This window comes from Podarcis filfolensis (assembly GCF_964270895.1).
Source record: "Podarcis filfolensis genome assembly, chromosome: 3".
NCBI lineage: Eukaryota > Metazoa > Chordata > Lepidosauria > Squamata > Lacertidae > Podarcis > Podarcis filfolensis.
The window spans coordinates 119,161,753-119,287,304 of record NC_139606.1 but is presented as its reverse complement, the minus strand read 5'-3'; the positions used below and the strand labels follow the sequence as shown (position 1 = coordinate 119,287,304).

Below are 125,552 nucleotides of genomic sequence, written 5' to 3'. Positions count from 1 at the left end.
CTGTTTCCCTGCAGAGATAGAAGGGGCTTCCTTTGCAACAGAGTATTTAGCAAATGGTCGTTCGGCTATGATATCAATAACTGCGTCTAAACGACAACAGCCAGCGAGGTCTGAGGAGGCTCCAAGTTCAGACAAACAGCAGATTACTCTTGACCAACAGGTCATTCGTAAGCTAATCTTCCACTATGTGAAAGCCCCTGCTATTGAAATTTCCCGTATTGAAAGACACACACACACACACACACACACACACACACACACACACACTTTAGCAGCAGACATAATAGGCTGTTTGCAAAGATGCAAGACTTGCTTTCAGTTTGCTTTCTGAAGATGGTTTATTTGAGCACTTTTGCTACTCTGAAAACACAGGTGCAATGGAACAAGCTCTAGAAAGTTGGCAGGGGGTTCTACGCCTTTTCAGCCTGTTGAAGAAAAGCTGGGTGTGGTTGGTACCTACTGGATAGTGCCTGTGTCACCACCCACCTCTCCTCTTCACTCCCACCTCTCATTTCCATTAGAAGAAGCAGCTACAGTACTTTTTTTCTTTAAAAAAAACAACGTTTAGGGGTACTCTCATTTTCCTACTCATTTTGAAATACTGCCCCTGAATAAGGCCAAACTTAGATTCACAAAATGTTTAGGGGTATGCGTACCCCTGCATCCCACCAGAAAAAAAACACTGAGTACCTACATGTTAGCAACAACAACAAAGTGTAGAATTGAGTCAGCCCATTGCATCCTGACTCAGAAGCAGAGGCCTCAGCGTTCAATGTAAATAGCATGGCTGGAACTTCTACAGGTGGAGGCAGGGATGCTCAGGAGGGGCTAGATTGTGTCCCAGAATTCACAGCTAGGGATTATTCATCATCATCATCATCATCATGCAAGGGGGGTGGAGTAGATGACCTGAAATATACTCAGAGTCGCAAAGTGATTTCATGCTCTTTATTCAGCTCATAGTGGTGAGGAGGAATGAATGAAAGTCCCCTCAAGGTATCTGCTTTATATACATTATTTACACAATGGGCTGCACATGATTGGCTAATTCCGGAATTCTACTGTAAGCCAATCAGGTTGTGGATTCACTTCTATCTGGAGCATGATTGGGTGGTTCCTGCCAACCAATCATACTGCTGCATTGTTCTAGGACCAATCAGACTGCTGCATTCTGAATCCTATTGTTCTAGGACCAATCAGACTGCTGCCTTTTGGATCCTATTGTTCTAGGACCAATCAGACTGCTGCATTCTGAATCCTATTGTTCTAGGACCAATCAGACTGCTGCCTTTTGGATCCTATTGTTCTAGGACCAGTCAGACTGCTGCAGTTTGGATCCTATTCAACTCAGTACATAACATGACCCCTTCAGGTCCCTTCCAGTTCTACAGTTCTATGATTCTATCATCTTATGCTCAGATCACAGTGCCTGCACTGGTGTGACTGACTGAACCTGCTGCTAACGTGTTTTATTGGTTGCAGGTCCTTATTAGCTGATAATGTTGTGGCCCATTACTCCTATACAGTGGTCCCTTGGTTCTCAAACGCCTTGGTACTCAAACAACTTGAAACCCAAACACTGCAAACCTGGAAGTAAGTGTTCTGGTTTGTGAACTTTTTTTGGAAGCCAAACGTTCTCCATTTTGAGTGCTACACTTCCGTTTTGAGTGTTAAGCTGAGGTTGGTCTGTTTCTGCTATTTATTTTGCTCTTTTGTTTTGTTTTTGTGACTGTGTGGAACCCAGCTCAGCTACTGATTGATTGATTGATTGTGTGACTGCAGTACATGGTTTATTGCTTTCATTTTATGGATCAGTGGTCTCGTTAGATAGTAAAATTCATGTTAAGTTGCTGTTTTGGGGTTGTTTTTAAATGTCTGGAATGGATTAATCCATTTTACATTACTTTCTATGGGAAAGTGCGCCTTGGTTTTGGAACGGATTAAGTTTGAGAACCAAGGTACCACTGTACCCATCTGTTGTTCCTATATTTATCCCATATTCACGGCCAGTGGGCTGCTTTTGTCCCTCTTAGGAAAACTCCCCTGGTGAAGAAAGCAAAGACCATCCCATTTGCTGATGGATGAACACCTACAAAGTAGCGTGAGTCATTCTCGTGATGTTAGTCATCAGCTGTTATGTACTGAGTTGAATAGGATCCAAACTGCAGCAGTCTGATTGGTCCTAGAACAATAGGATCCAAAAGGCAGCAGTCTGATTGGTCCTAGAACAATGCAGCAGTCTGATTGGTTGGCAGGAACCACCCAATCATGCTCCAGATAGAAGTGAATCCACAACCTGATTGGCTTACAGTAGAATTCCGGAATTAGCCAATCATGTGCAGCCCATTGTGTAAATAATGTATATAAAGCAGATACTTTGAGGGGACTTTCATTCATTCCTCCTCACCACTATGAGCTGAATAAAGAGCATGAAATCACTTTGCGACTCTGAGTATATTTCATCAGCCTTAGGTAATATTTCTCTTGTATTACCATGAAATCACCCTTACTTAATGCTGTGGCATCTCTGGGTCCCCTTGTCCCCGAGTTAATGCACAATGTTACATGTCTCTGTGTGCATCCATGTATCAAATTGTGCATATTGTAGTTTTTAATCTGAACAAACAAGGCATTGTGTCGTTTGCATCTTCTTGTGGGGACGGAGATAAGCCTGCTTGGTGTGCAATTAACAGATAATTTGTTGCAAATAACAAGAGCGATAACCCGAAGGTGCTCTGCAATTAGCGGGTTTAATTTCATCCTCTCCAACGAAAGCAGCCCTTCTGGCATCTGTGTGTTTATGCGTGTGTGATTGAGACAATTTGAGCCTTAGATGATCCAGAAGGGGAAAACGTACAGACAACATGGGAAATGTTATTATGTGATGTGCAAAGTCTCAATCACACGATGCGATGAAGCTACCTTGGCATCGCCAAATCCCTTGTTGAGTAAAGGAAGCTTGTTTCAAGTTGTAATCACAGTGCTGAGCCAAAATGGGGTGTATGTGTGCAGTTTGCAGAGATCGATGTATGGAAGTGAGAGCTGGACCATAAAGAAGGCTGATTGCCGAAGAATGGATGCTTTTGAATTATGGCGCTGGAGGAGACTCTTGAGAGTCCCAAGGACTGCAAGAAGATCAAACCTATCCATTCTGAAGGAAATCAGCCCTGAGTGCTCACTGGAAGGACAGATCCTGAAGCTGAGGCTCCAATACTTTGGCCACCTCCGGAGAAGAGAAGACTCCCTGGAAAAGACCCTGATGGGAAAGATGGAGGGCACAAGGAGAAGGAGACGACAGAGGACGAGGTGGTTGGACATTGTTCTCGAAGCTACCAACATGAGTTTGACCAAACTGCGGGAGGCAGTGGAAGACAGGAGTGCCTGGCGTGCTCTGGTCCAGGGGGTCACAAAGAGTCGGACACAACTAAACGACTAAACAACAACAATTATCACAGATGAAAGAAGAAACAAGAGAATAGAAGAATTGGAAGGGACCCCAGAGGTCATTTGGTCCAGCTCCCTGAAATGGAGGAATCTCAGTTAAGCATCCCTAACAGATGGCCACCCAACCTTGGCTTGAAAACCCCAAACAAAGGAGAGTCCGCCATCTTGCAAAGGGAGTCTGTTCCACTGGCAAACAGCTCTTACTCTCAGAAAGTTCTTCCTAAGGTTTTGTCAGAATCTGCCTTCTTGACACGCAAATCCATTGGTTCAGATCTTACTCTCCAGAGCAGGAGAAAACAAGCTTGCTCCATCCTCCGTGAGATAGCCCTTGAGATATTTGGAACTCCCTCAGCCATTCCTCATAAGGCTTGGTTTCCAGACCTTTGACCATCTTTGATCGCTGTTCCCAGCTTGTCAATATCCTTCCTAAACGGTGGTGCCCAGAACTGGACGCAGGACTCCAGTTACCCCACTACCAGTGGTACCTTGGTTTAAGAACATCTTAGTTTATGAACAACTTGGATTAAGAACACTGCAAACCCGGAAGTAGGTGTTTTCGCTTGTGAACTTTGCCTTGGAAGCAGAACATGTTCCACTTCTTGTTGAGTGTAAATTGAGTCCCCAGCTCCTGTGGGAAAGCACGCCTTGGTTTACGAACACTTTGGTTTAAGAATGGACTTCTGGAACGGATTAAGTTCATAAACCAAGGTACCAGTGTACTAATTAGATGCCATGGAACACGGGTGGCGCTGTGTTAAAAACCACTGCCGATCAGAAGGTGGGTGGTTCGAATCCCTGTGACAGAGTGAGCTCCTGTTGCTCTGTCCCTGCTCCTGCCCACCTAGCAGTTTGAAAGCACACCAGTGCGAGTAGATAAATAGGTACCGCTGTGGCAGGAAGGTCAACAGCGTTTCCATGTGCTCTGGTTTCCATCACAATGTCCCGTTGCACCAGAGGCGGGTTAGTCCTGCTGGCCACATGACCCAGAAAGCTGTCTGTGGACAAACGCCAGCTCCCTCGGCCTGAAAGCCTTTGACTGGACTTAACTGTCCAGGGGTCCTTTGCCTTTACCTTTTACTAATTAGATGACCACTGCAAGTCCTGTCCCATCCATACATTCAAAACTACCTGCAACGGCCAAGGGAGAGTCTTCCAGCATCAAACTATCCTCTCTCTAGACACACACCTGTCTCTAGAGTGGAAGGTCTTCAAAATTAATTGAAAAAGTTGTTTAAAACAGTCTTACCCCCCCACACAAATATTGAAGCATTTCTTTGGGAAATAGGGGCAGAATTTAACCACGAAAGTTGGTTAATTTTTTTATGGATACTTCCACTCCAGCCAGAATATTGCATGTAGAGAAATCAAAAGCAGTTCCAACGAAAGAGGAGTAGATTTCAAAGCTATTGGAATATGTGGAGATGGTTAAATTGATGGCGAAAAGAAGAGACCCAAAGAGTGGAGACCCTTTTCAGGTTATCTGAGAAAATATTATAGGCAAATGAAATCGCAGGCAGGGCTGGAAATATAAACAAAGGAATGTGAATGATAAAGGAATGTAATGTAGTATATATGTTATAGAAATAAGTATTAAAAGGTTTTTAAAAAACGCTGGATGGTTAAGTCCAGTCAAATTCGCCTATGGGGTGCGGCGCTCATCTCCGCTTTCATGCTGAGGGTGTCAGAAATAAGTATTCTATTTAAGGCAGTCGATAAAAGGTTTTGTACTGAAACATCATGCACATAGGGACGGGAAGTCGAAATGCTAAGGGAGTTTTGTATGGAAACTGAATTGGATTTGTTAAATTGTATGAAAATCAATTACAAAATTATGAGGCTGATTCATTTTTCAGGTATCCGGTGGAAATCCCATTCATTTTTTATTTTTAAAGCGAAATTAATAGCTCATCAAAGAGGGGGGGGCGTGTGCCTTTCTTTGCACAAACGGTTCAGACGTGTGGACCTGGCACATATATATATATATATATATATATATATATATATATATATCCCTTTTGGAAATTGGGAGCGGAAAGGGGACCAAGCCTCCAAAGAGATGTGCCATTTCAGAAAAACACACAGAGGTTCTGCCACTTCGTCCTTGTACTGCGCACAGCGGGGGCATCGTGACATTTCTTTATCTTCAAGGCCGCTCTATCCCAGAGCAAATCATGTTTGCTTTATTTATGTATTTTCCCTGAGAGTGAGATGCTGAGAACGCCAAGCGAGATAAAAGGAGGAGGATGTTGCAAGGGGGAGAGAGGAGGGGGAGCAAGAACAGAGCAATGAGAAGATTTGGGAGGGGGGGGAGTTGGCGGCTTTCAATGCAATAAAAGTCTTCCAGTGGAAACGCTTCGTGATAGGGCCGGGTTCCGCCGCTTCGGGTTAGCTAATAAATCCAGGGTGCCGTCCGTGGAGCACGATGCCCTTTCGTTCTGCCTCTTATCTGACGGATGGCGACACTCCTTAATTAGCTGGGGGGGGTGGTCCACCAAAGCCCTTTCTATTAGCCCGACAGCTCTGCTGCTGCAGGGGACAAAAATAAAATAAAATTCTACCCACTGACATTTGTCTCCCAAGTCTTTTGCAATATGATCGGTGGCCCGGTTTCGTAAGACACCTCCTTTGTTAGCAAAACCAGGACCATAAAAGAGAGATGGCATGGGCCAGTTTTCCAGGTGGCATCGCCTTCAACAAAGAAGCAGCATAAACCGATTCTCAGAGTTCAAAATCTCTCTCTCCCTTTCTGCCAGTTAATTTCATTGATTTTGTTTTGTTCGTTTATTAAATTTGTATGCAACTTTATACCACCAAGTACTATCAAGAGATGGTAAGGTAAAGGGACCCCTGACCATTAGGCCCAGTTGCGGATGACTCTGGGGTTGCGGCGCTCATCTCGCTTTATTGGCTGAGGGAGCCAGTGTACAGCTTCCGGGTCATGTGGCCAGCATGACTAAGCCGCTTCTGGCGAACCAGAGCAGCGCACGGAAACACCGTTTACCTTCCCGCCGGAGTGGTACCTATTTATCTACTTGCACTTTGATGTGCTTTCGAACTGCTAGGTTAGCAGGAGCAGGGACCAAGCAACGGGAGCTCACCCCGTTGCGGGGATTCGAACCACCAACCTTCTGATCAGCAAGTCCTAGGCTGTGGTTTAACCCACAGCACCCTTGATTCAAGAGATGGTACCTCAGTCCAAACCACTGAGCCTCTTGGGCTTGCTGATCGGAAGGTTGGTGGTTCAAATCCTCACAACGGAGTGAGCTCCCGTTGCTCGGTCCCAGCTCCTGCCAACCTAGCAGTTTGAAAGCACACCAGTGCAAGTAGATAAATAGGTACCGCTCTGGCGGGAAGGTAAACGGCATTTCCGTGCGCTGCTCTGGTTTCGCCAGAAGCGGCTTAGTCATGCTGGCCACATGACCCAGAAAAACTGTCTGCAGACAAACGTCGGCTCCCTCGGCCAGTAAAGCGAGATGAGCGCCGCAACCCCAGAGTCATTCGCGACTGGACTTAACTCTCAGGGGTCCCTTTACCTTAAATATATACTCTTATGAAACTGCAGGTTATTACAATAATCTTGCTAATGTTTTCATCTGTTTGCAATTTATCTGTAAATATTCAATAAAACATTTCCATTCTTAGATTAAAATTTCTGTTATCTTCATTTCTTATTCTTCCGGTAAATTTGCTGTTTCTGAATATTCCACAAGTTTTTGTATCCATTCTTCCTTTGCTGGGACTTCTGCTTCTTTCTGCTTTGGGGCAAAAAGTGCCCAAGAGATTCTGTTCTCCTTGATGCCTGTGGGCTGCCCTCGCTTCAAGCCGATAGAAGACACGTCTGACATCTGAGGACTGTATGAATATTCAGCAACAGTCGCGGCCCTCCCCAAATCTATGCAAGTTGCCCACTTTGGATTGATTCAATCAGTGTCTCGTGCTTCTAATTGTCAAACGCATGCAAAACTCGCAGCCATCAGATCACTGACATCACTCTGCAGTCGCAATCAATTGGTTGCGATCGCAACTGCCTTCTCAAAATTCCCGTGTATTCTCATGCAAATTTGCATTTGCAGCCTGCGCCATGCATTATTCAGCTGCATAAATGCACCGCATTTGCATGCTCCTGACCTAAACCGATCATGGCAGGCCTGTCTGCTGTACCTGTTTAGCAGACACAATGGCCTTACAGATGCTAAGCGCCATTCTTAGTTTCGCAGATTGCTTCCTATTAGTCCAAGGTGATTGGTGGTGTCTCATCAATGAGGGCTAATGATAGAAGACAGGCTCCTGGTAGCTGGGATTCTATCCAGAAACTTTGGAATGAGACACCCAGCATAGTTTGGAGAAGTTCATACTGCTTCAGTGGGGTGAGATGGGGAGAGAGGGAGCAAAACGTGATTAAAGTGGATTACAAGAGCTAAGAGTTTTCTAGTGAGAGTTGACTGGAAAGTAGATGGAGCCTTGGAAGATGCTTTATAATATAATATAATATAATATAATATAATATAATATAATATAATATAATATAATATAGGTATAATCAAAGGAGGATTCCCTGGATGGCAAGATCCAGGTTTGGGGCAAGAACTCTTTGCTGAGAGCACCCCAGCAGAAATTTAAAATCCCAAAATAGGCATCAAAGTAAAGCATGGAAATATAGACTGTAAAACCTTTAAAATGCAGTCATACTTCATGTTACATCCGCTTCATGTTACGTTCTTTCAGGTTACTTCCGAGTTTCGCCACTTGCGCATGCGCAGAAGCGGCGAACCACAACCCGTGCATGCGCAGACAAGCCGCTGCGGGTTGCGCTCTTTTCATGTTGCGAACGGGCCTCTGGAATGGACCCCGTTCGCAACCAGAGGTACCACTGTATCCCCTTCTAAGTTGCTTCCAAAGTTCCCCACTCTCCTTACAAACTCTTCAAACGTCAGGTTCATGTGCTTTTCCATGCAGCAGTCAAAAAACACAGGCCGTAAAACTTAGGTTCCAAAGTGGTGAGTGTTTCTAAATCGTTTGTATAGGAGGACAGCTTACTCTATGACCTTAGCCCCTTTCACGCATTAATGAGACTTAAGCATGTTGGTTATATGAGGCTACTTATCCCACGGCTTCTGAACCCCAGTTGCTGGAAACCCCAGGAGTGGAAGAGGATGCTTGAGCTCAAATGCTGCTTGAGAGCTTCCCATTGAGGCACCTGGTTGGCCACTGTGAGAACAGGATGCTGGACTAGATGGGCTGTTGCCCTGGTCCAGCAGGCTCGTCTTATGTTCCTATGCTTGTTAAGCCACTTGTAGCCCTTTTGCATTTCCCAGTAAGCCTCTTGTAAGCACTGATGTACGGAAATGAGAGCTGGACCATAAAGAAGGCTGATTGCCGAAGAATTGATGCTTTTGAATTCTGGTGCTGGAGGAGACTCTTGAGAGTCCCATGGACTGCAAGAAGATCAAACCTATCCATTCTGAAGGAAATCAGCCCTGAGTGCTCACTGGAAGGACAGATCCTGAAGCTGAGGCTCCAATACTTTGGCCACCTCATGAGAAGAGAAGACTCCCTGGAAAAGACCCTGATGTTGGGAAAGATGGAGGGTACAAGGAGAAGGGGACAACAGAGGGCAAGATGGTTGGATAGTGTTCTGGAAGCTACCAGCATGAGTTTGACCAAACTGTGGGAGGCAGTGGAAGACAGGAGTGCCTGGCGTGCTCTGGTCCAGGGGGTCACAAAGAGTCGGACACGACTAAACGACTAAACAACAACAAAAGTCCTTGGGGCACAGAGCCTTGTTCTGCCTAAGGAGAACTGCCAGTGAGCTGTGTGCATAACACAGAGGGCCACACACACACATAACGGAGCTACAAACTTAATCATCACAAAGTCTGCTCCATAGCTAGATTAGCCTTCTCTTCTCCAATGTCTCCTGAGCACTGTATTTTGATGACTAGCAGTAAATTCTTTTAAAAGGAAAATACTCAAATGTGCCCAGAAGCGTTTTGGGGGAATTTATGGGGACTCTGAACCAGTCCAGGCAATGGTTAACTTATTGGCTGCTACATGTTAACCATTCTGTGATTAACAGGACAATTATCTTAGCTGAACTTTGGCCTGCAGCTGGAGAAAGGGGACAAAATGCATTTTCCCGACTGCTTCTTAAGAGTCTGGGATTTAAGATTTGGGGAGGGGATGCCTGCCCCACTGATGCAGACACTACTACAGTGGTACCTCGGGTTACATACACTTCAGGTTACAAACTCCGCTAACCCAGAAATATTACCTCGGGTTAAGAACTTTGCTTCAGGATGAGAACAGAAATCATGCCCCAGCGGTGCGGTGGCAGCAGGAGGCCCCAGTAGCTAAAGTGGTGCTTCAGGTTAAGAACAGTTTCAGGTTAAGAACAGACCTCCAGAACGAATTAAGTACTTAACCCGAGGTACCACTGTATTTACTTATTTGAAGTACCATTGTGGTGCTATTCATTCGCCCAAGTCCCATGGTGATTTGCACCAGTTAGTACAGGTAAAGGGACCCCTGACCATTAGGTCCAGTCGTGGCCGACTCTGGGGTTGCGGCGCTCATCTCACTTTACTGGCCGAGGGAGCCAGCGTACAGCTTCCGGGTCATGTGGCCAGCATGACTGAGACACTTCTGGCGAACCAGAGCAGCACAAGGAAACATTGTTTACCTTCCCGCCGGAGTGGTACCTATTTATCTACTTGCACTTTGACGTGCTTTCGAGCTGCTAGGTTGGCAGGAGCAGGGACCGAGCAATGGGAGCTCACCCCGTTGTGGGGATTCAAACCGCCAACCTTCTGATCGGCAAGTCCTAGGCTCTGTGGTTTAACCCACAGCGCCACCCGTGTCCCGATGCACCAATTAGAACAGCAATAAAAGCAACAGTAAAGGGGGGGGACCCAAATATACAAAGAGCAAGGCTGCAAACAACATGAGAAAGAGCAGCAGTTGGTTCCAAGAACCCATCCGAAACTTCTCTTCTGCAGAACGTGGGCAGGAGGTGATTGAATATTAGGTGTTACGGTAAAAATCTGGGTGCGAGGCTGCTCAGCCACCCAGCTCGTCGGACTAAGTCCGCGGGTCCCTGCGGAGGAAAATGAGCTCAGCCGGAGACAGGAGCAAGCTGCAGAAGATCCACGTTTATTGCGCAACAGGTTCAAGGCGAGATTGAACAGCGAGAAAGGGGTGACATAAACTTTTGAGACTTCCCTCCATGTCCCAGAATACAGTGCAAAATACATCCCAGTTACATCATGAATACATTAAAGAGAGGTTGGGTTACACAGGATTAACATATGGAGGAGGGAGGGGGGAATATGCAGAGCTGGAGATATGTGCAGATAAGCACATCCTGATGAGAAGACAATGGTCCATGTACCGGCATTTCCTGGAGGAAAGGCTTGGCAGAGTGATTTCGCAGGATTAGGGTCTTGACACCTTGCTTGAGGGATTATGGAGGACAGGGGAGGTGTGATGGAGTCCTAGAGAAATTGAGCAAATTGGCACGTTGATTTTCTATGAATTTTATAGATTTTAGTCCCTTTTGACATTGACAATTGGAAATAAATTGATATATTGTAGCGAAGAAGAAGGTGAAGAAGACATGCCCCCCCCTTCCGTATCATAGGAATGAAGCACCTATAGGAAAATGTCTACTCCGGCAGGCTAATGGGGAAAGGGTGAGGCTCAGGGGAGAACATTTGCCTTGCACTCAGAAGGTCTTAGGTCCAAACCTCAACATCACCATTTAGGACCTGAAAAAGTCTCCCTGCTTGAAACTTTTTCCTCTGGTCCTGCCCACCGCTAGCAAGCTGTCCCTGGAAAGTTATTTTCTTTTAAAAAACAGCTGGTAATAATAATAATAATAATAATAATAATAATAATAATAATAATAATAATTTATTTATACCCCACCCACTCTGGGTGGCTTCCAACAAAATATTAAAATACCATAATGCATCAAACGTTAAAAGCTTCCCTAAACAGGGCTGCCTTGAGATGTCTTCTAAAAGTCTGATAGTTGTTTTTCTCTTTCACATCTGGTGGGAGGGCGTTCCACAGGGCGGGCGCCACCACCGAGAAGGCCCTCTGCCTGGTTCCCTGTAAGCTCACTTCTCGCAGGAAGGGAACCACCAGAAGGCCCTTGGCGCTAGACCTCAGTGTCCGGGCAGAACGATGGGGGTGGAGGCGCTCCTTCAGGTATACTGGACCGAGGCCGTTTAGGGCTTTAAAGGTCAGCACCAACACTTTGAATTGTGCTCGGAAACATACTGGGAGCCAGTGTAGGTCTTTCAAGACTGGTGTTATGTAGTCTCGGCAGCCGCTCCCAGTCACCAGTCTGGCTGCCGCGTTCTGGATTAGTTGTAGTTTCCAGGTCACCTTCAAAGGTAGCCCCACGTAGAGTGCATTGCAGTAGTCCAAGCGGGAGATAACCAGAGCATGCACCACTCTGGCGAGACAGTCTGCAGGCAGATAGGGTCTCAGCCTGCATACCAGATGAAGCTTAAATTATGGAGATTATAACACCCACCCACATTCTACATACCTATAGGCTTTTTTTTTTTTTTTTTTGCATCTGCCGGATACAATACAGTGAAGGCGCCTGCCTGATTTCCATAGGCAGGGAGTTCCGCAGTGCAGGTGCTGCCGCAGAATGTGGAATTATGTGGTACTTTTTAACAGTGCCCCTTCCATAGATTGATATGGCCAAATGGGCATGTAACGGGTAAGGCAATCTCCCGGTTAACCAGAATGCTGCTCTCTGGATTTAGAAAGCTCTCTGTCCTTCCTAGAACGCTATCCAGGCTCGTTTGTTCTGCTCGCCCGACTTTCAGCCAAGGAGGTGTGCCAGCAGGAAAGAGATGAAGAGGGGAAAGGGATGGAGTCGCAGTTTGAGGAGGTTCGAAAAGCAGATTCTCGTGGAGAATCCAAGCTGTGGCGCTCACCCCAAGGACATCGGAAGGAAGATCTCCAGCTCAGCAGATGGGAGAGAGAGATACGGGGACAGTGTTTACTGTGCCGACCCTTTCATTCCCGAGACAACATATCTGTTCTTGGCGTTAACCCCAGAGTGGGTGCCCAGAAACTATCTGGGCATCATTCTGGAAGCTGCCTCCTTCCCTGGAGATGCTGGTTCTGGAACCAGTGGGCTCTGCCAACTTTTGATTTCACAAATACCAAAAATCTGGTATTTTTAAGTTGAACCTGGCAAGGACTTTGCTATAGAATCATAGAACTGTAAAGTTGGAAATGACCTCAAAGGTCATCTAGTCCAACCCCCTACAATGCAGAAATCTCAACTAAAGCATCCATGACAGGTGGCAATCCATCTTCTGCTTAAAAACCCCCAAGGAAGGAGAGTCCAGCACCTTCTTGGCAGAAATGACTGGCAGAATCCGGGACCAGGGAGAAGAGGCGGTGGAAGAAGATTGGAAGAAATTTAAAGACTATTTACAGAAATACTGCAAAATTAATGAATGTTAGAATGATGTTGGATAGAAATTAAGTGGTTTCCAGCTGTAATGCTTTAAGAATATGGAAGAAGGGTATAATTAGGTAAAAAAAAAACTAAAATGGTGTTGGATTGGAAATAAGTGGTATTGGCAACAAAGTTAATAAGAATATGCAAAAATGAATTGATAATGTATGAAAATACTGAGTCATAAAATGTTAAGTTATAGAGATAAGATAAATGAAGGAGGGTAAGGATTTGCTGATTTGATTATTTAAATGGGAATACAAGAAGGGGAGGTGTGAGGAAGTCAAAGAAACAAGCAAACGAGTTTTATGTTATGAAAAATAATTGTTTTTAATTTTTCTTGTTGTTTCTCTATGCTTTATTTATCTTTTTATTTTTTATTTTTTTCTCTTTTATTATTATGTGTTTTTGTATATTTGTCTTTGTAAAATCTTAATAAATATTTCTTAAAAAAAAAAGAGAGTCTCCAGCACCTTCCGAGGGAGTCTGTTTCAGCATCAAAGGGCTCTTTCTCATGTTTAGTTGGAGTCTCCTTTATTATTACTTGAAGCCATGGGTTCGAGTCCTACCCTCCGGAGCAGGAGAAAACAAGCATGCTCCACATTCCATGGGGCAGCCCTTGAGATATTTGAAGATGGCTCTCCTATCTCCTCTCAGTCTCTTCTTTTCCAGGCTAAACATACCCAGCTCCTTCAGCCATTCCTCATCAGGCTTGGTTTCTAGACCCCTCGTCGTCTACGGTTCCCCTCCTCTGTGCATTCTCCAGCTTGTCAATATCCTTCCTAAATTGTGGCGCCCGGAACTGGACACTGGATTCCAGGTGTGGTCTGACCAAGGCAGAATAGGGCGGGACTATTACTTCCCTTAGGGACGCGGGTGGCGCTGTGGGTTAAACCACAGAGCCTAGGGCTTGCCGATCAGAAGGTCGGCGGTTCGAATCCCTGCGACGGGGTGAGCTCCCATTGCTCGGTCCCAGCTCCTGCCAACCTAGCAGTTCGAAAGCACCTCAAAGTGCAAGTAGATAAATAGGTACCGCTCCAGCGGGAAGGTAAAAGGCGTTTCACCAGAAGTGTTCACCAGAAGTGGCTTAGTCATGCTGGCCACATGATCCAGAAGCTGTACACCGGCTAAATCGGCCAATAAAGCGATATGAGTGTCGCAACCCCAGAGTCGGTCACGACTGGACCGAACGATCAGGGGTCCCTTTACCTTTGTGACTTCCCTTGATCAATGGCAGAACCTACCCCAGACCCAGTTTAGAAACCCCCTTGTTTTGGGGCCCTTCCCCAATAAAATGTCAAGTTTCCTCTGCTTTCAACGCCTCCTCCTTCCTTCAGCACCAATTGCCACGATCATCATTAAAGTTTGCCTTAAAGAATCTCTACCTGCTGTCTGTCAACTATCTCAAACTGTCTCAAATTAACCACAAGTCGGCCTTGCAGAGGTTACTCATTAACCCTTTTTTCCCCTGGAAAGTGGCCCTCCTTGCCTTCTCCCAATTCCAGCAGCTGTTCTCCTGAGATCTGCTGTAGAACACACCCGCCTTGTCTCGGAGGAAGACCCTCAGTCTCCTGCTAAGCTTTCCTTTGGATATTCAAAGAAGCCACAAACACAATGGTAAGAAAACTCTCTTTTTAAATACTGGAATGGATCTTGTTCTTCATTTTGAAGCTGGTGGGTGTGGGGAGCAGAGGGAGAACCAGACACAGTGGCTTAAAAGGCCATCCATGCACTTAGAATTAGTTTTTGTTACTATTGACTATTGATTTGTGATTAGGGACCACTCTCACTATTGAAACTTACATTGGTCTGAGTTCTTGGTGTGCTTTTTTCTTGGTATATTTAATAACAAGTACTCCAACTTATCTTACATATCCAACATGCAACATAAAAACAGATTCCAGAGAATCTCCTGGACTTCCCCCCTCGCTTTGTGGGTCCTATTGTTAGTCCTTTTCTCCTGCGTCTTTTATGATAATCCAAATCTTTTACCTCTCCATTATGTCCAAAATTCACATTAAACTACAAGTGATATTCCAATCCAACTAACGATTTCAGCTGTTTACAATGGTTTTTAAGATAAGTTGTAAAATTTTGGTCTTCCTGGCTTCTGATTATTCCGGTCTCCTATCAGTAGGAGAAAATAACAGAGGCCAACCAGATAATATTGAGAAGCAAAGCAGCTTGTAAGCCTGATCTTTATTAAACTGTTGCAACAGGGTCCTCAATCACCAAATGCAAGAGGAAAGAGGAACCCAGAACCACGGTGTGCAAGCCCTTATATATACTTTTAAAACTGCCCACCTTGTAGCCCAAGACCACCCCCCAAAACATCAATCATACAACACAGGAGGTGGCGGTCTACAGCAGAAATCCTGCCTGCCAGGGTACCTGATAATGGTCACTGATTGCATCACCTGGGCAGCCTGGCCATTCTTTTGTGATGGTTAATACTTTAGTTCCTGAGTCCAGGTCACAGGCTCACCCTATTCATACACAAAGATGCCCTAAAGACAGGTAAGCAAAAGACAATGGAGAGGTTTCCCATTTCCTTCCTCCTTGCAGAGAAACATTTGAGGTCAATTTGGGAGAGTCAAAATGGTTTCGCGATTGTTCTCCTGTACTATTTCAGGTACCCTGTACTATTTCTGGTACTTATGTATGTGTTTGCCTTGTAAATTTATGAACATTTAGTTTAAATCTTTGAGACCTTAAATTCTTATAACAATGGTATTTGTTTTGTGTCTCTGGGCGTTAGGTCCATGGCCAAGGTGGTGTCAGATTCCAGAACTGGGCTAAGACTTATGGCTCCTCCCCGGAGATGTATTTTCAGCCAACTACGGTGGATGAGATCAAGGAGGTAAGTGGAGGAGGTTCCAGTCAGTGTGACTTTTCCAACTTTCCCTAGATAGCAGGTGTAGGGCAGCAAACAGACAGACAAGCAAAGCCCACCCTTCTAGTCCTCCATCTTTATGGTCTAGGAAGACCGGGAGAAAGATGCCGTGGCCACAAGCTCAGTGGGGAGCCAGGGTCAGCAAGGGTTAAAATCACATGGGAAAAGTCAACAACACATCTCTGAGATATGACTCCAAAAGGGTAGCAAGTGAAAAAAAGAACGATGGTTTCGGCCAAGGCCTTTGTCAGCGGCCTTTGTTTTTTCCTACAATTTACCCAACGTGAGCTCCAGAAAACCATGCACAATTGAAATCTCATCTGAATAATCTCCATTGGTTCAATCGGCGTGACATCAAGGATTTTGAAGTGGGGTCCTGTGACTAGAATATGCAAACACTTGTTTTTATTTTATTTTTTATAATAAATTTTTATTGATTATACAACATATATTAAAACACAACACAACCAACAATTGACGACACATAAACAGACAAACATGTAAACACGTATAATTTCTTAACCTCTCCTTCTTGAATCTTGTTTCCACGACTTCCCCATACCTCCCTTTTCTGCATCCCTGTTTTAAACTTTTCCAGCAACCCCTAATTTCAGTACTTGCAATTCAGTTTCTAATCTTTTTCCTCTTACCCAATTATTTATCACTGCAATTCTGTTTTACGTTACCCATGACATTTTAGCACTCATTAATTTTACAACAATTCTTAAGATAAACTTTAAATTTCTTCCAATCTTCTTCCACCGTCTCTTTCCCTTGGTCACGGATTCTGCTAGTCATCTCAGCCAGTCCCATATAATCAATCACTTTCGTCTGCCACTCTTCCAGCGTGGGTAGTTCTTGTGTCTTCCAATGCTTTGCTAGAAGAACTCTTGCTGCTGTTGTCGCATACATAAAAAACGTCCTGTCTTTCCTTGACACCAATTGGCCTACCATGCCCAGGAGAAAGGCCTCTGGTTTCTTATGAAAGGTACACTTAAGTACCTTCTTAATTTCATTATAGATCATTTCCCAGAAGACCTTGATCCTTGGGCACGTCCACCAAAGGTGGTAGAAAGTACCTTCAGTTTCCTTACATTTCCAGCATTTATTATTGGGCGTATGATAAATTTTTGCAAGCTTGACTGGGGTCATGTACCACCTATAAATCATTTTCATAATGTTCTCTCTTAAGGCATTACATGCCGTGAACTTTATACTGGTAGTCCATAACTGTTCCCAGTCAGTAAACATGATGTCATGACCAATGTCTTGTGCCCATTTAATCATAGCTGATTTAACTGTCTCATCCTGTGTATTCCATTTCAACAGCAAGTTATACATTCTTGACAAATTCTTAGTATTGGGTTCCAACAGTTCTGTTTCTAGTTTTGATCTCTCCACCTGGAAACCAATTTTCCTGTCCTGGCAAACACTTGTTTTTAACTTGGGTTCATCAGAGGGGGCATTGCTGCGTGGCGAGTTCCCCCCTCGCCCCAGTGGAAAAATCACACAATTTTTTAGGTTAATGGGCTAAAAATGGCCACAACTTTTTTGGTTACAGGTGATGAGCGGTATTGGCTTAGGCATTGGTCCTAACCGACTATATCCGACTCCGGCCCGTCCGCTTGAAGTCTGGGAAGGGTTAACCACCAGTAGGGGGAGTTCCTGCTGATGCACATCAACTAGGAACTCCCACGGGGTCACCAATAGGGGGCGTGCCTTGGGCCCTCACCTCCATAGGCTTCGGACAGGGCCACGCCCCCCGGAATCCTTGACCGGACTACCCTTCAATATGCGGGGCAGGTGATGGCTGGCGCTTCCTCCCCCCTCTCATCTACATAACAATACCCTTACCAATGCCTAACCACCAATGCCGAGGAAGTTGCGGCGATTTGCTACGAGGTAGGCGAAAAACCAAGTGGCTGGAGCCAATTTGCCAAGTGGAGAAAATTCCTACCAGGCCCCTCAACGGCGACCAGCCAAGGTCCATCGCAATGTCGGAAAGAAAAACCTAACAGGCGTGAGGGTGGGGAACCGGAGCAGCTGAAGCGGTCAAAAGAGGGAGATCCCCGGCTAAATAGCGCAGGCCACGCCCCCCAGGCCAGCCGATTGGCTGGCCAGGGGATGATGCGGCCGCGGATTCTTTCAATCACGCGGAGGCTGAGGCCAGCCCCCACGCACGTGGAGGGGGCGTGAAGCCCGCAACCCCACCTCCTCTCCAGCTCGGAAGTGGCTTTGCCAGTGGGGGCTGGTACAGCAGAAAGGGGGAGGCCCATGGTGGGTGGGGCCAACTCATGCTAGGCTGGTCCCCGCCCTCCTGCCCCCTGTTCAATTCTACATCTATATATGCTGGCTGGACCTGTGGGAGTTTGAAATATACTCAAGAGTCGCAAAGTGATTTCATGCTCTTTATTCAGCTCATAGTGGTGAGGAGGAATGAATGAAAGAAAGTCCCCTCAGAGTATCTGCTTTATATACATTATTTACACAATGGGCTGCACATGATTGGCTAATTCCGGAATTCTACTGTAAGCCAATCAAGTTGTGGATTCACTTCTATCTGGAGCATGATTGGGTGGTTCCTGCCAACCAATCATACTGCTGCATTGTTCTAGGACCAATCAGACTGCTGCGTTCTGAATCCTATTGTTCTAGGACCAATCAGACTGCTGCATTCTGAATCCTATTGTTCTAGGACCAATCAGACTGCTGCAGTTTGGATCCTATTCAACTCAGTACATAACAGAGTTGTAGTTTGAAACATCTGGAGGGCGCCAAGTGAAGGATGAGCCTTCAGAGATCATAGAGGGGATGGGAAGTGGAAAGGTGGGGTGAAATATCAGTGCACCTCAAGGCCTCAGGGTATGGATGTGGAACCTGTGACCCTCAAGACTCCAACTCCCATCATCCCTGACCATTGGCTATTCTGGCTGGGTCTGTTGAGAGTTGGAATCCAGCAACATTCAGAGGACTACGGCTTCCACTTCCTTGAGCTCGGGGGTCACCTCTGTACCAATGTCTGGTCGCCCTCTCTGCAGATCTTGGATCTGGCCAGGCAGAAGAGTAAGAAGGTGAAAGTGGTCGGAGGTGGACATTCCCCCTCGGACATTGCCTGCACAGATGACTACATGATTGAGATGGGAAGGATGAACAAGGTGCTCAAGGTAAGAGAGCAGGATTCTCCCTTTCTGGGTCCTTCTCATGGCCCGCCTAGCTCAGATTCCACCTCACACTACCTGGCCAGAGAGATGACCTGGAGCAGAGCTCACCCACAGGGTGACCTCCAGAACGTATTAGGAGACATACTGGGAGAGGATGAAATTAAATAAGTCAAACCTTAAACCCCAATTGTGTGCAATTTGGGTTATAAACAGCAACATTGGGTGAGCAGGAAGCCACTATGTCAGGAGTGCGTGCAGGAGCCAGACCCTGTGACCAGTAGGGCTTCGCAGGACTGGGGCCTTCCTAAGTTTGTCCTGAAGAGGCAAGGTGCAAGGTGAGGCCGATTGGTAACTCACTGCACCTGGTGGCAAGAGCTGGGAAGGGATATAAGGTCAACATTTCCCTTCGGCTCTTTGCCACTGCAACACGTTCCCTGCCTTGCTGCATTTGGCTCCTTGACTCCTTGCTTCTTGATCCTTGGACCCCTGACTTTGTAACTCCTTGATTCTCGGACCCTTGGCTTCCTGACTCCTGGCTTCTGGACTCCCGTTCCTGCTCTCACCCCACCATCTTGTCCCCGGTCCCGATGTCCCCAGCCGGGACTTCGATCGCCCGTGAACCCAACCGTGACACACTAGTTTTGTTGAATAGGGATATAATTGTCAAGTAACAAATGTAACTTCCTATATGGTAAAAAGAATAAAATATTATTATATATAGGTAAAGGTAAAGGGACCCCTGACCATTAGGTCCAGTTGTGGACGACTCTGGGGTTGCGGCACTCATCTCGCTTTATTGGCCGAGGGAGCCGGCGTACAGCTTCCGGGTCATGTGGCCAGCATGACTAAGCCGCTTCTGGCGAACCAGAGCAGTGCACAGAAATGCTGTTTACCTTCCCGCCGGAGCGGTACCTATTTATCTACTTCCACTTTGATATGCTTTCGAACTGTTAGGTTGGCAGGAGCAGGGACCGAGCAACGGGAGCTCACCCCGTCACGGAGATTCGAACCGCCAACCTTCTGATCGGCAAGTCCTAGGCTCTGTGGTTTAACCCACAGCGCCACCCGCGTCCCATTATTATATATAGATGCAGATAAAAGAGCCAGTCTTGTCGCTTGCAGGTGGACAAAGAGAAGAAGCAAGTGACAGCAGAGGCTGGCATCCTTCTCTCTGATCTGAACACCGAGTTGAGCAAATACGGCTTGGCTTTGCCCATGTAAGTAAGACAACTTTGCATGTGCTGAAATGCCACCAATATCAGCGCTTAGGGGGGCACTGGGTTGGCAAAGGCCTCTGTGAGTCAAAGGCCCCAGCTGGGATCTTTCACCCCCGATGCCCTCTCTTTAGCCGAGACGGCACTCAGAAGCCTTTGTGGCAAATGAGTTCTTTTGAGGAGTGACCTGCGGGCTCGCAGCATCGCATGCAAATTTGCTCAGATGCCCTGACATCGGGGCCAAAGGAGCCTTTTAATCACAGAAGGGCTTAATAAGATTGACTCCTCTTCTTTTGTCCTTCCATCTGCAGAATAATTGCAGGCTCTCTGCAATTCAGGACTGTTGTTCTGCTGGAGTTTGGGTGAAACTATTAGTTGGAAGGAAAGGTTCACGTTGGAGGGGAAATGTCGAAAAGGCAGGTTTGCCCACTAATTTGGGGCAGGCTGGAGTGCTATTTCAGTCGCACCAAGCTGCACACATCTCAAAGGAATATCTGTATTTTCAGAAATGCAGATCAACAGCCAAGGCTCCTTCCTATTTCAATGCGCTTGTTCTGCGGCTTGATGTGCCGTGACATGCGTGTCTCATTTCATTTTGGCGTGTTCGGGATCCGGAGCAGGTGGCAATTAATTACCTTTTGTGCCAAACGTCACGTTCGCTAATATCATTGTCTCAGCAGCCGCCTTGGGGAATAAACAATAGAGAAAGCCTCTGCCTTCTTGCCTACAGCTCACATTCCCCCCTTTTCCCCACCTTCAGTCTAGGGGCCGTTTCGGATGTGACAGCCGCCGGCGTCGTTGGCACCGGAACCCACAACACGGGGCTCAGGCACGGCATTTTGGCGACGCAGGTAAGAACCACATGGGCTGTAGCAAGAAGAGTCCAGGTGACTGGCAAGCGAGCAGGTCACACGGCAACTTGTCAGGTAGCACAAAACTGATGGTGCAGCTGAGCAGGACTTGAAGAGTAAAAGCTTTGTCCTAATATTCACCAGGGGACGTGGGTGGTGCTGTGGGTTAAACCACAGAGCCTAGGACTTGCTGATCAGAAGGTTCGCAGTTCGAATCCCCACGACGGGGAGAGCTCCCGTTGCTCGGTCCCTGCTCCTGCCCACCTAGCAGTTCGAAAGCACGTCAAAGTGCAAGTAGATCAATAGGTACCACTTTGGCGGGAAGGTAAATGGTGTTTCCATGCGCTGCTCTGGTTTGCCAGAAGTGGCTTAGTCCTGCTGGCCACATCACCCGGAAGCTGTACGCCAGCTCCCTCGGCCAGTAAAGCGAGATGAGCGCCGCAACCCCAGAGTCGTCTGCGACTGGACCTAACGCGCAGGGGTCCCTTTACCCTTTACCTTTAAAATTCTCCAAAAAAGAGAGCTTATAAGGAGAGCCTGCTGGATCAGCCCCAAAAGTCCACATATCCTAAGACATATCTCAGTAAAAGGTAAAGGAGCCCTGGACGGTTAAGTCCAGTCAAACTATGGGGTTGCGCTGCTCATCTCGCTTTCAGGCCGAGGGAGCCAGCATTTGTCCACAGACAGCTTTCCGGGTCATGTGTCCAGCATGACTAAAATGCTTCTGGTGCAACGGGACACAGTGACGGAAACCAGAGCGCATGGAAACACCGTTTACTTTCCCGCTGCAGCGGTACCTATTTATCTACTTGCACTTTGACGTGCTTTCAAACTGCTAGGTTGGCAGTAGCTGGGACAGAGCAATGGGAGCTCACCTCCGTTCTGGAGGCCCATTCACAACCTGAAAAGTACGCAACCCGTGCCTGCGCGTCTGTGCATGCGCAGGTCGCGATTCGCCACTTCTGCGCATGCGCATGATGTCATTTTGCGCGCCTGCGCATGCGTGAGTGACGAAACCTGGAAGTAACCCTTTCCAGTACTTCCGGGTCGCTGCGGGACACAACCTGAAAACCCGCAACGTGAAGCAAACATAACATGAGGTATGACTGTACATATATACCTAGGTATTACTGAAATGTATACAGTGGTACCTCGGGTTACAGACGCTTCAGGTTACATATGCTTCAGGTTACAGACTCCGCTAACCCAGAAATAGTGCTTCAGGATAAGAACAGAAATCATGCTCCAGCGGCATGGCGGCAGCGGGAGGCCCCATTAGCTAAAGTGGTGCTTCAGGTTAAGAACAGTTTCAGGTTAAGAAGGGACCTCCAGAACGAATTAAGTTCTTAACCCGAGGTACCACAGTACCTACTGTTTCACTAAAGGACTTTCAAATTTGTGCACTCATTTACCAAAGATGCGCCACACTAGCTGCGGCGCTTGTCATTCACAATGGCAGCGCTTGTCAGACTTGGGGGCTCTGGGCAGATCTTTGCACCCTGGCGGCGCCTATGCTAAAGACTCCCCTGGTTAGAAGGGACCCCAAGGGTCATCTAGTCCAACCCCCTGCAATGCAGGAATCTTTTTGCCCAACGTAGGACTTGAACCCGCGACCCAGAGATCGAGTCTCATGCTCTACCGAGTGGGCCATCCTAGTGACTAGATGGGCCATTGGTCTCGTCCACCAGGCTATTCTTTCGTTCTTACTTCCATTTCTCTTATCTGAATCTTCCGACTTTCAGTTGTCCACGAGAACTTGTACTATGAGAGAGAGAGAAACTTTCCTCTATCTACTTCCTCTCAAGTAGCCTTTAACTTCCCTTTTCTTTAAACTGAAAAGTCCCAAACCTCACAATATTTCTTCGTATGGGAGTCACTTCTAGTTTAGGAAAACATTTTCCTAAACAGATTTTGTCCTGTGGGCTGATGTATCCTTCTAGCTTTAATAATAAAACATAGGAGGGGGATTGCTATAAGATCAATGATGTGAGAACAGGAATGAAACCAAACCAGATGGCAATTTGACAGGCAGTGAGATCATTAGAAGTTTCCCCCTAGATTTAAGGTGGGAGGAAACGCCGAGGAAAATTGGGCATTTTAAAAATTGTTTGTCTTGCGCCAAGCACCCACAGCAAATCGCTTCCTCAAGATATGCAGAGGGAGCCCCCATATTTCACACAGCAGCAGTCAGGGCTCCCCAGAAATGAAGGAAGGAGAGAGGAAAAGGTACAGGGTGTTGCAAATTCAGCTGGGGGCACCTGGACACCCAACTGCGTACGTTCAGAAATGATGGGAGTTTGTAAGGTCCCCTGAGCACCGAGACAGAAAGGAAGCCTGCAAAAGAGATTATTATTAATTCAAAGAATGCGATTATTTATAGCCCACTGTTTAGCCAAGACCAGCCCCCAAAGCAGATTACAATTAAGCTGCAATAACAAAGGTGCAATAACTTTGGGGATATATTATGGGGAAAGAACTGTCTTTCCTGGCCCCTGGCTGTTACCACTGAGTTATTTACTTGCTTGGAGCAAAAAATCACTGATAAAACTCCCACAAACATTGTGCATCACTGTTAGACTCAGCTCAGTATGCTGTCTTCCAGCCTCCGATAGCCAAGTGCTCTCTGAACATTTTTGGACTACAACTCCCATCAGCCACAACCAGCACGGCTGATGGGAGTTGTAGTCCACGACAACTGCAGGGTGCCAGGTTGACGAAGGCTGCTGTAGTCATTTATTTTGCAACCATCTGTCGTCTATTGATTTAGAAGCCAGGAGGGTCTTTGCCCATCAGATTATCTATTTTATTTGTTTATCTGTAACATTTATATGCCACCTTTCTTTCCAAGGAGTCCAAAGTGGTGTGCATGGTTCTCCTTCTCCCTCATTCATCCTCACAACATCCCTGTGAGGTAGGTTAAGAGATAGGGACTGGCCCAAGGTCCCCCCAGTGAGCTTCAGGTCTGAGTGGGGATTCGAACCCTGGTCTCTCAGGTCCAACACTCTAACCGTTAATGCCACACTGGTTTATATACACATGAGAAAGATGTAAGAAGTGACATGATAGCTGTCTTCAAGTATCTGAAGGGCTATTGTCACGTGGAAGATGGAGCAAGTTTGCTCAAGGGTCTGGAAACTAAGCCTGATGAGGAACGGTTGAAGGAGCTCGGTATGCTTAGCCTGGAAAAGAGGAGACAGAGAGGAGATAGGATTTGTTGTTGTTGTTTAGTCGTGTCCGACTCTTTGTGACCCCGTGGACCAGAGCACGCCAGGCACTCCTGTCTTCCACTGCCTCCCACAGTTTGGTCAAACTCATGCTGGTAGCTTTGAGAACACTGTCCAACCATCTCGTCCTCTGTCGTCCCCTTCTCCTTGTGCCCTCCATCTTTCCCAACATCAGGGTCTTTCCCAGGGAGTCTTCTCTTCTCATGAGTTGGCCAAAGGACTGGAGCCTCAGCTTCAGGATCTGTCCTTCCAGTGAGCACTCAGGGCTGATTTCCTTCAGAATGGATCAGTTTGATCTTCTTGCAGTCCATGGGACTCTCAAGAGTCTCCTCCAGCACCAGAATTCAAAAGCATCAATTCTTCGGCGATCAGCCTTCTTTATGGTCCAGCTCTCACTTCCATACATCACTACTGGGAAAACAAGAGCTTTAACTATATGGACCTTTGTCGGCAAGGTGATGTCTATCTTCAAATATCTCAAGGGCTGTCACATGGAGGAGGGAACAAGCTTGTTTGCTCTGGAGAGAAGGACCCAAACCAATGGCTTCAAGTTATGAGAAAGGAGATTCTGACTCAATATCAGGAAGAACTTTCTGACAGCAAGAGCTGCTCGACAGTGGAAGTCTCTTTCTGGAGGTGGTCGACTCTCCAAATTACAAGGAAGAAGTTCCTAGCTAAAACCTTAGGCAGAACTTTCTAATGGTGAGAGCTGTTCAGTGGTGGAACGGACTCCCTAAGAAGGCAATGGACTCTCCAAGGTGATCTTCATTGTCTAGTGAGGACTTGAACCCTGATCTCTCAGGTCCTAGTCTGACACTCACTAACCACTTTACCACACAAGCTCTCATTGGCACGTGCCAGCAAAATCAAGGAAGAACCTTGCTGCACCTTGGAGACAAACACATTATTATTATTTAAAAAATGGCATCATAAGCTTTTGTGCACTTGAATCCGCGTCATCAGGTGCAGGAGAAAAACGATGCCAGCAACTCACCCTAACGAAATTAATTGGCATTTATTTCCAAGAGGCAATAACAGGGACACTGATTTATCAGGGACTGGCAGGTAATGTGAAACTCTCAATGATTTACGAATCCTACCCAGCCCCCTTCTCTCTCACACACACAGAAAAGCAAATTCACCTGATCTGTGAATGAAGTATTTACCAATTTACCAATCTCATACTTCTCATAGCTTGTTTGTGGGGGTGTTGTGTGGGAGCTGTGGGCTTTGTGTTTTTGGGGAACACAGAGCTCCGCCACTTCCTCATTATTTGTGATATCATTACCATCATCCCAAGGCTCTTTGCGAGATGAATGGATGTTCCCGGCTTGGATTTTGCAGCGGCGGGATGGATTATCCGGCTTCCAACGCAATTGATAGATTCCATGCACCTTGCAAAAAAAACAGTGACTTATAAGAAGTGACGGATAGGCGGGGGGTGGGGGAAGGAGAAGGGAGGGAAGGAGAAAGGAAGCTAATAAAAGGGGGCAGGTGATCGATAGGAAGACAAAAGAGGCAGGGCAGCCTCTGCCGTTCGGGAATCGACATTAGTTAAAATTCATGAGCAGCCGTCAAAAACAAGTCCATAAAATAACTAAAGGAGAAAATTCTAAGACATGAGAGAAGGGTTGGTGGTTTGGCAGTGGGAAGAGGAGGCTGTCAATCTGCAGTTGCCAGCAGAGACCCCAGAAATCTTGCAAAGGTCCTCACTTCCCGCACAGCCTGAAATTTCTCCTTTGCAATTGGCCCTTGAGTGCATGAAGACTAGCTGCTGCAGCGCTCCCTCCAAAATGTCCTACTTTCAGCCACGGTAACTATAGTAAAGGTAAAGGGATCCCTGACCGTTAGGTCCAGTCGTGGCCAACTCTGGGGTTGCGGCACTCATCTCGCTTTATTGGCCGAGGGAGCCGGCGTACAGCTTCCAGGTCATGTGGCCAGCATGACTAAGCCACTTCTGGCGAACCAGAGCAGCACATGGAAACGCCGTTTACCTTCCTGCTGGAGCAGTACCTATTTATCTACTTGCACTTTGATGTGCTTTTGAACTGCTAGGTTGGCAGGAGCAGGGACCGAGCAACGGGAGCTCACCCCGTCGCAGGGATTCAAACCACCAACCTTCTGATCGGCAAGTCCTAGGCTCTGTGGTTTAACCCACAGCGCCACCTGTGTCCCTGGTGCATTCCGCCGGTAACTATAGAGGCCCTATAACTCTTGTAGCCCATATAAGCATGCAAGAAGCACCTGCTGAATCAGGGCAAAGGCCCATCTAGTCCAGCATCCTGTTCTTGCAGTGGCCAACCAGATGCCTGAATGGAAACCCCCCAGCAGGATTTGAGCAGAAGAGCAACTCTCCCCTCCTGTGGTTTCCAGCAACGGATTCAGAAACATTATTCACTCTGAATATGGAGGAAAACTAAGATTGAATTTACTCACCTTAATGGCAACACACCAAACAACCACACTTAAAAATCAGCCTTCGGGGCGGAATGCACCTGAATTGCAGTATCCCTGTCTGCTGTCAACATCTCCGAATGCAGGAAAGTTGGGCTCTGGTGAAATCTGGAGGAGGAAAAAGAAGGCTTTGAAGGCTCTGTCTCACAGGCTGTCCTTCTACACCTTCCACAACTTCTTCCACCATGGCCCTGCTGGCTTGGACACCTGGAGGGCACCAGGTTGGGGGAATCTGGTGCAGGAAGAATGCAGGGCTGGAGCAGAGAGTCAGTCCCTTCTGCAGCCTCCCTGCACCTCCAGGACAGGGTCTGAGCCAAGGTGGTAGGGAAGGCTGCGTCAGAGTCACTGGCTTCCCTGGGCAGCCACTGGCAAACTGGGAGAGAGAAGCCCCCTTGCCCAGGAAACTGGCCCACTCTCTTCCCCACTGCAAAGCTGAGTTTGCTGAAGCGCATTATTACAGATTTGAAAGCAAGAGCTTCCGTGGATCACATAAATGAGGTAATAAGAAGAGAGTGGCTGGTGGATCTTGCCAAAGGGGGCCCATCGAGTCCAGCATCCTGTTCTCACAGAGGCCGATGCCCCAATGGGAAACTTGCAAGCAGGACCCAGGCCCAAGAGACCCTCTGATTCTGAGTCCCTTGGTCGCTTTGGGGCAACAGCATCCCGGCGAAGCAACTCTGATTCTTTGGCGCCCTCGGCCACTCTCCCAGGAAGTAGTCAAGCTCAGAAGCGTCACTGCCTCCCCTCTCGGTCTCTTGCTTTCTCAGCGCTCCAGGATTCAAATAGATTTGCAGTAATTGGTGTCTCGCATCCGCCTCTAATGAGTCCCATTTTTCGGGGCTTTAGGCTGCATTTGCTAGGATTAAGACGGCACAGGCAAGAGCCTGCGCTCCCTGGATGATTCAGGATAACCGAGACGTCCTCTTTTGGGCAGCTACCAAGATGTGTGCCGTTATAGGAATCTGTAATGTGGCCACAAGTGTGTATAGTTCAGATTGCACCTTATCTTTCAAAGCAAAGAAAATCAATGGGGAGAGGGGTATAGGGGAATTTGAAATATTATTTATAATATAAAAGCTTTAATATACAATTTCTAGCTGTGTTGTATTTGTATACAGCAAAGAGAAGTTTAGAGCAGTTAGGTATATTTTAATTTAGTTAATTATGTAGTAGGTTTATGTTAGAAAATGAATATGGATGTTGAATTTGATGTTTGTGATTTTTCTTTTTTCGGTTTTGGAAATAAAAAAAAGAAAATCAAGGAATGGCAGGGGTAACTATGACTCTCTTATGACCTGCTATCTGTGGGAATTATAATTAATAAGGATGTAACATTTTCTCTCCGCCCCCCCCCCTTACAAGACTAGAACTCAGGGGCACCCAATGAAGCTGAATGCTAAACGTATTAAACTGCGGAACTCCCTCCCACAAGGGGCAGTGATGGTCACCAACTTGGATGGCTTTAAAAGAGGATAGGACAAATTCCTGGAGGAAGAGGAGGATGGCTGTGTTCTGCCCCCACAGTCAGAGGCAGTGATGCTTTTGAATACCAAGTGTTGGAAACCAGAGGAGGTTGAGAGTGTTGCTGTTGTGCCCGGGTCCTGCTTGCGGTTTTTATAGAGGCAGCTGGTTGGCCACTGTGAGAACAGGAGGCTGGACTAGATGGGCCACGGGCCTGATCCAGTAGGCTTTCCTTGCATCCTAGTGTTGAGAGTACTGAACACGATGGACCAATGGTCTAACTCTAGCTCAGCATAAGGCAGCTTCCTATGGGAGCAGCAGGCTTGGCAAAGTCATATTGCTCTATTAATAAAAATAGGCAAGCCTCTGAGTTATACAGGACTCTGTAGTGAGCAGATACCGTGATCCGAAACACTGCCACAGAAGGGTTAACGGAATTTGCCACCTGGTTTGACTCTGAGTGCAAACAGGCAAAGGGACACCTGCAGAGACCTTACTGTAAATATCAGACCTCCAGGTCGCCTCGCTTATTTACTGCATACGTCTCACTTAGACGGAAGTAAAGGTAAAGGTCAAGGGACCCCTGACCATTAGGTCCAGTCATGGCCAACTCTGGGGTTGCGACGCTCATCTCACTTTACTGGCCAAGGGAGCCAGCATACAGCTTCCAGGTCATGTGGCTAGCATGACTAAGCCGCTTCTGGCGAACCAGAACAGCGCATGGAAACACTGTTTACCTTCCCGCTGGAGTGGTACCTGTTTATCTACTTGCACTTGGATGTGCTTTCGAACTGCTAGGTGGGCAGAAGCAGGGACCGAGCAACGGGAGCTCACCCCGTCGCGGGGATTCGAACCGCCGACCTTCTGATCAGCAAGTCCTAGGCTCTGTGGTTTAACCCACAGTGCCACCCGCGTCCCTAGATGGAAGTACAAACAGCTAATTAAATGGAAAGGACAGAGAGCCGAAAGAAACGCCTGCTACAGCCTAATAAATGCCTCGCACAACAAGGACACATCCTGTTTCTGGAGTGCCATATCAGGCCTACTGGAGCATGAGCGTAGTTCAGCAACTTCTGGGAACCCAAAGCTCATCCCTTTAACTCTCCTCCGAGAGTTGTACTGTCGAACCCCAAGAATGGACGCGGTACTACCGCTCCCTTTTCCAGGACCAGGATGCCAGCTTAATCACCCAACAGTATCTCCAGAAAACTTACCAGCTTGGCCCTCAGTGTCCACGACTGGAATGAGGATATTGGCTTACCAGTTCTGCTGCTCTCTTTCTTTTTAACAAAAAAGCAAAACATCGTAGCAAACAGCATGATGTGGAAATGACAAAACCTCAGCTGCAAAACTTTGCAGAGTGATAGGCAGACCGCTTTCAATTGCTTTTCCGTGTGATTTCCCTGGAGCATGTTTTCTCCTCCGGACCTCTTTGACCTCGCAAAATTACCTATATGGAGAAAAGGCTGAGGAGCAGAGTCGTGCTTTGCTCAAGGTCCCTCTGGGGCTCTTAATTCTACACTCCTTTCATTCTGCGGCTTCCCTGTGCGAGGTTAAGCACAGTCGGAGTTGTCACTGTTAAGGAGGAATTCAGTCAAACTGACAGTGCTGCGGTTTCACCTTGAGCAGGCAAACTCTGTAATCAGGACAGCAGAAAACAATTGCTAGCCAAGCCGGTCCATGAAGGAAGAGCGAACAGGAGGAAATTTGCTGTGCAGAGAGGTTGGGACGAAGGCTGGCGCTTAAAGGCAGCTCACTTGCACCGCCTGCTGGAGCAAAGGCTCAAGAGCTCGGAGGAGAGTTAAACGGATGAGCTCTGGGTTCCCAGAAGTTGCTGAACTACACAGCGTATCATCCCCAGCCACCTTAGCCAATGCAGAAAGGTTGCAGCGTTTGGGGCTTTTCCGTTTTAAAGAAAAGGCGAGCGAGCGGCAAGATGGTAAAGGTAAAGGGACCCCTGACCATTAGGTCCAGACGTGACCAACTCTGGAGTTGCGGCGCTCATCTTGCTTTATTGGCCGAGGGAGCCAGCATACAGCTTCCGGGTCATGTGGCCAGCATGACTAAGCCACTTCTGGCGAACCAAAGCAGCACACGGAAACGAAGCTTACCTTCCTGCCAGAGTGGTACCTATTTATCTACTTGCACTTTGACGTGCTTTCGAACTGTTAGGTTGGCAGGAGCAGGGACCGAGCAACGGGAGCTCACCCCATCGCGGGGATTCGAACCGCCGACCTTCTGACCGGCAAGCTCTAGGCTCTGTAGTTTAACCCACAGTGCCACCCATGTCCCTTAGGCATTAGGCAGGGATAAAAGCCTTGCACCACAATCCAGCTCTGGGCAACTGAGGGAATGGCTAAGACAGCACTACCCGCATCCCTTTGGCAAGATGGTAGTAGTTTATAAATTACACACGGCATGGAGATAGTTTACTGTGTCCAGTTCTGGGTGCCACAATTTAAGAAGGATGTTGACAAGCTGGAAGGTGTGCAGAAGAGGGCAACTGAGATGATCAAAGGTCTGGAAACCAAGCCTGATGAGGAATGGTTGAAGGAGCTGGGTATGTTTAGCCTGGAAAAGAGGAGACCGAGAAACAGGACTAGGATGCGGAGATATGCTCCAGAGATCCAGACCATGAGGAGCCCCAAGAAATTAATAAATACAATTTGGACTATAATTTGATCTTTTTATTTTTGTTTTTTGTTTTTTAATTGAAGTATTATGGTTGGATATTTAATTGGATTTTTTTTATTGGAAAATCCATAAAAATGATTTTTTTAAAAAAGGAAAAGAGGAGACTGAGAGGTGATAGGATAGCTATTTTCAAATATCTCAAGGGCTGTCACATGGAAGAGGGAGCAAGCTTGTTTTTTGCTGCTCTGGAGGGTAAGAATTGAACCAGTGGCTTCAAGTTACAAGAAAGGAGATTCCATCTAAAGACCAGGAAGAACCTTATGACAGTAAGAGTTGTTCAACAGTTGAATGGTCTCCCATTGTGGACTCTCCTTCCTTGGGGGTTTTTAAGCAGAGGTTGAAAGACCATCTGTCATGGATGCTTTTGTTGAGATTCCTGCATTGTAGAGGGTTGGACTAGAGCAGCCTTTCCCAACCTGTGGGTCCCCAGATGTTGTTGAACTACAACTCCCATCACACCTAGCTAGCAAGGCCAGAGCTCAGGGGGGATGGGAGTTGTAGTCCAACAACATCTGGGGACCCACAGGTTGAGAACCGCTGGACTAGAGGATACCAAGAGCTCCCTTCCAATTCTATGATTCTGTGAACTGGAACACTTCTTCCAAGCAAAATCTCAGCTGTGGGGGATGGATGGAGAGGGGGCCCTTCAAGCACGAGGAAAGATCTCTGTAGGGAGATGTGCACCCATGCACCCCACCTGCCAGACCTGACTACAGGCAATTGAATGTGAGAACCAACTCCAGCAGAGAGTGCCCTGTTTGTGTCACTATGAAGACTCCCCTCAGTGTTGCGCCTGGGACACGCCATTCACCAACACTGCAGACGATCCCGCAGCTGAAACCAAATGTCACCTGAGATAGAAGATGTCATGGCTTGATAAAGGTAAAGGGACCCGTGACCATTAGGTCCAGTCGCGGCCGACTCTGGGGTTGCGGCGCTCATCTTGCTTTACTGGCCGAGGGAGCCGGCGTACAGCTTCCAGGTCGTGTTGCCAGCATGACTAAGCCGCTTCTGGAGAACCAGAGCAGTGCACAAAAAGGGTGTTTACCTTCCCGCCGGAGCGGTACCTATTTATCTACTTGCACTGGTGTGCTTTCGAACTACTAGGTTGGCAGGAGCAGGGACCGAACAACGGGAGCTCACCCCGTCATGGAGATTCGAACCGTCGACCTTCTGATTGGCAAGTCCTAGGCTCTGTGGTTTAACCCACAGCGCCACCCGCATCCCTCCATGGCTTGATAGACCCCAAACTAAAGCATGTCTCCCTTTCCTCTTCCTTCCCCTTGCAGGTGGTCGCTTTGACGCTGTTGACGGCTTCTGGGGAAACACTGGAGTGCTCCGAATCTGTGAATACTGAGCTGTACAGGGCAGCCTGCGTCCACCTGGGCTGCTTGGGCATCATCCTGACCATCACCTTCCAGTGTGTGCCAGAGTTCTACCTGCAAGAGACGACCTTCCCATCAACGCTGAAAGAGGTAAAATAACGGTGTCAGGGAAACATTTTGTTGTTGTTGTTTAGTCGTGTCCGCCTCTTCGTGACCCCCTGGACCAGAGCACGCCAGGCACTCCTGTCTTCCACTGCCTCCCGCAGTTTGGTCAAACTCATGCTGGTAGCTTAGAGAACACTGTCCAACCATCTCGTCCTCTGTCGTCCCCTTCTCCTTGTGCCCTCCATCTTCTCCAACATCAGGGTCTTTTCCAGGGAGTCTTCTCTTCTCATGAGGTGGCCAAAGGATTGGAGCCTTAGCTTCAGGATCTGTCCTTCCAGTGAGCACTCAGGGCTGATTTCCTTCAGAATGGAGAGGTTTGATCTTCTTGCAGTCCATGGGACTCTCAAGAGTCTCCTCCAGTACCAGAATTCAAAAGCATCGATTCTTTGGCGATCAGCCTTCTTTATGGTCCAGCTCTCACTTCCATACATCGCTACTGGGAAAACCAGAGCTTGAACTATATGGACCTTTGTTGGCAAGGTGATGTCTCTGCTTTTTAAGATGCTGTCTAGGTAAACATTAGGAAACATTAGGAAGAACTTTCTCTGGTAGGAGCCTTTGGACAATGGAAAGGACTCCATTGAAAGGTGATGGGCTCTCCTTCATTGGATGCTTTTAAGCAGAGGTTGAATGACCATATGTCACAGATGCTTTAGCTGAGATTCCTGCACTGCAGGGGGTTGGACTAGATGACCCCTGGGGATCCCTTCGCCCTCTAAAATTTTACGGGTCTATGAATCAAACTAACACTTTTTTGAGGTGTGTGTTTTATATAAATGCAGTCTCCAAGAACATCTCTTGGCAGGACAAATGATCCTAGAACACTTCAGCCAGCCTGCAATTGCAATTAGTTAATGAATATTCTTCCCACACGCCTACCGTCTTCGAGTGTCTCATTTGTTAGAAAATCTTTTAAGCTGAGGACTTTAACTAGGAAGATTAAGTGACTTGCAAGGAGTATCTGTTCTTTGGAAATAGATTTTTCATTGTCTGCTGTGTTTGTGTGCCTTTTCCCATGCAACCTGAATTCTTAACCATTTGTTTGCTACACGTAAGCCTGGGAAAATATTTCTGCTTTAAAAGTAAAGGTAAAGGGACCCCTGACCATTAGGTCCAGTCCTGACCGACTCTGGGGTTGTGGCGCTCATCTCACTTTATTGGCCGAGGGAGCCGGCGTACAGCTTCCAGGTCATGTGGCCAGCATGACTAAGCTGCTTCTGGCAAACCAGAGCAGCGCACGGAAACGCCATTTATCCTTCCGCCAGAGTGGTACCTATTTATCTACTTGCACTTTGACGTGCTTTCGAACTGCTAGGTTGGCAGGAGCAGGGACTGGGCAACGGGAGCTCACCCCGTTGCAGGGATTCAAACTGCCAACCTTCTGATTGACAAGTCCTAGGCTCTGTGGTTTAACCCACAGCGCCACCTGTGTCCCGCTATTTCTGCATTAGCCTGCACCAATTCCCCCCTTTTTTTGTCTTTTAAAATTCTCCTAAACAATTTTGTGTACCATTTTGGCTCATATACACACTTTTGCAAGCCGTTTTGCAAAGCATTTTGAAATCCCGTTCTCACTAAAATACAGTGGTACCTCTGGTCACATATGTTTCATGTTACAGATGCTTCAGGTTACAGACTCCGCTAACCCAGAAATAGTACCTCGGCTTAAGAACTTTGCTTCAGGATGAGAACATAAATCATGCTCTGGTGGTGCAGCGGCAGCTGGAGGCCCCATTAGGTTAAGAACAGTTTCAGGTTAAGAATGGACCTCCGGAACGAATTAAGTACTTAACCCGAGGTACCACTGTGTCCATTTTTGTGCATATTTTCTCCTAATGCAGTCATTTTTGTGAACATTGCTTTTGGCTGAGGAGCCCTACCACAAAAATCAGGGAAGGGGCGATTTCTTGAGGGATAGCTGTGTGCATGATTTGTGCATGATTTCCGGAAGCAAGGATTAGAATCGTAGAGTCACAGAACTGTAGAGTTGGGTTAGGTGGGGCTTGCATTAAAATGCGACGCGGACCAGATTTTGCTCCATAGCCTCTCTCCAAGGTCTGAGGCTGAAATAAGCCTTTTCTTTTCCTCACTTTCCTAGCTGAGGTCTCTTTGAGCTGCACTGAGGTCAGGACATTTTGCATGCACTCTGCTGCTTTGCTGGGGACACCGCCGGGCACTCACTACAGCGGCACAGAAGGGACACCTTCGGGTTGACAGTGATGAATTGGGTTTGCTTTGCAGTTAACCTCTGAGGGTTCATGACCAGGCAGTGCAGGATGGGAACATCCGGGAGCCTGCAGGCGGTGGCTGCGAGGGAAATGGAGCGAAGGGATCTAAAGGGGCATCAGTCATGGTCAGGAGGACCGAGGTTAGCACAGTGAGTGTATGCCGGGGCGAGGGAATTCCTCCCCAGCCAGCCCGTCTCAAAAAAGGATATTGCAGAGCTCAGAAAGGTGTCAGAAAGGAACACCCAAACCAGCCAAGGAGCTGGAGCACAAGGAAGCAGAGGCAGCTGTCTTTATACCAAGTCCATCTAGGCTAGTATTGCCAGCACTGACTGGCATCAGCTCTCCAGGGATTCCAGAAAAGGACTGAAAAATACTCGGAGTCGAGAGTGGATTTCATGCGCTTTATTCAGCTCATAGTAGTGAGGAATGGAAGTTTTCCCGAACTGTCTGCTTTATATACATTATTTCCACAATGAGCCCCACGTGATTGGCTAACTCCGGGATTCTCCTGTAGGCCAATCAGGTTGCGGATTCACTTCCACCTGTAAAGTGTAAGTTGTTAAAATGACCACACAGGAAGTGTCCCTCTGCCAGGAAGTGGTGAAGTTGTGGAGAGATTGTCTCTTCCAGGCCTATATCTAGATAGGCAGAGACCAAAATAAATATAAAATAGAGCTGCGTTTAATTATGTAATCAGATAATCAAATTAATTTGCTGAATTTCTTGAGAGGTCGTGTCTTGAGAGCAAAAGCACAGAGCATCAAGGTTTCTAAATATATCTAGTGTTTGGAACAAGGGTGGTTTCTGAAGATGGCAAAAGTGAGGGGAAAATCTGTATATTAGGGAGAAAGATTAAGATAACCAAAAGTCTGCTTTTAAAGTCGCTGTCTAACGCGCTCAGAGGTTTGGCGATTTCTATCGGTGGTTCCTAGCCACAATGCCTCCACTTTTGGAGGGGAGATTTGGTCTTGTGTTCAAATCCTGGTTGTTGGTTTCCCATAATGGACATCTGGTTGGCCATTGTGAGAGCAGAGAGAAGGCTCTTTTGACATTCACACTCCCTGCGCCTGTGTCTCGCCTGGCTCTTTGGGTCAACCTCAGTTCAAAGGTAAAAAACAGCCGACTCTCTTCCCTGGGCGTTGCGCTGCAAGGCGGATCGCCTCCATTGGCCAGAGAAACAAGCCAACCTTGGCCGTGATCGATGTTCAAGCAGGCGTTTGACGAAGGCAGCATCTGCCCAGGAAGGGTCTATTTTGGGGGCCAGCCTGTCCTCTGAAATCAAGCTCTCTCATAAACAGGCAGCAGGACTGACAAAACGCAACTCAAACCCCCCAAGGAAATGCAGATCGTGCATGATATGTGGCCCCCGCAAATCTTATTAAGAAGAGCTGCACTCTTGTGGCGTTTTGACATCTCTGGGCTCCCAGTAGGAAGTTTGGAAGGGACGCGGGTGGCGCTGTGGGTTAAACCACAGAGCCTAGGGCTTGCTGATCAGAAGGTCGGCAGTTCAAATCCCCGCGATGGGTGAGCTCCCATTGCTCGGTCCCTGCTCCTGTCAACCTAACAGTTCGAAAGCACGGCAAAGTGCAAGTAGATAAATAGGTACCGCTCTGGCGGGAAGGTAAATGGTGTTTCCGTGCGCTGCTCTGGTTTGCCAGAAGCGGCTTAGTCATGCTGGCCACATGACCCGGAAGCTGTATGCTGGCTCCCTCAGTCAATAAAGCGAGATGAGTGCTGCAACCCCAGAGTCAGGCACGACTGGACCTAATGGTCAGGGGTCCCTTTACCTTTACCTAGGAAGTTTGGATGGATGTATGCACCATCCACCTTACACCGAGTCAGGCAATTGGTCCATCCAGCCCAGTATTGTCTGCACTGACTGGCAGCATTTCCCCAAGATTTTGGCAGTCCTAGTTGGAGATGCCAAGGTTTGAACTTGGGGCCTTCTGCATGAGGAAAAAGGTGGTCTACCACCAAGCTATGCTGGTTCCTATTGCCTATTAAGAGTTCTGCTTTAACACCATATTTCTTCATGTATTCCCCTATGCATTCCCATTCTGTATAGAATTTTTGATTGCTGCAGTCATTTTTGCCATCTCGGCAAACTCACAAATCTGAACTCACCATTCTGTCATTTGTGGTACTTTTCCTGTTTTCCAAAGAGTGCCTTTCTCGAGGCAGAGTGGTCTTTCCGTGGAGAAGCAGGGATTGCAATCCAGGTCGGGCACTGAGCTTGTGGGCCACACAATGTGCTGTTCCCACACAGCCATGCCCCAGCTGTCCTTTTAACGCTCTCCACCAGATTGCCAGTAGTGATGTATGGAAGTGAGAGCTGGACCATAAAGAAGGCTGATCGCCAAAGAATTGATGCTTTTGAATTCTGGTGCTGGAGGAGACTCTTGAGAGTCCACGGACTGCAAGAAGATCAAACCTCTCCATTCTGAAGGAAATCAGCCCTGAGTGCTCACTGGAAGGACAGATCCTGAAGCTGAGGCTCCAAGACTTTGGCCACCTCATGAGAAGAGAAGACTCCCTGGAAAAGACCCTGATGTTGGGAAAGATGGAGGGCGCAAGGAGAAGGGGACGACAGAGGACAAGATGGTTGGACAGTGTTCTGGAAGCTACCAACATGAGTTTGACCAAACTGCGGGAGGCAGCGGAAGACAGAAGGGCCTGGTCCAGGGGGCCACAAAGAGTCAGACACGACTAAACGACTAAACAACAACAACAACAACCAGCTTTCCCCCCAGGTTTGCTTTGCCTGCTTCCCACCAGTTGCATAAATGCTCTTAAACATTAAATCGCTCTTCTCTGAATTGCGCAGAGTTAGGAGAAGGGTGGCGGAGGCTGTTTGTTTCATCGTGCCTCCCGCTGCTGCCATGAACAATTCCCTTTGGCCCTCGCGCATTATGCGTCGCATTGCTCCTGGCTTTGCCCCTGAGCCGCAGCAATGGGCTGTGCAAGCAGATGCAGCTTTTATGTCCAGCAGAACTGCCTGGCTCTGCCATTGAGCCACTGAAGTCCCGTGTCGTCGTCTCCTCATTTGCTATGTCCAATTTGTGCTCATTAGCTCTCCTATTCTCTTTGCCTCGAGCACATCATCATGAGGGTAGTAATGAGGTTTCATGGAACTCCCTCTGGCTTATCGCATCCTGCAGCTGATACACTCCTTCCCTTTATTTTTAAATAAAAAGCTACTGTGAGAGCGAGTTACAAAAGCCAACCCAAAGAGTTTTTGGAGGTTACATTTTTATTTTTATTTCCTTTTTATTAAAGTTTCCACTTTAACAATCCAATCAAATCACATTAAATAGTCCAAATTATACATTGTTGTTGTTTAGTCGTGGACCCCCTGGACCCCCTGGACCAGAGCACGCCAGGCATTCCTGTCTTCCACTGCCTCCCACAGTTTGGTCAAACTCATGCTGGTAGCTTCGAGAACACTGCCCACCATCTCGTCCTCTGTCGTCCCCTTCTCCTTGTGCCTTCCATCTTTCCCAACATCAGGGTCTTTCCCAGGGAGTCTTCTCTTCTCATGAGGTGGTCAAAGTCTTGGAGCCTCAGCTTCAGGATCTGTCCTTCCAGTGAGCACTCAGGGCTGATTTCCTTCAGAATGGAGAGGTTAGGGTGACGAGTGCCAGAGTGCATGGAAATGCCGTTTAGCTTCCCGCCACAGCAGTATCTATTTATCTACTTGCACTGGCGTGCTTTCAAACTGCTAGGTTGGCAGGAGCAGGGACCGAGCAACAGGAGCTCACCCCGTCACAGTGATTCGAACCGCTGACCTTCCGATCGGCAAGCCGAAGAGGCTCAGTGGTTTAGACCACAGCGCCACCTGTGTCCCTCCAGTTACTGTAAACCGCAGGAGGGGAGAGTTGCTCTTGAACTCAGGTCGTGCTACGGGGTTTGTCCGACGAGACATCTGGTTGGCCACTCTGAAAGCTAGACTAGATGGGTCCCTATTGCCTGATCTGTCTTCTTATGTTCATAAGCTTTGGAGAGATTTAAGCTAGAGAGTTGGAGCTGAGCCGAACGATTAAGCACCCTCTCCTCCTTACCCAAAACGCATCGCCCAAATTACTTGGGCTGTTTCAGTCATGCAACTTGGTTATAACATGTAGTTCAGCTCTTAGGCAGATAGTCTGGTTTCTTACTAATGAAATTAATTTGACCCTGACAGTTCAGGGAGATCCCTGCTGCATCACCATTAGAAGAGCCAGCTAGATCAAGCCAGTAGCCCATCCTGTTCTCTCATTAGCCAGACAGATGTCCCAATGGGAAACCAGCAAGCAGGATTCGAACACAGGAACTGGTGTTCAGAGGCACAGTGCCTCCGACCACAGAGTGAAAACATTGCCATCAGAGCCAATCGCCATGGGTAGCCTTTTCCTCCGTTACTTTGACTAAGCACTTTGTGATGGTATCCAAGTTGGTGGCCGTAATACAATCAACAATGCCTAGTTTTATGGGATTACCAGCAGCGATGGAATAACTATGCACAGTCATTACAAAACATCCAGCATACCTGAAATAGTTGCGTGGCAGACAATAAATAGCCAGATAAGCGAGAAGCAGTTTCTCAACGCTACATCATCCTGGCCTCTGACCTCTTCAGTGTTGCCCTAAGACCAACATTGCCTTTGCTTTCAAAACATTGTTATGGGCTAAGAATGGATAACTTTGCGGAATGCGCCATGTCTGCAGATGGTGCCCAGACCTTTGTTTTCCGAGTCATCAGAATTTATTCTCGCCCTCCTCGTGGTCAAAGTCCTCTTCGCCTCACCACCAAGACTCAGCAACCCAGCTTGCATTCCTGGCAGGAGCGCCTTTCTTTAATCTCTTCAAGAAATGATCCCGGAACAGTTTCCAATGTTTGTTGTTGGCATCTGTCTGTCTCAATGGAGTGAGCCTCCGGGGGTGAAGTCCAGCCACTGTGTTTACAGCAGCGAAGTGACCTCCCTGAAGCACAAGCCTGGGCCGTGTGTCTGGAGGTCCTGGGCTGCTCAGACAAGAAGACTCCCCTCTCAGCCTCGCTGTTGTGGTCCAAAGGGAAGGAGAGCAAGATGTATGGGGGGGCACATTATCTACCTGGCCTGGGCTTCTGCCTGGCTCTGCAAGGCCCTGTCCCCAGGTTCACTTCTAACCGTACACTTCTATGATTCTATTCTATGTGCGCCGGCAAATAACCATCAAGGCTTGTTATTTTTTTAAAACCTGGGGAGGTGAAAACCATTAGTCCCATGTCCTCGGCACTCCACCCACTTGCCATAACCCTGGACGAATCTGTTTGGACTTCTGTGCTGGACCCAGAGGAGAAAACGGAAGCCAGGCTGGTCATGTGACTCATGCCCATCTTAGGAGGCTGCTATGAGGCAAGTCAACCACGGGCACCGCTGCTTCTCCACGTTCACTGCTGCTTTCCTTTTCAACCTTCAACCAGAGAAGGAACATCCATTACCAGAGATAGCGTCCGCATGATGAATGGGCAAAGTAATTGTCCAATTTGTCTTCTTTAGGAGCGGTTTAGCTCTCAAGTGTTCTGTGTCGTCAGGGACATCCCTGACTCAAACCTTCCTTTCTTCTTAAAGCTCATTATCTTTGCAACGCCGGTAGCTCTAGGACTCTCTGTTTGCAACCAGCAGCCTTCAGTTGCTTCGTACTTCCTCTTAGATTAAAGGCGTCTTCCCAAACCCCAGCGTCAAAGCGGCTGCAGAGAATGCAGGCCTCTCTGGCTCAGGAGAGGGATGTGTAAACACCAAGGAGCAGATCCAGATTTGTTCGGAGACGGGAAGCGCCGTGTAAATGCTAATCTCCCCATTAATCCTGCCTGTCAGGGCCCATTTCCCAGTCTCTGTGTCGGTGGGCCCAGCGAAGTGGAAGGGAAGCAAGCAAGCGCAGAGAGGCCTGAAATATTCATGCCAAGGGAGGAGATGTGCTCAGCTCTGGCAGCGGATATACGTTGTGGAAAGAAGCCTCGGTCTAGTCTCTGCCACAGATTAGTGCTTATGTAAGGCTACCCTCCTTCTCGCTCTCTCTCCCGTGGCTGCTTTTTTCTTGTTGTTGATTGTTGTTTAGTCGTTCAGTCGTGTCCGACTCTTCGTGACCCCCTGGACCAGAGCACGCCAGGCACTCCTGTCTCCCACTGCCTCCCGCAGTTTGGTCAAACTCATGCTGGTAGCTTCGAGAACACTGTCCAGCCATCTCGTCCTCTGTCGTCCCCTTCTCCTTGTGCCCTCCATCTTTCCCAACATCAGGGTCTTTCCCAGGGAGTCTTCTCTTCTCCTGAGGTGGCTTCAGGATCTGTCCTTCCATTGAGCACTCAGGGCTGATTTCCTTCAGAATGGATCGGGTTGATCTTCTTGCAGTCCATGGGACTCTCAAGAGTCTCCTCCAGCACCAGAATTCAAAAGCATCAATTCTTCGGCAATCAGCCTTCTCTATGGTCCAGCTCTCACTTCCATACATCACTACTGGGAAAACCAGAGCTTTAACTATACGGACCTTTGTCGGCAAGGTGATGTCTCTGATTTTTAAGATGCTGTCTCCTTCATGGATCACTGCCTTGCTGTGGCAAAGGGGCTTGAATAACTCAGAGAACCTATGAGCTCTGCTGTGCAGGGCCACCCAAGACGGACAGGAGAGTTTTGACCAAACGTGATCCACCTGGAGCAGGAACCAGCAAGCCACTCTAGTTTCCTTGCCAAGAAACTCCATGGACAAAGAGAACAGGCTTTTTTCTTAGAGGTTACCAAAGCAATATTGGGCGGTGAAGGATCCTGCTGGCTGCAACGGCGAAAACCTTTTTCCTGGAAGGATTTCTGCATCCGGTCAGAGGCAGGTGGTTTCCCTGTAGAAGATAAGAGGCTGCTGGGTCAGGACAATGGCCCAACTTGTCCAGCAATCCTGTTCTCACAGTGGCCAACCCGGTGCCTGTGGGCAGGATTCGCACACAAAGCCAATCTCCCCTCCTGTGGTTTCCAGCAATTGAAATTCAGACGCATTGCTGCCTCCAGCCGTGGATTTGCTTGCAAAGGGCATACCTGGAGCAGAACGACTCCTGGAACCTCAAGAGAACCTCCATCTTTTACTCGACAGCCTTCGCTCGTACGTTCCAGCCTGGGAATCATGGCAACGATTCCTTTTGGCGCTCGGCCCCTGTGCCAGCACCTGTGGTTTTTCAAAATCGTTATTTCTGCTTGCCTTCCAAAGCGCTTTTCTTGAAAAGGTGCAAATCAATGGTGCCACGGGGTTTAGATGGTACATTTCATTGCGCCAACTGCATTTCATAATCCCGCTATTCACTGCCGGAGGAGCTGTGTAGGCGAGCAAGGACAGCCATCGGTGCCCTTTCCCCCGCATAAAAACTCGTTCAGAACCACCCCACAAGGTACGTTAGGCTCAGAAGGAATGTTTGTGATTTTTCAAAACATACATTTAAAGCAACAGAGGGTTGGGAGTGCAGCAATTACTGTTGGTTTGATGCACCTGGTGGGAATGTAAACCACAGCTGCTAGAACAGCTGCGGAGCCTGCGATCCAATTTTAATCCACTTAACTGTGGGACAATCTGTGCCTCTCCTCTTCCTTCCCGTTCTGATGGCCAAGTTCCATCTCAGCAGGTCTCAATTCCTTACCAACTTCTCCATGCAATTTGGTGACCAAAGGTTTCCTCGCTTTCCGTCCCCTTTAAATAAGAAACACAGATTTACATAAGAACACAAGAATAATAGCCCTGCTGTGGCCGCCTCTCCTGGGATGCCCCATGGAGGACCTTACGGTCTGCAAATAATAACATCTTGGAGGTCCTGGGCCTCAAGGAGATTAGACTGGCCTCGACCAGGGCCAGGGCCTTTTCGGCTGTGGCCCCATCCTAGTGGAACACTCTGTCACAAGAGACTAGGGCCCTGTGGGATCTGACATCTTTCTGCAGAGGCTGCAAGACGGAGCTGTTCTGCCAGGCCTTTGGCCGTGGTCCAGTCTGACTCCCCCAGTATGACTCCCCCTTTCTCCTTATAAGAACTTGCATGAAAATAGCCCCCCAACTTTTCTCACAGGCTCATATAAGATCAGTATAAACAGTTAGGCCTGGTGAGCATTTACGGTCCCCATCCCTAATTTGCGGGTTGCCATCTGATTGCATTTCACTTTGATTCTGATTTGATTTTAGGATGTATTTTAATTGATTGCTTGGTTTTATGGTAATATGTTATATATTTGATGTTAGCCGCTCTGAGCCCGGTTTTGGCTGGGGAGGGCGGGATATAAATAAAAAAAATATATATTATTATTATTATGTTGATGACATTTTACCATTGTACTTTTGAGAGTGTATTAACTTATGGTCTGTGTGTGTAGTTTGGGAGCTGCATGGTCAGGGGGAAACCATGCTGTCCAGGGTTGTCAAGACTGCGGAGAGAATAATTGGGTGTACTCTTCCCACCTTGGATCAAATCTATGCTTCCAGGTGCCATAAGAAAGCTGCAGAGATAGCGCAGGATAGTGCGCACCCCGGAAATGATCTCTTTCAGCTTCTGCCTTCTGGAAGACGGTACAGGGTTATAAAGACTAGGACCAGCCGCCTGAGAAACAGTTTCTATCCAAATGCGATTTTGGTTTTAAACGCAGTGTAAGGTAGTCTCTGTGGCAGTATATTGTATTTAAAAATGGGGTATCAGAGTTTTTAGGGGGCTAACCAGGCTGGGATAGCTGGCATAGCAGGCTTTTTTGTTTCTGAATTTTTTTCAATTTCGTTGTTCTGTATGGGACAATGACAATAAAGATTATTGTATCGTATCGTATTATTATTATGTCCTTCATCCTGTCCTCACGGGGGCCAAACAGATTCTCCAAAGGTAAACCCACAAGCAGGATTCAAGCAGAAGAGCTGTTTGTCCTCTTGTGGTTCCCAGCAACTGGGATTCAGAAGCACAGCTGCCTCCAACCGTGGAGCCAGAACATAGTCATTGTGGCTAGTAACCATCAATAGCCGGCCCCCCTCCATGGCTTTGTCTAATCCTCTTTCAAAGCTATATAGGTTGGTGAGCATCCCTGCCTCCTGTGGCAGTGAGTTCCACAGTCCAACTGTGCACCGCATGAAGAAGTCGGACATCCAGCTTCGTTGCATGCCCACAAGTCTTAGTGATATGAGGAGAGGGACAAACGCTCCACCTAAATCTCATCCAAAATGGGTTTGTTTTTTTTTGAGACATGTACTCTGCACCACCAGCAAAAGCGAAGGCATAATTGGCACGTGTCGATCCATTAGTTCTTCAGAGGACAGAGCGTGGCCGCGAAGGAGCCTGGATAATGAAGTAACTGGGAGCAGGAGCCCGTGCTGGGGCGACGTTGGCCTTCTTAAATTAGGTGGATCTGCTGCTAATTTGCCGCGTTTAACTGCATTAAATTCATTAGCATGGACCATTGCACCGACGTGCACTGATGTTTTGCTTTCTTTCCCGAACATAACTTTTTAAGATGGAGCCAGTGTATACAGCTGCTCAGTGATGAGAGAGAGAAATGGCTTCACAATCGGCAAAGTGAGAGCAATTCTGGACTCAGGGCTCCGGGCACCAGCCAGCTGTTGCTCTTCCGCAAAGCTTAGGGCCGGATCGGGCGATGCCTTCATTGCTTACGACATGCACCTTCTGTGAACTGTCCTGGCAATGCCCAAATATACAGATGAATGTCATGCGAGAAATGAGTGATGATGGAGGATGAATCGCAGCAGCTGGCGTGGCTCCTGGGTGCTTTTCATTCAATTCCGTGTCCAGTCAATTCTGTTTCAGTCAATTCTGTGTCCAGGGCGGCTGCCTTCCAGCTCCATCTGGTACGCAGAATTAGACCCTCCCTGACCGCGGACTGTCTCGCCAGAGTGGTGCTTGCTCTAGTTATCTCCCGCTTGGACTACTGCAGTGCGCTCTACTGGGGCTACCTTTGAAGGTGACCCGGAAACTACAACTAATCCAGAATGCGGCAGCTAGACTGGTGACTGGGAGCGGCTGCCGAGACCACATAACACCGGTCTTGAAAGACCTACATTGGCTCCCAGTACGTTTCCAAGCACAATTCAAAGTGTTGGTGCTGACCTTTAAAGCCCTAAACAGCCCTGGTCCAGTATACCTGAAGGAGTCCACCTCCATCGTCCAGCCTGGACACTGAGGTCCAGCTCCGAGGGCCTTCTGGCGGTTCCCTCGCTGCGAGAAGCCAAGTTACAGGGAACCAGGCAGAGGGCCTTCTTGGTAGTGGCGCCCACCCTGTGGAACGCCCTCCCACCAGATGTCAAAGAGAAAAAGAACTACCAGACTTTTAGAAGACATCTGAAGGCAGCCCTGTTTAGGGAAGCTTTTAATGTTTAATAGGTTATTGTATTTTAGTGTTTTGTTGGAAGCCGCCCAGAGTGGCTGGGGAAACCCAGCCAGATGGGTGGGGTATAAATAATAAAATTGTTGTTGTTGTTGTTGTTGTTGTTGTTATTTATAAGAGCCGCAGATCTTGCTGTTCCCCACCCCCCCCACCCCAGTAAAAGCAGGACTGGACTTCTGCCTTCTCAGAGCGCTCAGGGCACCAGGTTGGGCAAGGCTGAGTGAGGGAGCTGAGCAGTAAAGCCTTTGGATCACAACAAAAGCAGCTGATCCACCAGGAGCCTGCAGGCTGCATCTCAAGGTGTGTCTTGGAAGATGGAGAGAGCAAGCTTTAAGCAGTTCCATCTTCTTAATGATGCTGCTAAGTCGAGAATAACCATCACCATCCCGCAAGGGATAATTCCTCAGAATGAAAAAGCTCCATTGCCTCTACCAAACCTGTCCTCCCCCCAACCAATAAATGGAGGCTAGAAATCAGAACATTTCAGCTACTGACACTGGACTTTGGGATTCCGCAAGGCGAGAACCTGGAAGGAAACGTTCCATAATAAGATGCCTTCATGTCACCGAATTTGAGAGCTAGGAGGGTTGTGTTGTACCTCCTGTCACTGCTACTCTGAATTCTCAATCGGTGTGTCTTCAAATACATTTGAGCTTTGTGCAGAATTGCCACAGACTGAAGATTTTGCATTTCGTGACTGTTTGGCCCCATTTTCTATGGTTGCCACGCCTGTCAGCTGAGGATAATGCCTCACGCATCTGTTGGAATGGATGTTATTTCGCAAAGGTTTGTGCCACCATAAATCAGAAAGGTGTTTTCGCTGCATCGGGCTTCTTCTTCAAACTTCCCCCCTCCTTCATCTTCCTTCTCCTTGTTATGTTACCACCTTTCACATGAATTTCAAGGTCATACCCTAAAAACAACTAAAAATAGGTATAACCAGAATTCCCCCCCCCCCAAAAAAAACCCTGAAGATAGATTTAAACAGGGGCAGACTTTGTCCTTTCACATTTAAGCGGCGCTCCTTGCAAGGTGAAAATTTAGCTGCTCTCAACTTCTCGCCTTCTGTTCTGCTCAATTTACTATGTCATCATTGCCCAGGGTGGGGGAACCAGTCGTGCTGCCCTAAATCCACCTCTGGTTTAGAAACAATACAAATAAAAAGGCCCAAAGCCTCAGAGATCTAACTTTCTCTTTTCATCCTGCTGGAAAAGCTTGCCAAACAAAGGCGTCTTCCATTGTTTCTGTTATGTTACTAAGCTTGGATCCTAGAACAATAGGCAAGTAGGATCCTAGAATGCAGCAACTGATTGGCTTGCAGGAAAAGACCAATCAGGCTCCAGGAGGAAGTTGATCAGCCTATTAGGCTGGTAGGATCGTAGAATGCAACAACGGATTGGCCTGCAGGAAAAGACCAATCAGACCACAGGTATGAAATTCACGGCATGTAATGCCTTAAGAGAGAATATTATGAAAATGATTTATAGGTGGTACATGACCCCGGTCAAGCTTGCGAAAATTTATCATTTGCCTGATAATAAATGTTGGAAATGTAAAGAAAATGAAGGCACATTCTTTCACCTTTGGTGGACGTGCCCACGAATTAAGGCTTTCTGGGAGACGATATATAATGAACTGAAAAAGGTATTTAAATATACCTTCTTGAAGAAACCAGAGGCCTTTCTTCTGGGCATAGTTGACCAATCGGTGTTAAAGAAGGATAGAACTTTCTTTATGTATGCCACAACAGCAGCAAGAATACTTATTGCAAAATATTGGAAGACACAAGATCTACCCACTTTGGAAGAATGGCAGATGAAGGTGATGGACTATATGGAATTGGAGGAAATGACCGGCAGGATCCGAGATCAGGGGGAAGAGTCAGTGGAAGAAGATTGGAAGAAATTTAAAGATTATTTACAGAGATATTGTAAAATTAATGAACTTTAGAATAATGTTGGATTAAAATTAAGAGGTTTCTATCTGCAATGGGTTAAAAGAATATGAAAAAATGGGTTTATAAAAGTAAAATTTCAAGATCACAATAATTTAAGAATAAAGATTTGTGTAGAATAAAGAGGGAAACAAATTGCTGAGCTAATAAATTGAACTGGAATACAAAAAAGAGAGGTATGAGGAGGTCCAAGAAACAAGTAAATGAAAAATAATGTGATGGAAAGACTTTTTTTTCCTGTTTGTTTCTAATTTTTGTAATGTAAAAATCTTAATAAAAATCATAAAAAAAGGAAAAGACCAATCAGGCTCCAGGAGGGAAGCAGAATCAGCCAATCAGACGGGACTCATTGTGTAAATAGTGTACAGTGGTACCTCTGGTTGTGAACGGGATCCATTCCGGAGGCCTGCTCACAACATGAAAGGAGTGCAACCCGCAGTGGCGCGTCTGTGCACATGCGGGTTGTGATTCGCCGCTTCTGCACATGCGCGTGACATCGTTTTGCGCTTCTGCATATGCGTGAGAGGCAAAACCCGGAAAGTAACCCTTTCCGGTACTTCCGGGTCGCCGCGGGACGTAACCTGAAAGAACGTAACATGAAGCAAAAGTAACATGAAGTATGACTGTATATAAAATCCTGAGGTTTGGGGGGCAATTCAGTCACTGTTTTACAAGCTGCAGTGTTGTTGTTGTCTAGTCGTTTAGTCATGTCCGCCTCTTCGTGACCCCCTGGAGCAGAGCACGCCAGGCACTCCTGTCTTCCACTGCCTCCCACAGTTTGGTCAGACACAGTTGGTCTCTTCGGGAACACTGTCCCACCATCTCGTCCTCTGTTGTCCCCTTCTCCTTGTGCCCTCCATCTTTCCCAACATCAGGGTCTTTTCTAGCGAGTCTTCTCTTCTCATGAGGTGGCCAAAGTCTTGGAGCCTCAGCTTCAGGATCTGTCCTTCCAGTGAGCACTCAGGGCTGATTTCCTTCAGAATGGAGAGGTTTGATCTTCTTGCAGTCCATGGGACTCTCAAGAGTCTCCTCCAGCACCAGAATTCAAAAGCATCAATTCTTCGGCGATCAGCCTTCTTTATGGACCAGCTCTCACTTCCATACATCACTACAGGGAAAACCAGAGCTTTAACTATATGGACCTTTGTTGGCAAGGTGATGTCTCTGCTTTTTAGGATGCTGTCTAGGTTTGTCATTGCTTTTCTCCCAAGAAGCAGGCATATTTTAATTTCATGGCTGCTGTCACCATCTGCAGTGATCATGGAGCCCAAGAAAGTAAAATCTCTCACTGCCTCCATTTCTTCCCCTTCTATTTGCCAGGAGGTGATGGGACCAGTGGCCATGATCTTCATTTTTTTGATGTTGAGCTTCAGACCATATTTTGCGCTCTCCTCTTTCACCCTCATTAAAAGGTTCTTCAACAAGATGCAATAAAGAGCATGAAATCACTACAGGACTCTGAGTATATTTAAGTTTCCAAAAACTGCACCAAGTGGGGCACCTCGCGTATTTTTGTATGGATGCTGTTCTGCAGAACGGGGTCAGACAGACTGAAAGCCCCCAATGTGGCCATTACACTGGGAACCATTTTCTCTCGAGGTGCTGCAAGTTTTTCACCCGGGACTGAGTTTTTCAACACACCTGACTTTCCCTAGGGATGCTCCCTTATGCTGAGTCAGATCTTTGGTTCATCTAGGTCAGGCATGGCCAAACTCGGCCCTCCAGATGTTTTGGGACTACAACTCCCATCATCCCTAGCTAACAGGACCAGCGGTCAGGGATGATGGGAATTGTAGTCCCAAAACATCTGGAGGGAAGCAGATGCTGTTCTGTTGAACAACATGCCTGGACAGGAAACCTGAGCAGTGCTTTCCTCCATTCGGCTTCCAGCCCATCCACTCTCGTCTTATTTTCCCTCTGCCAGGTCCTGGACAACCTAGACAGCCACCTGAAGAAATCTGAGTATTTTCGTTTCCTTTGGTTCCCTCACACTGAGAACGTGAGCGTCATCTACCAAGACCACACCAACAAGGTAAGTTTATGCTCGGGTGGCCAGTGGAATAGCCGTAAAGTCTTTTTTTTTTTTTGGAGGGTAGAAGGAATTGGAAGAAGGGATTGTGATTCCACAATGCTCTATCAGATGTCAAGGAGATAAAGGACTACACAACTTTTAGAAGACATCTGAAGGCAGCCCTGTATCTGGAAGTTGTTTTTTTTAATGTTTGACATTTCATTATGCACTATATTCTGCTGGAAGCTGCCCAGAGTGGCTGGGGTATTATAATAATAATAATAATAATAATAATAATAATAATAATAATGGCATAAACTGAGCAACCTCCAGCCCACAGGCCAAAATTGCCTCACCAGGCCTCTCCATTATTTAAAATAATATTTTTTATTAATTTTCCATCTCATAATATTTAAATACATCTTTGTTATTCACATTTATTTTCACTCATATGAGCTGATCGGTTTCCCTCCCTCCCGCCTCATGGTTTCCGTAATTCAATTCCATATCATAGCATTTTTACCTCTCCCAATTTACAATTATTTCATTCCCATTTTCATAATTTTTTAAATAAATTTAAAAAGGTATTGATCGTTGACATTGCAAGTCTGTTTAAATCAATCCTGTTAGTGTTGTTTTCAGTTTTCCTTCAAATATTATACAAATTTACTCCAATCTTTTTGGAAAGCTTGATCACGCTGGTTTCGGATTTTCCTGGTCAGCTTCAGCAGTTCTGCATATTCCATCATCTTCGTCTGCCACTCTTCTTAATGTTTGGAATTTCTGCTGCTTCCATTTTGGGGCTAAAAGAATCCTTGCTGCCATTGTTGCATACATAAACAATTTTTTATCTTTTTTTGAATTTCTTCACCTACTATACCCAATAAAAATGCTTCTGGTTTTTTGAACATATTGTACATTTTCTTCAACTCATTATATATCATTTCCCAGTAAGCTTTTACTTTACTGCAAGTCCACCACGAGTGATAGAATTTCCCCTTCTTCCAGGCCTCTCCATTTGGCCTGCAAGGCTGTTTTGCCCAGACTATGCCCATCTGCCCTGCACCTTACATTATATTTCACGCCAGGTGTTTGGTGGGCAGAGAAGTGGCTGCTTTCTCTTCAGAAATCAGGGTCGAAACATGCACATCCGTCTAACATTTGTTAAAAAACCTGAAGCATTTTTGTTAGGGATTGTAGGGAAAGACCTGCCAAAAAAGCTGAAAAACATCTTCATGTATGCGACAACGTCTGCGAGAGTCCTAATAGCACAAGGATGGAAGACTGAAGAAATTCCAACTAAAGAATCATGGCAAGAAAAACTGATGGACTATGCAGAACTGGCAAAACTGACACATAAATTACGGGACAAGGATAACTGTGACTTTAAAGATGAATGGGAAGCTTTTACAAAGTATTTGAAGAGGCAACAAAGTGAATTGGACTCCTTGGCAGGTTTTGAATAAACAAAGGAGGAAAAGGGGGGATTAAGGATGAATATGTTTTTGGATAATATGTTTTGTTTAAATAAAAATTATTTAAAAAAGAAACATGCACAGCCATCCATCAGGCGACGTGTAGGAGTTGAACCCTGCTCCGTGAGTGTCTTCCTGCCGACCCTGAGACACAGCTTTAACAGCTGGACGGGATGGTATCAGGTGATCAACAGGTGGATAGGACCACCCACCTGTCAATCCGCTGATGTCATAGTGATGCCAGGTGACAGACGGGTCGTTGGTCCAAGGGATGGAGGGATGTAAATATCTACCCCCCAACCCCCAGGGCTTAGGGGGTCTTCCTGAAGCTGCCTGACAGTGGTGGGTGATTGCCCCCACACTCTCCCACATGAATACACACAAGCACAGTATCCTGCACAGCTGATCCATGCAGATCATCCCTGCTCATCAAAGGATCGATCTGATGACCAGAGAAGGGAAGATTTTGTTCCTCATCAGGACCCTGGGCTGATCAGAGAGCAGTTTTAAGCTCTCCACCTTGCCCTCTGTGGGAATGTTCAGGGTGGCAGGAGAGGATATATTGTTTATTAATATCCTTCCTAACTTGCGCTAGCAAGTTCCTTTCCTTAGCAGAGTTTACATTCCCCGCTTTTTATATGCACAGCAGATAGCTGGTTGCAGGCTCGTGTGAGCCTCTCAACTATTACAGTGGTACCTCAGGTTACGTACTTAATTTGTTCCGGAGGTCCGTACTTAACCTGAAACTGTTCTTAACCTGAAGCACCACTTTAGGTAATGGGGCCTCCTGCCGCTGCGGTGCCACCGGAGCACGATTTCTATTCTCATCCTGAAGCAAAGTTCTTAACCCGAGATAATATTTCTGCGTTGGCAGAGTTTGTAACCTGAAGTGTATGTAACCCGAGGTACCACTCTGTACAATTCAGTCTGTCTCAGATTGAATTGTATGTTCCTGGTAAGTTCCCTTGAATCCCTCTTTAAAAATAAAAATGCCACAATCTTATTCAAAGTCAATAAAAGGAGTTTACTCACATCAGTTCACAGTTGGATTCCGGAAGGCAGACTTAGTTAAAAATATGTACATGTGGATCTACCCCATATGGGGGAATAATCCCAGTGCTGCTGCTAGCTGAGAGCTAGCAGAGCAGTCCTAGATAAAAGGTGGTCCAATGAAGAAGGGAGTCAAAAAGAGGGAAGGGTGCTGTGCGACTCGTCCTTTTGTTACCTGGACAGGTAAGGTCACGCCCACCTTCTATCACAGGCAACAGGAAGGATGCTCCAGCCCAGGAGGAACAGGAAGTTTCGACTGACTGGACCAAACATTCCCTCGCATGTCTTCTCTAGCATTACAAGGAATGTTGTACTTGACTGCCTCTCATGGATCACACCCCACCCCCTCCCCATTGCTAGGTCTGTGTTGTGTGTGTGTGTTTCACCGTCGCCACCCAAATCGGTGGAGTCTCAGGGCAGGAGGTGATGTAAACTTATGTGGCTGGGGGCTGATCTGGGCCAAGGTTTTGAAGGCCACATCTTCCCTGCTGGGCAATGTCTGTAGCTTGTCTCTTTCCCGTCTTGCATGTCTTTGCAGCCTCCCGCTTCCTCTGCCAGCTGGTTTTGGGACTACGTGATCGGATACTACCTGCTGGAGTTCCTCCTTTGGGTCAGGTGAGATTCAGCGTGCGTTGGCAAGGCATTCGTGTGGGAAGGACCACAGATTTCAAAGAAGCTGCTTGGTGGGAGGTTGAAGGCCAAAGGCTGGCAAATGAAGCTTGCTGACTTACAAGCACACCCTACGTTCAGAATCTCATCTTTGGCCTGAAACTCTGTCTGGTCCTTCCATTATTCCAGAGCAAGTTGGGGGTGGGGGGCGATGTGTGCAGTTGTTCTGCCATCTTGTGGGCAGCAGCTGAAAGGACACTCTCTCTGGCGTTGGTTTGGCAGAGAAAGCCACAAATCCAGGAGTCATTGACCCCAGTGGCCTTATAACCGTTGGCTGGTGGTGGTTTCTGCAAGATGCACCCACAGATTGGCTTAGTAGGAAGGGGCACCAGGAACCAGCAAGTCAAACGCTTGTGGCGTTTTATTTTATGCAATAAATGTGGGCTGTTTAAACACGGGTGCTTCAAGCACTGTACTGAGGCAAGAAGGAGAAGTGTCATTGTTCTGAAGACTTGATTGAAGACGGGAGGAAGTTCCATAGGTTAACTATGCTAGATGGTCCAAGATTATTGCAGCAGAGTGTGTGTGTGCAAAATCTACTAGATAAGCAATTGAAACATCCTTCTCTGAGCTGCAGCAGCAGCATGGGATTCATTCTGCTGGAGAAGCTGTGTGCGAGCAAAGGCCTTGCTTTAGTATCAACGGCATCCTAGCTGCGCCATCTGTGTCCATGCAGAGAGGCTACTGCTTGTAGCTGATTCACCTCCCTAGTTGCTTAGGAAAAAGCTGCCCTTGGTCTCGTCCTTGCCCGGGGGCTTCTGCAAGGGGAGGTGGGATGCCCTTGAAGCCCCTCCTCATCCTAAAGGGCACTGCTCCCATCAAAGCACATAGTTAAACTATGGAACTCCCTGCCACAGGAGTCAGTGATGGCCACCAACTTAGATGGCTTTAAAAGAGGATAGGACAAATTCGTGGAGGAGGAGAGGGCTATTGGTGGCCACTAGCCATTCTGGCTATGCTATGCCTCCACGGTCAGAGGCAGAAATGCTTTTGAATACCAATTGCTGGAAACTACAGGAGGGGAGAGGGTCCTTGTGCATGAATGCTGTGTTGTAAACAAAAATCTGCCCTTTTTCCCCTAATGGGGTATCCAAGAGCCCATATAGAGTCCTTATGTAGGTTCCCTATTGGTAGGAGAAAATAACAGAGGCCAACCAGAGAATATTGAGAAGCAAAGCAGCTAGTAAGCCTGATCTTTATTGATCTGTTGCAACAGGGTCCTCGCTCACCACACGCAGGAGGGAGGAGGAACCCAGAACCAAGGTGTGCCTGCCCTTATATAGACATTTTAAATTCCCTGCCCTGGAGCTCAAGACCACCCCTCCATACATCATACATACATCACAGAAGGGGTGTAACCTAAGACCACCCCCCAGGTACATCATACCTACATCACAGAAAAGGCGGTCTACAGCAGAAATCTGAGTGCATTATCTCATTTGACAGGTTACCTGTGTAATGGTCACTTGATTGGATTGCCTGGGGAGCCTGGCCAGTCTTTTGTAATGATAAATAGCCTGAGCCAGGTCACAGGCTCACACCCTATTCATATCTTAAATGTGCCCTTAAGACAGGATTTGTGAAGGAAAAGACCATGGGGAAGCTTTTCCATTTTCCTTTGACCTTGCAGAGAAAACATTTGGTCAGTTTGGGAATCAAAAATGGTTTCAGGTCAGTCTTCCTGTGCTGATCTATGTACGTGCTTGGTTGGTACACTTATGAACATTTAACATATATATCTAAGACCTCAAAATTCCTATCACACCTGCTTGTGGGTTTCCCACGAGCATCTGGCTGACTGATGGCCTGATTCAGGAAGCTGATCTTAGTTTCTTATATTCAGGCACAATCCCAGCTACTCTCAAAGGGGGAGAAGGAAGGGTCAGCCCATGTTCCCTGTATCCGAATTCCCGACCTTGGATTTCTGCCCATCTGACTTCCACCTTGTCCTCTCCTCCTCCTCCTCTTCCTCCATCAGCACATTCCTGCCCTGCCTGGTTCCCTGGATCAACCGCTTCTTCTTCTGGCTCCTCTTCACCGGCAAAGTGGAGAACGTCAACTTGAGCTACAAGATATTCAACTACGAGTGCCGCTTCAAGCAGCATGTGCAGGATTGGGCCATCCCCATGTAAGCTGATTTGACCCCTTCCAACGGAGGGTTGGAAGAATAGGGCTGATTCCAGGATGATCAGGGCTGGGGTGGGTTTCCACATGTGAAATTCAGGTTGTAGTCGTCTCTGCAATTTGAATGATGTTGTGGGTTTGGGGCACCAGTCTGCATGATGCCCTGAGTGTCTTCAAATCCCTGGGGTCCTGTACCCAGGTAGTGCTAGAATCTAAGAAAGGAGCTTGCTGGGCAAGTTTCTTTGTTAGGCAACGACCTTAGCTGGCCACTCAAATATCCTCATCGGCATCCCAAAAGGATGGGCTAGGTTGCTATAACTAAGTGATGGGGCCCTTTTGGATAATGGGGGGGTGGCTTTCCTCCACCCCTCACCTTGCTGCTAGGTAGGAGAATATGAGCCAGAGTTTGGGGGTGTGAGATGAACTGGAAGCTGGAAACACAGAGACTTGCTTGCTTAATGTTGGAGTCATAGCTGTGTCCAATGGAGAAGCAAGATCTGTTGGGGTGTCAATGCTGTGAGCCCCTCCATCTTTGGCTCAGGTGAGTAAAGGTAAAGGGACCCCTGACCATTAGGTCCAGTCATCGCCGACTCTGGGGTTGCGGCGCTCATCTTGCTTTATTGGCCGAGGGAGCCGGCGTACAGCTTCCGGGTCATGTGGCCAGCATGACTAAGCCGCTTCTGGCAAACCAGAGCAGCGCACGGAAACGCCGTTTACCTTCCCGCCGGAGCGGTACCTATTTATCTATTTGCACTTTGACATGCTTTTGAACTGCTAGGTGGGCAGGAGCAGGGACCAAGCAATGGGATCTTACCCCGTCGCGGGGATTCGAACCGCCGACCTTCTAATCGGCAAGTCCTAGGCTCTGTGGTTTAACCCACAGCACCACCCGTGTCCCTATGTATGGGTAGATAAAACCAAATATCCTAAAGACACCACAGTCTGTGCTGACCAAGGAAACAGAAGCTGGGTAAGCGCCAGGAACCCCTGGAGTCTCTCACCACTTGGAGATCGGGGTTGGCATGCAAGAATATATTTAACTAACTTGGTAGTCAGGGTCTTGCTCTTAATATGTGGCGGCAAGACGGTGAGCAATGCTGGAAGGGGGCTGATCTGGAGCAAGGATAGGGGCTCATCTCTGGTTCTGATAGGAGAACCAAGGCCTGGCTCCTTCAGGACCTTGGAGAGTTCCCAAGGGAAGAAAGTGATGTTCCAAAAAATGATCAAAGCCCATTTGAGTATCTTAAGTCAGGGATGGAGAACCTTCATCCTGGGCGCCACAAATCTCCAGGCCGGCAGTTTACCGCAGTTCTTTGTGAAAGGGAGGGAGGTATTGACCGTTACACCCATTTGAGTGTAATCCCTTTGCACAAGATCTGAACGGCGTTGGATCTTTTCGTACAATCTCCCCACAGTGAGAAAACGAAGGAGGCTCTCCTGGAGCTGAAGGGGGTTCTGGAAAGCAACCCCAAAGTGGTGGCCCACTACCCAGTGGAAGTGCGCTTCACTCGGGGAGACGACATCTTGCTGAGCCCCTGCTTCAGGAGGGACAGTTGCTACATGAACATCATCATGTACAGGTAAGAGGAGTTGGGTCCAGGCGGGTCCATTTGGGTTGCCTGATGGGTATTGGAGGATAAGCCTACTGGTGGCCTCTAGCGGTGATGGCTCTGCCTTCACAGTCAGAGGCAATAGCGGTTCTGAATACCAGCAGCAAGAGGAGAGTGGTGTCTTGTGCCCGGTTTCTGCTTGTGGGCACCCCACGGGCATCTGATTGGTGGCTGTGAGGACCAGCTGCTGGACTAGAGGAGCCTAACAGTGGATCAATGAGGCAGAAGCTAAATATTAGTGATCGGGCAGCCGGTGTCCTCAGGCTTAACATCTAAAAGGCACGACCCCAAAAGGAAAAGGGCTTGGCAAGGAGGAGGAAAAACTCTTCCTTGGTTGGCATTCCTGTAAGGGCCAGCTGGAATGGAAGCACTTGGAGATAAACTATGGAACTCCCATCCAGCGCCCATCAGAACTGAAGCTCAGCTATGTTGTTCCACAACAGAGAGTGAGGTTCAGCTTATTTTTTTATCCCGTTCAGGCCCTATGGGAAAGACGTCCCACGCCTTGACTACTGGCTTGCCTACGAGAGCATCATGAAGAAGGTTGGAGGGAGACCTCACTGGGCAAAGGTACGAAGGTGGGGGCAGTGTTCATAGAACTGTAGAGTTGGAAGGGATCCCCAAAGGCCATTCAGTCCAACCTGCTGCAGTGCAGGAATCACAGCTAAAGAATCCCTGGCAGATGGCCATTCGATTTCTGTTTAGAAAGCTCCCAGTAATTTAATAATAATAATAATTTTGTTTTTTTTAAAAATTAAATATTTCTACCCCGCCCATTGGGCTGGGTTTCCCCAGCCACTCTGGGCGGCTTTCAATAGAACATTAAAAACAGAATAAAACATCAAACATTAAAAACTTCCCTAAACAGGGCTGCCTTCAGATGTCTTCTAAAAGTCAGATAGTTTATTTCCTTGACATCTGATAGGAGGGCATTCTACAGGGCAGGCGCCACTACCGAGAAGGCCCTCTGCCTGGTTCCCTGTAACTTCGCTTCTCGCAGGGAGGGAACCGCCAGAAGGCCCTCGGCACTGGACCTGTGTCCAGGCAGAATGATGGGGGTGGAGACGCTCCTTCAGGTATACTGGGCTGAGGCCATTTAGGGCTTTCAAGGTCAGCACCAACACTTTGAATTGTGCTCGGAAACGTACTGGGAGCCAATGCAGATCTCTCAGGACCTGCATGTGGTCTCGGCGGCCGCTCCCAGTCACCAGTCTAGCTGCTGCACTCTGGATTAGTTGTAGTTTCCAGGTCACCTTCAAAGGTAGCCCCACGTAGAGCGCATTGCAGTAATCCAAGAAGTGACGGAGAGTCCACCACCTTCTGAGGGAGTCTGTTCCACCATTGAACAGAAGCTACCATCAGAAAGTTCTTCCTAATGTTTAGCCAGAATCTCCTTTCTTGCATTTTGAATCTATTGCAAGAAAGGAGGTTCTGACTAAATATTAGGAATAAGTCCCGTTAGTGCAGGGATTTCCACCTGCAATGGGGTTTTCTCCCACTCACCCTGAGCACATCCTACACCCTCCCCAAATCTGCTCTGGTGGGTTGGGGGAACCACTTGGACCTGCCCCACTAGTCCTGATCTGGGGAAAAGGAGGGATATGATGATGATAATTACTCCTTGGTGTGTGGAGTGCCTCAGGGTGCGATTCTCTCCCCGATGCTTTTTAACATCTTTATGCGCCCCCTCGCCCAGCTTGTCCGGAGTTTTGGGCTGGGTTGCCATCAGTATGCTGATGACACCCAACTCTATCTGTTGATGGATGGCCATCCTGACTCGGCCCCAGACACACTGATCAGATGCTTGGAAGCTGTGGCTGGATGGTTACGTGGGAGCCGGTTGAAGCTAAATCCTTCAAAGACAGAGGTCCTCTGGCTGGGCCGGGACAATATGGGATTGAGGGGGCAACTCCCATCTCTTGCGGGGGTGCAGTTAGTGCCAGCACCGTCCGTTAAGAGTTTGGGTGTAATCTTCGATACCTCCCTCTCTATGGAGGCGCAGATTACAGCTATAACAAAGGCGGCATTTTTTCATCTCCACCAAGCTAAGCAGTTGGCCCCTTATCTCTCTCGCCCTGACCTAGCCACTGTGATCCATGCGACGGTCACCTCCAGACTGGATTATTGTAACTCGCTCTACGTGGGGCTGCCCTTGAGACTGACCCAGAAACTCCAGCGGGTGCAGAATGCCGCGGCGAGACTCCTTATGGGGTCTTCGCTGCGAGACCACATTCATCCGGTACTATATCAGCTGCACTGGCTCCCGGTGGAGTACAGGATCAGGTTTAAGGTGCTGGTTTTAACCTTTAAAGCCCTATACGGCCTAGGACCCTCATACCTACGGGACCGCCTCTCCTGGTATGCCCCACAAAGAAACCTACGGTCTGCAAATAAAAACATCCTGAAGGTCCCAGGCCTCAGAGAGGTTAGGCTGGCCTCAACTAGAGCCAGGGCCTTCTCGGCTGCGGCTCCAGTCTGGTGGAACGCTCTGTCACAAGAGACTAGGGCCCTGCGGGACCTGACATCTTTCCGCAGGGCCTGCAAGACAGAGTTGTTCCACCAGGCCTTTGGTCAGGGCGCAGCCTGACTCCCTCCTCTGGCAACCTGCACAGAGTTTTGCTTAATGGTTGCCATCAACTTGATTTTAATTAATTTTTATAATGAAATATTTTTAGAATGTTGGTTTATTTGATTGTTGATTATTTGATTGTTGTTAGCCGCCCTGAGCCCGGCTTCGGCTGGGGAGGGCGGGATATAAATAAAATTTATTATTATTATTATTATTATTATTATTATTATTATTACACAGAAGAGTGGGAGCAGGGGAAGATTGTTTGCCTTTTTATTTTTGCAAATTTCTTCAGCGAGGTGTCTTAATTTTGGAATGTGAGGAATTCAAATCAGCTATTTTTGTGCTTGGGCAACATTTAGTTTGGTACATTTACGTTTGATGAAGAAGCACATAAACTGCTTTCAGAACTCCTAAACATTTCAGGAGATGCTAAATAATAACAATATTAATAAACACTACGACTGCAAGTACTTGGCCATCATTTTAAATGATTTCTATGCAATTTCACACACACTTTTACTTACCGAGCAATACTTAATTATATTAATTTAACCAAAATATCCTTTTTATTCCCAAGTCATGTTACAACTTTTTAGCACCCCTCATTTCAGGTAGTTGAAAGTTGCAAAATTCTACACTCCCTAGAGGAGATTGCAGCTGGGGAAGGAATAGTGAAACCTCCTTGTTTGCTGTGGCTACATACACAGACCAAAATTTAAAAAAACTCACCATCCCACAGGAACTAGGCTTTGTAATAAACCTTTGTGGATGTCAATGGGATTCTTTTTTACGCCCCAGTGGTGTATGGGAGGCAGGATAAAAGAGGGGAGGCAGATGGGCAGAGGAGGGAGTTGAGAGCATGGAATAAATACAACCCAGGTGGTTAAGAAAGCCCAACAGAGACTCCCTCTCCTCAGAATATTGCAAAAGAATGATGTCAATCAACATTTGATGATCTCCTTCTACCGGTCCACAATAGAAAGTGTCCTTTCATAACTGCATCACGGTGTGGTACGATGGTTTGACCTCAACTGATAGGAAGTGCCTACAGAAGGTGGTGAATACAGCACAAGATATTATGGGCTGTCCCGTGAATCCACTGGATGAAATACAGTGGTACCTCGGGTTAAGTACTTAATTCGTTCTGGAGGTCCGTTCTTAACCTGAAACTGTTCTTAACCTGAAGCACCACTTTAGGTAATGGGGCCTCCTGCTGCTGCCGCGCCGCCAGAGCACGATTTCTGTTCTCATCCTGAAGCAAAGTTCTTAACCCAAGGTACTATTTCTGGGTTAGCAGAGTCTGAAACCTGAAGCGTCTGTAACCCGAGGTACCGCTGTAGCGGAAGAACGTTGCCTCAGGAGAGTGAGGAAAATTCTCAGGGATGATTCACACCCTGGCCGGCACTTTCTGGATCTCCTGCCCTCGGGCAGAAGATATAGAAGCATGATTAGTCGCACCAACAGGGTAAAGAACAGCTTCTATCCTGGGCTGTTAGGCTGCTGAATGAAAAGATAACAACAGGGCAACTGACTTTCAGGTTTGGAGGGTGTGCGTCAGTAAACGAGGGGAATTAAGAGTAAGAGAGCTGAGTGTGGGGTGCTGTGTAATCTCACTGCATACAAGTTGTACAAGTGACAATAAAGTACCGTATTTTTTGCTCTGTAAGACTCCCTTTTTCCTCCTAAAAAGTAAGGGGAAATGTGTGTGCATCTTATGGAGCGAATGCAGGCTGCACAGCTATCCCAGAAACCAGAACAGCAAGAGGGATTGCTGCTTTCACTGCGCAGTGATCCCTCTTGCTGTTCTGGCTTCTGAGATTCAGAATATTTTTTTTCTCGTTTTCCTCCTCCAAAAACTAGGTGCGTCTTGTGGTCTGGTGCGTCTTATAGAGCAAAAAAACACGGTATTTCAATTTCAATTGGCGTGTCTGTGAAGTGGCTCTGCCCCACCCACTCCTGATATAGGCCCCGCCCACTCTCAATATAGGCCCCGCCCACTCTCAATATAGGCCCCGCCCACCACTAACATGCTGGCCCTGCAAGGTTTCTGGCCGGGGAACATGGCTCTCAGGCTGAAAAGTCTCCACCCACCCGATACAGACCCACATAGAGGGAGGAAGCGCACTTTCGTAAAACTGGTTCTGTGCCCGCAGGCTCACACATGCACTCGGAAGGACTTTGAAAAGATGTACCCTGGCTTCCAGGAGTTCTGCTCCATCCGGGAGAAGCTGGACCCCAGAGGGATGTTCCTGAATGCCTACCTGGAAAAGGTCTTCTACTGAGAGGCGACGTGGAGAAGTTGGCGGCGGCGGAGGAGCCTCTCGTGTGGGCAGTGGTTCAAGTGGGTGGCAGTAGCGCCCTCTTGGGGGTGGTGGGATTATCTGGGGGGGCACTAAGAGGTAAGGGGGCAGAAGGGGGGCACTGGAGGTGACTATCTGGAAAGCTGGCATCGCTGGATCAAGTCCATCCATTTCATTGTATTCATTATTTTCAATTGGATTTTGAATAAATGCACAGCTGTTACTGTTTGGAATTTTATTGCCTTATCATCTTCCTTAGAAGGTCATGCAAACCACTATTCTGAATAATGCTGTCTAGAGGGTAGGGGGCCCTGGGGTCTATGGAACCAAGGGGGCAGTGACCCCAAAAAGTTTGGTTGGTGTCATGATGGGTGGGGGACGCTCCTTCCCCGAGATTCTGGCAGCCAAACGAAGCTACCCAAAAGGCGAATTATTTTCAGGGCTGCTGAATGCATTTAAATGTTTTTTTTGTTTCCCAGATTAGAAGGCTTAATTACACAGCACAGTCCCACACCTGCTCAGAGGCTTTGAGTCATGGTGAATTCAATGGGGCCAACTTCCAGGTAGAGTTAGGACTGTAGCCTAAGAGAGGAAATAAAATCCAAATGTAACAGCAGGGAAATTGATTTATTAGGACCAACTGAAAGGCTGCGAAGAAGTGAGCAAGCCTTTGAGACCTCTCCATCTGGCTATGCAATAAGCTTAAAGGGGGTGGAGAGAAACAGATGTTGCTGAGCGCATATAGAATCATAGAATTTTACGAGTTGGAAGGGACCACCAAAGGTCATCTATTCCAACCCCCTACAATGCAGGAATCACAGCTCAAGGATCCCTGGCTGATGGCCATTCATCCTCTGCTTAAAAACCTCCAAGGAAGGAGAGTCCACCATCTTCTGGGGAGTCTTCTCCACTGCTGAACAGCTCTTATTTTCAGAACAGTATTTCTATTTAGTTGGAATCTCCTTTCTTGAAACTTGAATCCTTCGGATCAGGTCCCACAGCAGCAGAAAACAGGCTGAAGATGTGTGATCCCAGATTGCACCAATGGCAAGAGGACAAAGAAGCAAGGCTGCTTTTTCCCTCGGGAAAGATAAAAGCCAAGGAAGTAAAATATGTGAACGTTTTTTTACAGTGCTAATGGGATTTGTTAATTTTGGATTTCTTTCTCTGTCTCCCCCCCCCCCCCCCCCGGAATGCACCAGCATAGTTACCTGCAAACTTTCCCTAAACGCTCCGTTGAAGGGTGGAGGTGAGGGGTCACCTGAAATGTGTGGTTAAGGTTGGAGACTCCCCCAAGCACACAGAAACTACTACCCTTCTTTTTCTTTTAAGGTGGACCCAGTTTGCTGCCAAACTGATAGGCCTGGGACCATCCATACATCATCACAGTGTACAGGGTTTATAAAGTCTGCTTACAGTCTCAACGTTGATAATAGGGGAAATAAGAAAGGGTGTTTATGGAAAGGAGGGAGAGGGACAAGCCATCACATTTGCTACTTTGGAATAGGCCATTTTGTTTAATCGTGTTCTTACCGTTGATTATGTTGCAGCCACCTACTGGAACGAAATCCTTCCTTTGAGTTCTTTTCCTCTTTATGTAATAACTCAGAGTTGCCAGTAACCATTACGAAAACCGAGTCTGCCTGATGCTGCAATCCTATAAATGCTTACCCCTTGAATTCAGTGGGACTTACTTCTAAGTAGATATGCACTGTTGCTGACCATCAATTCCACAACAACTCGATGAGGTAGACCACCACCATTCCCATTTTACAGTTTGGAAACTAAGGCTGAGAAATAGGGCCTTGTCTAAGGCCACGTGCAAAGTTCCTATCTGAACAGTATTTTCTTTTTTTAAAAAAAAAAATCCAGGTTGTCCCAACAGTCCATTGGTTAGTCATTGGTTAGTCCACCATGGAAATGAAGACATGATAAATCCACATGATTCTTAATCCCCATCCAAAGAGCCCCTTTTCAGAAAGCTGGGCTCTAGGAACACGATCGTAGCCTGCAATGACACCTGTCTTTCCCTTGGGGAGATTAATTCAAGTGTGTTACTTTGAAAAGTCTCTTTTCTCCATCCTCCTGTTCTGCATCAGATCCCATGTCTGATGGGGGAAGTTCCCAGGGCTGGCTTTCGAAGAGTGGAGATGCTGGAACAGGTAGAGAAGATGAAGTAGTTAACGTCAACAGCGAGAAACTAAAAGGAAACAGCCCCTTGCAAAATTAAACCTGACAATGACATTCTTTCAACCTATCTGTATTGCAACAGAGGTTTGTCTTAAGATACGGGGATAGAGGTGGGGGCAGCTGGGTACATCCAGCAGTGCCTTCTCTCCCCCCAAACATGTTCAGATGATAGCAATAATAATAATAATGACTTTGTAATGTTTGCTAGTGTCCCAGAACATCAGCGATCTGCTCCAAAAGCGCATAGCAGAATTTGGCTAGCCTGTTGCTCCAGTCTTTTAAACAAACCCTCTAACCTACGATACAAAAAGAGAAGGAAATATATTAGCCTTGTTTCTTACCAATTAATCCAGAATGCAGCAGCTAGACTGGTGACTGGGAGTGGCCGCCGGGACCACATAACACTGGTCCTAAGAGATCTGCATTGGCTCCCAGTACATTTCTGAGCACAATTCAAAGTGTTGGTGCTGACCTTTAAAGCCCTAAATGGCCTTGGTCCTGTATACCTGAAGGAGGGTCTCCACCCCCATCGTCCAGCCCGGACACTGAGATCCAGCGCCGAGGGCCTTCTGGCGGTTGCCTCGCTGTGAGAAGCCAAGTTACAGGGAACCAGGCAGAGGGCCTTCTCGGTAGTGGCGCCCACCCTGTGGAATGCCCTCCCTTCAGATGTGAAGGAAATAAGCAGCTATCTTATCTTTAAAAGACACCTGTTTAGGGAAGTTTTTAATATTCAATGCTGTCTTATTTTTAACCCTCGATATTACCAGCTACATTGGCTATCAGTAGTAAGTTACAGATGCCAATGTAGTTGCCAAGTCTTGCTGTCGTTTTTAATTCTAATTTTGCTTTGCCTATGGTTAAGACTGCAGCTTGCCACTGCTTTATTATTTCATCCAACTTGTGAGGGATGTAATTTTGGGGGCCTTTTTTGTTGAAAAGCTCTCTTTAAAATCGCTTAGGCTTAGCTAGCGTTCTTGTAACGGCCCAATTTGTGCACGGCGAGAGTGATACTGAACTTTTGTCTACAATTTCAAAAACTCAGTAATAATAATAATGATAATGATAATAATTTATTATTTATACCCCGCCCATCTGGCTGGGCTTCCCAAGCCACTCTGGGCGGTTTCCAACAAAATATCAAAATACCGTAATACATCAAACATTAAAAGCTTCCCTAAACAGGGCTTTTATAATAATAAAACAACAAAATGATGATGTGAGTGAAAGGGGGTTGAAATTTACAATGCTCACCCACCACCCCACCCCACCCTTACGTGAAATGACCAGGTTTACTGACTTGGTGAGCTTCTGCTTGTCCGTGCAAAGGCCTTCTTCCCCTTCTCGCTCAGCTGTGGGACTGGACCCTGCGCCGGCGCCGGCCGTATCCCAGCGTTCCACTGAGTGCTCTGGGCAAGGATCTTGGCCATTGCTTTGGTGGCAGGATAGCCTGCAGGGTGGTAAGTAGCCCAGTTGGGGCGAGCGGGGGCTTTTGGCTGTGAGCCGAGGTCTGCAGAGAGGGACACCTGGGGAGCAAGGCAGGAAAAAAGCAATAAATGTAGTTTCTAAAGGAGCTTGTGGACATCCAGTGGAGGTGAATGATGGAAGATTCAAGGCAGGCAAAAGAAAGTCATTTGCACAGACGTAGTTAAACTATGGGACTCGCTCCCCCTAGATGGCTTAGACAAAATGATGGAGGAGAGGGCCTTTGATGGCTCCGAGCCATGATGGCTGTGCTGTGCCTTCACAGTTTGAGGCAGCAACGCTACCAGTGACTGGAAACGGCAGGAGGGGAGAGTTGCTCTTGTGCTCAGATCCTTTCCCACAGGCAAGGAGTTGGCTACAGTGGTACCTCGGGTTACATACGCTTCAGGTTACAGACTCCGCTAACCCAGAAATAGTGTTTCAGGTTAAGAACTTTGCTTCAGGATGAGAACAGAAATCATGCTCCAGCGGTGCGGCAGCAGCGGGAACCCCATTAGCTAAAGTGGCGCTTCAGGTTAAGAACAGTTTCAGGTTAAGAACGGACCTCCAGAACAAATTAAGTACTTAACCTGAGGTACCACTGTACTGTGAGAACAGGACGCTTAACTAGATGATCCAGCAGGCTTTTCTCATGTTCTTATGCGATTTAGAGGGATATGAATCTCCTGCGGTTTTGAATCTGTCAACAGAACCAGGAGTTGCGATCACAGTCCCTGACCTAAAACCACGCACACACGACTTGAATCATAACTTGAGTCACCACCCAAACTTTGCTGTTATCTAAATTCTGAGCAGGTAGGAAACGTACAAGAAGACAAAGGCCACAGTCCTACACACATATACTTGGGGAAAGTCCATGAAACTCCAATGGGGGACTCACTTTCAGGTAAGGATCTTTTGTTCTGTTTGGTTTATGCAATTACAGTCAAACTTCGGTTTTTGAACATCTGGGCTTCCGAGCACCGAAAACCCAGAAGTGAATGCTTCCGTTTTCGAACGCGCCTCGGAAACCAAACGGCTCCCAATTTTCTCAATTTTCCCCATTGAACTTGCTGACAGCCCTTTGATCCTCGGTTTTCGAACGTTTCGGAAATTGAACGGACTTCTGGAATGGATTACGGTTCCGCTGTACTTTTTTGGCAAATTATTTATTACCTGCATTGTGATAAAGCTCCCAGGGTGGCATTCAATTAGGAGAATTCAAATAAAGAAATAAAATACAGCAAATTGCACTTATAAAAGCACATCGAAAGCAGCAACATGGATTGACAACAACTAAAAGCAGTATATGAGATGATGGCATGTCTGGGTGGTTTTTTGTTTTGGTTTTTTTTAACAAAATAGTATTTGCCTGGTATCAAGGAGATATCAGAGGAGGCACCAGGCAGGCTTCTTTGGGAAGGAGAATCCAAACACAGGACACCCCAATCCCAAAGGCAGGTGGAATCAAGTAGCCTTTTGTTTTTAGTTGCAGAAACTGAGTTTCTTTAGGAAAGGAGCAGTGTGTGAGCAGGCCTGCCAGCCAGCCGGGAGACACACACACACACTGGCCAGCTCTTTCAGCTGCCTTGGCTTAGCTGCAAGTGAAGAATTTTACAGCTGAGCCACAGCTGAGCAATAAATAACATACCTGGAAGCGAGAGGGTGAGGACTTTTTACCCTGGAAAAGGGATTAGGGGTTGCATTTTAACCAAGCCCTACTTGAGAGTAGACCCAATGAAAGCATGTGGGGAATATTTTTGCATGCCAGAGCACTTTCACGGTGCGCTGAGCCCACACCCAAAATCCAAACCGAGTGATAACTAGGTCTTTGTTCTTTAACATAGAAAAACATCTCTTCAAACTTACTCAGAAATAAGTTCCACTATGTCTACTTCCAGAACCTATAGGCATATATTAATATATTAACCTATATTAATAAACATTTTCTGAAGTGATGTACAACAAATAGAAAAATAAAAAAATATGAACAGTAAACTACGAATACTGTTAAAAGTAATAGAACATTGGGATGCCTGTTCAAAAATATGGCTAGATCACTAACCCAGAAATGACTTGGGAAAATAAGGAAGTATTTGAACATGTGTTTAAAAATCAAAATGGAGACCTGCAGATCACAGCAGAACAGAGCCTGGGAGCACAGGGCATCACCAGGAAGCCTTCATCAGATGACAACAATGACCTTGCAGGTCTATAAGGGACCAGCTCCCCCCCTGCTCCATGTTAATGGGCCACTGCAAGGAAGCCAAATCCAGTGTGTTGTCTCTCCCCCAACCCAGGAATTTACTCCCAGGAAGTGTGCACAAGAATACAGCTTCAATCTGTTTGTTTAATCTCTTGTTTAGGGTGTTGGGAAAAGCCAGGAGCAATAAAACACTTACTCAGAAATCCATTCAGGCAATAAAGGCAGATAAGGGCACAGCAGTCAACACTTCAACTGCTGAGCGTGAAAAGAATTTGTTTATTGGCTACAGTCTCCAAAATTAAAGCTGAAGAAGAAAGTCTGGTCCCTCCAGCATGTGAAGGAGCACTGTTGCTTAAGGCAGTAGTAGATCCTCTATTTATGCAAAACTTCCATCAAAATCAAGCTTCTGCACAAAGAGCAACAAACTCTTTGTTTTTTTAGGACAAGCCAAGCCATAATCATGAATCTTTAAGTGCTACCTTCACATATTTTTTTTAAAAGGGTGTGTTTGAAAAGAGCAATACGGGCATTTCTCATTTCGCTAGCATCCGAATTATGAGACCGGGACGGGAGACGCAGAGAGTGTGTGAAAGGTAGACATTAATTTTAAGCGGCTTAAAAAGAAGCAATGTAATGATTGGCAGGGATCAACCTAAAGAGAAGCAGGTGAGCATGCAAGGGCTTAAAATGTCAGGGTCCCGGATGCCGTGTGACGGGACAGGCAGGGTCAGAGTCTCCCACCCCACCAGGAATGAGTGCAGCACACAAAGCAAGGCTTTGACAGGCGCCGTATACCTGATTCCTGCACTCCTGGGTCCTTGTCAGCTCAGCCCCAGGCTGCTGGAGGACAAGGAAGCAAAGCATGTTGAGTGACAAGGTCCTTCCCAAAGGGGCAGAAATATGCAGCCGAAGACGCTCAGTCTGCAGTAGGATGCGCCCTCGAGGCAAGCAAGGGAGCTCCACGGAGCTCAAACACAGCGACCCACCTAAATAACTGCTAGGAAGCTGTCTTGGACCAGGTCGGGACACGATTGTGTGTTCTGACTGGTGGCGCCTCTTAGAGGAGAAAGACCAGAGACTTAACCTGGCACCTTCCGCATGCAAAGTGTGAGCTCTGCATCAAGGTTGCACAGCAGGACTGCAGAAGCACGAGGGCAACAACCATAACTGATGCTCCAAGACTGAACGCCAGCTTTGCTCAGGTTGCAGCCCTTAAGTGGTGGACTTAGGCAGCTAAGGACTCAAAAGGCAACGCAAGGCAGTGGGGCTTTGGGGAGGGGGCCCCCACCGTCAAGGCTGCTCCCTTCCTCACCAAAGGCTTCGCACCTCACCAAGTTTGCTGCTTAGCCCAGAAGGCTGACCACTTGGGATACTTGCCAGGGACTTTGCTTTTCGGAGTTTGTACGATGCACTGCTTGGTTTCCTTTTCTTCTGGAAGGCCGACTGGCTGAGGTCTGGGATGAGCCCTCCTCCTTTCTTCCTACTGCAGTAATAATAATAATAATAATAATAATAATAATAATAATAATAATAAAATTTTATTTATATCCCGCCCTCCCCAGCCGAAGCCAGGCTCAGAGCAGCTAACAACGATAAAAGTAACACAGCATTCTAAAATCAATTCATTCTAAATTCAATTCAAAATCAAATTAATGGCAACCATTGGGCTAGAGTTCTGTGAGGATTACCAAAGGAGGGGGTCAGACTGTGCCTTGGCCAAAGGCCTGGTGGAGCAGCTCTGTCTTGCAGGCCCTTCGGAAAGATGTCAAGTCCCGCAGGGCCCTAGTCTCTTGTGACAGAGCAAATGGGGGGGAAAGATGTATTAAACGAAGTTAAAAGGATTTCCCAGGACAGGGCGGGAAGAGGCAAATCCCTTTTTGAAACACAAAAAAATGCATGGTCCTGAAGCTGGTTCTGCCACCTCTCATTTCAGAGACTGGAGCTGCAACCCTAAGCACAGCTACCTGGGAGTGAGTCCCGGGGGCTTAAGGACTGAAGTCCCAGGCTCTGATACAAGAGTGGCCTGGACTCAGAGGAATATATTTCTGAATCAATATGCATGATTGTGCTTCAGTGGGGCTAGTGCCCAGATATGCAGATATTTCAGCACTCAAAGAACCACAGAACTGTTGAGTTGGGAACCCAAGGGCCATCTAGCCCAACCCCCTGCAATGCAGGAATCACAGCTAAATCACTCAAAGGTTTCTGTAGATTTGCATCACTGTTTCTCAAACTTTGGGACTACAACTCCCAGCATCCCTAGCTAGCAGGACCAGTGGTCAGGGATGATGGGGGTTGTAGTCCAACCACAGCTGGAGACCCAAGTTTGAGAAACACTGATTTACATGAAAGCCACTATGGTATCTTGGCTAGAGTGTTGGGGTAGAACCAGGGAGACGGGGTTCGATTCTCCTTTCTGCCACCAAACTCAATCGGTGGCCTCGGGCCAGTAGCTCTCTTAGCCTAACGTATCTCACAGGCAGGTTTTTGTGACAAAAAAGTGTGAGAAGGAGAACTACAGACACTACCCTAAGATCCCTGGAGGAAGAGTAAGCTAATTCTACCCAGGCAGCTCCCTACGCACGTCACATCAGTCTTGTGAAAAGTGAATGTCTTTCTGCTTGGGATCTGATCTGTGTTCCTGGCAACAAGTTACTTTCCCAGAACAAGAAGACAGAAAAATGCTTGGCACTGTCATCTGCTCTCGTGAAAAATAATCTTCCTCCCTTCAGCCCACAAAACTCGCCCCCACGCACCTCAAATGCAGCTGAACTGTTGCTCCGGGCTACGTTTGGTGGGCTGGGTTTTGAAAGACATTCTGCTATTAAGGAAGAAACTGGGACTACTGAACACGTAGACTGCAGGATAGTTGGCATGTGTGTTAGATCTGTTCCCAAGATGTTATGCCAAGGGTAAGAGCAACAACCATTCATCCTACCACTGAAGAAGCAAGGCGTTTAAACTAAGGGTGGACACTGTTATATATTGAGTTGAATAGGATCCAAACTGCAGCAGTCTGATTGGTCCTAGAACAATAGGATTCAGAATGCAGCAGTCTGATTGGTCCTAGAACAAGGCAACAGTATGATTGGTTAGCAGGAACCACCCAATCATGCTCCAGATAGAAGTGAATCCACAACCTGATTGGCTTACAGTAGAATTCCGGAATTAGCCAATCATGTGCAGCCCATTGTGTAAGTAATGTATATAAAGCAGATACTTTGAGGGGACTTCCATTCATTCCTCCTCACCACTATGAGCTGAATAAAGAGCATGAAATCACTTTGCGACTCTGAGTATATTTCAGACACATTTACTGTAACTGCTAGAAAACATCCTGATTTAGATTACAAGAGCAATGAGAAAAGAACCAAGCATCTAAAGATGTCATGGAAGTGTAAGGTGGTAGGAAGACTTCTCTGGGGGACTGTGATGGAACAGGGTATGGGTTGCAGCAGATGAACCACTTAAGTAGCTTTATACCAAGTCAGGTAACCTTGGTCAACGGAGCTCAGTACAGTCTAAACTGACTGGGAACGGCTTCCCTAGGTCTTAAGAAGAGGGAGAAAGCTTTCCCCCATGATCTGCTTTCTTGGCATTATGCCTCTGAACACCTGCTGATGGGTATCCCAGACGGGCAGAGTGCTGTTGCACCCAGGTCCACGTTGCGGATTTCCCACAATGGGCATCTGGGTGGCCACTGTGAGAACAGGATACTCAGCTTGATGTACCATTGGCCTGATCCAATAGGAGCATCTTATGTTCTTACATTCTTAGCAAGGATTGAACATGGAGCCTTTTGAATGCAAAATAAGGCATTCTACCATTAGAAGTGGGCTACCTCTCTCACTCTCTGGATCATCACCTTGTTGTGGTAAGTGGGCTTGCATGTTCCTATGAGCCTTGTGAGCGAAGCCGCCGGGAGTCTCGTACTCCCAGCAGGGTGACCCAAGGCGGTAAGGTCAAAGGGAAGGAGCTAGACAAAGAATGATCCAAGAAGTCCTCAATGGCAGAACAGGCAGATGATAACAAGCGGTATGTTACAACGGCTGTGAAGGTGGATGAAGGTTACCAAAGGTGTCCTGGGCTTTGAAGACACTCAAACTCAGGATGCAAGGGAGAAACGTGCTAGGAGGAAAGAATGCTTGGCAAATCCACACCGACCGTGATCAACTCCTGCCTGGAAACCAATGTCCCCACTGTGGAAGGACGTGTGGATCCAGAATTGGCCTCCACAGTAACTTACGGACTCACTGTTAAGACCGTGTTCATGGAAGACAATCTTACTCGGCTAGGAGGGATCGCCAGAGAAAGAAAGGAAAGACCTCTACTTCTGGAAGCGGATGGTAAGGAACAGAATGTTTAATCAGCATCCTGTATGCTGCCGAGATGCTACTTCAAATATCCAAACACAGAAATAGTTGAAGGCATGGCATTCCAAAGAGAATTTGAGCTGGCAATCCAATCATTGTAGAATGATTTTTGGACCACACCTGATGTTAGGATTTTTATCTCACCAGCTGCTCAGCGAGCAGCGGATGGTTGTTCACATCATGTGGGTGTCTGAGAGCGTGGGACAGGAAGTCTCAGCACAGTCTCAGTGCTGTGAAAAGTTACTTTCGCTTCTGTGTAAAGTGTGCTCTTCTGTACTGCTGCTCAGAGAGAGCAGACACGCTCATGGAGTGTCTGTGTATAGAAAATGAATAAAGTAGTGCGTAGCTACTGATTGTCTCTTTCTTCTGCAATGGGATGCCAGAAGATGAGTGTGCTCCTCTCAGGAGGGAGGGGTCGCTTATTACCGGTCTCTCTGGACTGGGGAAGATTTACAGCCAGAGGAAGATTTACACCGGAGAGACGCCTCGGTGTCTTGGGAAGGTGGAAGCCTTCCTGGCCGTTTTTCCAACACCCAGGCCTACTGCATTTCAGCTGGTCTGGAAATACTTTGGAAGGAGAAGCTTAGCAGTTCTTGGGGACACCCCTGGGCTGTTCTACACCTTGTTCCACACACATTGTTGACCCTTTCCCACACTGGACACCAGAGGCATGTACAGAGACGGCTAACATTGCCTGGGGTTTCTCCTTCGTCTTCTGACATGCTCTGGGCGTGCCTACAATGGACTGCAGAATCAACCCCACCACCCACTCCAGAATTCTGCTGGGGTGGGATCAATCCATTCTGGGTTTGGTCCAAACTTTATGGAGCAGAACCAAGAGGCCCTATTAATTTCCTGCCTGCCTGAAGTCGAAACCCATCTTGGATGCACCATTAATTAGGAAGAGATTCACAAAGAGGCTTTAAACTTGCAGCCTCAGCACTCCCCTACAAAAATTAGAAAACTTGAGAGCAATAACTGCTCTCCTGGATATGGCAGGGTTGTCACCTACCCCAGGGGGAGAGGGAGCAGCTGAACATCAAATTAGTTTTGTTTGACCGAGAAAAGAAGAAGACAGACATGAGGGTGTGCCTTACGCCTGCCTCGCTTGCTCGATGGGATCAAAGTTGTCCAGGTAATTGAATCTGATGGTGTCTGTAGGATGCTTATCTGAAGAACGCCAGGGAGGGAGATCTTGCTTTTCCTTGCTCATCTTCTTTCCGAGAGGAGATGCTGACTGGAGGACTGAGGGTGACAGGGACTGTTTCACCTCCAGACCCTCTTTCGTTATAGGCTGAACATCGACCACCACAAAGTCCTCTTTTGGAGGAGTCTAAAGGGATGGAAATCAAGTAGGCAAAATCAATTGTGTGCTGTTGGGGAGGAGGGAAGCCCTTGGATATTATTACAGTCAAACCTCGGTTGTCGAACGTAATCCGTTCCGGAAGCCCGTTCGGCTTCCAAAATGTTCGACAACCGAGGCGCGGCTTCTGACTGGTTGCAGGAGTTTCCTGCACTCAAGCAGAAGCCGCGTCGGACATTCAGCTTCCAAAAAATGTTTGAAAACTGGAGCATTTACTTCCGGGTTTTTGGCGTTTGGTAACCGAGGTTGGAGTGTATTATTATTTACATTCCTATACCACCCTTCACCTGAGGATCTTGGGGCGGTTTGCAATATAAAGAGACAAAAACATTAACATAGTAACAAACATAAACAATACCCCCACCCCAATGTAAAAGGCTGTGGATTGTTTAATCCATGGGTAGGCAAACTAAGGCCTGGGAGCCAGATGCAACCCAATCGCCTTCTAAATCTGGCCCGTGGACGGTCCAGGAATCAGCGTGTTTTTACATGAATAGAATGTGTCCTTTTATTTAAATGCATCTCTGGGTTATTTGTGGGGTATAGGAATTCGTTCATTTCCCCCAAAAAACATATAGTGCAGCCCCCCACAAGGTCTGAGGGACAGGGGACCGCCCCCCTGCTGAAAAAGTTTGCTAACCCCTGATTAGCTAAAGGTTTAGTTAAAATGTTTTTGCCTGGCACCTAAACATGTGCAAGGATGGCACCAGACAAGCTTCCCTAGGGAGAGCACACCACAAGCAGGGAGTCACTGCAGAAAATGCGCATTCTTGTGTTGTCGCTCTCCAGACCTCATGCGGAGGAAGCACACAAAGAAGGGCCTCAGGTGATGATCACAGGGTCCCGTTTGGTTCATATGGGGACAGGCAGTCTTTGAGGTATCACGGTGCTGAGCCGTTTAAGACTTCACAGGTCAAAATCAGCACTTTGAATTGGGCCCAGAAACCAATCGACAGTCTGTATAACACATTTCAGCAATAGATGACAGAATTAGGCTATCTCTGCCCAGATAGGTATGCAGCTGTCAGGTGTGCATGCAGGAGCCAAGCCCTGTGACCAATAGGACTTTGCAGGACTGGGGCCTTCCCAAGTTTGTTCTGAAGAGGCAATGTGCAGCCTCACAGGTGAGGCCAATTGGTAACTCACAGCACCTGGTGGCAAGAGCCAGGAAGGGATATAAGGTCAGCATTTCCCTTCGGTTCTTTGCCACAGCAACACGTTCCCTGCCTTGCTGCGTTTGACTCCTTGCTTCTTGATCCTCGGACCCTTGACTTTGTGACCCCTTGCTTCCTGACCCTCGGCTTCTTGACTCCCGGCTCTCTGACCCTCAGACTCTTGGCTTCCTGACTCCTGGTTTCCTGTTCCTGCTCCCACCCCACCATCTTGCCCCCAGTCCCAATGTCCCCAGCTGGGACTTCGATCGCCCGTGAACCGGACCGTGACAGCAGCCAGGCCACCAGCTGAAGCTGGTGGAAGGGACTCCACGCCACCAAGGCCACCTGAGCCTCAAGCAACAAGAGGATGATGGCCTGTGCTGGGTCTTTTCATCACAGGCCACTACTGAGCTGGAAAACTGGAGGAGTGGCTTAAGAACATGAGAAGAGTCTGTTGGATCAGACCCATGGCCCACCTGCATCCTCTTCTCACAGGGGCCTTTATATGGACTCTTTGAAGGTACGTATCAGAAGGCATGTGTGCACTAGGCTGTTAGGGGATCTAGGTACCTCAAGAGCCAACTCACACTTACAGGGAAAGCCCATGGTACAATTCTACTGGGACTGCTCCACTTCAGAATGCAGGTCAGTTTACAAGGCTAAATGTCAAAAAGTTCCTGCATATGGAAAAGGCAGCACACCCAAGACGAGGCTAAACTAGAGGTTTCAGCTCAGCTCCAAAAACCGTCTCTCAAGGACTGCAGAGGTACCTTAGGGCTGGTGACCCAGAACTCATTCACCACCTCAATGTAGTGTCTCTTCCAGATTCCTTGCTCAAACGGGGTTGGAGAGAAATTGAGATACCACCCAAAGCGCAGACATTTTGGCATCCAGAGCTGATCTAGTTCTGCCAAGTTCTTCCAGTGCCAGCTCACCTGAGAATGAAAAAGGCGCCATTATTATTGTTCTGAGGGACCTATCGGGGCAAAAATCAGAAACAGAGGAGGACACATAATCCAGACGCAAAAACTATTTCAATATATTCAGAAAGCAACAGAGTTCTTTAAAAAAAAAAACCACTGAGTTGGCAACTGCAGTTTTTCCTTGTCTAACCCAGACGGAGGCCTGGTTCACGCACGCAGGAGTGGAGTTGAATTTCAAACAGGTATATCCCTCAGGCATGTGCTTTCCCTCATTTGAATGGGCAAAATTGCAACTCCAACTGCTGTGCTTGTGCTGCTCAAAAAAGGGAGGCTGGCACTACAGGAGAGGAACAACTGCATGTTGCTGGGCTCCAAACTTTTCTGGTTCATATACTGCATCAACAGACCACTAGTGGAGTTCTGTGTCCAGTCCTGGACGCCACCATTTAAGGAGGATATTGACAAGCTGGAAGGTGACCAAAATGATCAAGTGTCTGGAAGCCAGATGAAATATACTCAGAGTCCTGTAGTGATTTCATGCTCTTTATTGCAGCTTGTAAAGCGGTGACTGAATTTCCCCCCAAACCTCAGGCTTTTATATACATTATTTACACAACGAGTCCCGTCTGATTGGCTGATTCTGCTTCCCTCCTGGAGCCTGATTGGTCTTTTCCTGCAAGCCAATCAGTTGTTGCATTCTAGGATCCTACTTGCCTAATGTTCTAGGAGCCAAGCTTAGTACATAACACCAAACCTAATGAGCACGTGATGTTAACATATGAGAGTTCAGGAGGTGAAATAGTTAAACAGGTTACCCAATCAGGACCCAGGGGGGTGGAGTCAGAGGGACTATAAAACCAGCTCTGGGAGGGGCGAAGGGAGGAGTTCATTGGGAGGTTGATTGGAGTGGGAGTGAATTGGGATAGAGTTTGGGGGTAGGTTGAGTTAGTGTAGCAAAATAAGCTGAGTCAGGAATAGTTAGGGGCTAGGAAGACAAGTAAATATCTGAGAGGTGGTTTAGTGAGTGAGAGCAGGTAGCGGAAGTTATAGGTCTGGATAGGCACCCCATGATTGTAACTGACTGATACCGTTCGTGAAACCACACGCTTGTCAAACTGCAATAAATAAACAGAAGTTTATGTTCCAATTGAAACCCTGACTGGGCTCCGTATTGTACCAGGTAGGGCCTGGGTGGTGGCAGTGAGAAATCAAGTGGTGGCACAGGGATCAACAGACGATGAAACGTCCGGGGACCCTATGTGATTGCCACAGAGCACTTGAAGGAGCTGGGCACGTTTAGCCTGAGAAGACTGAGAGGTGATATGATAACCATCTTCAAATATCAAAAGGACAGTCACATGCAAGATGGAGCAAGAGTGTTTTCTCCTGCCCCAGAGTGCAGTACTCGAACCCATGGCTTCAAGTTACAAGAAAGGAGATTCCAACTAAACATCAGGAAGGACTTTCTGAAGGGGAGAGCTGTTCAACAGTGAAGCGGCCTCCCTCAGGAGGTGGTGGACTCTCCTTCCCTGGAGGTTTTTAAGCAGAGGCTGCGTGGCCCTCTGTCATGGATGTTTTAGTTGAGATTCCTGCAGTGCAGGGGGTTGGACTAGATGAGCCTTTTGGGTCCCATTCTATGATTCTACACTCTATGATTATAGGCTAAACATATCCAGCACCTCAAACTTTGCTCTCTCTCCTCTGCGTCCTTCCCAACACACTGAGCTTTACCTGAGCACATTGGGAGAGACTACGAGGGTCCAGGAAAGAAAAGATGTAGAGGGACAAAACCCTGGGGAGCTTGGTGGTGAAATCCAGGGCCTCCACTGGAACTCGAGCCTGCAGCTGCTTGACGCAGAACCTGAGCTGCAAGAGGGAGCAGCGCTCTAGGAAGTCCAACAGGACTCTTCGCCTCTGGCTGTCTGTCCATTTGTCAAACTGCGGAGGAGGGAAGGGAGAAGAGGTGAGTTGAGGGTTTTGTGGCACCTAGACATGGCGCCACAGAAGTGACTTTCCCACCATGAAGCACTTTGCAAACTAACACATGGACCACAAGACCCATATTGCACTTCATTTTTGTGATGAGGACGCCCCAACACCCAGGTATTCTGTGTTCTGGCTGCTAAAAAGTACAGGAACGGTTGGCTCTGGTCCATCTTCTAGACCAGTGTCCTGTCTCCATTAGGGAGTGGTCTCCAGCATGGCTTGAAAGGGGTAAAGGCCTACTTCTGCCTGATAAGGAAAGACATTCTACTGTATCTGCTCACAGAGACAGAAATCTGTTCCATTCAAGTAGAAGAGTTAACTACCATTGATATATACTGTATAAGGTGCTGTGGGTTAAACCACAGAGCCTAGGACTTGCCGATCAGAAGGTCGGCGGTTCGAATCCCCGTGACGGGGTGAGTTCCCGTTGTTCGGTCCCTGCTGCTGCCAACCTAGCAGTTCAAAAGCACCTCAAAGTGCAAGTAGATAAATAGGTACCACTTCGGGGGGGGGGGAGTAAACGACGTTTCCGCGCGCTGCTCTGGTTTGCCAGAAGCGGCTTAGTCATGCTGGCCACATGACCCGGAAGCTGTACGCCGGCTCCCTCGGCCAGTAAAGCAAGATGAGCGCCGCAACCCCAGAGTCGGCCACGACTGGATCTAATGGTCAGGGGTCCCTTTACCTTTACCTATAATTATAATATTAATTTTATCATTTGTACCCCGCCCATCTGACTGGTTTGCCCCAGCCACTCTGGGAGACTTCCAACAAATATACAAGCCTTCTCCAACCAGGTGCCCTCCAGATGTTTTGGACTTTGGTACCCAACTTCTCCAGCCGGCATAGCCATCTAGCACTGACAGGAGCTGTCATCCAAAACATCTGGAAAGCACCAGACTGGAGAAGGGTAAAATAAATAGCTTGCTTGCTGGATCCCAGATCCAACTATTGCAAATCCTGTTTCCAGCAGCAGTCAGTGGCCTCTGGGGATCTGGCAGAAAGGACGTGATGTCATCACTAGGGGACACGACCACACATAGGGCAAACCGTCCTTTTTGGGAAGAGGCACATACTTTACATAAGGTAAAGGTAAAGGTACCCCTGCCCGTACGGGCCAGTCTTGCCAGACTCTAGGGTTGTGCGCTCATCTCACTCTATAGGCCGGGAGCCAGCGCTGTCCGCAGACACTTCCGGGTCACGTGGCCAGCGTGACAAGCTGCATCTGGTGAGCCAGCGCAGCACACGGAACACCGTTTACCTTCCCGCTGGTAAGCGGTCCCTATTTATCTACTTGCACCCGGGGGTGCTTTTGAACTGCTAGGTTGGCAGGCGCTGGGACCGAACGACGGGAGCGCACCCCGCCGCGGGGATTCGAACCGCCGACCATGCGATCGGCAAGTCCTAGGCACTGAGGTTTTACCCACAGCGCCACCCGCGTGGGTACTTGACATACTCTGGGACAAAACATACCTCTCTAAACAGATTAATTGCATGCAGACTTCCACCATTTTTCCCCCTTACATTTTCAACTACAAGTTTTTAAAAATCCAAACATTGCATGGAGGACAGTGCCTTCATAACCCTCACAATGACTGTGTGTATTACACAAGGTTGACTCTCTGCTTACATGTCCTACTACAGCCTGATCCTCTCAAAATAAGCAGTGAAGCACATGGGATTTGCGGATGAGGGAAGAAAATGTCATTACCCATTTCCCCAACAGATTTCTTCTTTCTTCAAATACCTTAAAAACATTTAAATAAAACACAGTTCAATACAGAGTGAACACAAGACTGAACGAGAAATGAGCAATCAAACCATTAGGCATGACCCAATAAGTGACTCCCCAGACTACTAAAGGGCATGAGAGACATAAGAAGAAATTCTAACTTAGAAGTTCTGAAAACAGTCATATTCACTAGGGGGGCGGGCGGTATGTTCTGGGGCTGGCACATGTGTATACGCAAACTACCTCCTTAGAACTGCCCCACACTTAAATAAATAAATAAATAAATAAATAAATAAATGTTTATTTATACCCCACCCTTCCCGGTTCAAAAACCGGGCTCAGGGCAGCTAACAACAAATTTAAAACACTTTAAAATACTTAATTATAAAAGCAGCATAAAAAACAGTATAAAAACATGAATAACAATAAAAATCAAAAATCAATTAGATAATCCCCAGGGCTAGCTGGCTGAATTGGTCCTACTTGGGCCAGTGAGCAGGCCAGGGGAGAATTAGCTGTGGGGTCTCAGAGCAGGTGATCTTCATAAAAGGGGAGGGGGAGGGAAGAGAAGGGAAATAAAAGATCAGGCTGAATTCAAATTAAAGGCCAGGCAGAATAGCTCTGTCTTACAGGCCCTGCGGAAGGAGGTTAAATCCTGAAGGGCCCTGGTCTCATGGGACAGAGCATTCCACCAGGTCAGAGCCATCGCTGAAAAGGCCCTGGCCCTGGCGGAGGATAGTCTGACTTCCTTAGGGCCTGGGACCTCTAAACTATGGTTATTCACTTAGCTATCCTTGCCTTCTGGAACTTGAACCCTGCATGGGTCTTACCCCCCAAGCAAGGCAGAGAGTTTTAAAGCTCTCTGCCATGCTTACTGGCCTCTGGGAGGCTCTCACAGAGCCATCCAAGATCGCGCAAGATCCTCCAAGAACTCAGCAAGCAAGGCAGAGAGCTTAATAGCTATTTCCACACTGGGAAAACCCTGCACTAAAAGAGCTTTTAAGCTCCCTGCCTTCTGTGCATTTAATTTGTGTGATTTCAACCGGCCAGCCGCCAAGCCCGTAAAGTTGAAATCACATCACTCACAACTTGGACGCATTTTGTCATCTGTGTACCATTCAACGCAAGGCCTTGTTTGAAGGGCCACCTGCACCCATTATCAACTGGTCTAGAACTTGAAACTAAACTCAGGGGACCTGCCTGTGGCCCCTTCACTGAGATCCAAGAGACTGGCAGGCACAAGAGAGCGCCAATTGGGAGTTGCTCCCTGCTAGTTCAGCTCCTCCCTAGAGTATTCCCTATTTTAATGTCTTTAGTATGTAGCGTTTTAACTGCTGCTGATTAAATGTTGTTTTATTTTTCAACCCCTTTCTTAACGACCCCTGGCATGGAATTTGACATTTTCACAGCTGCCGCACACTGGGTCAGCACCTTGATCAAGCTACAAGCCCAAGGTCTCGTTTTGGGTCAGATGCCACCAGTTCAGACCCCATGAACTGTGAAATTAAGATTTTCTTGTCTTGACATGAATCACTTTACCCTTGTTTACACTGAATTGCATTTGCCACTTTACCATCCGTTTGGAGAGATCCTTTGGAGCTCATCATCATCTCTCTCTGTTTTAAACAACTCTAAATAGTTTAGTATTGTCAGTAAACTTGGCCACTTCACTGGTCACCCCCAGATTGTTTAGGGACAAGTTAAAAAGCATAGGTCCTACCACAGTGGTACCTCGGTTTTAAAGAGTCTCGGAAGCCGAGCGTTTCGGTTTTTGAATGCAGAAAACCCAGAATTGCTTCCATGATCGAACACGCCTCGGAAGTCAAATAGCTTCTGCTGCATGTTTTTCTTTTTTCTCCATGTACTTTCCTGCCCGCCCTTTGCGCCTCAGTTGTTGAATGTTTCAGAAGTCGAACGGTCTTCTGGAATAGACTACGTTCAACAAGCAAGGTACCAGTGGCGTAGCGTGGGTTGTCAGCACCCGGGGCAAGGCAAGTAATTTGCGCCCCCTAACCCGTGGATTTGCGCCCCCTAACCCGTGGATTTGCGCCCCCTAACCCATGGATTTGCGCCCCCTAACCCTAACCCCCAGATGTTGCGCCCGGTGCGCCCGGCCCCCCCTGCACCCCCCACGCTACGCCACTGCAAGGTACCAATGTACCACACTTGTGGGGGACTCTGCTTTTTGTGTCTCTACATCAGAAGAACTGTCTGTTCATTCCTACTCTCTGCTCCCTGCTACTTAACCAGTGTGGATCCACAAGAGGACCTTGCCTCTTATTTGACACACTGACTTCAGGCATCAGGCCTGTTGTCAGACCAACTCTGTGTTACAAAGATGTCTGCAGTTGTGACATGAAGGCTGGCGACATCAACCCTGCCATGTGGGAATCCATAGCTGTCAACGTTTCCCCTTTTTAAAGGGAAATTCCCTTATTCCGAACAGGATTCCTCGCAAGAAAAGGGAAAAGTTGACAGCTACGGGGAATCCCCAGCAGACAGTCGCAGTGCCTGGAGGCAGATAGTCAGGTTATGCATCCATACCAGTGACCAGAGGAGGAAAGACCGCTGGGAGGAGCACAAGGAGAAGTGGTGCCATGGGGCATAATATTAACTATTACTGCAGCATCTGCGGCAGCACAACCAGAGAGCTGCATCTGCCTCTGCTGCAACAAAACATATCTTTCCCAAAATTGTCTCTACAGCCACAGCAAGCGCTGTAATTCTCCAACAGTTTGACTTCACCCCCTGCATTGTCTCCTGAGACAGATGGGAGCAACGATCTTACTTAGGAATCTTTGGTAAGTTCCAGTGGTGCCTCAGGTTAAGAACTTAATTCGTTCCGGAGGTCCATACTTAACCTGAAACTGTTCTTAACCTGAAGCACCACTTTAGCTAATGGGGCCTCCCACTGCTGCCACGCCGCCGGAGCACGATTTCTGTTCTCATCCTGAAGCAAAGTTCTTAACCTGAAGCACTATTTCTGGGTTAGCAGAGTCTGCAACCTGAAGCGTATGTAACCCGAGGTACCACTGTACTAGGTTTCAGTAGCAATTAGTGTTCAGAAGCACACTCCCTTGGAATATGGAGGTTCCACTGTGGCCAATGATCTCTGGTATCTTCAATGAATTTGTCTAGTTCTCCTTTAGAGACACCTCTGGCCATTGCCATCACCACAACCTATCGGTTCATAAGGTTTTGTGCGAAAGAGGATTCTGAACCCAGGGTCAATCTGTTTCATCTGGTTCCAGCATTCTAAGTGAAAAGACTACTTACTGGAACAGTCCAGGCAAAGGATTTCTATAAATGCTCTGGGGTTGCTGAAGAGAAACGAGTCATTACAACAAATGTAACTCTGGATTACATTTCTGGAAACCACAGGAAGCGAGAGTGCTTTAGTGATCGGATCCTGCTTGCAGGTTTCCCACAGGCATCTGGTTGGCCACTGTGAAAACAGGATGCTGAGCTAGATGGGCCACTGGCCGGATCCAGCAGGCTCTTCTAACATTCTTATGTTCTATCCTTGCTCACTTTGTTGTTTCCAAGGTGTCTACACATATATGGTTGGCTTCATTTAAGATGAAGCAAGAAGCACCTGCCCGCGTCAACCCTTTGGTGGGGGTGTTTCATTATTGTCACAAGGAAACGATAAGCTGATCTTGGATCACATTTTGGTTTAGGGGCCTAAAGGGGGAGGACAGAAGAGCTGTTTGCATTACTCAGTGAGCCTTACAGGCTTTGATCACAAAAACATACAGTGTTTGCTTTCCAAGCTCTTACGCATCCACCTTAGCCGACTCTTGACACGCTTCATTAGAAAACAAAGCATGTATTTGTTAATCCCTTATGAAATCATCAGACGCCAGTGTGACCATCCCAACGCTTTTTTTCCTCATAATAGCCCTGTTCAGGGAAGTTTTTAACGTGTGACATTTTAATGTATTTTTAATCTTTGTTGAAAGCCGCCCAGAGTGGCTGGAGAAACCTAGCCAGATGGGCGGGGTACATATAATAAATTATTATTATTATTATTATTATTATTATTATTATTATTATTATTATTCTGAGCATTCAAGTACTGCCAGGTTAGAGGAGGGTCAAGGCTGGCCAACTGAGGGCTTAGCTGCTTTTTATGGAGAATTTGTTGTTACTGCTCACCCAAAGGTCCCCTCTGTGTCTCCAACATAATGTCGGGGGGAAGGCCCATACTTAAATTGACTGAATGATACTCACCTTGTCATTCATCAACTGGTGATTCAGGGGTGTCCATGTGCTCATCTTGGTTTGCATCTTCGGGCCATCCAGGTTCCTGGGAGGTGCAAATGCCATTGCTTTCCTGAAGGAAGACGCAAAACAATTACTTGAGGCATTTCTGCAAATGCTAGAGCTGTGTACAAAGGCAAAAGTACTACTGCCCTAGACTTGGCTCTTCGGCCAATCCCACTGATATTAGAAACACAGACATTATTTTTACAGTTGTGCTTTTTCTGAACACAGAGCAGCCTTGGCCAACCCAATGCCCTTCCAGGTGTTTTGGACTGTAATTCCCATCAGCCCCAGCAGAGCATAGCCATAGAATCCTAGAATCATAGAGTTGGAAGAGACCACAAGGGCCATCGAGTCCAACCCCCTGCCAAGCAGGAAACACCATCAGAGCACTCCTGACATATGGTTGTCAAGCCTCTGCTTAAAGACCTCCAAAGAAGGAGACTCCACCACACTCCTTGGCAGCAAATTCCACTGTCGAACAGCTCTTACTGTCAGGAAGTTCTTCCTAATGTTTAGGTGGAATCTTCTTTCTTGTAGTTTGGATCCATTGCTCTGTGTCCGCTTCTCTGGAGCAGCAGAAAACAACCTTTCTCCCTCCTCTATGTGACATCCTTTTATATATTTGAACATGGCTATCATATCACCCCTTAACCTCCTCTTCTCCAGGCTAAACATGCCCAGCTCCCTTAGCCGTTCCTCATAAGGCATCGTTTCCAGGCCTTTGACCATTTTGGCTGCCCTCCTCTGGACACGTTCCAGTTTGTCAGTGTCCTTCTCCAATCAGCAGCATCATGCTAGCTTGGACTGATGAGAGATGTAGTCCAAAGTATCTGGAGGGCACTAGATTGAGGAAGGCCAGGCTATGACTATTCAAAATTGTGAGGTACAGTATGACACAGTGGGACTTGCTGGTCTCAAAGGATGTGATTGTTCAGCGCAGGCAACAAATGTGGTTCATGCCAGAGACCGTGACTAAATCACAGTGTGGTGTCAGAATGCCCACACTAGGGTGGCACCCTGCATCATTTGTTGTGGGTTCTTTTGGCCTCACCCACCACCCAATGAGTAAGCTATACTATTGCTAAATAAGAGGGTGCAGGGTGCCAGGGTTGCCTCAATGTTTTTTTAGAGGCACTGCTTGCCTATGGCAAAAGACTTAGATTCATAGTATGTCCCAGTTCCTAACAAATCCTGTGAAAGGAAAGGCAGAAGAACAGGCCAGCTGTTAACTCAAAAGCCATAATTTGATAATGTTTAAGAAAGATTAATGCACTGTAATGCTCATATCATATTAGCTAAGGGCATTAGACTGATTTCCTGGATTGTGTTAATCCCGGTTTAACCCTGCAAAAATGCTAAACCAAAAGCAGGCCTGCTTTGTGAATGCCTTGTGTCAACATTACTAGGAATATAAATTCAATTAGGTATTGTCTGGTAAAGCTTTTTTATCTCACTCACTCATTCACACCCACACACTTAGCCTAGAGACCACAATCCACTACATGTTGACTTGATCATGGTGTTGAATTTTCCTTCTCTAGGGAGGGGGAAATGCTGCATCTCAGATTACAGAAATGTTAACTCAACGGAAATTAATAAAAACACATGTCTAGAGCATCTGTGCACCAGGACTTGAAACTAAGGTCACCTATAAAGCTACCGTACTCTTGGCAGTTGCCCTGCAACCTATGGAAGCCTATTCCACTAGACATTTATGAGTATATTCAGTAAGAATATAAGGAGAAATAATAATAATAATTTATTTATACCCCACCCATCTCGCTGGGCTTCCCCAGCCACTCTGGGCGGCTTCCAACAAAATATTAAAATACAGTAATGCATCAAACATTAAAAGCTTCCCTAAACAGGGCTGCCTTCAGATGTCTTCTAAAAGTCTGGTAGTTGTTCTTCTCTTTGACATCTGGTGGGAGGGTGTTCCACAGGGCGGGTGCCAATACCGAGAAGGCCTCTGCCTGGTTCCCTGTAACTTGGCTTCTTACAGTGAGGGAACTGCCAGAAAGCCCTCGGCGCTGGACCTCAGTGTATGGGCAGAATGATGGGGGTGAAGATGCTCCTTCAGATATACGGCACCGAGGCCATTTAGGGCTTTAAAGGTCAGCACTTTGAATTGTGCTCGGAAATGTGCTGGGAGCCAATGTAGGTCTTTCAAGACCAGTGTTATGTGGTCTCGGCGGCCGCTCCCAGTCACCAGTCTAGCTGCCGCAATCTGGATTAATTGTAGTTTCCGGGTCACCTTCAAAGGTAGCCCCAGCAGAGCGCACTGCAGTAGTCCAAGCGGGAGATAACCAGAGCAAGCACCACTCTGGCAAGACAGTCCGCAGGCAGGGAGGGTCGCATCCTGCGTACCAGATGGAGCTGGTAAACAGCTGCCCTGGACACAGGATTGACCTGTGCCTCCATGGACAGCTGTGAGTCCAAAATGACTCCCAGACTGCGCACCTGGTCCTTCAGGGGCACAGTTACCCCATTCAGGACCAGGGAATCCTCCACACCAGCCCACCTCCTGTCCCCCAAAAACAGTACTTCTGTGTTCTCAGAAAGTTCTGAATCAGGCCAACGGCTCACCCAATCCGGTATCCCCTTTTCACAGTAGCCAATCAGATGCTTGTGGAAAACCTGCAAGGAGGATTTGAGCACAAGAACAACTCTACCTTCCTGTGGTTTCCAGGAACTGGTATTCAGAAACACTGAACAGCCGTCCTGGTTAGTAGCCATCGAGAGCCCTTTCCGCCATTAATTTGTCTGCAATATTCTTTTTTTAACCCCCACACTTGGCTCAGTGGCCACATTCCTTCTGTTGGGGTGTTGGTGGGGAAACTTTAAATTGTTGTTGTTGTTGTTTAGTCGTTTAGTCGTGTCCGACTCTTCGTGACCCCATGGACCAGAGCACGCCAGGCACTCCTGTCTTCCACTGCCTCCCGTAGTTTGTTCAGACTCATGTTTGTAGCTTCGAAGACACTATCCAACCATCTCGTCCTCTGTCGTCCCCTTCTCCTTGCGCCCTCCATCTTTCCCAACATCAGGGTCTTTTCCAGGGAGTCTTCTCTTCTCATGAGGTGGCCAAAGTATTGGAGCCTCAGCTTCACGATCTGTCCTTCCAGTGAGCACTCAGGGCTGATTTCCTTAAGAATGGATAGGTTTGATCTTCTTTCAGTCCATGGGACTCTCAAGAGTCTCCTCCAGCACCAGAATTCAAAAGCATCAATTCTTCGGCGATCAGCCTTCTTTATGGTCCAGCTCTCACTTCCATACATCACTACTGGCAAAACCATAGCTTTAACTATACGGACCTTTGTTGGCAAGGTGATGTCTCTACTTTTTAAGATGCTGTCTAGGTTGGTCATTGCTTTCCTCCCAAGAAGCAGGCGTCTCTTAATTTCGTGGCTGCTGTCACCATCTGCAGTGATCATGGAGCCCAAGAAAGTAAAATCTCTCACTGCCTCCATTTCTTCCCCTTCTATTTGCCAGGAGGTGATGGGACCAGTGGCCATGATCTTCGTTTTTTTGATGTTGAGCTTCAGACCATATTTTGCGCTCCTTCATGGATCACTGCCTTGCCGTGGCGAAGGGGCTTGAAGAACTCAAAGAAGCTATGAACTATGCCAAGCAGGCACCCAAGATGAACAGGTCATAGTGGAGAGTTTTGACCAAACGTGATCCACCTGGAGGAGGAACCGGCAAGCCACTCCAGTATCCCTGCCAAGAAAACTCCATGGACAAAGACAACAAACTTTAAATTACTGGATTCTAAATGTTAAGTGGCTGGAAATTAATCAAGGGACCTGTCTGGACTGCAGCGCCTGTACAGGCACCAGGTAAAAGGTAAAGGTAAGGGAGGCAGGTGGCGTTGTGGTCTAAACCACTGAGCCTCTTGGGCTTGCCGATCAGAAGGTTGGCGGTTCAAATCCACACAACGGGGTGAGCTCCTGTTGTTCTGTGCTAGCTCCTGCCTACCTAGCAGTTTGAAAGAAAGCCAGTGCAAGTAGATAAATAGGTACCGCTATGGCGGGAAGGTAAACGGCGTTTCTGTGCGCTCTGGTTTCCGTCACGGTGTCCCATTGCGCCAGAAGCGGTTTAGTCCTGCGGGTCACAAGACCCAGAAAACTGTCTGTGGACAAACGCCGTTCCCGCGGCCTGAAAGCAAGATGAGTGCCGCAACCCCATAGTCACCTTTGACTGGACTTAACCATCCAGGGGTCCTTTACCTTTTACCTTTTACAGGTACCAGGTTTGGTCAGTAAGGGTGCCTAAAGAGCTTCTCCAACTCTTGGCAGTTGCTCGGCAGGTATGGAAGCCTCTTCCACTAGTCATCCATGAGCATTTTCAGTGGGTCTGCAATGTTCTTTTTTAAATCCATTTTAGGAGGCAGTACTTCATTCTATTTTTTTAAAAAAGATATTTATTGGAGTTTTACAAAGACATGAATTTAAAAGACCATATAAAAAGAAAGAAATACAATAAAAGAAACATAGAAAAATACATAAAATAAGAAAAGGAAAATAAAAACAAATCCATTTTTGTAACCCTGACTCATTATCTTATTTCCTTGGCCTCCTCACACCTCCCCTTTTTGTATTCCCATTTAAATAATCAAGTCAGCAAATCCTTACCCTCTTTCATTTATCTTAACTCTATATCTTAACATGTTGTAACTCTATATTTTCATCCATTTATCAATTCATTTTTGCATATTCTTATTAACTTTGTTGCTAATGCCACTTATTTTCAGTCCAACATCATTTTAACATTCATTAATTTTACAGTGTTTCTGAAGATAGTCTTTAAATTTCTTCCAGTCTTCTTCCACCACCTCTTCTCCCAGGTCACGGATTCTGCCAGTCATTTCCGCCAATTCCATATAATCCATCACCTTCGTCTGCCACTCTTCCAGGGTGGGTAGCTCTTGTGTCTTCCAATACTTTGCAATAAGTATTCTTGCTGCTGTTGTTGCATACATAAAGAAAGTTCTATCCTTCTTTGGCACCAATTGGCCGACTATACCCAGGAGAAAGGCCTCTGGTTTCTTCAGGAAGGTATATTTAAATACCTTTTTCATTTCATTATATATCAGGCAGTACTTCATTCTAATGGGACGCGGGTGGTGCTGTGGGTTAAACCACAGAGCCTAGGACTTGCCGATCAGAAGGTCAGCGGTTCGAATCCCCGCAACAGGGTGAGCTCCCATTGCTCGGTCCCTGCTCCTGCCAACCTAGCAGTTCGAAAGCACATCAAAGTGCAAGTAGATAAGTAGGTACCGCTCCAGCGGGAAGGTAAACGCCGTTTCCGTGCGCTGCTCTGGTTCGCCAGAGGCGGCTTAGTCCTGCTGGCCACATGACCCGGAAGCTGTACACCGGCTCCCTCGGCCAGTAAAGCGAGATGAGCGTCGCAACCCCAGAGTCGACCATGACTGGACCTAATGGTCAAGGGTCCCTTTCCCTTTACTTCATTCTAGGAAAGTTGCAGGTGTGTCATATTCATATACATACAAACACACACAAAATCACACAGACACACAGAGAGGGATAGAACATAAGAACATAGGTAGGCCATGGAGGGAGAAAGGCAGCATTTGAATGCAATAAATAAATAATTTAAAATTTATTTATTTCCTTTCCAATAGCTGTCAGAGAAATGCAAAAAATGAAAGGGCACGCGCATTTCCAAGTCCCCGAAAGCTGCTTCTTCAAGCCAGCTTGACAAGGGCCTCGAAAAGCCTGAGCGCTATTGGGCCCGTCAATTAAAATGATTATTATTACTATTATTATTATCACCAATGGTGTCTGCTAGTCGCTTTACCTTGCCCAGGAGCCACCCCGAAGCTCCTCGCAGCCAACAAAGGCACCTCCCTGCCTGCCCCTCCTTGGGGCCGCAGCGACACGCGCACACGCATTCACACGTGCCTTTCCCCCCCCCCACTCCCGACCCGCGTGCGACGCGCAGGCTCCTCACCTGAACTCTCGCCGCTTCTCTCCGCCCACCTTGCGCACCCCCCCCCCAGCCGGCGCTCTCGACACGTGTCTGCCCGCTTGCTGCTTCTTCCCACCTGAGGCGACGCGAGTTGACAAGGCCGCCGCCGCCTCCTGCGAGTCGGTCCCGTTCGCCATGGAAACCGTTGCCTGGCGGCGGCGGCGACCTATCAGAAGCCACCGTCCCGCTCCGGCGTTCACCTTCTACCTAGCAACCGGGTGAGGCTGCTGGCGCGCAATTGGCTGGCTTTTTTCTCGGCGCCCCGCCCTCCCCGCGAGGGGGCGGGGCGAAAGGCGGCGGCGGCGGCGGCGGCGGCCTGGGAGGCGGAGGCTCCTTCATTCGGGCCCCTTCAGCCGCCGCGCCGAGGAAGGGCCGGCCAGCGCCGCCTGAGGGACGCACTCAGGTAACGGGGGGGGGGCAAAGAAAGGGCCGGGGGGGGGGTTACAGCTAACAACCGCCCCCCCACCTTCGCCACAGAGAAATAAAAAATCACCTCAGTGAAGGGGGGAGGGGCGCGCCTCACGCTTCTTTTCTTGGGGGGGGGGGCGGTTAAATTCCTGTCAGGGACCGACCTCCCCCCGCCCACGAGAGGATTGGCTCCCTCGCACCTGCGCGCACGCGCGACCCCTTCACCTCCCACCCACATTAAAAGACAATGAAAGGGGGGGGGACGTTTCATGGCAGGATTTCCTTATAGGAGGCCCCCCCCCAGTCCTCCTTTTTTTCCTTATTTTTCCCTCAAACGCTCCCGCGCGTGGGGGCGACGAGGTTTATTTTATTTTTTTATGGGGGGTGGGTGGGATTCGCATCCCCACCACCATAGGAACCGACTCCCAAGGGCCAAGGTCCCTTCGGCCTCCCCCCCCCCAATAAAATATTTGAGGGGTCTGCCCCCTCCCCCTGCAAAGTTGAGGGGCAGTGCCATTCAAATTGTGTGTATGTGTGTCATGTCATGTGATCAATTACATTTTACTGCTTTTATTGGAAATTTTATTTACAGCATATGTGATCAGTTATGTGGGGCTGTGCTGACCTGCTCTCCCCCCCCCCCCCGCCGCCAATATTTTATTCAAGTTGGCACCCCTCCCTCCCTCCTGGTATTGTGTCCAGGTCAAAGGGGGGGGGGGTTGAGCGGGTGGGCTTTGAGGGTGGGAAAGGGTTAAAACAGAGGAACTGGGTGGGTGTTTTTCAGGCCATGTCTTTTTTAGGAGGGGGAAGGGGGGATATAGGAGGGAGACCCCCCTCCTCACCCAAAGAAGGATTAGGGAGGGGAGGGTCTCCTCCTCCTCTCTTGCATTGTGCCCTCTTCCTGCATTGCATAGGTTGGGGCCGGGTAGGTGGCCTCCTGGAATTGCAGCTGATAATTATGTTACAATTTATATCCTGCTCCCCCCCCCCTTTTCTTCTTCTGTCTGATCAAGGGCCTGCAAGGCAGCTTTGCCGCAAGTTAATATAGACTAATGAGCATAATAAGGTTGAAACAAAACAAAAAGGTTGTGATGACTGATGAAGACTCAGGCCCTCGTTATTAGTAATTAATGCGCTTTAGCTTGCCCTGCTGCTTCCTCATCAGCCAGAGAGAGAGAAAAGAGAGGTGTTTTGATAATTTCCTCCTTATTTTCTGACCAATCCCCCCCCCCCAAACACATGTACAGGCACTGAAATACTAGTTGTGCGGGGCTTGCTTTCATAGCCATGGCGTTGTGTTTTGTGGGGTAAGCCGGGGAGGTTCCCATTCTTCAAGGGAGGTGTTACTTCGGAGAAAGTGTTGGCAATTAAAGGACCCTGTTGAGAAGTAGGGGTTTTAAACCACCTTCATGTATGAGGGGGGAAACCAGAATAAATGAATGAACGAATGCTAAGGGGACACTGTTTTCCACCTTCTTCCCCCAAAAGAAAGGAGATGGGTGGTGGCAGCAGAGGAGAGCCTCTACTGCCTTCATTGCATTCTGGACTTCCCTTTGAGCGGATTACTACTGCAAACTGAATGCTGGTCTAGGCAGAAACCTAGCCTTTCCGCCAACCATGCACCCTCCAGATATGTGGGATTGCAACACCTATTATGTCTGAGGCTGGCGGAAGTTATAGTCTCTAAAACATTCATTAGTATATTGAGAAAGATGCGTAAAGTTGCTTAATCAAAGAGCTGTGTACATAATAACATTGTAATAAAACACAGCTAAAATCTGCAATACCATTGAACAATATTCATAAAATAGTTATCATTAAGGCACAGAAAATGTCAGCCAAAAATGTAAAACATATATAGGTAACTAAAGGATATTTACTTGCTGAGGTAAGTGTTCAGAAAGTGCCTAAAACAATAGTTAGGGTGCCTGTCAAGTGTCAATAGGCAGGGAGTTCCAAAGCACAGGTACTTCCATACTAGAAGTTGAGCTCACAAATGCAGAACTGACATTACAGTACATAGCATTTGTGAAAGTTCCAAGGAGTAAAGTGGTCAGATGGACACCAATGGGGCAAGGCTGTCCCTTGAGTAAAGGAGGGCACTGAGTTGAGAAAGGCTAGGATAGTCTGATCTAACAGGGCAGTTTTTATATTTTTAAGACTCCTTAAAAGGTGTGTCAATTTTGCAGATATCAACCCTGCCTTCTTTGCATCCTCACTGCTCCCTCGGAGGGTCCCAGAAGCAAAGGAGTTTTGTTAATGTGTTCTCTCCTGCTTCACCACCTCCCCTGCAACAATGGAGGCAAAATGCTTCTCTCTAAGTAAACTGAAGTACTAAATATCCAGAGCCGAGTAAAGAGACTGGAGCTCTCCTTGCGGAATGGGCACTGAATGTAGTGTGGTCAAACCTTTTGTGTTTCTTATAATTTGTAGGAGCATTGTGTTCATGGGGGAGGGATGATGGAGAACCTCTCCACTTCAATACATGGCAGTATAGGGAGTGACTCCCCTCCCAGCATACGGGACACATATTTCCCTGGAGAGGTAAGAGAAGTCTACTCCGTTGCAGCAATGACAGTTTAGTGTGGATTTCTTTTTCCCTTGTTGGTGCAGTTGGGGTGAAAAAATGCCTACCACCTGCATTCCTTGCAAAAGATTATCCTCTCCTTGCTTCCATGTGCCATGCTTTTCTTTCCTCTTTAGAATTAAGACAAGGGCCCAAAGGGTAGATTAAAGTCTGCAGTTGTTGTGTTACCCCTCCCTGGACATAGTGGGGATCAGAAGGATGGGGGTGGGGATAGTATGAACCTTCAGGGTAGAATGGTTTAAAAATTAGAAATCTGACTATAATCATTGGAATAGATTCAGAGGGATTGTTTTCTTTTGTACCGAAACAGCCGTTGGAATAATTACTGCAGATAGCACTTTGCCATTGAGCTGCTAAAATCTTGCAGCAGTTAAGGACTGTGTTGAGTGAGCACATCTTTCTGGGAGGTAAATAAATTCTCTTCAAAAATTCTAGAAATTTATCATGATTGTTATTCACTTTTGTTAGTCACCTCTGTTTACACTTGCAATAATTCTTTTTGTAAGTTTAGGAAAGTGGCAGGCTTGCATTCAGTTGGTTGAAAATGCAAGTGTATAGTAACTGGTTTGCTTTTTCTCTTGTTATGATTTAAGTGCTATAAATGATCTAGGTTAGTATATAGAGGATGATTAAGATTTTGGTATGGTAAATCTTTATTTGCATAAGATGGTTTGTTCATGGTTGCTATATTGTGTTTAAAAACAGTACAAAAGTCAAGTGAGAAGAAACCGAGTTAACACCCAAGGAAACTAAAATTGGTGGGTACCCATGGATCACCAGCATTTATTAATTGTAGTTAAGATATCTGTGTGGTCAGACTCAATCCAAATATTTATTGGATTGCCTCCGTATTGCCATTGCCTCCTGTGTTCTTTTCTTCTTGGCAAACTACTTTTAATATGGGTTTTTAAAATCTTGGACAGTGATGAATTGTTTGTGTTGTCCAAAATAGCCAAACTTTGCCAAAATAATCAAGTCTTGAAAGCCCTTGAAGCATATTCAGAGAAAAGTGACTAGGGTGGTGAGGGGCTTGGAAACCCAAGTCCCACGAGGTATTGGTTGAAAGAGCAGCCTTTGTTTAGCTGGAGAAGAAGAGGTTAAGGGGAGGCGTTATAGCTGTCTTCATATATCTGAAGGGCAGCCATGCGAAAAAAGAAGCAGACTTGTTCCCAGTTGCTTCAGAAGGCACAACTGGAGCTCATGGGTGGAAGCGGCAGGGAAGTAGATTTTGGCTAAACGTTAGGAGAAACTGCCCATTAGTAAAAGCTGGAGGTGATGGGCTTTCCTTTTCTAAAAGGGTTTAAGCAGAGGCTGTGTGGCTATCTGTCAGGGATGTTGTAGTTTCATCCTGCATTGCAGATCTGCATTGAGCAGAGGGCTGAACTTCAAGGTCTCTTTATAGCTACAGTACAGGATATGATTCTATTAAATACTCTTTTCTCCTGAATCAGCTGCCATTTGTTTCATAAGGAAACGTTTTCACAGTCTGTGACCCTGGTGATATGAGTCCTTTGCCTTCTATAGATTGCAGCTATCAACTAGAGATTTTGCTTTGAAATAGCCGTATAGTAGTCTACCCTAAGTGTAATCCATAAATCATAAGCTATTTAGAAAAAATGGAGGTAGTAGTAAAGCTAAAGCGAAAAACATCAAGCCTCATAAATCTTGAGACATGATGAGCAGTTGCAGCTTCAGACAACATGTTTGGAATGATTGAAAGCTTGGCAATATCTGGTAAATGTCTGGTGTACTTGCACACATGATCAGTAGAAAACTCTCTGTCAGTGGGGTTTGCCTTTGGATTTTATTATTTGTTTACTATATTTATGCAGTGCCTTTCTCCTTGGGAGAGGAAGAAGCCAAGTGCTAGTTGATCAGGCTGTGGTAGTCTCTTGCTATCATTTTTCATTTGTGCTTTGCACTTTTCTCCCAAAGTTATATGAGAGCCCATGAGACATAACTAATAACTTTCTTTGAATGGTTAGCAATACAGTTTTAACACTTTTATTATTCTGTCTTTAGAGCGCTTAATGAAAGAAGAGAGCCTGTCAACATGGGGTCTGTTTGGGAGTGCGGTTAGACAGCCAACTTTGATGACCTAATGCAACTTGCATGGCAATATGAAACAAAAGGCCAAGATGAAGTACCTTATTAGTGCTTTGGGAATGAAAGCCTTCTGTGGGACTCAGCTAAGTTGCATCAATGCAAACAAACAGCCTTTCTCTGAAGAATCTTAAAATGAAGACCTGAAATGCGGATGAATCAAAGAGTCTTTCAGTCTCCGAAGAACCTGACAGTGGTGCACAGATACCCAGCAAAGTCTACTAAATAATCTGGAGAATCTCATGATTGCTGCAGAAAGATGGCTGCAAGCTGGGTCTTCCATTGTCTGTGGCTTTTGGCTGTTCTGATAGGATGCACAGGTGGCCACAGCCAGTTCTCATGTGAGCCCATCATCTTGAGGATGTGCCAGGATCTTCCTTACAACACCACTTTTATGCCTAACCTTTTGAACCATTATGATCAGCAAACAGCAGCTCTAGCAATGGAGGTAAGAGTTAACTTCCCCCTAAATGTTATGATAGCATTCACAGTGGTGGAATTGCCTTTGGTACTGGAGAGTTGCCAAAAATAATTGAAGAGCTTCCCTACATCTGCTTGCAGGAATAATGCACAAAACAACAGAGGTGCATTGGTGCTCTTGAGGACGCTTTACACATTATGAACAACCTACATGGCATAAAACCTGCATATAAAGTGGTATTAGGCGGCTATATGCATATGCAGTTTGAGATGCTGTTCTTTTACACAGAAGTGCTTTCCATTTAAAATAAACGGCATTTGAAGCAGTTCCTTGAGATAAAAAAGTGAGTTCTTTGCATGGTATAGATAAATACAGCCATCATGGATCATCATAGCAGCCCTGAGTCTGGGACGAGTTTTGTGGCATGTTTATATCTGGGGGTCTTTGTCTTTGTCCATGGAGTTTTCTTGGCAGGGATACTGGAGTGGCTTGCCGGTTCCTGCTCCAGGTGGATCACATTTGGTCAAAACTCTCCACTATGACCTGTCCATCTTGGGTGGCCCTGCACGGCATAGCTCATAGCTTCTCTGAGTTATTCAAGCCCCTTCGCCACGGCAAGGCAGTGATCCATGAAGGGGTTATATGCCTGTTGTCTTTGAGGACGAGATGGTTGGACAGTGTTCTCGAAGCTACAAACATGAGTCTGACCAAACTGCGGGAGGCAGTGGAAGACGTGAGTGCCTGGCGTGCTCTGGTCCAGGGGGTCACGAAGAGTCGGACACGACTAAACGACTCAACAACAACAATATATCTGGGGGGCATTCAGAAAAAATTGTGCTGAGGTGGTCGTTCATCCTGGATTTTTGATCCTGAAAATTGGTGGTGGGTTGGTTGGGAAGCGATTCCCTGTGCTTTTGTGTACAAAGTGTAGTGGCAAAATCTGCTCCCCTCCCTGCTTGGCAGGGTTGCAATAAAGGCCAACAGGAGTGTTTGTTTATGAAGAGTGGATGATTCTGCTACAGTGGAATCGTTGCCTCTTGTTTTTGGCCAAGTGTCTGAGCTCTTCTTAGCTTTAGGGCAGGATTGCCTAATGTATGGCTCTCCAGCTGCTGTTGTACTGCAGTTTCCATCATCCCTGACCATTGGCCATGCTGGCTGGGACTTGCAGGAGTTGGAATCGAATAACACCTGAAGGGTCACAGCTTAGCCAACCTGTATTTTAGAGCGACTTCAGTAGCAGGGGGTTCCCCTTCCAAGTACACCAAGAGATAAAAAACCAGTGAGGAGAGTGCTCCTACCATGAAGTCCTTGCCCCTCGTTTGCCCACATGTCAGCTCAGTGGCGTAGCGTGGGGGGTGCAGGGGGGGCGGGCCGCACCGGGTGCAACATCTGGGGTTAGGGCAAATCCATGGGTTAGGGGGCGCAAATCCACGGGTTAGGGGGCGCAAATTACTTGCCTTGCCCCGGGTGCTGACAACCCACGCTACGCCACTGTGTCAGCTTGCATCTCAGTGCAGTGGCTGCCCCTCTTATCATTGTTGTGAGCACTGCATCTCCTTTTGCCTGCAACATGCTTCTTATTAGCAGGGCTCACCTGTATGACTAGTCCAGGAGGCACTGCCTTCATTCTTACTTGGCTTTGTCTGCTCTTGGTGACGTCAGCATGTAGCCAAACTTTATTTGACTGTAGTGTCATGATTTCATCATGCTCACTGCAACAGATCAAATGTAAACATAGACGAGGTTTTAATTTGTATGTCCCTGTTGCACAAACACAAAAACTGTGTACAAAATAACAGTTCATTTGAATAACACTTTTCCTCTCGGGGTCAAGAAGTTGTGATTGCCTTCTGATTTATTTAGGGGAGCACTAGGTAAACTGGAAAAAGGTGATTATAAATTACTTCCAGTGATTCTGAACATGCTTTTTAAGCTTCCCAACCTTAGGAGCATTCCCAAAGGGGAAGATTTCTTCAAAGGAAATTGCCATTGCAAGATACATGTTCCTGCTAGTGATCCTGCTGTTGCATTGCAGACACTGCTATGATCAAGACTCTAGCTGCTTCATATTCCTGCACTTTGTGTTCCAGATTAGATTTGCCACATTTCTCCAAATACCGTATTTTTCGCTCCATAGGGTGCACCGGACCATAGGGCGCACCTAGTTTTTAGGGGGGGGAAATAAAGGGGGGGAATTATTTTTTCCCCCCAGCCCCAAAGAGCAAAGAAGCCAAGACAGCGAGCGGGATCCATCCTGCTTGCTGTCTTGGCTTCGTTTTTAGCCGTGGGGCTGGGGCAGGGGAAGCCCAAGCTTCCCCCAACCTCAGCCCCCAGAACGGGTCCGGGAGCGGGGGCGAGGTTGCGCGCAACCTCGCCTTCACTCCTGGAGCTTGCTGCTATCCGCAAGACTTCTGAGACCGGCGGGAACTCCCACCGGGCTCCGAAGGCTTGCGGATAGCTGCCTGAAGCCAGGAGAGCGAGAGGGGTCAGTGCGCACCAACCCCTCTTGCTCTCCAGGCTTCAGCGAAAGCCTGCATTCGCTCCATAGGACGCACACACATTTCCCCTTCATTTTTGGAGGGGAAAAAGTGTGTCCTATAGAGCGAAAAATACGGTATATTCCATTTCCAATATAGTCTTACCTAGTGACAAGTGTACGTTATTACAAATGAAAGTTCCCCAAATTCTATTTTGAATTAAACAGAACAATATCCTTGTTATGTTGGCCTTCTAAGCATGAGAATTACCTTCTGTTCTACAGTATAATTTTAGTAGTTAAAATGTGGGTCTAGTCTACACCCAATGGCCTCTTGCGGCCCACCAAGCAGTGCTGAGAATGACACAGTTTTTCTTCAGCTTCTGTAGAGCAATCTTATATGGTGGGCAGATATTTTTAATCATACTTCCTCAGAACTTCTTAACTATTGAAATGGCTCCCTCATCCAGACTATTATAGAATCATAGAATTGTAGAGTTGGAAAGTATCGCACTGGTCATCTATTCCAACCCTCTAGTAGGCCTTGGCATTTTTCAAAGTACATTACTTGTATCTTACAGAGACCCAATTTGTATATACTAACAATACTGTGACGATATCTCTCCACATCTTTGTAATTTCTCTCTGGTTTAAAATCTGTGCTGTCTCCTTATTTTGCTCAAAAGTTACTAAAGTCCCTGTAAAGGTTGGACAGGCCTTTATTCTCTATTCTTTTGATTCCCACTCTGTGTGGCATCCGTCCTAATAGTTGGATGAGCTGTTGTGATACCGTAATTAGGGAGGTTTCCTTTCCAGGATAAAATAGTTAGCATCAGTTAACTTAGTTTGGGAGGTAAGGTATGTCACATTTATTCTTCTTTTCTGCCCTTGAATTTCTGTCTGCATAGGATGCATTATTTCTTATAGTGTATGGCTTACAGTAACAGTATCTTCTTCTTACTCTCAAGAGTTACCAAAAGCTGCTGTGGTGAAACCTGGTTATCAGTGGAATGTTGAAAATTACAAAGGCCTCCCATCCACCTTGTTTCTTTGTCCATTTTGTTGTTCTGTCATCATATTAAAACTGGTATTCATTGTTTAACCTAAGGTTATCAGTTTCTTGTATTCCAGTGTTCCCGTATAATGTATTGGCAGCTTCAAATAGTTTCAGATGATTCCTGCATTGCAGAGGGTTGGACTAGATGACCCTCTGGTCCCTTCCAACTCTACGATTTTATGATTCCGATGTGGGCTTAAGCTTGTACTTTGAGTTATATCAATGCCAAATAGGGTTTGCTGGAGAATTTGAAGAGGGGGACCCCCCCATGCACCTCCAAGTCTGATCCTGAGGCATACAGAGTAACACTGTCTCTTGGAGCTACTGAAAGCAATTCTTTCCTAAGGAGAGGCACAGTTCTGTTTCACTAGTTTCTTTAAATTCTGGCGTATTGGTCAGATTGAGCTGTCCAAATTGTAGAAGCAGAGCAACTAGGAGCTGTCCAACATTGATCAGGGTGCTAAGAAGATACGCATTGACTTAAAAATAAAATAAAAAACCCCTGTATGTTTCAGCATTCAGTCGTCTCTTGAAATATGTGATAAATTTACTGATGGTCTCACTGGATATTGCCCTGCTCCACCATGATCCCTCTGTGGAAGAGCTTATCATACAGAAAACCTCATCCAACTAACTTTGTACCTATGTCATTGAATTAAGTTTATCTTTCTAACTACCTAGTCAGCTGTTGACAAAAATATGGGGAGGGGAGCTGTGATAGAGTTCAATGAAAGTTTGTAGTAGGAACCAGGGTTTAACCTAGAGAAAAGAAAATATGTGTATGTTTTTTCTGTTTTCAAATATTTACAGTGCTATCCATTTAAAAGTAATAGCTCAGTATTAAGTAGCTATGGATTTGAACATTTAAGCAGAATGATCAACATCAAGAGCAGACAAGCTGTGGAAAAGGTTGTTTAGTGAGGTAGATTCTCCCTGCACATTTTGAGGGAAAGACAGAAACGTATCTTCTTATGAAGCTCTCCTTGCTTCAGTTGGAGGGTCTTCCTCCCCCCAGTTGACAAACCAGCAGCTACACTCTGTCTGCTCCCACTTGTGTCCTGCATTTTCCTTGATGTTAGAACAGTTAGTCTCTCTTTCATAATCTTGGCTCAGTCCTTCTCTCCCACCCTCACATTGCAAGGAATTAAAGAGGCTATTCTCGCTCTTGCTTTGTGCCCATTTAGTAAAATGGCACTTGAGAAATGCAGTAAACAGTATTGCATGCAAGCATAGCAGGTAAATAATGTACAATAAAACAATTAGACATTTTGCTAAACATTTTTAAAGACTGTGCTTTGGGGGATTTTAATTCTAGAATGTGGTGGGTTTGTTGCCATTTTTGCCTTTTAATTTATGCATACTGACTTTGTTTTTTGGGGTCACCCTGGCAGATGGCTTGGAATTATGGCTAATTTCAATGTCTAGGAGAGGCTTAACAGCAGGGAAATTATGCTGTGTTAGAAAAGATGAACTTAAGAGCCTGCTGAATCAGGCCAGTGGCCCATCCAGTCCACCATCTTGTTCTCACAGTGAGCAGCCTTTACAAAACCCACAAAGAGGGCCTAAGCGTAGGAGCACTGTTGCAGTTTCACAGACTATAAATGCACCAGTAAAAAAACTTCCATGGATGAATGGAGGCAATGCAAGACTTTCTTTTTGGTTGCGACCAGGCTTCCTCTTTCTTTCTTTCTTTCTTTCTCTCTCCCTTTGCAGCAATGGCAGTTTTGCATTTTGAAATATATAGTTATTGCCACTGTGACAAGTGGGGAGCTGTATTCTATGCCAGGTGAAGCATCCAAGTTTTCATTAGCCCCAGGTAGAGCTGGGCTCTAGTTTTCGGCTGACAAAAACCACTTACTATTTTTGTTCTTCATAATGGCCTTTCAGTTTTTCTGAGCTACTCCTTGATTAGGAAGTGAGCTGAATGCAGGGGGTGTGGGCAGCCCCCCCCCCAATTAAACTTAGATCTTTTAGAAGACATCAGAAGGCAGCCCTGTTTAGGGAAGCTTTTAATGTTTAATAGACTATTGTATTTTAATATTTTGTTGGAAGCCACCCAGAGTGGCTGGGGAAACCCAGCCAGAAGGGCAGGGTATTAATAATAATAATAATAATAATAATAATAATAATAATAATAATAATACATCCCACCCCCACCGTTCAGCCCAACAGTGATCCTTGCTTTGCTTCCAAACAGCTTACCTCTCCAGTAGCTGGTTGATTTACATAAAGCGCCCTCTCTCTCTCTCTCTATATATATATACATATGATTTGCTGAAATGGCAGAAAAATCAATAAAATTCATGGGACGTGCGTATCTGCACGCCTTTGCCTTCCCTGGCACCTTTGCCTCTGTTTCCCATATCATGTCTCTGGCCATGATATTAGCAAACCCCTTTCTCTGCTGGCAAAGGACTGTTCCTATGGATTCAGCCTTTTGTGCTGGGACAAAGGTTGGCATTCTGATTCCCCGGAGCCAAATTGTGCCCTTTGACTCTCTCCCCTTTTCACACTCCTCGCTGAGCTTGGCCTGTTGCTATGCTTCAAAGCCTGTGGGTGTAGGGTTACCATGGCAATGGGGATGAAACTCCCGAGAGAGGAGGGGCCACAGTGTGAATAGAACACACAGGCCTTGTTAATCTGAATGTGAATGAAGGAGGAAGGCTCCTTTGTACTTCATCTCCATGTTGCCCAAACCTACAATTTATCAGCAGGGAAGCAACTTTCTCCTTTGCTAACTTGTTTATATTTGCTGTTTCTTGAGGCTTATGGAACAAAAGTGGTCGTGTCAGAGGCAGCGAACAGCAAACGCCTTGGGTTTTAATAAAAATTGTTTCTTTGACTTTATAGAGGCTTTTGTTCCTTTTACAGCCAGAACGCTGCTCCCCAGATACTACTCCATAGCTTTCCTTTTTAGATCACAGCTCACCCTTCTGTGTTTACAAAGAGGTTTTCCCCTGAAGTTCAGAATCCATAGATCATTGTGACAGGGGGCCATGGGTGGGTGAAGGACCAGATTTAGGGTGGTTCAGGCAGTTCCCCTGCACAGGATGCTAAGCCAAGGGGGTGCAAAATCCATAACTGAGAAGATCCATTGTGTGGTGCCAAATTTTGGCCTTGCACATGGCACCATATTACGAAAGGTCACTGAAGTCTGTCCCTGGTAGGTGCAGGGGGGAAATCCTCCTTAATCTATATCCCCTAATTCCTTGCTATCTATCAGCTCTGCATGTCTAGACATGAGCAGTTGTGTGTAGATCAACTTAATGTTGATCACATATACTGTATTTAAGCCTAAACAAATAGGTTCATGCCATGAGAAAAATAGGTGGTAGGGGGTTCCTGGACACTTGACTTGTATCTCCTGAGGCTTTTTCTTCACTCTGGAAGGAAATATGAAGGCTGGCGAAAGGAGGCAGCTATATACAACCTCCGGAGACCATCATAGTTCTGTCGTAGAGTGGAAGACAAAGGAATGCTAGGCTCAGCTCCTGATCAGAACTCTTTTCCCTCCCCCCTTTACAAATTCAAATAGTTACTAGGGTAACCTAGAGACAACAGTCCTGTTCTAAAGTGCAGGCAGCATGTTCATTAGAATAACAAAATGAGACATGAATTCCACCCTGTCACTAATAGTAAGGGAGAATGAATTAAAAATGTAGGAGGAAAGCTCTTTTGCATGGCTCAAACCCATCAGTAGAGACTGATTGCTTTTCCTGATTGCTGCTTTTGTAGCTATGCTTCTCGTTGCATGATGTCTGCTCTTAAGTCTCTTTAAGTTAATAGAAGACTATTCTGTCTTTCTTTCTCTCCACCCAGCTCCCAACCTTGCATGGCACCCCCCCCCCCACACACACAGGAGAGAGAAATCTTGGGGGTTATGGACCAAGGCTATTTCAGTATAAGCATGTCTGCCATAGTTACAAGGTTCCAGTTACAGATAGGTAGCCGTGTTGGTCTGCCATAGTCAAAACAAAAAAAAAATTTCTTTCCAGTAGCACCTTAAAGACCAACTAAGTTAGTTCTTGGTATGAGCTTTCGTGTGCATGCACACTTCCTCAGATACACAGATACTCCGTGTATCTGAGGAAGGGTGCATGCACACGAAAGCTCATACCAAGAACTAACTTAGTTGGTCTTTAAGGTGCTACTAGAAAGAAAAAAAAAATTTTGTTATAGTTACAAGGGTTAGCCACATGGCACCTGACTTACAAATGGCCATTCATTTGTCATCTCTGACAAGTAGAATTTCCCCATCCGTGCTGAAAAAGTTTCTGGTTCTTGAAGATTTAATAGCGGGAGGAAGCTCAGCCCAGGGCCTCCATAATGCAGCTCTGTTTAATACAGTGTCTTTGCCAACTCGAGGAGGAATTCAAGGTTGTTTTCTTTCAACAGAAGCATTTCGGCTTGTTCAGTGGAGTGACCTGCCCATCTCGTCCTGCACACTGCTTTGGGTTTTTCCCTGTTTCCCCAGAGCCAAGTGGGGGGGGGGCGCATGGGGGAGAGCGCAGAAGTCTGGTTGCGCTAGTAGAAATCCTTGTGCTGGCTGCAGCTAATGGAACTATGTAGTTGAGCCTGGACTATAATTTCCATCACCCCAGCCAGGACTGCTCTCTGGTGCTGTGGCTGATGGGAGTTGTAGTCCGGAACATCTGTAGAAAGGCTGTTCTAGAGGCTATGTATGAAATTTTCCCTCTTCCAGCTTTGGAACTGGAATGACATTAAATGGAAGAGCACTTGCCATCAGAGATTTTGGAGGGGATGTTGTCCCCTCCCCCCCCCTTCTCCACAGGGAGGGAATGATCAAATGGCTTCCTGGTGCTTGCTTTCATAGGTGACTGCCAACTAAAAATCTGCATACACTAATATCATGTACTCATTTGCATATGTTCACTTCCTCTGGGGACACTGGCAACCGTAGCAGTCACTGACAGCATGTGTGTCGCATTACTTTTTACGTCTAGACAGCTTATTGTAGTACTGGGGTGCGGGGAACTGACCTATCGCATCGTATTTGTATCACACCCTTCAAGGAGTTCAGGGTGGTATACATTGGCTTATCTCATCACAAACCACTCCTTGAGGAGGTAGGATAGGATTAATGTAGGAGTTAGTGACTTGCTCAAGGCCACCCTGTGATTTCCTTGTCTGAGCGGGGACTTTAACCTAAGTCTTTCCCAATCCAAACCAAACACACTATCTACTACAGCACTCCAACTATGTATTACTTAGAATCATAGAAACTTAGAGTTGGAAGGGACCCTAAAGGTTCTCTAGTCTAACCCCCTGCAATACAGGAATCTCAACTAAGGCATCCATGGCAGACAGCCATCCAACCTCTGTTTAAAAACATGCTTTATAGCATCTGTTTCTTTATAGTATTGTTTCTGGTTTTTATACAGCAAACTGTAGCAGAGCAGTGTTAACTTCAACAAGCATGTATTGTTGATTTTGTTTCTTTTTACACCCCTGCTCTCATCTCTTTAATTCATAAGGAATGTGCCATATTTTTCTGCTCCTATCTAAAAATTGAATACTTGGCAGCTTAATGTCTAGGATAGCCTCAGGGTGAATTCAGATTTACTACCGACATTGTACCACCAAGGAAGGGTAGCATCTTAGAAAAGAACTGATCTATACAGTTAAATTTCTAGCTGCCTGAACGTGTATGTCTGACACGACATACTGAACAGTTTTGTGTGTCTGTGGTGCTTTTGCCATGGAAATAGGTCAGGGATCACCAAAACAGTGCCCATGGGCACCAGTGTACCTACCAGATCTGCCCCATGAATGGACATTTCTTATTAAACTAGGCCTGTATAATTTGTACCTTGCTAGACAAAATGTGCGTGGCGCGGGTGGCACTGTGGGTTAAACCACAGAGCCTAGGACTTGCCAACCAGAAGGTCGGCGGTTCGAATGCCTGCGACGGGGTGAGCTCCCGTTGCTCGGTCCCTGCTCCTGCCAACCTAGCAGTTTGAAAGCACACCAAAAAGTACAAGTACAATAGGTACCGCTCTGGCGGGAAGGTAAACGGCGTTTCCGTGCGCTGCTCTGGTTTGCCAGAAGCGGCTTAGTCATGCTGGCCACGTGACCCGGAAGCTGTACGCTGGCTCCTTCGGCCAGTAAAGCGAGATGAGCGCCGCAACCCCAGAGTCGGTCACGACTGGACCTAATGGTCAGGGGTCCCTTTACCTTTACCTTTAAACAAAATGCAGCTCATCGGCCATGTCTGGTGGCCATCAGGGGCTTGATAAATTCTAGGTTTTGCCACATGCAGAGGGCTACTAATGGGTGGGATGAGGATGTGGTTTCAAGCAATTGTCTGGTGGGCTTATTCAGCTCAGTGGCCCATGATTTGTGTGGTGACCTCTGAAGGTGCAAGTCCACCAAGCAAAGGGAAAGTGCGTTGTTATGATGGCATTGAGCAAATATTTATGTTGGCATTCCATGCAGTCTGTTGCCAGAATTATCTGTCATATTTGATCTGTTCCTCCCCACCCTGAAAAAGCTGGGCAGAGATTCTGAGATCTTAGATTATGATAACCACCCAGGCTGTTTCACAAGACGGAATCTGAAATGGTGGCTTGGAGCTATTTAATTTTGTTTTCTCTTCATAGCCATTCCACCCAATGGTGAACCTTGAATGTTCCCGGGACTTTCGGCCATTCCTGTGTGCTCTCTATGCTCCTGTTTGCATGGAGTATGGCAGAGTCTCCCTCCCGTGTCGCAGAATTTGCCAGCGAGCCTACAGTGAGTGTTCAAAACTCATGGAGATGTTTGGTGTATCTTGGTCAGAGGATATGGAGTGCAGCAGGTGAGAAATCCTCTGGATTTGTGTGTGTTTTTAAACAGCCACCTACAGATTTTAACACGTGCCAGGAATTATAAAATTACTTTGTTTTTCAGCCTTAGTGCTGTACCCCCCTTCCCTCCCTTTTCTGGATACTAAACCAACTTAGTGACCCACAGTAACTCTCCTGCTTTGACTGGGTTCCTACCCAGCAGGCAGAGGCTACTACATTTCAGAGTCTTGTCAAACACTTGAAAATTCCTCCCTTTTTCATATTTTTTTTCCTTGCCCCTTTCAGACAAAAAGGTGGTGGCATGGTGAATGACAAAACAGTTGTTCAGTCTTCAAACCAGCTGAGCATGTTCCCCACTTTAATTGAGTAATCTCAAATCTTTTTTTGCTTTCGTTCAAAAGGAGAATATGCCAAGTGAAGGCGTCATGGCACATAAAGAACACAAACAATGCATACACAGGGCAGCTGAGACAGACTAGAAAGGCTTTACTAGCTTAATAAAGGCATTCTAGTGAGAATAATCACTCCAGCCACAAGGACAACTTGGCTTCTTGTGTTATTTTTGCATCTCTCCTTTTTCTCTTTCCTCATTTGGCTAAGCTACAAGAAAAGGCTCATAGTTTGTGTTCAAAAAGTCAAGAAAGCTGGTCATAATCTACAGGAGACCAGACAACCAATGTTCTGTTCTGCTTTCCGGTGAACTTGAGTCATCTTTTGTTGTTCGCCTTAAGCTTGGCTCCAGAGAGAGACCTTCTCAGTCATAAAGCCATAGAGACGTAAAGTCTCTCAGTCCATTCTGCCCACTTCTCTTCAAGTCCAGCATGAAGTTTCACTGTCCATCTGCTGTCCTACACTCTTCCTCTTGTTCACATGCAGGCTGGTGCCGTCCAGTGGGCAAAGTGCTGGTCTAAGGCCCGGGAAACCTGACGGAGACCATCTAATAGATAGGAGAGATACTTGTAGTAAGGAGTCAGAGGATTGAAGGTCATATGTATTGGTAAAAACAACCAAGTGTGCTAAATAAAAGTTGTTCAAAGTGACTGATTTGATTTATTTTAATTAGCAAAATGTATATACTGCTTAATTTTAAATAAGACCTCTAAGCAGTTTGCCAAGAATACAAACATTAACATGATCAATAGAAATCAAAGTTTAAAAACAAGTTCAAAAGCGATGGTCTAAAACTCCCAGACTACAGTGTCAGGATGTTACTTTGATTCTTAGGTATACAGCCTGTCTCAAAACCTTGAGGCGACAACATCTCCTCCTCTCCATTCAACATTTTGTTACTCCTCCAAGGCTATTCTGGTTTAGGGCCAAGGAAGCCGCATGATTATTTTGTTGACATTAGTAAAATGTGTGTGTCCAACAGCAGGTTCTCCTTTCTTGCCATTCTAGGTTCCCAGATTGTGACGAGCCTTACCCTCGCCTTGTCGATCTCAATGTAGTTGGGGAAGCGACAGAAGAAGCGCCAGTGGCAGTGCAAAGAGATTACGGCTTCTGGTGCCCCCGAGAGTTGAAAATCGACCCGGATCTGGGCTACACATTCCTGCGGGTACGGGACTGCTCCCCTCCTTGCCCGAATATGTATTTCAGGCGCGAAGAGCTCTCTTTCGCACGATACTTCATTGGTGTGATCTCCATTGTCTGCCTTTCGGCCACCTTGTTTACTTTCTTGACTTTCTTGATTGACGTCACGAGGTTTCGCTACCCAGAAAGGCCCATCATCTTTTATGCCGTCTGTTACATGATGGTATCGCTCATTTTCTTCATTGGCTTTCTGCTAGAGGACCGGGTGGCCTGCAATGCCTCCAGCCCCACCACGTACAAGGCTTCCACGGTGACTCAGGGCTCCCACAACAAAGCGTGCACGATGCTTTTCATGGTGCTCTATTTCTTTACCATGGCTGGCAGCGTCTGGTGGGTGATCCTTACCATTACTTGGTTCCTGGCAGCTGTGCCAAAGTGGGGCAGCGAAGCCATTGAGAAGAAAGCCCTCCTCTTCCACGCCAGTGCGTGGGGCATCCCAGGGACCCTCACCATCATCCTCCTAGCGATGAACAAAATCGAAGGCGACAACATCAGCGGCGTGTGCTTTGTTGGCCTCTATGACGTGGATGCCTTGAGGTACTTTGTCCTTGCTCCCCTCTGCCTGTATGTGGTGGTTGGGGTCTCTCTGCTACTCGCCGGCATCATCTCTTTAAATCGGGTTCGTATTGAAATTCCTCTAGAGAAGGAGAACCAGGACAAGCTGGTGAAATTCATGATCCGGATCGGTGTCTTCAGCGTCCTCTACCTCGTGCCACTCCTGGTTGTGATTGGCTGCTATTTTTATGAGCAAGCTTACCGAGGTGTGTGGGAGACGACGTGGATACAGGAACGGTGCAAAGAGTATCACATACCCTGCCCTTATCAGGTGAGCAAGCATCTATCTCTCTGCAAGGTATTTGCACATGGTCCACTCCCATTTATTCCCAGGTTTATAAATCAGGCGTCGCTCTCCTACTGCCTTGTAGGAGCATGCTGCAACAGCATAATCATATAGACAACTGGAAAGTATGAGTTAGGGAAGAATGCTGGTGGAAAAATGAAATAGGAACAGGAGTTGGAACCATCAGAACCTTTTTACCGGTGGAATATTTTTGTCCATGAAGGTAGAAAGGCCAGCTGTTAAGGAACTGAAGGTTTATAATTTACAAAGCACATAAACCTAAGTAAGATAACCAAGACAATCCCTGCCTTGCAGGCTTACAGTCTAAGGAAGACATGGCACAAAAGAGAAAAGGGAGCAAGCTTGCATGAGGGATAGTTTTAGAAAGAACAGATACAGCCCGTTGGAAAGAAGCCATCTCTCTTCTAGGTTTTCAGGGGAATTTTGGTTAATAAGTAGACTTTTGAGGTTGGATGGAGGTGACACATGGCCTTTTCTTTGCCAAAGTCAACAACAGGCTTATAAAGGCAATAGGAGGACAGGAGAAATTGGGTTGGTGGTTGGGTGAGATAAATAAGGCAGGCAACTGTGCAGTCACTCCTATCTCTGTTGCCAAAAGCACAAGGCAGTCCCTCCTCTTTCACCCCAAAACAACCCCCAAGTCCTCATTGCTAATATTACAACCACCATAAAGCAGGTGAGCTGACAACCCCCTCCTCCCCTGTCCAAAACCACCTACTTCATAACAGGGCACAAAATTGAAGGGCCAACTGGCCCGGCATTCCTTCTGCTGCCTCCATCACCAGCACAAAGCAGACAAGCATCTTAGAAATCCAACTCCGTTGCCCTGATGGAGCCAACTGGCCCATTTTGTTCATTAATATTGCTGTGCTTGAACGATGGGGTTTTCTTTAAGCAAGTAGGGCTGAAATATAAAAGATTCTCAAGTGTTTCAGCAGTTGTGGTTGGCATAATGCAGCGGGCTTCACATACACACTCTTGCAATTTCACCTATCCCTGGGTCTTTGCTGCTTTCTTCCTCCCGTAACTTGTTCTAGCACAACGAGATTAAAATCTTTCTCATTACTGTGACATATGCCTGCACCAGCAAATATCACATTTCTTTCAGTAATATTAATGGTGGGTGTGATTAACGTGCATAGCTGTGTAACAATATGCAGAATGGCTGCTTCCCAACTGCTCAGAGTTGAGAATTTAATCAGTAAGCTTATCTTGAAAAGAACAGATTAATTATGTTTATTGGGCTACTGAAAGCTTAATGAGGAGAACATAAAATTCACAATGCTGCTTGATAGTTAAAAGGGGGCGTGTATGGAGGAAAAGTGTAAATCTGCCAACTGCTATTTTGATATGAGAATGGAAAATACGCCATTTTCTAGTGACAGGCTTTATACCTTTTGCATCCTACGCTCAAGATGCTTGAAAAGGCTCCACAGTTTTAACATCCATGTACAACCTTCTAGGAACTCTAACCCAATCAGAGGTTCTTGGACCTCCATGTTGCATGCCTGTTGCATCCTCCTCACGCACGGGCTGGAAGGGTGAACATGAGGATGACACAGCTGTGCAGGCATGCACCCTTCCAATCAGCCTTTTGCATCCTCATGACGCCCTGCCAGCCCCACGCGGCTTTGCCAGGCTGGGATCAGACTCGCAAAGCAGCTTGGGACTGGCAGGGGCGGCATGAGGAGCAAAATGCACCCTCGAAAAAACTGTGCCTGGGGCGCCTCTGCTAAAATCTCATGTAGTGGGAGTGAGCCGGTTGGGTTGGACTTTAGGACCTACCAGCAGAGAAGGCAGGACAAACATCTTAGGAAGGAGGCAGAGCTCCCGGCATTCCTCGGTCTGTCCTGCCTTCACAGCAAGCAGCACACATCTTCCTTCAGCTCCTGTGTTTGTCACTGGAGGTCTGTTGCCCTGCCAGCTTTCCCCCTCGCTTCTGCGGCTTCTACCCATGAACCGTGTACACACTTTGGTTGTAGCGCCAAAGGTTGTTGGCAGACTCCTTTCCGTCTGTGGAGTTTCCCCAGCAGGAGCTGGTGCCGTCCATTTCTGCTTCCCAGCTTAGTCGAGATGGGAGCAGATCAGTTATCTGTCTTTCAAATCACCACAACCCTGTTTTATTTTTGGAGTTCTGTTCCAAGGAAAGTGCTCTTCTGCTCCCCAGGTAGCCGCAGGCCTAACTCTGAGCAGTGACTGGAAGTAATTTGTTATATAAAGGGAGCAAGAGTGTGCTAGCTCTTAATTGAGGCTGGCAGTTCTCCAGAGTCAAACCTAATCTATGTGATCAAATGGCAGGAAAGGAAAGATGTGCACAGCTCTTAGTTTTGTCCAAAGTGTGATGACGTTGGGCCTGTCCACCGCCAGACCAGGAGTGAGATGCCACGTCCTCTGAAGCTGTGAACAGCTGGTTGAGGATCCTGCAGCTATTTGAAATCTCATTTCAGAGAGAAATTCTCAAGTGTTCAGCTAATCGCAGGATCTCCCAGTTTGGATTCTTTACTTCACCTTGTGATGAGAGGGACAGGCAATGCTGACAGTGTGAGCCAAAGACCCGCACCTGGTCTCTCCTTGAGGGTAGTCCCAGGGGTGAAATATTGAAAAAGGTTTGGGCTGTTCTTAGCTTTCCCTCAGGATTGAAATTGCCCAGACCAGAAGCTACTTGCCATCTGGTCTAGTCAGATACGCTATCTGAATTATAGCTTTGAGACTAGCAGAAGCAGCTGCTGTTTGGAATTGGGAAGATCTTGAATTCTCAACACCCTGTCCTAGTTGTTCTTTGCCCTGTGCTCAGTATCAATTAAGGGAGTACAGGCACAGACTGAGACTGCAGCTCCATGCACATTTTTTTTCCAGCTTTGTGTCGCTTCCTGTCAAGTGGGATCAACTGCCACTTCATTGTCCAGCCACCGCTTGGCATCTCTCATAATACGTTTTTCTGCCTCAGAGCCTTAACAGAAGCTGATGGCATTTGACAGGCACTATAAATGCCTCCAGATTCAGCTGGTCTGAAAGTGTCCTGGGTGGCATTTGCAGGGGCTTCAACTCCACTCTATTTCAAGAATAGGATTGATACTTGTTGAGAAACAGCCAGCACTGGAGAAGCAGAAGAGCAGTGCTTCGTAAGTTAGCTTTTCAGTGAGTGTATGCAGGCAGTCCTTTCTGAATCTGCAGTGGAACAACTGCTTTCTCGGCCCTGTTGTGCTGTCAGCCCCAATCAGCTATGGTAGCTTTATAGCTCTACAAATTAATGGAGTAGATGTGTGAGCAGGAGCAGGAGCAGAAAAGGACTTTTCCCTTGTGCCTCGCAGTGCCAAGCTAGAGATGATGCTAAACATGATTTGTTGTTGTTTAGTCGTTTAGTCGTGTCCGACTCTTCGTGACCCCCTGGACCAGAGCACACCAGGCACTCCTGTCTTCCACTGCCTCCCACAGTTTGGTCAAATTCATATTAGTAGCTTCGAGAACACCGTCCAACCATCTCGTCCTCTGTCGCCAGGTAGTGTGGTTGCTGACCTTGAGCCAGATATCCTGGAGAGTGAAGTCAAATGGGCCTTAGAAAGCACTGCTAATAACAAGGCCAGTGGAAGTGATGACATTCCAGCTGAACTATTTAAAATTTTAAAAGATGATGCTGTTAAGCTACTACACTCAATATGCCAGCAAGTTTGGAAAACTCAGCAGTGGCCAGAGGATTGGAGAAGATCAGTCTGCATCCCAATCCCAAAGAAGGGCAGTGCCAAAGAATGCTCCAACTACCGCACAATTGCACTCATTTCACACACTAGCAAGGTTATGCTCAAAATGCAGCTACTGCCAAAAGCAGCACCCCAACATTTTGCTCTCCCATAATCCTCCTAGCAGAGTTTACAGACCTTGTGGTGTTTGGCCTTTCCCTGCCCCTTGCCAGCCGTTAGCCCATGGAATATTGCAAAACCAGGATGCTTACAAATTACACTGGATACTATGGAGGAGGACCTGGATGGTTTTCATTGCCAGCTTCACAGTTTGCATGCAGTCTGCCCTGGCTCATAGCTGTCCCATGCGTGATTGAGCCTGATTCTCCACAACTCATTACACTTGTGTTTATAAAATTTCATATATGCAAGTAAGAGACAGTTGCTGTCGTGGGGCTGTTAATCTGAGACGGTGACTCTCCACATTTAGTGAGGATTTTCAAAGCATTTCCACCAAATAGTTGGTCAGCTAAGGAGCTATCTTGTGGTGCTCACATGTCAGAGTGCTTTTCCCCCACAGTCTTGTGAATTCAGTCCATGGCAAGTGATTGCATTGCCATTATGATCCATACGTACTTCAGCTAAACAGAGCGGGAGTTAATTCCATGTGAATACTTCACACGCTCCTCCAGGAATATCTATTGAAATCAATTGTTTGGGTGTGATTTGTGGCTATTTTCCTTGCCGATGTTGCCTCTGTGTTTTAATGGTTATGCACTGACATGTTCTCTGGCTTTGGAAATACTTAAGGTACATGAGGAATTGAAATTGGAGTTTTGATTGAAATGATTTTCTGTGTGACTGAAATACTTCAGATAAATTGCCTTGATCTATCTGGATTCTGTGGGCCCATTCTGTAGATGGGAAATGGAGGGACTCGACTGATCTTTGTTTTCTGCTAGTGAGTTAGAGAGATGGAGTTGTGGATCTGCAGCAGTGTCTCATGTTTGCCCTTGTCTGCTCCTTCCAGGTCACGCAGATGAGTCGTCCAGACTTGATCCTCTTTCTGATGAAGTATCTGATGGCTCTGGTGGTTGGGATTCCATCTGTCTTCTGGGTTGGAAGTAAAAAGACCTGCTTTGAATGGGCCAGCTTCTTCCATGGGCGCAAGAAAAAAGAGTGAGTTGTGATACATAAAAGGTGGCATGGAACAGGTTCTGCTATAACTCAGGAACACTCAGATTTTACTTAAAGCAGTTCTTAAGCAAGAGGCAGATTTTCTTCCCTCATTTTTCCCTGCTTGCCTTTTTTCAAGCTTTCTTTGACAGGGGTAAAAACAACAACTCCAAACTGTTGTTTTCATTTCATTTCATTTTCTCAAAGGGAAATATGGAAAGAGCAGATTAGGCAATCTCCACGCCACCTCCCACAAACTCTTAAACTCCTTTCCCCAAATATACATGGCAATGGGGGGAGCAAAGTCCCCATCCACTCTTAATATCTCTCACTCCCCCACCCCATGCAGCATTCTGCATGCCAGAAAGAGGGAGGGAAGGGCCTGCTGGGTAGCGGGGAAGAGACTTTGCTGCCACCATTGCTCCTGTCTTGCTGCTGGGGCAGAATGAGGCCACCAAATTGCTGACAGGTTCAATCTTCATCTGAGACCCTTCGCATTTCTTCATCCCTCTTGACAAAGGCCATCCATTAGGCCAGCCAACACTACGTCTGTGCCAAACTGTGCTGAACCTGGATTGAAATGGACCCAGGTAATCTGCTTAATTCAGCCGTGCTTGTTGTTGAGCCACCGCCACCTTCTCAAGCATTTTGCCCCCAAAGGGGATATTGGCAACCGGGCGATGGTTGTTAGTAGTTGCTGGGCCAAAAAAAAGGCTTGTTAAGGAGAAGCCACGGTTCCTTCAAGGCAGGCAGCACCACTGCCTCACACAGTGGAGAGTTCACCTTAGTCAGGGGTGCAGAATCGGATGTGGCCAGCAGGCTTCTTTACCTCTGAGGAAGGCGTCTTACAAGGCCACCTTCTATAGAGTCAGATCAGCTACACTGACTGGGAGTGGCTCTCCAGTGTTTCACAGATGGGTCATTCGTTCCCAGCTTTAGCTTGAAATGCCAAGGGTTGAACCTGGAACCTTCTGTGCTCTGATACTGAGCTGTGGCCCAGCCATACTGTCTTAACCTATGCAGCATAAACGCTGAAGGTAAGACATGCTGAGAGGAGTCACCAGTGGGAAGAGGGCTGTTGCACTGAGGCCCTTCTTCTACAGCAGCGGTTCTCAACCTGTGGGTCCCCAACTGTTGTTGGACTATGACTCCCATCATTCCTGAGTTATGGCCTTGCTAGCTATGGGTGATGGGAATTGTAGTTCAGCAACATCTGGGGACCCACAGGTTGAGAAAGGCTGTTCTACAGGTTTCTCAGAGGCTTCTGGCTGACAATTTTTTTAAAAAGGATGCAGGATTAGGTGGCCCCCTTTCGGCCTGGTCCAGCAGCGGGACTCTGCAGCTACTAGTAAAAAACGATGCTTGCCCTCCTCCAAAAATTATTGCTGGCTTGTATTTCTACAACAGTGAACACCATTTCTAGGTCTGAATGATCCAGATACAGTAAGAACAGACCCCTCCCATTCGCATTGGGTATTCAGTAGATTTTTTCGCCACCTAACCTCTGCATGCTCTTGCCTATTGCCATCTGTCTCTCTGGAGTCAAACTGACCGGGCTTTACTGTTGTAAACAGGGTTGTGAACGAGAGCCGGCAAGTGCTTCAGGAGCCTGATTTTGCTCAGTCGCTCTTGAGAGACCCCAACACACCCATAATCCGCAAATCCAGAGGCACCTCCACCCAAGGGACGTCTACCCATGCTTCCTCTACCCAGCTGGCTATGATGGATGACCAGCGAAGCAAAGCAGGCAGCGTCCATAGCAAAGTCAGTAGCTACCACGGCAGCTTGCATAGGTCACGGGATGGCAGGTGAGGAGACTGAAATGGCTGTGTGAACACAACACACCTAGGCAGAGAACACGTCGCCATTTAAACGGGGGGTTGCCAGTTGCTGGATGAATTTGTGGGAGCTGATAGCCTTTTCCCCACCCCTTAGTGGTCTGTTTCAAATTCTGTCAATAGAGGTGTGAACTCTTTTTTCTCTCCCACATTGTCCACATAGAAAACAGCATTAGATGGAGTTAGATCCTGGCCATTCTTGCCTACCCGGGCTGGCAGCAGTTCTCCAGGGTTTCAGGGTGGGTTTTTTCCTGGCCATCGAATCACAGAGCTGGAAGGGAACACACACACACACCGGGTCATATGCATAGCTGTCAACTTTTTGCTTTTTAAAATAATAATATTAATAATTTTTATTTATACCCCGCCCTCCCCAGCCAAGGCCGGGCTCAGGCGGCTAACAAGCAATAATAAAAACAAGTTGAATGAATACAACTTAAAAACAAGATTAAAATATTGAAACATTAAAATATTAAAATGCAGCCTCATCACAGGAGGAGAAAGAAAAAAGAAAGAGGGGGAGGGAATCAAATTGGCTCCAAGCCAAAGGCCAGACGGAACAACTCTGTCTTACAGGCCCTGCGGAAAGAAATCAGATCCTGCAGGGCTCTGGTCTCATGAGGCAGAGCGTTCCACCAGGCCGGGGCCAGTGTTGAAAAGGCCCTGGCTCTGGTTGAAGCTAATCTAACTTCCTTAGGGTCCGGGACCACTAGGGTGTTGCTATTTATGGACCTTGAGGCTCTCTGTGGGGCATACCGGGAGAGGCGGTCCCGTAGGTACGAGGGTCCTAGGCCATGAAGGAAATTTTTTTAAGGGAAATTCCCTTATTCTGAATAGGATTCCTCGCAAGAAAAGGGAAAAGTTGACAGCTATGCATATGGTCTAGCCCCCTGCAATGCAGGAATCACAGCTAAAGAATCCCTGACAGATGAGTATCCAACCTCTGTTTAAAAACCTGCAACAAAGAAAAGCCCGCCTTTGTCTAAATTCTCAGAGTTAGGGAGGCCTGGGACTGAGACCGAGCTCTGCTGAATCCGATCTGCGTTATGCATTGTGTGGGGTGGGAGGCAAGGTCCTGCAGCTATCTGAATGGAAAACCCATTCTTGTCTGCGTTACTGAAACCGATGAGTCTTTATGAATTAGGTATACCCCCTGCAGTTACCGCGGGATTGAAGATCGACTACCTCACGGCAGCATGTCCCGACTGACGGACCACTCCAGGCACAGCAGCTCCCACCGGCTCAACGACCAGTCACGTCACAGCAGCACCAGGGACCTCAGTGGCAATCCGGTGACCCACATCACGCACGGCACCAGCATGAACCGGGTGATCGAAGAGGACGGTACTAGCGCTTGAGCTTCTCTTTGTCCCATGAGCAGTGCTCGTTCCATTTCAGTTCAACAGAACTCAGTGTTAGCCCTTTCTCTTAGGTGCTAAGCTTGCCCTGGTGGAACCTAACCAGCTGCTGCCTTTTCCCCCTAGCCAGCAATTTCTCAGAAACATTTTCTCCCAGCAAAGGTATGCTGCTCGATCAAGTCTACAAGCTAAACGGTTTCTGGTACTTGACTCCTCGATACAAACTTTATTTATTATGCTTGACAACTGGAATTTCTTAGCGGTGTTTTTTAATTGTCCGTGTGCTTCTCTAAGAGATGTCTACTATGAAGATCCTGTGGAAGGGGGACAAAAAAAAAACCCAAGCAGAAGACTGGCTTTTTGTTTGAAAAAAATTCCACCCCTGCAATCTTTTTGTTGCTGTCTCTGATTAGATAATAAACTGGTTAGCTGTTCTCATGCAGCGCAGAGGGTGGGCTGCATGTTTTTTAAAAACTGCACAAAGGACATCTGTAGGGGATCAGCAGGAGATTTTAAGCGGTTACACTGGAAATGCAGCAGAAGGATAATGAGCAGAGAAGGCTCTGCATAAGAGTGTCTGCTCTTAACTGAAATTGCTAGTCTCTGGGAGGGAGGGAGGGGTGGGTGGGTATGAACAATTGGTACTTAGCTTCTTGTATCGTCTGTGCTTTTGTAGAAAATGTTCCAATTTCCTACTTGTTTACAGTTTTTACGCAGGGAAGAAGGGAAGTGGGCGTTAGTTCCCAAACTGTATCCGTCGCCTCCCAAGCCCAACATGGATGCGAGAGGGAAATGGATTTTGACAATTTAGCTACCTTTTGTTCTCCTGACGAATATTGTGTAAATACCCCCATCCCTGACCCCTTTCAGCCTCAGTGCCTTGAACAGCTCCTGCTGTATCTAGGGCATTCTATTGGGGGGGGGGGGGTTAATGACCTCTATTAAGACATAATGGGAACTGGGGTGCTGTTTGAGAGGGGAAGGGCAAGTGGACCCATTCATACACTTGCTAAACTGTTGGCTTGTTTAATGAAGTGTGTTTTGGCCGAGGCCTGAGAACAGTCATTAAGGAGAAAAGTTTGAATTTGCTCGTCGCTTCGCATGCCAGGCTCAAGAAAGGGAAGTGGAAGACATGCAGAGCAAACGATGCTTTTTCCACCCGGTTCCTTAAATCAGGTTCAGAATAGGGCTGAGGGAATTCTTTGTGGAGTGCGCTTAGCTTCCTTTTTCAAATGTTGTTGCTGGGATAACTTCGACAGTGCAGGTGCTGAAGGCAGGCACATTTGAACCATGCATTTAGTTCAGGGGTAGCTGACGACAGCCTAAGCACTTCTGAGTCGGGACTCCCATGTGGGTTATTTGAGGGAGGGGGAGGGTTCTTAGGTCGGACCTTAGTCCATACAGCTGTGGCCATGGTGACCTTCCTGGATTCAAGACACCACCAGTGCACCGAATACTCTGACGTGAGAAACAGATTGCAGGGGCTGAGATCCCAAAACCTGCACTTCCCTGCAGCCCAGGGGGCCTGCGGCTTGTGCTTCCTGCTGGAAGCAGCCCTCCTGCAGGGCATGCCAAACAGCTCTGGAAAATAAGGGAACTTTCTCACAGCAATTTGGGATACAGCAAGGGGGGCTGCTGTTAAGGGGCAAAGGTCCTGTGGGTGAACCTCAAGTGGCGTTTTTGAATCCCAGCCCAAATGTGAAGCTGGCCTCAACTCCCCCCCCTTTATTTGAAAAATTCAGGATTCAAGGGGCAGCTTAAGGTTCCCAACCTTGGGGTTTGCGCTTTCAAAACAGGGATATCCGATTAAGATTGCCATCTTAAACATACAAGCTAGTAAATCTCATTGGACAGAGTGGGCCTTGCTTCTGAGTAAATGTACATGGGGTCTGGTTTTAAGTATGACTTGTCCACCAGCTTTGGCCATGTACTTGTGCACTCCTGTGAATGATATGCAAATGAGTAATTCATATATGCAAATTAACAGTCCTTGCTGAAAACGTTGCCCACACTGCTTTTGGGAAGTAGACTTGATTTTTCTAAGGCAGCTATTGGCAAGTGTTTGAATTGTTGCCACAAGGAAGCACTGGCTTGTGTTCGAACCTACCTCACCTATTGCTCTGTAACACTATTGCTGGGAAATGTACAGTTGCTTTCTCTTAATATGCTTCACCCATCTGATCTGTGTCTGCTATATGATGTGCAGGAAACATGCCAAACACCTACACTTGGATGCTAGTGCTTAAGGATTGTGACAAAGCATTGGTTCGTTTTTATAGAATTTGTGGTTCCTAACATTTGATAGTATTGCAAGAAAGCGGGTGTTGGGTGGAAGGTGAGGGGACCTCACTCCCCGCAGCGACTCCACACAAGGGGGGGGGGGAATTGGAGAACCTGGGATTTAAATGCTACTCCGTAAGAAACCACCCCACGGCTACCTTTGGAAAACCTGGAATTGCTTGAGCTTCTCATTTCCTCAAATGAAATGGGTAGCCCAACTAAGGCTGGATGCTGGGCAACCTGGCAAACAGCAGCAGGTGCAAGTTTTATCTGATGCAATGAGACTTCTTTGCTCCTCTCTTTCTCCTCCTCAAATAACACATATACTCTCCAAATCAAATACTAATTTTCTCATCTTCTCTCCCCCCTCCCCGCCGTTTTTCTACTAATAGTTTAACCTATTTCAACAAAATAAGTTGCTAATCCAGTATCTTTCAAAAAAGAAAAGCATACTCTGGTGAGCATGGAGGTAGAAAATGTGATGTTACAAGCCCCTAACCCATGGGTAGGCAAACTAAGGCCTGGGGGCTGGATCCAGCCCAATCGCCTTCTAAATCTGGCCCGCGGACGGTCCAGGAATCAGTGTGTTTTTACATGAGATAGATAGATAAACTTTATTTGCATTAGCCAATGGCCATAGCAACATAAAACAAGCAATATATACAATTAAAAAGACAACAATGGGTAAAAAGGAGTAGAATGTGTCCTTTTATTTAATATGCGGTGCACTTCCACAGTTGCTGCACCCCTCTACATAAATGCACATCTGGGGTGCAAACTAAGCTCAGTCCAGTATATCTGAAGAAGCATCTCCACCCCCATCATTCTCGGACACTGAGGTCTAGTGCCGAGGGCCTTCTGGCGGTGCCCTCACTGCGAGAAGTCAAGTTACAGGGAACCAGGCAGAGGGCCTTCTCAGTGGTGGCACCCGCCCTGTCAAAGAGAACAACATGTCAAAGATGTCAAAGAGAACAACAACTACCAGACTTTTATAAGACATCCGAAGGCAGCCCTGTTTAGGAAAGCTTTTAATGTCTGATGCATTACTGTATTTTAATATTTTGTTGGATCCGCCCAGAGTGGCTGGGGAAGCCCAGCCAGATGGGCAGGGTATAAATAATAAATTATTATTATAAGCTTGCACCAGCTCCCAAGTAAATTTAGGATGCTGCTCTGTTTATATCACAATGCACAGAGGCTTGGATTCCTGCGGCATTCACTGCAGAAATGGCCTCTTGTGTGGAATCTACACGCATATTAAAAATGTTCTGAAAATGCTGCTTTTTTAAAAAAGCGTTTTTTAAAAAAACAATGGACTTTCCATAAGGCTTACTAACGCCATCTAGTGTCACATTGTATATTTGAAACACACTTCAAACGTTTTATTTGCCGCTGTATAGTTGAGTCCTCGGACTGCATGCATGCCTAAAATACTAGGAAAAAGCCACCAATTGCTTGAAATGCCTCTGCCACATTGTTCTGCTCTGGCTGTGGGGAAGTGGATAGATTGCTAGGCCAGCTCTGCAGCATGTACCACTTCCTGGTTCGCCAGAGAAGCTGCTTTGCTTTAGCTACACAGGCTCATAGAAAGCCAAACCCTCTACTGCTTGGGGCAGGGATTAAAGTAAATCAGAATAGGAGAGGAGGTTTTTTTTTTGTAACAGCAAAGGGATTATGTTTATTGATACTTAGTTTTGCAAAGGGTCCCCCCCTTCCCGCTCCCCTTGGCTTTTGCAAAATGCCATTGGAGTGTAACTAGATTTGGCTTAAATGGGTATAGCTTCAGGCATCAGCAATAATTCTTCTGTCAAGTGTGATGAGGTACAACAGAGCAGGGTTTTTAATGTAAGCTCTGTTGTTTTCAATCCTTGGCTGTAGTCCTGGGTATAAAAGGGGCACACGGATGTGAAGAAGATTGCTGGTGTTTTTCTCCAATGAAGGAGAGAGCCCACCACTTTCAAGGTAGCCAAAAATATATTCCTAATGCTTAGTCGGAATCTCCCTTCTTGCAGTTTGATATCAATTTGAAGGAGCGTCTCCACCCCCATCATTCAGCCCGGACACTGAGATCCAGCACCAAGGGCCTTCTGGCGGTTCCCTCATTGCGAAAAGTGAGGTTACAGGGAACTAGGCAGAGGGCCTTCTCGGTAGTGGCGCCCACCCTGTGGAATGCCCTCCCATCAGATGTCAAGGAAATAAGCAGCTATCTTATCTTTAAAAGACATCTGAAGGCAGCCCAGTTTAGGGAAGTTTTTAATATTTAATGCTATATTGTTTTTAACACTTGATTGGGAGCCGCCCAGAGTGGCTGGGGAAATTCAGCCAGATGGGCGGGGTATAAATAATAAATTATTATTATTATCTTAGCCACCCTCCTCCGCACACATTCCAGCTTTTCGATATCCTTAAATTGTGGTGCCCAGAACTGGACACAGGACTCTAGGTATGGTCTGACCAAGGAGTACTGTGTCCAGTTCTGGGCACCACAGTTCAAGAAGGACACTGACAAACTGGAACGTGTCCAGAGGAGGGCAACCAAAATGGTCAAAGGCCTGGAAACGATGCCTTATGAGGAACGGCTAAGGGAGCTGGGCATGTTTAGCCTGGAGAAGAGGAGGTTAAGGGGTGATATGATAGCCATGTTCAAATATATAAAAGGATGTCACATAGAGGAGGGAGAAAGGTTGTTTTCTGCTGCTCCAGAGAAGCGGACACGGAGCAATGGTTCCAAACTACAAGAAAGAAGATTCCACCTAAACATTAGGAAGAACTTCCTGACAGTAAGAGCTGTTCGACAGTGGAATTTGCTGCCAAGGAGTGTGGTGGAGTCTCCTTCTTTGGAGGTCTTTAAGCAGAGGCTTGACAACCATATGTCAGGAGTGCTCTGATGGTGTTTCCTGCTTGGCAGGGGGTTGGACTCGATGGCCCTTGTGGTCTCTTCCAACTCTATGATTCTATGATTCTATGATTCTATGATTCTATGAATAGAATTGGTACTATTACTTCCCTTGATTGGGACACTAGGCTTCTGTTGATGCAGCCTAGAATAGCATTAGATTTATGTTATTTTTTTCTGCTGCATCACACTGTTGACTCATGTTAACCTTGTGATCTGCTAAGACCCCCCTAGATCCTTCTCACATGTACTGCTGTCAAGCCAGGTGTCCCCCATCCTATATTTGTGCATCTGATCATTCATGCCTGAATGGAGAACCTTACATTTGTCCCTATTGAAAGTCCAGTTCTCGAACTATAGAATGATAGAACTGTAATCTGTTGAGGTCTTCCTGGATCCTAATTTCTATTATTTCAGAAGAATGGCACCATGTTTCCCCTCCATTGCCACCAGGGTGGCTGAGAGAGCCTCAAATCCCATTTTATTGTGAATTCATTCAATTTTGTGGAGGGCACAGTTCGTTCTTCCTAGCAGACTTAAAAATCGCCTTGCTTCAGCTCCCATGGAGTTCAGAACCATGTAGCCAAGCCATCTAGAACAGTCTTCCCCAACCCTGTTGACCTCCAGATATTGGACTACAGCTTCCATCATCCCTGACCACTGGCCATTCTGGGTGGAGCTGATGGGAGCTGCTGCCAAAGCATCTGAAAAGCACCATGTTGGGGATTCCTTCTTATATCCCATGCAGGTAGCAAGATCCATCCACTGTATGCCTCAAAGAAAACTAGATCTGACCTCTAAGCAAGTTGACCCTTCAGTGCTGTATTTTTCAGTACTGCCTTAGATGTCGCGAGCTAGTGGGTGTGGACTCTCTCCTTGTCAGTGAAGGATCCAACTGAGGGGTAAGAGGTCAAAATGGCAGAAAATCCCGACAGATGTGGGCTGGTTCCCCTTTCCTCTTTCATATTAATGGGATTTTCCGCTCTTAACAGCTGTATTTAGGGAACCAGAACCTCTGGTCATCTCCATCCCTCCCTTTCCCATTATTGCTTGTCTCTTGTTTCAGGTTTTCTGGTTTGCTATCTCTCTGAAATATGAAAAACACTTCTGTGTTTGTGTAAGGTTCACCTGTAGCAGAAACACTTGCATTGCTAGCATGGTTCCTGACCTCTACTGCTAACTGGTTCAACTTGCACTAAGCTCCTCGTATATTTGATCTCCTCGTTTACAGTGCCCCCGTGTCCTCCTCGGTTTTGTTGTTTTAGCACCTTAACTGTGAGTGTACAAATGGATTACATAGCATCAATTTAAGTATTTTGGGGTATGTTTTGTTTTTTAATTTTTAATAAAGCTGCCAAAACAAAAACTAAACTGTGCTTCTTATTTTGGTTCCTACTACTACTTTTTTTAAACAGAAAGAATAAACTACAAAAAGTAAGCTTGTTGTTGTTGTTGAGTCGTTTAGTCATGTCCGACTCTTCGTGACCCCCTGGACCAGAGCACGCCAGGCACTCCTGTCTTCCACTGCCTCCCACAGTTTGGTCAAACTCATGCTGGTAGCTTCCAGAACACTGTCCCACCATCTCGTCCTCTGTCGTCCCCTTCTCCTTGTGCCCTCCATCTTTCCCAACATCAGGGTCTTTTCCAGGGAGTCTTCTCTTCTCATGAGGTGGCCAAAGGACTGGAGCCTCAGCTTCACGATCTGTCCTTCCAGTGAGCACTCAGGGTTGATTTCCTTCAGAATGGAGAGGTTTGATCTTCTTGCAGCCCATGGGACTCTCAAGAGTCTCCTCCAGCACCATAATTCAAAAGCATCAATTCTTCAGCGATCAGCCTTCTTTATGGTCCAAAAAGTAAGTAAGCTAAGTAAGCTTAGCAGCCATTATAGAAGAGAATATAGCCTCGCTGAACTGTCCAAGGACACACATAAGTTGGTCGGCTGGTGCTGCACAGCCAACCATCTTGCCTGCTTCATTAGAAATTGTGTTCAATAAAATTTGAAAATTTGGGCTCCTCCCACAACCAGAGAAAGACAATTTCCCCTCCAGTGCTTGGGAGACATGTCCCCATGTCCCCAGTGACTTTGCCTACAGCAGTGATTCTCAACCTGTGGGTCCCCAGATGTTGTTGGACTACGACTCCCATCATCCCTGAGCTTTGGCTTTGCTTGCTAGGGACGATGGGAGTTGTAGTTCAACAACATCTGGGGACCCACAGGTTGAGAAAGGCTGGCCTACAGTTTAAGAGCAAGGATAGCCAAACAGGTACCCTTCAGATGGACTCCCAACACCCGTCGGCGTCAGCTAGCATGACCAGTGCTCAGATATGATGGAAGCCATGGTCCAATAACATTCAGAGAGCACCATTTTAGCTGCCTAGGAATTCATTTTTTCCTAGAATCATGTAATTGTAGAGTTGGAAGGGACTCCAAGGGTCATCTAGTCCAACCCCCTGCAATGCGGGAATTGCAACTGAAGCATCCATCACAAGATGGCCATCCAACCTCTGCTTAAAAAACCTCCTAGGAAGGAGACTCCGCAACCTCCCAAGGGAGTCTGTTCCATTGTCAAACAGCTCTTCGTGTCTTTCCAGATCATTTCCACAATTTCCCCAGCTTTAAAGACATTTTCGCTTTCTGTGCAGGGCAATTGAATGGGGACAGTGTTACTTTATTTGATAAAAAAATAAATTGGTTGGTTTTTTATCTTTTTTCCTACATGAGTGCCTTGTGGCAAGTTCCCACTCAGCTAACTGAGAGCAAATAAGGCTTCTGCTCTGTGTGTGAGTGGGTCACACTAAAGTCAGAAAGGAATGATTTTCGCTTGCTTGTCAGCCATCTGGGCTGTCTAGAAGGAGGCATTCCGTTAGGAGCAAACGTCTGAAGCTCTGTAGAGTTTTATAGGGCCAAACCAGCACCTTGAATTGAAAGCTGGTGCAAGCAAGCAATAACTGGTGTGTATTAATAATCATAGTTTAGAGGTCCCGGGCCCTCAGGAAGTCAGATTATCCTCCACCAGGGCCAGGGCCTTCTCAGTGATGGCTCCGACCTAGTGGAATGCTCTGTCCCATAAGACCAGGGCTCTTCAGGATTTAACCTCCTTCCACAGGGCCTGTAAGACAGAGCTATTCCGCCTGGCTTTCAATGTGAACTTAGCCTGATCTTTTATTCCCCTTCCTTCCATCCCCCCTCACCTTTTTATGACGATTACCCGCTCTGGGATCCCACAGCTAATTCTCCCCTGGTCTCCCTGCTGGCCCAAATAGGACTAATTTAGCCAGCTAGCCCTGGTGATTATCTAATGTTTATTGGATGGGTTTTCCCCCTAAATTGATTTTTGAATTCTGAATTTATTTGTATTCCCGTTTTATACTGTATTTTATGCTGGGTTTTTTGTTGCCACTCTGAGCCTGGTTTTCTGAACCAGGAAGGGCAGGGTATACATAATTTATTTTTATTGTTGTTGTTGTTGTTGTTTCATAGAACGCCTGGCCCCAGCTGTTGCCATATTTTCCATCACCTGCGGTTTCTGAACCATCTCTTCAAGGCAGGCTCACTTGTAAAGCATGATGGTAACCCAACGCAGAGGCTGCTCTAGTGTGGATCATTGCAGCTTGATTTTCCACCTTGTGGCCTTGGACTGGCTGGACGAAGAGTGGTGGGAGACACCAGCCAGGGAACCCCCAAGGGAAATCCCAGAGGAGAAAGGCTCAGAGCCCAGGGATTGGTGGTGGGTCACAGAGGAGAGGTCAGAGGGGGAAGATTGGGAGGAGGGACTGCATACTGAAGCGACAACAGGGTTTGGTGAGCAGGAGGAACCTGTGACGGAGCAGTTCAGACTCCTAGGCTGAAGCAGAGGACGGAGGTCAAGAGACTGCGGAAGAATCCTGGGAATCTCCCTCTCCAGCTCCAGGATAATGAGGAGAGCTGACCAGAGGCCAAAGGTGTGCAGGCACAGTTTGTAGCTGCTTGGGAAGCATCTGGGAGAGGAGGAGCCTTGGAAGAGGTGGAAGGCAGGGACCTTATAATAATGATGATGATGATGATGATGATTTATTATTTATACCCCGCCCATCTGGCTGAGTTTTCCCAGCCACTCTGGGCAGCTCCCAATCAAGTGTTCAAAACAGTACAGATTAAAAACTTCCCTGAACAGGGCAGCCTTCAGATGTCTTTTAAAGATAGGATAGCTGCTTATTTCCTTCACATCTGAAGGGAGGGTGTTCCACAAGGTGGGCGCCACTACTGAGAAGGCCCTGTGTCTGGTTCCCTGTAGCTTTGCTTCTTGCAATGAGGGAACACCAGAAGGCCCTCGGTGCTGGACCTCAGTGTCTGGGCTGAACGATGAGGGTGGAGACGCTCCTTCAGGTATACTGGGCCGAGGCCGTTTAGGGCTTTAAAGGTCAGCACCAACACTTTGAATTGTGCTCGGAAACGTACTGGGAGCCAATGCAGATCTCTCAGGACTGGTGTTATGTGGTCCTGGCGGCCACTCCCAGTCACCAGTCTAGCTGCCGCATTCTGGATTAATTGCAGTTTCCGGGTCACCTTCAAAGGGAGCCCCACGACCTTCAGTCCTGGCAACTGCTCCATAAGGGCAAGACCTGCTAGGAAGATTCGCTGAGCTGTATGCCGTTTCCTTGAATAAAGAGTGAACTGCAGTTGTACCTTGGATCCCAAACGCCTTGGTACTCGGACATTTTGGCTCCCGAACGCTGCAAACCCGGAAGTGACTGTTCCTGTTTGCAAACATTCGTCCGACCGGGCTTCTGCGGCTTCCGATTGGCTGCAGGAGCTTCCTGCATCGAATCAGAAGCAGCGCTTTGGTTTTCAAATGTTTTCGGAAGTCGAATGGACTTCTGGAATGGATTCCGTTTGACTTCCTTTTTTAAATACAATTTTTATTAATTTTCACTTTAAACAAAGAAAAAACAATAAATTTCAACAATCATTCACGCAACTTCTTTTCCACCGCTCTGTCGAGCGAAGACTTCCCTCCCTCCCACCAACCAGTTTTCCTTTTACAGTCCATATCTCACAGTTTCCTTATATTTTGTCAAGTCCGCATTGTAAGACTTATTTCAGTCCTGCTAGTGTCTTCAAATTTCTACAGTTATTATTTATATAGTCTATAAATTTACTCCAATCTCTTTGGAATTTTGATTCCTCCCGATTTCGGATTCTGCAGGTCAGTTTTGCTAATTCCGTGTAATCCATCATTTTCGTCTGCCACTCCTCCACCGTTGGTAAATCCTGTAATTTCCACTTTGGGGCTAATAACATTCTGGCAGCAGTTGTTGCATACATAAATAATCTTTGGTCCCCCTTTGCAATTTCCTTTCCCATCAAGCCCAGCAAAAAAAGCTTCTGGCTTTTTGGGAAAGGTATATTTAAACATCTTTTTCGATTCGTTGTGCATCCAATCAGAAGCAGCGCTTTGGTTTTCGAACGTTTTCGGAAGTCGAACGGACTTCTGGAATGGATTCCGTTTGACTTCCAAGGTACGACTGTACACTAACAACTGAATTTGGCCTCTTCGTTCTGACCCACATCTAACTCCAACCCTGACATAGAGCGACAACTGGGATACCAGCCTAGGCTGCTAAAATATGCTTTATGCCACTTGAACTTCTGGTGACAATGATGGAAG

General features: G+C 46.9%; 3 protein-coding genes and 1 long non-coding RNA gene across 13 annotated transcripts; 3 read left to right on the top strand and 1 right to left on the bottom strand.

Moving 5' to 3' along the window:
• The first annotated feature begins 14,402 nt into the window (after nucleotides 1–14,402).
• LOC310758621 (L-gulonolactone oxidase) lies at nucleotides 14,403–62,397 on the top strand. Its single transcript, XM_083605384.1, has 12 exons — nucleotides 14,403–14,548; nucleotides 15,690–15,791; nucleotides 18,863–18,988; nucleotides 20,108–20,202; nucleotides 20,960–21,050; nucleotides 32,173–32,358; nucleotides 48,841–48,948; nucleotides 51,991–52,067; nucleotides 54,100–54,249; nucleotides 55,661–55,825; nucleotides 56,335–56,425; nucleotides 60,581–62,397. Exons 1-12 carry the CDS (start codon nucleotides 14,546–14,548, stop codon nucleotides 60,707–60,709), a joined length of 1,323 nt encoding a protein of 440 aa, XP_083461510.1. The 5' UTR covers nucleotides 14,403–14,545; the 3' UTR covers nucleotides 60,710–62,397.
• Nucleotides 62,398–62,471: 74 nt separating this feature from the next.
• Nucleotides 62,472–88,571, bottom strand: FBXO16 (F-box protein 16). 6 transcript variants are annotated; one of them, XM_083605361.1, is made up of 10 exons: nucleotides 88,352–88,527; nucleotides 82,346–82,448; nucleotides 78,092–78,127; nucleotides 76,129–76,335; nucleotides 74,245–74,409; nucleotides 72,055–72,290; nucleotides 67,962–68,067; nucleotides 67,380–67,424; nucleotides 64,215–64,440; nucleotides 62,472–62,880 (listed from the first exon to the last, which is right to left on the bottom strand). In XM_083605361.1, the coding sequence occupies exons 1-10, from the start codon at nucleotides 88,504–88,506 to the stop codon at nucleotides 62,768–62,770; spliced, it is 1,392 nt and encodes a 463-aa protein (XP_083461487.1). In that variant the 5' UTR covers nucleotides 88,507–88,527; the 3' UTR covers nucleotides 62,472–62,767. The 6 variants fall into 6 exon arrangements, with proteins under 6 accessions (XP_083461487.1, XP_083461488.1, XP_083461491.1 ...); XM_083605362.1 differs by having other exon boundaries at nucleotides 67,380–67,421; XM_083605365.1 differs by lacking the exon at nucleotides 67,380–67,424 and having other exon boundaries at nucleotides 88,446–88,571.
• A 50-nt stretch (nucleotides 88,572–88,621) lies between these two features.
• FZD3 (frizzled class receptor 3) lies at nucleotides 88,622–115,170 on the top strand. Of its 5 annotated transcripts, none has more exons than XM_083605158.1 (8): nucleotides 88,661–88,772; nucleotides 91,211–91,321; nucleotides 93,387–93,915; nucleotides 104,042–104,238; nucleotides 105,626–106,643; nucleotides 111,387–111,535; nucleotides 113,107–113,340; nucleotides 114,515–115,170. In XM_083605158.1, exons 3-8 carry the CDS (start codon nucleotides 93,727–93,729, stop codon nucleotides 114,726–114,728), a joined length of 2,001 nt encoding a protein of 666 aa, XP_083461284.1. In that variant the 5' UTR covers nucleotides 88,661–88,772; nucleotides 91,211–91,321; nucleotides 93,387–93,726; the 3' UTR covers nucleotides 114,729–115,170. The 5 variants fall into 5 exon arrangements, with proteins under 5 accessions (XP_083461286.1, XP_083461283.1, XP_083461284.1 ...); XM_083605159.1 differs by lacking the exon at nucleotides 91,211–91,321 and adding an exon at nucleotides 91,675–91,771 and having other exon boundaries at nucleotides 88,671–88,772; XM_083605160.1 differs by lacking the exon at nucleotides 91,211–91,321 and having other exon boundaries at nucleotides 88,622–88,772; nucleotides 114,530–115,170.
• Nucleotides 115,171–117,971: 2,801 nt separating this feature from the next.
• LOC310758830 lies at nucleotides 117,972–121,275 on the top strand. The gene is made up of 2 exons (XR_014545978.1): nucleotides 117,972–119,476; nucleotides 119,997–121,275. It is a non-coding gene; the product is annotated as an uncharacterized lncRNA (long non-coding RNA).
• Nucleotides 121,276–125,552: the final 4,277 nt, after the last annotated feature.

Bases quoted from the DNA above. Each gene is read 5' to 3' on its own strand.
- LOC310758621 (XM_083605384.1), top strand. The intron at 20,203-20,959 runs GTAAGTAAGACA...CCCCACCTTCAG, and splicing joins TACGGCTTGGCTTTGCCCAT to TCTAGGGGCCGTTTCGGATG. The intron at 54,250-55,660 runs GTAAGCTGATTT...ATCTCCCCACAG, and splicing joins CAGGATTGGGCCATCCCCAT to TGAGAAAACGAAGGAGGCTC.
- FZD3 (XM_083605157.1), top strand. From the start codon at position 93,727: ATGGCTGCAAGCTGGGTCTTCCATTGTCTGTGGCTTTTGGCTGTTCTG. The intron at 93,916-104,041 runs GTAAGAGTTAAC...TTCTCTTCATAG, and splicing joins CAGCAGCTCTAGCAATGGAG to CCATTCCACCCAATGGTGAA. The intron at 104,239-105,625 runs GTGAGAAATCCT...TTGCCATTCTAG, and splicing joins GAGGATATGGAGTGCAGCAG to GTTCCCAGATTGTGACGAGC.
- FBXO16 (XM_083605360.1), bottom strand. From the start codon at position 88,506: ATGGCGAACGGGACCGACTCGCAGGAGGCGGCGGCGGCCTTGTCAACT. The intron at 76,336-78,091 runs GTAATGACATTT...CCTCCTCCGCAG, and splicing joins GAAATCTGTTGGGGAAATGG to TTTGACAAATGGACAGACAG. The intron at 68,068-72,054 runs GTAAGGCACACC...TTATTACTGCAG, and splicing joins ATCGAGCAAGCGAGGCAGGC to TAGGAAGAAAGGAGGAGGGC.